This window comes from Trichosurus vulpecula, chromosome 3 (assembly GCF_011100635.1).
Source record: "Trichosurus vulpecula isolate mTriVul1 chromosome 3, mTriVul1.pri, whole genome shotgun sequence".
Classification (NCBI taxonomy): Eukaryota; Metazoa; Chordata; class Mammalia; order Diprotodontia; family Phalangeridae; genus Trichosurus; species Trichosurus vulpecula.
This window is the reverse complement of record NC_050575.1, coordinates 153841549-153985727: the sequence shown is the minus strand read 5'-3', so window position 1 is coordinate 153985727 and position 144179 is coordinate 153841549. Positions and strand designations below refer to the sequence as shown.

The 144179-nt window shown below is 37.0% G+C and overlaps 2 protein-coding genes and 1 pseudogene across 2 annotated transcripts; all 3 read right to left on the bottom strand.

Moving 5' to 3' along the window:
- Positions 1 to 11406: 11406 nt before the first annotated feature.
- LOC118842261 lies at positions 11407 to 17959 on the bottom strand (annotated as a pseudogene).
- A 43046-nt stretch (positions 17960 to 61005) lies between these two features.
- On the bottom strand, positions 61006 to 142306 carry LPCAT2 (lysophosphatidylcholine acyltransferase 2). The gene is made up of 14 exons (XM_036752920.1): positions 142127 to 142306; positions 136212 to 136351; positions 134224 to 134441; positions 132906 to 133018; positions 129416 to 129476; positions 127380 to 127438; positions 126471 to 126505; positions 122688 to 122742; positions 99256 to 99338; positions 94350 to 94475; positions 91294 to 91447; positions 72674 to 72772; positions 67869 to 68010; positions 61006 to 62992 (listed from the first exon to the last, which is right to left on the bottom strand). The coding sequence occupies exons 1-14, from the start codon at positions 142304 to 142306 to the stop codon at positions 62808 to 62810; spliced, it is 1650 nt and encodes a 549-aa protein (XP_036608815.1). The 3' UTR covers positions 61006 to 62807.
- CAPNS2 (calpain small subunit 2) lies at positions 77081 to 77852 on the bottom strand. Its single transcript, XM_036752921.1, has one exon. It carries the CDS (start codon positions 77850 to 77852, stop codon positions 77112 to 77114), a length of 741 nt encoding a protein of 246 aa, XP_036608816.1. The 3' UTR covers positions 77081 to 77111.
- Positions 142307 to 144179: the final 1873 nt, after the last annotated feature.

The following is a 144179-nucleotide window of genomic DNA, read 5'->3' as shown; positions in this document are numbered from 1 at the left end:
GTTTTCTCTTCCAAGGAGAATGTTTTTTGGACTGAAAAGGGTAGAATAAAAAAATAGTGGAAACATAAACCTAGGATAAATTAAGGAAGAGATGATTAGTTAGCAACTAGTTGCATCCAATGAGTTAAATTCATCAGGCTTGATGATCAAACTACATCTGAATGAACTACATCCTAGGAGACTAAAAGAACCAGAAGAAGTGATTGCTGAGCAATTGTCTGTGATCCTGGAGAATAGTAGAGCTAATGCAGAAGAAGGACACTTATTCTTTTTTCTCACCTCCCCTCAAAAAAAGGAACAAAGGTGGATGCTAAATTGTAGAGCATTGAAGTGACTTTCATTCCTCGAAAAATCCTAGAGTATACCATTAGGAAACCAGTTGGCTAGCATTTAGAAAAGCAAGCAATGGTCACACACAAAATTTACACACACACACACACACACACACACACAGAAACACAAATATACATGTATACATATACAGACATATATGTATATATATATGTATATACACATATATGTGTGTATGTATATATATACACACATATATGTGTATATATATGTATATACACATATATGCGTGTATGTATATATATATACACACACATATATATATATATATATATGTATATCATGGCTGCAGCAAAAAGAGGTAAGGGTAGAAAACATTTCCTTTTCTTACAACATAGTTAGACTGATAGGTCAAGAGCACAATGTAGACAAGGTATATTTAGATTTCAGTGTTTCACTTACCAGAGTGTCTCATACTAAATTTGTGAATAAGATGCAGAGATATGAGCTCTACAATAGTACAATTAAGTGGATATGGAAATGGCTAAATGACTGAAGCAAAGAGTAGATATTAACAAAAAGCAGCTTTGCATAACATAAAAAATATTACCTTGAAGTCATGACGGCATGAGTTTGACTCTCACTCCAGAGACTTCATAGTTCTATGACTCTGGTTAAGTTACTTAATTTCTCTTAACCTCATTTTCCACATTGGTAAAATGAGAATAATAATAGCACCTATCTCACAGGGTTGGAAGGAAGGAGGAAGGGAGGGAGGGAGAGATAAAGGGAGAGAAGGAAGGAAATGCCTACTATGGACTGTACTAAGTGCTTTATAAATATTTCATTTGACCCTAACAACAACCCTGTGTGGTAAATGCCATTATTATGTAAACCTTAGAGCTGAGGAAACTGAGGCAGATAAAAATTAAATGACTTGCCACATAAGTACTAAGTGTCTGACACTGGATTTAAATTTGGAGAGATGTCTCTGGTGGAGTGCCTTGGATATCTTTCCTTTAACATTTTTATCAATGACTTTATGGAAAGCATAGATGGCATACCTATTAGATAGAATAATACATGGCATGTTTTTCAAAATGCTCAGAGGGATACCTAACATGGTGTATGTTAGTTTGAATTCAAAAAAAGATTTTGACCAGTTAAAACAATGGACTGAACAAAAATAAAATTCAACTCTTAAGGGAAAAAAATGACAAGTATAGAATAGGGGAGGTGTGTCTACATAACAATTTCTGTGTCAAAGATTTGGGGGCGAGGTGGTATAGTGAACTACAAGCTCAACGTAAGTTAATAGTGTAGCATGTCAGGAAGAAAAGTTGATGCAATCCCAAGCTGCATCCAGAAGTGTATCATCCACTATGAGGGAAATAAAAAATTCTGTTATTCCCTGCTTTGGTCTGCTCACATCTGGAGATCTGTATCCACATCTAGGGAATTGAAACAAATTCAGAAGGAGATGAAGAGAATGGTTGGAGAACAATATAAGGATGAGTTGAAGGAACTGGGGATGTTTAGCCTATAGAAGGAAAAACTTAGAGGGGCCTTGCTTACTGTCTTCAAATATCTGAAGGTCTTTCATGCACAAAAGGGATTAGGCTTATTCTGATTGCCCCAAGAGTTGAGACCTAAGAACAATGGATAGAAGTAGCAAACAGGCAAATTTCAGTTTAATGAAAGGCAAAACTTCCTACTACAACTAGTAGTGAAATAGGTTTCTTTTTCTTTAAAATTTAAATTTATTTATTTAACATATTTAGTCTTCAGCATTGATTTTCACAAGAGTTTGAATTACAAATTTTCTCCCCATTTCTACCCTCCCCCCCACTCCAAGATGGCATATATTCTGGTTGCCCTGTTCCCCAGTCAGCCCTCCCCTCTATCACCCCCCTCCCCTCTCATCCCCTTTACCCTTCCTTTCTTGTAGGGCAAGATAAATTTCTACGCCCCATTGCCTGTGTATCTTATTTTCTAGTTGCCTGCAAAAACATTTTTTTTGTTTTTGAACATCTGTTTTTAAAACATTCAGTTCCAAATTCTCTCCCCTCTTCCCTACCCACCCACCCTTCCTAAGAAGTCAAGCAATTCAACATAGGCCACATGTGTATCATTATGTATAACGCTTCCACAATACTCATGTTGTGAAAGACTAACTATATTTTGCTCCTTCCCAACCCATCTCGCTTTATTGGATTTTCTTCCTTGAACCTGTCCCCTTTCCAAAGTGTTTGTTTTTGATTACCTCCACCCCCATCTACCCTCCCCTCCATCATTCCCCCCCTTTTTTATCTTCCTCCTTCTTCTTTCCTATGGGGTAAGATATCCAATTGAGTATGTATGGTATTCCCTCCTCAGGCCAAATCTGATGAGAGCAAGGTTCACTCATTCCCCCCTCACCTGTCCTCTCCCCTCCTCCCACAGAACTGCTTCCTCTTGCCACCTTTATGCAAGATAATCCACCCCATTCTATCTCTCCCTATCTCCCTCTCTCAGTATGTTCCTCTCTCATCCCTTAATTTGATTTTAATTCTTTTAGATATCTTCCCTTCATCTTCAACTCACCCTGTGTCTGCTCTCTCTCTCTTTTATGTATATATATATATATATATATATATATATATATATATACACACACATACATACATATATATACACATAGATATATACATACATACACATTCACATATATATATATATATATATATATATATATATATATATACATAAACATATATATATGCATGTTCCCTTCAGCTACCCTAATACTGAGGTTTCATGAATCATACAAGTCATCTTTCCATGTAGGAATGTAAACAAAACAGTTCAACTTTAGTAAGTCCCTTGCAATTTCTGTTTTTTGATTACCTTTTCATGCTTCTCTTGATTCTTGTGTTTGAAAGTCAAATTTTCTGTTCAGTTCTGGTCTTTTCACTGAGAAAGTTTGAAAGTCCTCTATTTTATTGAAAATCCATATTTTGCCTTGGAGCATGATAATCAGTTTTGCTGGGTAGGTGATTCTAGGTTTCAATCCTAGCTCCATTGACCTCCAGAATATCACATTCCAAGCCCTTTGATCTCTTAATGTAGAAACTGCCAGATCTTGGGTTATTCTGATTGAGTTTCCACAATACTCAAATTGTTTCTTTCTGGCTGCTTGCAGTATTTTCTCCTTGATCTGGGAGCTCTGGAATTTGGTGACAATATTCCTAGGAGATTTCTTTTTGGGATCTATTTGAGGAGGCGATCGATGGATTCTTTCAATTTCTATTTTGTCCTGTGGCTCTAGAATATCAGGGCAGTTCTCCTTCATAATTTCTTGAAAGATGATATCTAGGCTCATGGCTTTCAGGTAGTCCAATAATTTTTAAATTATCTCTCCTGGATCTACTTTCCAGGTCAGTGGTTTCTCCAATGACATATTTCACATTGTCTTACATTTTTTCATTCCTTTGGTTCTATTTTATAATATCTTGATTTCTCATAAAGTCACTAGCTTCTACTTGCTCCAATCTAATTTTTAAAGTAGTATTTTCTTCAGTGGTCTTTTGGACCTCCTTTTCCATTTGGCTAATTCTGCCTTTCAAGGCATTTTTCTCCTCATTGGCTTTTTGGAGCTCTTTTGCCATTTGAGTTAATCTATTTTTAAGGTGTTGTTTTCTTCAGTGTATTTTTCAGTATTTTTTTGGGTCTGCTTTAGCAAGTCATTGACTTGTTTTTCATGGTTTTCTCGCATCCTTCTCATTTCTCTTCCCAATTTTTCCTCTACTTCTCTAACTTGCTTTTCCAAATCCTTTTTGAGCTCTTCCATGGCCTGGGACCAGTTCACATTTTTCTTGGAGGCTTTTGTTGTAGGCTCTATTACTTTGCTGTCTTCTTTAGGCTGTATGTTTTGGTCTTCTTTGTCACCAAAGAAAGAGTCCAAAGTCTGAGACTGAATCTGGGTGTGCTTTCGCTGCCTGGCCATATTCCCAACCAACTAACTTGACCCTTGAATTTTTCAGTGGGGTATGACTGCTTGTAGACTAACGAGTTCTACGTTCCACGTTTGGGAGGGAGGTGCCAGCTCTGTCACACCAGCACTACTCCTTCCCCAAGAACCCCCAACCCGGACTGGGCTTAAATCTTCAGCAGGCTGTGCACTCCTGCTCTGATCAGCCACTTAATTCCTCCCACCAGGTGGGCCTGGGGCCAGAAGCAGCAGCCGCTGTAGCTGCCCCACTTCCGCTGCCCCCAGGGCTGGAAACCGAACAGCGAACTCCTTCTACTCCGGCAGCTTTTCCCACTAACCTTCTCCACAGTCTTTGGTGTTTGTGGATTGAGAAGTCTGGTAACTGCCGCAACTCACTGATTCAGGGCGCTAGGTCCCCCTCCACCTGGCTCCAGGTCTGGTTGGTCCATGCAGCTCAGGCTGGGCTCTGCTCCACTCTGTTCCCAGCTCCCAGCTCCCAGCTTTGTGTGGGATAGACCTCACCCAGAGACCATCCAGGGTGTCCTGGGCTGGAGCCCTGCTTCCCTCTGCTGTTTTGTGGGTTCTGCAGTTCTAGAATTGGTTCAGAGCCATTTTTTATAGGTTTTTGGAGAGACTCGGCAGGGAGTTCAAGCTGGTCCCTGCTTTCCAGCCGCCATCTTGGCTCCGCCCCCCGAAATAGGTTTCTTAAAGAAATGCTAAGGGCCCTCCCTCCTCAATGGAAATCTTCAAACAAGAGTTAGATAAACACTTAATGGGGATTTATTAGAAGGAATTCTGGGTCAGGTATGGATTGTGTTGGATGGTCTCTGAGGTTCCTCTCAGCTCTGAGACTATGTGACTTTCTAATTCTGTGAAAAGGACTCTTCACACCCATTAGAGCAGCTTTCCAAATTGGATTTGTAATTTGACTGCTACTGAAGCTCTGGTCCCTTAAAGTAGCTCACTAGAGGCCAGTAAGGATTTATTCTCTCCATCTACCCTAACCACTGTCTATCTTCTATCCCATTTATTCAATTTGTATCAATAACATCCCTGTAAAATGCACATAGCCAAAAGGCTTTAAAAAGTCCTAAATGATTTTCACCTTATCACTCATGATCAATCCCTAAGACGGGAAATGTGACTAAGGAAGATGGAAAGATCTCAAAGCCTGGTGTCTGGGGTCCATGGAAGCTGATAGCCATTATAACTGAGCTGAAAAAGCTCAGCTCTGGACCACACCCTTAATCAATTACAAGATTGGGCAAAGGAAAAGGCTGAAAAGCCATGTTATAGAGAAACCTAACTCAATTCATGCATCCATTCTATGAAGTATTTTTTGAATGTTTAGCTTAGGCTCAGAAAAAAGCTAGTGGTCAGTGGAGCTCTCTAGAGTTTATAGTCTAAGTATGCCATGCAATGTCCTCTTGGAAAGGTGTTACCCCTGGCTCTCTCTTGTTCCCTGGGCAGAAGCTCTAGTGTCCCCTGCCCCCTTCTTTAGGTTGGGGGAGTAGTTCAGACCTTTGGTTACTTAGTGATAGAAAACTGCCTATATGAAAAGTCCCTCCACCAATGTACATCAACAACTCATCTGAAATTTATAGTCAGAGTTTGAGGTAATAAAAAATTAAGTTACTTATACAGGGTCATGCAGCTAATATGTTTCAGGGTCAGGCCTTGAACCCAGATCTTACTGACTCCAACATCAACCCTCTATTTACTATCCTCATTTTGTGTCTTACTAAGAACAAGAACAATTGTTCCAACATTGAGCACCCTTCAATGGGATTCCATTTCCAAGGTATGGTGGACAAGATAGGTGAAATCAAAGTCTTCACCTCCTATTTGTGATTCAATTTCCTATTTGTCCTACTATGCTCTTTATTCTTTTCTAAATACTAAGAGGGCATATAAGAGGCAAAGAGTCACAAATTTTGATTGGTGGTCTAGTTGAGGAAATATGCCATACACACACACAAAAAAAGAACAATGTAAGTTGATATAAGTCACATTCCAAATGGATGCAATAATGGAATGTTGCAAGAAGACAAAAATCTGCTTTGGATTGGACAAGGCAATACACTTCTGAGAGAGAATACATAGGATATTTTGGAGGGGAGGAGGGCAATCGGATTTGGGATTAAGAGAACTGAATTCAGATTTGGACAATGACACTTTCTGGTCCTCTGACCCTGCGATCAGAGGTAACTTCTGCAAGTTTGATTTCTTCATCTGTAAAATGAGGATGATAAAAGATTGTGATTTAAGAGCAGAAAGGGTCCTTAGCATTGAGCTAGTTCTATACTCATTTTACATATGATGAAATCAAGGCCTAGAGATGAAAGATGACCTACCCAAGGTCACATAGTTATTAAGTGATAGAGTTGGAATTTGAGCCAAAGTCTTCTGACTCCAAATCTTATATTCTTTTTTAAATTTATTTCTAATATTTATTTTTTTTTAATTTTGTTCATCAAATTCTCTCCCTTCCTCCAGCCCTTCCCCAACCCATTGTGAAAGCAAGCAATATGAAGTCAAACATATGTATGAACCCATGCAAAACATACTTCCATATTAGCTATGTTACAAAATAAATAAATAAAAATCAATAAACACAAAGAAAGTGAAAAAGTATGTTTCAGTCTGCACACAGAGTTCATCAGTTAGCTCTCAAGATAAATATCATTTTTCACCATTGTCCTTTGGAATTGTCTTAGATCATTGTATTGGTCAGAGTACCTAAGTCTTTTGCATTTGAACATCATTACAATATCATTATTACTGGGTACAATTTTTTCCTAGTTCTGCTCACTTCACTTTGTATCAATTCGTATGTCTTCCCATTTTTTTTCTGAAACCATCCTACTTATCATTTCTTATAGTACAATAGTAATTCGTCACAATCATATGGCACAACTTGTTCAGCCATTCCCCAAATTGATAGGCATTTCCTCAATTTCCACTTCTTTGCCACCACAAAGATAGCTGCTATAAATATTTTTGTGCACATAGGTTGTATTATTTCTCCCTAGAATAGTGCATTTGAATTCAAGTGTTTATACAAAGAGTAATGTTAAAACTTGAAACCACTTTTCAGAAACTTTTTTTTCTTAAGAATTCACTTCCAGAATGACTAACCCCCATTTTCACACAAGACAGAGTAAAGAAATTAACCTTTAAGACAACACCAGTTTCCTTAGAATCTTCTGTGCTAGGGAGATGATTCTGAGAAGATGGTGGAATAATGCAGGAAATTGCCTGGCTCTCCCAAACTCTTCCACAAATAATTGAAAATAATGCCTCAAAGTGAACTATAAAATGGCAGAAATAATTAAAAGTCAAGATAAAACACCCTGTCCAGCATAAGATAATTTTGGAGGATATTAGGAAAACCTTGAACTTTCAGAGTGGTGGTCTGGCCTGACTGAAGTGCAGATACCTCAGAGCAAATACCTCCAAATTAACAAACAGCAAGCCCTGGTAGGAGCTGTGTCACAGCAGCTTTAGTTTAAGGAACGTTTGCCCTATGGATAATGTGGGGGTCAGATCACGTATCAGGGAAGATTTCAGAGCCCTCTGTGGGCACCAGACACTGAACAGATCCAGTCTGTAACTATGAGTGAGAAGAAGAAAACACATGCAGGTGAATGGGTGGGGGTCCTGCTGGCTATTGTTACTTGAAGAAGAGTAGAGTCACTGGTTTTGGTTCCAGGGCAGAGGAGTGAGCTGAAGGTTGCAGCCAATGGAGGGACCACAAAGAGTAAGATTCATTTGTGGTGGCAAGGCTGCTGGGGGTCCTGGCTGTGGCTCAGGGACAAAGAGGAGTACCTGAGATCAGGCCCCTAGATAGAGCTCAAAAAACAGCAGCACAAAAAACCTGAAGGTTGAGACACTATCTTCCAAATCTCAGGACTAGAGCTCAACTCCAGCATAAAATTAATAGTCAAGAAATAAGCTACTAAAATGAGTAAGCAAAAAAGAAAGAATCTGAGCGTGGATAACTACTATGGTGGTAGAGAAGATCTGGGTTTAAACTCAGAAGAAGACAGCGAAATAAAAAGAGCTACTCCTACTTCAAAGAAAAATGTGAAATGGTCACAAATCTGCAAAAAAGAGTTCTTAGAAAAGCTTTAAAAGGACTTTAAAAATCAAATGAGAGGTTGAAGAAAAAGTAGTGGAAAATAGAGTAATATAGGAAAATCAAGAAATTTATGAAAAGAAAGTCAACCAAATAGAAAAAGATATCCAAAAACTTATGACAGAAAAATAACTTCTAAAAATTAGAATATGACAAGGAAAAGTTAATGACTTTATAAGACATCAAGAAATAATAAAACAAAATCAAAAGAATGAAAAAATTGAAGATAGAGTGAAACATTATAGAAAAACAGCTGACCTAGAAAACAGATAGAGATATCATATAAAATTTTTGTACTACCTGAAAGTTATAATTAAAAAAATTTAAATGCTATACTTCAAGAATAATTAAGGGAAAATTGCCCTGAAGTTTTAGAACTAGAGGTAAAATAGAAATTTTAAAAATCCACCAATGACCACCTGAAAGAGATTCCAAGATGAAAACAGACAGGAACATTATAGCTAAGCTTTGAAGCTCCAGGTCAAGGAGAAAATACTATAAGAAACTACAAAGAAACAGTTGAAATACTGCACAGCTACAGTCAAGATAACACAAGATTTAGCAGTGTCTACATTAAAAGTCCAAAGGGCATGGGACATGATATTCCACAGATCAAAGGAGCTGGGTTTGCAACCAAGAATAACTTTTTCACCAAAGGTGAGTGTAATCCTGCATGGAAAAAAAAATTAGTGGATTAAAGTTCTCTCAGGTAGCTGTGAGGAAATAGCCAGAACTGAATGGAAATTTTGACCTACAAACATCAGGAGAAATGTAAGAAGGTAAATATGAAAGACCATTTATAATGGTCCAAATATATATTTGCTTCTCCTATGGAAAAACATTACCTGTAACTCTTAAGAATGATATCATTACTAGAGTAGTTTAAAAGAGCATACATAGATAGAAGACTTGGTGTTGAGTTGAGTATGATGGGATGATTCTAAAAAATAATACTGGGTAGGGAGAGGTAAAATGGAGCAATTATTTTATACAAATGAGGCATGAATGGAAGAATTTTTCCACTGGGTGGCAGGAGGGGGTGGAAGGCCAGTAGTGCTAGTACTTTATTCTCATCAGAACTGAGTTAAAGAGGGAATAACATATACATCTAGAAGGGCAGGGGATAGGATAAGAGAGGGACTCTAAGAAGGTGTGCATATCAAGAAATAGTAAAGTAAGGGGAGAGGATGAGGGAGGGATTCTCAGAAGGTGTGAGGATTAGAGAGGCAATAGTCAGAAGTAAATTAGACATCTGAGATGGTATAGGGTAAAAAGAGAGGGAGAGAAGGATAAACAGTGAGGAAAAATAGGATAGAGGGAAATGCACAACTAGTAATTATAACTTTGAATGTGAATGGAATGGACTTACTCATAAAATGAAAACATATATCAGAATGGATTAAAAGTCAGAATTCAACAATGTGTTGCTTGTAAGAAGTAAGTGTAAAAATGAGTACACATAGAGTAAAAATAAAGGGCTAGAGAAGACTATATTATGCTTCAGGTGATGCAAGAAATCAGGGGTAATAATCATAATCTCAGATAAAGTTAAAGCTAAAATAGATTTAATTAAAAGAGATAAACAGGGAAACAACATTATGACAAAATGTACCATATATATGAAGCAATATCAATACTAAACCTATATGCAACAAATGCTATAACAACCAAATTTTTAAAGGAAAAACTAAGTGAATTACAAGTGGAAAAAGATAGCAAAACAATACAAGTGGGAAACTTCAGCCTTCTCCTCTCAGAACTAGAGAAGTCTAACCAAAGAAATAAATAAGAAAGAAGCCAAGAATAGGAATAGAATCTTAGATAACCTAGATATGATAGATATCTGGACAGAAATGAATGGGAATAGAAAGGAATATGCATTTTCTCAGTGACAAATGGTACTTTTACAAAAATTGACCATGTACTAGGGGATAAAAACTTTATAGTTAAATGAAGAAAAATAGAAATATTGAATGAATCATTTTCAGATCATAATGCAGTAAAAATCTATTTAAGAATGGGACATGGAAACACAGATTAAAAATTAATTGGAGACTAATTAATTTAAATTTAAAGAATGAGCAGGTTAAAAATGTCATAAAAAACAATAAATATTTTATGAAAAGGAATGATAATAATGAGACAACATCCCAAAACTATGAGATGCAACAAAAGTAGTAATCAGAGGAAAATTTTGATCTCTAAATGCTTACATCAATAAAATAGAGAAAGTTCAGACCAATGAATTGGGTATGCATTTAAAAAAAACTAGAAAAGGAACAAATTAAAAACCTACAATTAAACATCAAATTGGAAATCCTAAAAAGTAAAGATGAGATTAATGAAATTCAATGTAAGAAAAGCAATAAATTAATTTTAAAAACCTAAGAGTTGGCTTTACGAAAAAATAAAACAGATAAAACCATTGGTTCATGTGATTTCTAAAATAAATAATAAATAATTAATTCAATTTTTTCTGAGGGATCTTCTGTACCAGTTCAGTACAGTTACACTGACATTACTTCAGCATGTTTCAAAGTAGCCAAGCAGATAAAAGTAACTAAGAAGTAAATATATTTCTCCTTTAGACAAAAATCTATCTGAACCATAATAGAAACATGGATACTGAAGAAGCCTGTCCCAATCATATCAAAACTTAATTTCTGCAAATATGCCATGAACAGATTTTTCAGATACATATTAAAATAAGTTAACCTAGCTAAATTTCAAATGGGTCTGCAAGCATGTGCAGTTTTGTTTTATTTTTAAATAAAGTATATTCCACATGTATACACCTTCTGGACATGTGTACATGTAGGGCATACAATTTATAGTCACCTACCTACTGGTATTTCTACAAATTTGAATAATATACATCCATGATGGTCCTCCTAGAAAAGAACAAGGTAATTTTTAAAATGATTTAAATGTGTATTCTAGACTCACATTTTTACATTCTAAAAATTTTCTCATCATCAACACATCTTTTCAAGTGATTTATGTTATCCTACCATTTAAAAAGAAATGTTCTGACAAAGATTTTTAACCATGGCATAATCTTAATTTCACCCTTAGTTGCATTTGCGCCAAGAGTTCTTCTAGTTCTTTTTTGGTCACAAAACAATTACTTTTAATCTCATTAGGATCTGGATCTAAGGTTATATTCTTCCTCTTAAACAAGATATGATCAATTTCATATTCTCCTCAAATCACATCAGATTGTGCCTTGTGGTGAATTCACATTAGATAGGAAACACCTTCAGGGGGAGCCTTCATAGGGATTCCTAGTTTAGTCTTTAAATGTTTCTGAGCTGCCCATCTTAATTCTATGGTATTATTTTCTTCCAGTTCTGTTGGGTTGCTAAATGGATGACTACAATAAGTGTTTGTAAAACAATCTTGAAAAGTAATTTTAGGGACGGAGCCAAGATGACAGCTGGAAAGCAGGGACTAGTGTGAGCTCCCAGCCGAGTTGCTCCAAAAACCTATAAAAAATGGCTCTGAACCAATTCTAGAACTGCAGAACCCACAAAACAGCAGAGGGAAGCAAGGCTCCAGCCCAGGACAGCCTGGGATGGTCTCTGGGTGAGGTCTATCCTGCACAGAGCTGGGAGCAGAGGGGAGCCGAGGGGAGCTGAGCCCAGCTGAGCTTAGCATGAGTGGCTCGCACAAACTGGACCAGAAGCTGGGAGGAACGTGCACTAGCACCCTGAATCAGTGAGCTGCAGCAGTTACCGGACTTCTCAACCCACAAACACCAAAGACAGCACAGAAGGTTAGAGGGAAAAGCTGCGGGAGTGGAAGGAGTTCGCGGTTCAGCCATTGCCCCTGGGGCAGCGGAGGTGGCGCAACTACAGCTGCAGTTGCTTCTGGCCCCAGGTCCACCAGGTGGGAGGAAGTAAGTGGCGGATCAGAGCAGGAGTGCACAGCCTGCTGAAGATCTAAGCCCAGTCCGGGTTGGGGGTTCTTGGGGAAGGAGGAGTGCTGGTGTGGCAGAGCTGGTGCATCCTCCCCAAACGTGGAACATAGAACTCGTTAGTCTACAAGCAGTCATACCCCACTGAAAAACTCAAGGGTCAAGTTAGTTGGTTGGGAAAGTGGCCAGGCAGCAAAAACGCACCCAGATTCAGTCTCAGACTTTGGACTCTTTCTTGGTGACAAAAAAGACCAAAACATACAGACAGAGGAAGTTAACAAAGTCAAAGAGCCTACAACAAAATCCTCCAAGAAAAATGTGAACTGGTCCCAGGCCATGGAAGAGCTCAAAAAGGATTTGGAAAAGCAAGTTAGAGAAGTAGAGGAAAAATTGGGAAGAGAAATGAGAAGGATGCGAGAAAACCATGAAAAACAAGTCAATGACTTGCTAAAGGAGACCCAAAAAATACTGAAAAATACACTGAAGAAAACAACACTTTAAAAAATAGACTAACTCAAATGGCAAAAGGGCTCCAAAAAGCCAATGAGGAGAAGAATGCCTTGAAAGGCAGAATTAGCCAAATGGAAAAGGAGGTCCAAAAGACCACTGAAGAAAATACTACTTTAAAAATTAGATTGGGGGGGGCGGAGCCAAGATGGCGGCTGGTAAGCACGGACTAGAGTGAGCTCCGTACCCGAGTCCCTCCAAAAACCTATAAAAATGGCTCTGAACCAATTCTAGAACGGCAGAACCCACAGAACAGCAGAGGGAAGCAGGGCTCCAGCCCAGGACAGCCCGGATGGTCTCTGGGTGAGCTCTATTCCACATGGAGCTGGGAGCTGGGAGCTGGGAACGGAGTGGAGCAGAGCCCAGCCTGAGCGGCGTGGACGATCCAGACCAGAAGCCAGGCAGAGGGGGCCCTAGCGCCCTGAATAAGTGAGCAGTTACCAGACCCCTCGACCCACAAACACCAAAGACTGCGGAGAAGGTTAGTGGGAAAAGCTGCGGGAGTGGAAGGAGTTCGCGGTTCGGCTTCCAGCCCCGGGGGCAGTGGAGGTGGGGCAGCTACAGCTGTTGTTACTTCCGGCTCCAGGCCCACCTGGTGGGGGGAATTAAGTGGCGGATCACAGCAGGGGTGCACAGCCTGCCGAAGATCTGAGCCCAGTCTGGACTGGGGGTCCTTGGGGAAGGAGGAGTGCGGCTCTGACAGAGCTGGCACCTCCCCCCCAAACGTAGAACATAGAACTCTGTAATCTACAAGCAGTCATACCCCACTGAAAAACTCAAGGGTCAAGTTAGTTGGTTGGGAATATGGCCAGGACGCGAAAACGCGCCCAGATTCAGTCTCAGACTTTGGATTCTTTCTTTGGTGACAAAGAAGACCAAAACATACAGCCTAAAGAAGACAGCAAAGTCATAGAGCCTACAACCAAAGCCTCCAAGAAAAACATGAACTGGCCCCAGACCATAGAAGAACTCAAAAAGGATTTGGAAAAGCAAGTTAGAGAAGTAGAGGAAAAATTGGGAAGAGAAATAAGAAGGATGCGAGAAAACCATGAAAAACAAGTCAATGACTTGCTAAAGGAGACCCAAAAAAATACTGAAAAATACACTGAAGAAAACAACACCTTACAAAATAGACTAACTCAAATGGCAAAAGAGCTCCAAAAAGCCAATGAGGAGAAGAATTCCTTGAAAGGCAGAATTAGCCAAATGGAAAAGGAGGTCCAAAAGACCACTGAAGAAAATACTACTTTAAAAATTAGATTGGAGCAAGTGGAAGCTAGTGACTTTATGAGAAATCAGGATATTATAAAACAGAACCAGAGGAATGAAAAAATGGAAGACAATGTGAAATATCTCCTTGGAAAAACCACTGACCTGGAAAATAGATCCAGGAGAGATAATTTAAAAATTATTGGACTACCTGAAAACCATGATCAAAAAAAGAGCCTAGATACCATCTTTCAGGAAATTATCAAGGAGAACTGCCCTGATATTCTAGAGCCACAGGGCAAAATAGAAATTGAAAGAATCCATCGATCGCCTCCGCAAATAGATCCCAAAAAGAAATCTCCTAGGAATATTGTTGCCAAATTCCAGAGCTCCCAGATCAAGGAGAAAATACTGCAAGCAGCCAGAAAGAAACAATTTGAATATTGTGGAAACCCAATCAGAATAACCCAAGATCTGGCAGCTTCTACATTAAGAGATCGAAGGGCTTGGAATGCGATATTCCGGAGGTCAATGGAGCTAGGATTAAAACCTAGAATCACCTACCCAGCAAAACTGAGTATCATGTTCCAAGGCAAAATATGGACTTTCAATAAAATGGAGGACCTTCAAGCTTTCTCAGTGAAAAGACCAGAACTGAATAGAAAATTTGACTTTCAAACACAAGAATCAAGAGAAGCATGAAAAGGTAATCAAGAAACGGAAATTGCAAGGGACTTACTAAAGTTGAACTGTTTTGTTTACATTCCTACATGGAAAGATGATGAGTATGATTCATGAGACCTCAGTATTAGGGTAGTTGAAGGGAATATGCATATATATATATGCATATATATATGTTTATGTATATATATAAGTGAATGTGTATGTATGCATGTATCTATGTGTATATGTATGTATGTGTATGTATGTGTATATATATATATGTAAAAGAAAGAGAGCAGACACAGGGTGAGTTGAGGATGAAGGGAAGATAGCTAAAAGAAATAAAATGAAATTAAGGGATGAGAGAGTAACTTACTGAGAGAGGGAGATAGGGAGAGATAGAATGGGGTGGATTATCTCCCATAAAGGTGGCAAGAGGAAGCAGTTGTAGGAGAGGAGGGGAGTGGGCAGGTGAGGGGGGAATGAGTGAACCTTGCTCTCATCAGATTTGGCCTGAGGGGGAATACCATACATACTCAGTTGGGTATCTTACCCCACAGGAAAGAAGAGGGAGGAAGATAAAAAAATAAAATAAAAGGCAGGGGGATGATGGAGTGGAGGGCAGATGGGGGTGGAGGTAATCAAAACAAACACTTTGGAAAGGGGACAGGGTCAAGGAAGAAAATTCAATAAAGCGGGATGGGTTGGGAAGGAGCAAAATGTAGTTAGCCTTTCACAACATGAATATTGTGGAAGGGTTATACATAATAATACATGTGTGGCCTAGGTTGAATTGCTCAACTTCTTAGGGAGGGTGGGTGGGAAGGGAAGAGGGAAGGGAATTTGGAACTCAAAGTTTTAAAATCAGATGTTCAAAAACAAAAAAACTTTTTGTATGCAACTAAAAAATAAGATACACAGGCAATGGGGCGTAGAAATTTATCTTGCCCTACAAGAAAGGAAGGGAAAAGGGGATGAGAGGGGAGGGGGGTGATAGAGGGGAGGGCTGACTGGGGAACAGGACAACCAGAATATACGCCATCTTGGAGTGGGGGGGGAGGGCAGAAATGGGGAGAAAATTTGTAATTCAAACTGTTGTGAAAATCAATGCTGAAAACCAAATATGTTAAATAAATAAATTGCATTAAAAAAAATAAAAAAAAATTAGATTGGAGCAAGTGGAAGCTAGTGACTTTATGAGATACCAAGATATTATAAAACAGAACCAAAGGAATGAAAAAATGTAAGACAATGTGAAATATGTCATTGGAGAAACCACTGACCTGGAAAGTAGATCCAGGAGAGATAATTTAAAAATTATTGGACTACCTGAAAGCCATGATCCAAAAAAGAGCCTAGATATCATCTTTCAAGAAATTATGAAGGAGAACTGCCCTGATATTCTAGAGCCACAGGACAAAATAGAAATTGAAAGAATCCATCGATCGCCTCCTCAAATAGATCCCAAAAAGAAATCTCCTAGGAATATTGTCGCCAAATTCCAGAGCTCCCAAATCAAGGAGAAAATACTGCAAGCAGCCAGAAAGAAACAATTTGAGTATTGTGGAAACCCAATCAGAATAACCCAAGATCTGGCAGTTTCTACATTAAGAGATCAAAGGGCTTGGAATATGATATTCCGGAGGTCAATGGAGCTAGGATTAAAACCTAGGATCACCTACCCAGCAAAACTGAGTATCATGCTCCAAGGCAAAATATGGATTTTCAATAAAATAGAGGACTTTCAAGCTTTCTCAGTGAAAAGACCACAGCTGAATAGAAAATTTGACTTTCAAACATAAGAATCAAGAGAAGCATGTAAAGGTAATCAAGAAAAAGAGCAAGAAAAAGAAATTGCAAGGGACTTACTAAAGTTGAACTGTTTTGTTCACAATCCTACATGGAAAGATGACATGTATGATTCATGAAACCTCAGTATTAGGGTAGCTGAAGGGAATATGCATATATATATATGTTTATGTGTATATATATATATATATACATATATAAGTGAATGTATATGTATCTGTATATGTATGTGTGTGTGTGTGTATATATATATACATACATATATATATATATGTGTGTGTGTGTGTGTGTGTGTGTGGAGAGAGAGAGAGAGAGAGAGAGAGAGAGAACAGGCACAGGGTGAGTTGAAGATTAAGGGAAGATATCTAAAAGAAATAAAATCAAATTAAGGGATGAGAGAGGAATATATTGAGAGAGGGAGATAGAGAGAGATAGAATGGGGTGGATTACCTCGCATAAAGGTGGCAAAAGGAAGCAGTTCTGTGGGAGGAGGGGAGAGGGCAGGTGAGGGGGGGAATGAGTGAATCTTGCTCTCAGCAGATTTGGTCTAAGGAGGGAATACCATACATACTCAATTGGGTATCTTACCCCACAGGAAAGAAGAGGGAAGAAGATTTTAAAAAAGGGTGGATTATGGAGGGGAGGGCAGATGGGGGTGGAGGTAATCAAAATCAAACACTTTCGAAAGGGGACAGGGTCAAGGGAGAAAATTCAATAAAGGGAGATGGGTTAGGAAGGAGCAAAATACAGTTAGTCTTTCACAACATGAGTATTGAGGAAGGGTTATACATAATGATACACATATGGCCTATGTTGACTTGCTTGACTTCTTAGGGAGGGTGGGTGGGTAGGGAAGAGGGGAGAGAATTTGGAACTCAAAGTTTTAAAAATAGATGTTGAAAAACAAAAAAAATTTTTTTGCATGAAACTAGAAGATAAGATACACAGGCAATGGGGCATAGAAATTTATTTTGTCCTACAAGAAATGAAGGGAAAAGGGGATGAGAGGGGAGGGGGGTGATAGAGGGGAGGGCTTACTGGGGAGCAGGGCAACCAGAATATATGCCATCTTGGAGTGGGGGGGGAGGGTAGAAATGGGGAGAAAATTTGTAATTCAAACTCATGTGAAAATCAATGCTGAAAACTAAATATGTTAAATAAATAAATTTAAAAATGAAAAAAAGAAAAAAAAGAAAAGTAATTTTAGCACCTAATCTTTGCTGCAGTAATAACTTGTTTTCTGTATTAAATAAGAAGACAGTAAAAGCTCTATGTAATAATCCTTTATCAATGTTTTTATTCAGACACTAGTTCTTTTCAGTCTCTGCACCAATCTATTATCATTTTCGTCAATAAGAATGTACATCTCTACAAGCAGTTGAACTTGCTGCTTGACTGGATTGTTGTGTTTTAGGCTTTGTTGTGATATGTTTAATCCTTCATAAACAGCCTCCATTCTTGCAGAGACTTCACTGCCACAGAGGCTACAGTGCTGTGGCTCTGCTCTACCAAGTGCACTGCTGGATGAAGAGCTTTCTCAGACTGTTTAGGTCTCTCTTCTTGGCAAACAAACACCTAAGTATTTTATAATGTCTGTTGTTATTTTAAATAGGATTTCTCTTTCTCTTTCTTTCTCTCTGTTCTTGATTTTTTGGTAATAAATAGAAATGCTAATAATGTATGTGGGTTCATTTTATATCCTGCAACTTTGTGAAAGTTATTAATTGTTTCAATTGTTTTTTAATGTATTCTCTAGGGTTCTTATCATAGTATCTGCAAAGACTGATAGTTTTGTTTCCTCATTGTCTATTGATATTCTTTCAATTTCTTATTCTTCTCTTATTGCTACAATTAGTAATTCTAATACAATATTGAATAATAGTGTTGATAACTGACCTTCTTGTTTCACTGTCGATCTTATTGGGAAGGCTTCTAGCTTATCCCTATTACATAATGCTTGCTAATGGTTTTAGATAGATGCTACATGTCATTTTAAGGAAAGCCCCATTTGTTCCTATGCTTTATAGTGTTTTTAATAGAAATGGATGTTGTATGTTGTCAAAAGCTTTTTCTGCATCTATTGATATAGTCATATGATTTTTGTTGTTTTTGTATTAATGATACGGACAATTATGCTTGTAGCTTTTCCTAATATTGAACTAGCCCTGCTTTCCTGGCATAAATCCCACCTGGTCATAATCTTTGATCTTTGTGATAAAGTATTATAATCTCTTTAGTAATATTTTATCTAAAATTTTGACAACAGGCATATTTCCAAAAAGCTTGGAAAGACTTACATGAACTGGTGCTGAATGAAGTGAGCAAAACCAGGAGAACATTGTACACAGTAACAGCAACATTGTGTGATGATCAACTATGATTGACTTATCTCTTCTCAGCAATGCAATGATCCAAGAAAATTCCAAAAGATTCATGATGGAAAATGCTACTCATATCCTGAGAAAGAACTAGAAAGGCTGAATGTAGATTTGAAGAATGCAATTTATACTTTTTTGTTTGTTTTTTGTGCCTTTTCTCTTTTCTTCTGTTTCTTCTTTCACAACATAACTAATGTGGAAATATGTTTATATGATTGCACATGTATAACCTATATCAGATTGCCTGTCATCTTGAGAAGGGGGGATGAAAGGGAAGGAGGGAAAAATTGAAACTCAAAATCTTATAAAAATGAATGTTGAAAACTATCTTTACATGTAATCAGAAAAAATAAAATATTATTTACAAAAAAATATTTGCATCAATATTCATTTGAGAAATTGGCTTATAATTTTCTTTCACTGTTTTTGCTCTTCCTAGTTTACATGTCAAAATCATATTTGTGTCCAAAAGGAATTTGGTAGGACTCCTTCTTTAACTCTTTTTTTTCAAATAGCTTAGATAGTGTTGGGATTAATTGCTCCTTAAATGTTTAGTAGAATTCACTTGTAAATCTATCTAGGGTTTTTTTTTTCCTTAAGAAGCCCATTTGTAGCTTGTTTAATTTGTTTTTCTAAGATAAGTTTATTTAAATATTCTATTTCCTTTTCTGTTAATCTGGCCAGTTTGTTTGTGGTAACATTCACTTAGATTGTCAATTTTATTGGCATATAATTGGGCAAAACAACTTCTAAAATTGCTGTAACTTAATCTTCATTGGTCATACATTTACGCTTTTCATTTTTGATACTGGTAATTTTATTTCCTTCTTTCTTTTTTAAATCAAATTTTAAAATGGTTTATCTGTTTTATTGAGGATTTATTCATAGAATCAACTCCTAATTTTATCAGTTCATTTTTTTTTACTTTCAATTTTATTCCTCTTTTCTTTGATTTCCAGAATTTCTATTTTGGTATTTAATTGGAGATCTTTAATTTTTTTCTAGTTTATTTTTTACTTGCATGCCCACTTCATTGATCTTTTCTTCCTCTCTTTTACTGATGTATGTGTTTAGAGATATAAATTTTCTCCTAAGTACTGCTTTGGTTATTTAGCTTACAAGTAATTTTTTTAGAGTGGGAAAGGCAGAGCAATTGGGGTTAAGTGACTTGCCCAAGGTCACACAGCTAATAAGTGTGTCAATTGTCTGAGGTCAGATTTAAACTCAAGTCCTCCTGACTCCAGGGCTGGTCCTCTACTTGCTGTGCCACCTAGCTGCCCCTACAATTAATTTTTAATCTATGATTCCACTGCCCTTTGTTGAATGTAATTTTTTATTGCACTGTGATCTGAAAAGGGTGCATTTAATATTTCTGCCTTTCTAAATTTATTTGTGAAGTTTTTATGCCTTAATATATGGTTATAATATTCCTGGGAGTTTTTATTTTGGTATCTCTTTTGGGAAGTGATCAATGTATTCTTTTAATTCCTTTTTTTACCTTTTGGCTCTAGGATATTGAAGCAGTTTTTCTTTATAATTTCTTGAAATATGTTGTTTAGTATCTTTTTTGATCATGACTTTCAGGTAGTTCAATAATTCTTAAATTATTTCTCCTTAATCTGTTTCCCAGGTCAGTTCTTTTTCTAATGAGATATTTTGCAATTTCCTCCATTTTTTCATTCTTTTCACTTTGTTTTATTGTTTCTTGATGTCTAATGGGGTCATTAGCTTCCACTTGCCCTGTAATTTTTAAGGAATTATTTTCCTCAGTGAGTTTTTGTACTTCTTTTTTTCATTTAATCAATTCCTTTTTTTGAAAGATGTTCTTTTCTTTAGTAATTTTTGCATCTCTTTTAAACTGTTAATTGTCTTTTCTTAATTTTCTTGAATTGCTCTTATTGCTCTTCCCAATTTTTCCTCTACCATTTTCATTTGTATTTAAAATTATCTTTGGCTCTTCCAGGAATTCTTGTTGGGCATATGTCAAATTTGTTCTTTTTTTCTTTAGGCTTTGTTTGTACCTGTTTTGACATCATTGTCTTCTTCTGAATTTGTCTTGATCTTCTGTGTCACCATAGTAGACCTTTATGGTCAGGTTCTTTTTTTGTTGTTTGCTCATTTTTTCAGCTTGTTTCTTGCCTTTGAACACTATGTTAAAGTTGGGGCTCTATTCCCAGGATAAGATGTGGGGGTACTGTCTCAAGATTCAGACTTTTCACACTGCTCTTTTCAGAGCTTGTTCTGGGGGATTTGGAAGTTTTTGGTGAGTCCAAAGTGGTATGATCTGCAGAGAGATGTAGTCACTTCTCCCTTTTGACCAGAAATAATATTACTAGTACCTCAAGGCCCTGGCTCCCTTGTGACTATAGAAATACTTCTTCCCTGGGACAGCAAGTGCTCCTCTCCACCCTGAAACTGTGATTCAGAAGTGGGCATAGGCAATGAAAATGCCAAATATCACCCTGTTTTTGTTCCCAGTACTAGCACTGGAGTCCCCTGTAGTCTCTTTCTGAGCAGCTTTTCAATTCCCTTACCACCTCTGCTTTGAGGGCTCCTGACAAAGAAGCTGCTGCTTTTACCACCTCTGGTGTCCACTGGCCCTGAACCAGTCCCCACCCCCATGTCACAGACCTCTTCTTCTGATAGACCTCTCCTGCCAAACTTCTAAGTTGTCCTGGGTTGGATTCCAACTTTTTGTTGGCTTTGTCACTCCAGAATTAAATTTGAGGTATTGTTTTAAAGTTGTTTGGGGAAGAATATTGAGTGAGCTCAGTTGCTTCCTCTATTCCTCCACCTGGGCTCTCCCTATCCCCACAGATTCTAGGATTCTTGACAATTGTTTTAGAAAAGTTGCCTTGCATATTTTAAAATGATAAATAAATAGATTTATTTTTTAACCACAGAAGGTGAGAAAGAAATGCTTAAACAAATTGAATTAAAGGTCCAAGTCAGAAAATAGAATGAAAGGGAAACAACTTTCATCTTTGGGTTTTCCCTGAAATTTTATAAGTTGAAAAGCCTTACTTAGGGATTGACACAGTTCATAATCCTCAGCCTACAAACCTGAATATCCTATGCATGAACTCTGCAACAAATAAGAACTCAGCTCAGAGGGTTAGGTCTCTGCTCAAACCAGACACAAAATGAGCATATACTCAGGAACAACAACCACTTTTAAAATGTAACAAACTCTTATTTGGAGGCAGCTAGGTGGCACAGGGGATAGAGTGCCAGACCTGGAGTCAGGGAGACTCATCTTCCTAAGGTGAAATCTGTCCTTAGACACTTACTAAGTTGTGTAACACTGGACAAGTCACTTAGCCCAGTTCGTTTCAGTTTCTTCATTTACAAAATGAGCTGGAGAAGTAAATGACAAACCACTCCAGTATCTGTGCCAAAAAAATGGGGTCACAAAATGTTAGTTGAATATGACTGAAATATATGAACAACAATAACAAATTCCTATTTACCCAAAATTCTGATGAATGGAAAACTCAAGAAACTAATTCAAGCAACTTATTTTTTATGAGAAAGAGACAAAGAACAAGTGAATAAGTTAAAATCAAAGTTTTTAGTTTTGTGTTTTACGTTTGGGAGGTGGGGCGAGGAGAGCTGGGGGAAATTCCTGGAAGGTTTTAAAGCTGGAAGAGACCTCAAGGATCATCTAGCCTAGGTGTTAAATATTTTTGTGTGTCATGGACCCCTTGGCAGTCTGTTGGAGCCTGTGGAGAACTTCTCAGAAAAATGTTTTAAATTTATAAAGAAAACACATAGGATCACAACGTAAACCAATTATATTTAAAATACAATTATTAAAATATTTTTTCAAAAACAGAATCATAGGCCCTAGGATAGGAACTCATGATTTTGGCATATCTCTTAATATGATGGATGAGAATTTTGGAAAAAATTAAGAGAACTGTCCAAAGTCACACTAGTAATAAGAAGCAAAGCTAGCATTTTAACCCAGGTCCTCTAACTCTAATAACAATAATAATAATAATAATAGTTAGCATTTTTATAGTATTTGCTGTGTGCCGGGCACTGTGCTAAGTAAGTGATTTACAATTATTATCTTATTTGATCCTCCCAACCCTGGGACATAAGTGCTATTGTTATCCCTATTTTATGGATAAGGAAACTGAGCAGAGGTTAAGTGACCTGCCCAGGGTCATACAGAATCTAAGTCCAGCACTTCTTCTACTGTATCATATAACTCCGAGCGCCTTCTGAATATTCAAAAGCATGCCAAATTATAATAAATCTAGTTTTTATGGTAAGTGTATTTTTATTGAGGTACATTCCGAGTTAAGAAGATCCAACTTATGAATGTGCCTGTGAATGCAGAGTGCTGCTCTGAGGTAAGGTTGAACAGCAACTAAACTGTTTGGGGCTGACATTGCCACCTATGGGCCATTATGAAAAATTGCTCTTTCTTTTTTTGCCTATTAAATTATTACACCTTACTTAAAATCCAACTCAAAAGCTATCTCACTATAAATACATAGACTCAAGTGACCCATAAAATCAGTATCGGCTTTTCCATTTGAGCTTCATGTACCATAAAACAAATTGAAGCATGGTTGGAAACGCACTGGATCTGGAGTCCCAGCACCTCGGATCAAATCTCAACTGTGTCATTTACTACCTGTGCGGTATTGTGTAGATCATTTAACTTCTCTGGGGCCTCAGGTCCTTCAAATGCTAAATGTCAAAATGACCTCTCACTAAATGACCTAACTGAAGGTCTCTACCAGCTCCAAATCTGTAATCCCATGACTGAAGTGAAAAATTTCACTATAACAATGATCAGCATATCTAACTAATGCCAGTCTTGGACCCTCCTAGGAACTGTCCCTTATACAAATCTTGTGTGTTTTTTAGCACAACAATCCACACATAATCAATAACAGTAGTGGCTAACATTTATGGAACCCACTAAGGTATGCACAGTGTTTTCATCATAGTATCTCATTTGACCCTCACAATAATCCCATGAGGCAAGCAATTGCTATCCTCATTTTACAGATGAGGATAACAATTTGATTGAGGCTGAGGGAGGTTAAATGACTTCCCCAATGTCAAGCAGCTAATAAGTATCTGATTCCTAATTTGAATTTAGGTCTTCTTGACTTCAAGGCCAGTCCTCTGCTATTTCACCCAGATACCATAAACACTTAACAATACTAAATGAACACATTTCTGCTCTCTTCCTCCTCCTCCTCCTCCTCTTCCTCACCATCATCAACATCATCTTCCTCCTCCTCCTCCTGCTCCTGCTCCTGACGCTGCTGCTTCTCCCCACCGCCCCCCCACCCAGGTCCCTTGGAGCAGACCATCCTGGTGCCTCTTTTGTGAAACGGCGGCTGAGGGGACCCCGGCACTGGCCATGGCCGACGAAAAGCCAAAGGAAGGAGTCGAGATTGTAAACAACGACCACATTAATTTGAAGGTGGCAGGGCAAGATGGTTCAGTGGTGGAATTTAAGATTAAGAGGCACACAACACTTAGTAAACTAACGACAGGGTTTGTCAGTGGGACATATGAGATTCCGATTTGATGGGGCAACCGATCAGTGAAACAGACACACCTGCACAACTGGAAATGGAGGATGAAGATACAATTGATGTATTCCAGCAGTAGACAGGAGGCGCTTACTAAAAAGAATCTACAGCTCTTCTCCAGAACTGTGCTCCCAAGGAAAACAACACATCTACAATTAGAAAATCAAGATTTGCAGTATAGTTTTCTCTCTTCTTTGATTCCCTTCCCCCATTCCTTTATTGTACATAAAGTAACGGGTGTATGCGCACAGGCATAATGCATATTTTTTTAACTAAATGGCCAGTGATATGTTTTGATCAACATCAAATGGAGATGGGGAGGAGAAAAAGCAAACTGGTTCTGTGAAAATATCCCTTTTCTCCATTAGTGGCATGCTCATTCCATTTTTATCTTTATATTCCAGTAAGTTATTTTGCTCTCACTGTTTAACAACAAAAAAACCCACAAAAAATCCTTGCATACCTTTTTTGATTGGATAATTTCAATGTTTTTCTTTTATCATTGCAAAACCAAGGATGATTTTATAACTTTTTTGTACATAGCTGTTACATGTAGGGCAATCTCTGTCTCTCAGTAGGGATAAATTATAAAGGAATTGATCCTAGATAGTTTTCCCTTCAAGTCAAATTTCTTGTTGTTTAAATAAACTTCTTGTTTAAAATTTTAAAAAAAAATGAACACATTTCTTCAGCATTCCCTTTCTTCTTTGAATCACCTAGGATATGTTCTTTTCTTTGTCTCTGTCTTTCACCACTTGCAGCTCAGATAATTCTACCTCAGGCAATCTCAGTCTTGTGTGTATACATCTTCTTTAACACCCTTTCATTTTCCCTTTTTTAGCTCAATTCTTACTCAGTTGCCTTGAGAAAATCTCCCTTCCTCCTTCCTCCACATTGATTTGTGAACTAAGAAATTACCACAATAACTAGAAGGAGAGTGCTAGTGAGGTAGAGGAGGGAGCAAAAGGAGGAAAGGAACAGGCAGGATTAATGTTAGTGTTCAAGAGATCCAGTAACTGGGGAGGGAGCTGCCTATGCAATGTATATTTTAATAGAGCATTAAGGTATGCTAGCCGTACCTATCCCTCTGTATTAAAGGAGACAGCCCTATGGGACTCAGGGACAAGAAAGAAACTAAAGCCTTTGGAAATAACCCAGCATCTCCACAAAAATTTTCATCTGTAAATCCAAGATCTTCTAAATACATCTGCTTCATCAATAAATAAAAGGCAGCTTTCTAAGAGCATAGAAAGCTGGTGTCAAACCAGACAGACATGGGTCAAGTCCTGTTTCCAACAGATACTGTCTATGTGACTCTGGGTAAGTTATTTACCCTCTTAGTTGCCTAGACAGCTCTGAGACACTAAACTGCATAGGATGTACTGACATGCAATGGTAGAGGAATTTCCTAACCTGAAAGTTCCTTAAGTCATTGGAATCACAAGTCCAAGCCCCATTTCTCCTCCATAATAAATTTTTTTAAGAATTTCTTATTAAATTTGACTATATTCTGTTTTAATTACTAATTATCAGAAAATCTCCATTGGCTTCATTTTTCATTGCAAATGTGCAGCATTTCATCTGATATATGAGTTTGACAGAGTTTTGTGAGCTAGCCTGGGAATCTAAAAAAGAAAACATCATTTATGACATTGTTGCTACAGGAAAATGTTTTGACTTATAACCAATCAATTTTTAAATGAACTGTGATTACATGGGTATTAATAATTTGAGAGAATATTTTGGGGGCAGAGAGACTTTTGGTTCTTCTCAGATAATATCAAGCAGGTGGCGGCCCATTCTACCCATACATAAGACTAGACATTCCTAAGAATCAAGGGCTGACTATGGACTTCCCTCTCTTTCCTGATTCTCTGGTCCATAATAAACACAGGTGTTTCCTCTACATGGGTTGATTTTTAATCACCTCACTAAATATAATATATCCTCGGCTCCATCCTGGTTTATCATACCATATTTTCTGTTCCTGCCAGTTCCTCAGGCCATGAAAGGTGAGAGGCAGATTCTATGCATTCCTACTAAATACTTACAATTTGATTTACAATTTAGTTCTGGGACTGTATTTCCAAAAGATTATTGGGAGGGACTTTTCTAGTCATAGGCCCAAGCCCTCAGTTAAATGGTGATTCAGAAAAGTTTATTTGGGGCTTTTGTCTATATGGGACAAGAAAGAATGGCCTAGCTATCCTGTCAATTTAATTACTCTCTTTTTCTGTCTCTATCTCTCTGCCTCTGTCTCCCTGTCTCAGTGTCTCTCTGTTTCTCTCTCTGTCCTCTCTCCCCTCTGTCTCTCTCTGTTGCTGTCTCTGTCTCTCTCTGTCTCTCTCAATATCTTTATCTGTCTGTATTGCTACTACTGTTTCTCTCTCTACCTCTGTCTCTCTGTCCTCGTCTCTGTCTTTTTGTCACCATCCCTCTCACCCTTCTCTATTTGCCAAACCATCTGTTAGACAAGTCCAAACTCAGCCTCAGTGGTTTCTACAAAACCTGTCAAAACAAAGTATCCCCATCTTTCTGACTCCCCACAGGTAGCAATCCAGTGGCCTTGTCACATCCCAGTTATGTTCTTATTTCCTTCCAGGGAGGGGCATAGGATCTATCTGATGCAGAGGATACCTGTATTTCAGGAAAGGGGAGTGACTTCCCTAAGTACGCGTCTCTTGTGATGCAGGGTTGGGGTAGAGGTGACTTTTATATGCTCTCAATATTTACATTGTGAATGGAGGTGGGACAATACAACTCTGAGTCCATGTTACTAATCATGTGCCTGTCCCAGTGCAATGGCCACTCTTGGAGATATTCATGAGACTGACTGAGAAACAACGTATGACTTACCTGAAGGTGCATTGGCAAAGATGAATCCTAGGACCCTTTTTATTTCAGTGGGGAATAGGAAGAAGAACCTTGGAGAATTGGTTTATGGTGCTGCAGTGGATAGAATGAACAGAGCATTTTCATTCTTTCTTGCTGTTTTTCAAAGCCTAGAGTATAGATGAGAGGTCAGATATCATGGGCTCCAAGTATGACAAAGCATGCTACAATCTCTCCTCAACCAGAGAAGAATATTCACTGAGGACCTGATAGGATATTATTCTGGATTATCTATCTTCCTGACCCCCCCATGGTAGCCAGAGCTGTGTGGCCTGGGAGCCATGAGGGACATGACTATTTCATCTGCTCCTGTGGTGTATATAAGCTATGAGTTTCCATATTCCTCTTCAGAAAGCAAAACATTTACGCAAAATATGACCATCTCCTTCATTTCCAGGCATCATTGTCTTGGCCTTGATAGCATGAAGGATGACCTTAACAGCAAATTTAATTGGGATGTGACCACAAGAGACCCTGCCTGACTCAAGTCCCCTGTCTCACCCAGCTCTAATGTGCCAACTCCATTAAAGGGGCTCACCTAAGTAAAACATAGTGGTGATATCCTTGTCTGTTGCATTTCTTAATCCCATTTTCCCATTTAATCTGCATAATGCTGTCCTGGTTTGGCCAAACCTTGAGAGCTTCTGATGACAGATAACATTTCAGCTCTATCTGGACAGTAAATGGTTCTGTTAACTCCATTCCCTGAGAGAGCTATCTTCTCCCTGCTACTGCCACCTCCCTCCCCTGAAGAGAAGTCCATTTGTGAGCTGTACCACATCTTAGTCTGCAGACTTCTTTCTGTCACATTCAATTTACAGGTCATGAGTTGAGCTGGAATCCCAGAGTTCATTACTATAATTTCACTAGATGTATTAATTCCTATCAAGGGACTTCTCTGGTATAACTTGAACAGGGTTCTTGAACCAAAAGAAATAGCAGCTCAGCAGAGAATCCTCCTATTCTCTAGTTAGGTTCTGGTCTAAGGGATCTAGAATTTCTCTGTTTCTCTAAGTATATTGCCTTAGAGTAGGCCCATAAATAAATGCTTGTGCATTTGGATTATAGAAAATAAAATATAAAAGGGTCAGTCTAATATGAATATGTTGTTTAAAGATTCATTTTGTGTATGTGTGTATATATGTGTGTATATGTAAAAAGGGTACATCTTTGTGGTTTGAGGGTCAGAAAAAACTTTGGCATCTGGGTTCAGGAAACTAATTTCTTCATGTATAGGGTTCTTGATCCCTCTCAGTCAAACTCTCTGGAGAGAAATTCAGTCATTGTAACTGTAATTCAGTTTAACAGGGAATAAAATAGATATTTCTGAATGTATTGATAATATGCAATAATCAGAGGTTTCCATAGAACAACTGGTTGTTGGTGGAGTCAGTTTGATTATTTCCACTTGATTTTCTCCCTGGGATCACAGAAGTCTTCAGCATAGCACAGGTCTCTGACAGACCCCAGCAAGTTAGTTTCACATTCATACTTTCTCTAAAAAGACTGGTCCATCACCCTCTCCTTAGGCCAAAAATCAAGACATGCATGTACTAGGGCTTAGGAAGATAGATTGATGCCCTTTGAGATTCTTTGGAGAAAGTTTCTGGGTTAATACTACAGGCCTTCTGATTGTATCAAGGACTCATAAACAATAATGCATATTTGAAAAAATAAAGGGATCCAATTATCCAATTTCAGAAAAAAAATTGAACAAGTCATCAATGAACTCTCCCCTCAAAAAAATTCCAAGTACCAGATAGATTTGTCAGTAAATTCTATCAAACATGTAAAGAACAATCAATCTAGAAATTTTATAAACTTTTTGAAAAAATTGGGGAAAAGAGTCTTATCAAATTCCTTCTTGGATATAAATATCTTCTTGATACCTAAACAAGGCCAAAACAGAGAAGAAAATCTATAAATCAATACTTCTAATAAATATTGATAAAAAAAATTTTAAATAAAATTTAGTAAGGAGACTATAGTAACATGTCATGTTATACATTGTTTATCAGGCTAGATTTATATAAAGAATGCAGGGCTAGTTCAGTCTTAGAAAAAAATATAAACATAATTGACCATATTAGTAAGAACAACAAAAATCACATTGTATCCAAAAATGCAGAGAAAGCTTTTAACAAAATACAACATTTTGGAACTCAAAACTTTTTTTAAAAAATGTTTAAAATCGTTTTAACATTTAATTGGGGAGAAATAAAATATTTTTTAAAAATAAACACCACACCAGAAAAAGTTAAAAAAAGATACAACATTCATTCCTGTTTTTAAAGAAATACTATAAAGCATAGGAATAAACATATCTTTTCCTAATATGATGAGTAGTATTTTTCTAAAAATAAAAGCAACATAATTTTCTGCATTGGAGATAAACTAGGGCCTTTTCAATAATATCAGAGGTAAACCAAGAATGTCCATTATTGCCACTAATATTCAATATAGTACTAGAAATGCTAACTATAGCAATAAAGCAGGAATAGAAATTTTGGGAATAAGCATAAGCAAATAGAAAATGAAATATCATTTTTCACAGATGAGATGATTTACCTAGAGAACAATAAAGAGACAACTGAAAGAACTAACTGAAACCATAAACTTCAGTAAAGTTGTAGTATAACATAGCATTTATGTATAGTACCAACAAAATCAAGCAGGAAGAGTTAGAAAAAGAAATCACATTTAAAAAGTAGAAGATACTTTGGAATCTATCTGTCAAGACATCTACAGGAACTAAATGAGCACAATGACAAAATACTCTTTACACAAAAACAAATCTAAATGAATATAGAAATATGAATTGCTCATAGATAGGCTGATTCAATATAATTTAAAAAATGACAATACTACCTAAATTAATTTGCTTATTCAATGCAAACAAATCAACTACCAAAGATTTTCTTTATAGAATCAAAAAATAATAGTAAGAACATTGTTCTGGAGAAACAGAAAAAAATTCAAGAATCTCAAGGGAAATGGGTTTTTTTGTTCTTTCATTTTGTTTTGTTTTTAAGTGGAAAAGGAAAGGGACATATCAGTATCATATCTCAAACTGTATTACAAAGAAATAATCATCAAAACAATTTGGTACTGGTTGAGAAAAAGAGAGGTTGATGAGTGGAACAAATTATGTAAACAACATACAAAAGCCAATGAGCACAGTAGGCTAGTTTTTGATAAGCCCAAAGACCTGAGTTACTGGGTCAAGAACTCAATGTTAAAGAAAAACTATTGAGAAAACTGGAAAGCAGTCTGGCAGAAACTAGGTATAGACCAGAATTCTCATAATGTTACAATATAAACTCCAAATGGATACATAACAAGCATAAAGGGTGACATCATAAACAAATTAGAGGAGCTAGGAAGAAATCACTGGTCAGATATGTTCATGTGCAAACAAGATACAATTTTGATTACATTAAAAAAAGTTCTTGCACAAACAAAATTAATGCAACTAAAACTAGGAGAAAGAGGTAAAAGGAAAATATATGTGCAGCAATTTTCTCTGATAAAGGTTTCTTTTCTAATACTTACAAGGAAATGATAAATATTTATAAAATTAAGAGCCATTTTCCAATTTATACATGATCATAAGATTTGAACAGGCATTTTTCAGAGGGCAAAATATAAAATATCAATAATTATATGAATTACTAATTACTAATAATTAGATACCAAATTACTAACAATTAGATAAATGTAAATCAAAACAACTGTGAAGTTATATCTCACTCCCATTAGATTGGTGGAATTGACAAAAAAGCAAAGTGACAAATGGTAGAGAGACTATGGGAAAACAAGTTTATTAATGTATTGTTGGAAGAGTTCTAAAAGCAGTCTGGCCATTCTGAACAGGTACTTGAAATTATGCCAGCAAATCTATTAAACTGTACATATTCTTTGACCCAGAAATACTATTACTAAGTCTACACATATTCCAAAGAAATTTAATGAAAAAATGAAAAGTACACATATTTAGAAAAGCTCCTTTTGTCATGGCAAAGAATTGAAAACTTAGGGGATATCTATCAACTGGGGAAAGGTTCATATATAAATATAAAGAATACTATTGTGTTGTAAGAAATGATGAAGGGGATGATTGCAGAGTAGCATGGGAAGACCCATATGAAATGATGCAGAGTGAAGTGAGAAGAACCAGGAGAACAATTTATACAATAACAAAAATATTGTAAAGACCAATAACTTTGAAGGAGTTAGGAACATTGATCAGCATAATGATCAATCATTATTCAAGAGGAACCATAATGAAACATACTATCAATTTCCTAATAGATGAGTGATGGACTCAGAATGAAGGCATTTGGTTTTGGGGGTTTTTTTGGACATGACCAACATGAGAATTTGTTTTGCTTGTTTATACTTTTTTCTTGTTTTTCCAATGTAGGGTGATGGGTGGGAGGGAAGGAAGGTGAAATTTCACTTGAAAAAAAATTGAAAAATTCAAATGTAAAAATAAGAAATTTTCATAGATTACATTATTATTATTATTATTATGAAGAATATCTGATACTTGTATAGCATTTCATATCTTTCAAAGTGCATTCACATGCAGCTAGAAAAAGTTACTGTTATCTGGAGCTGCATTATCAGGAGGCTAATGTCCACAACAAGGGAAATGATTGGTGAGATCCCCAGCCATCTTCATGTTATGGTCTTTTCCCCTAGCTCTTGTTTTGAAAGCAATAAGCAAATCACACAGCCACTCCTGGAAAAGAGGTGCCAAACAATTATTCTATGACTCCAGTTACCATCTCTATTACTTCCCAGAAGAAAACCTTCCTCCCTGGTCATGATTCTTCTATATGTATTATCTTCTCCTATTAGAATATAAGTTTCTTATAGGCAAGGGCATTCATGTTTTCTGCTTTTTATATCCCTAGGGCTTAGCACAGTGTTTGGCACATATTAAGAACTTAATAAATCCTTTCTTGCATTCATTCATTCATTTAGACATTCATTCATTCGTGAGATTTTGCTATACTTTGTCTTGGTCAGATCACATCTGAAGCATTATTATTTGTTCAGAGCATCATATTTTAGGAAAGACACTGACTTTCATTGAGCCAAACTGGCCTCCTTTCTATCCTTCACCTGTGATACACCAACTCCCATTTCCACATGTGACACATGCTCCCCAAGCCTGGAAGGTATTCCCTCCTCATTTCTGCCTCTTGGGATTTCTGGTTTCCTTTTAGATTCAGTACAAGCACAATTGTCTTTTTGAGGCTTTTCTTCATCTCTCCAACTGAAAATGTCTTGCATTTATTTAGTATGGACTTCAGAGTGTGTATGGGGGGAGAAGAGGAGGAATGTGGTGCAGTAAACCTGGAAACAGGAAAACCATTTCAAACCTTACCTCAATTTTCTCAGCTGTAATATGGAGATAATGACAGTACTACTTCTCAGGGTTGCTTTGAGGATCAAATGAAGTGATACTTGTAAAGCACTTAGCACAATGCCAGCCACATAGTGGGTGCTATATAAATGCTTGTTCTCTTCCCCTTTCATATATATCTATGCAACTAAGTGGCACACTAGATAGGGGGCCTGACCTGGAGTCAGAAAGACCAGAGTAAAATCTGGTCTCAGACACTTACCAGCTGTGTGACCATGGGCAAGTCACTTAACCCTGTTTGCCTTAGTTTCCTAATCTGTAAAATGAGTTAGAGAAGGAAATAGCAAATCACTCCAATATCTTTGCCAAAACAAAACCTCAAATGGGTCTGACAGAAACAACTGAACAACAGTAATGCATGTATTTGTCTTTCCCTTAGTAACAAAAAGCTCCTCAAGAGCAAGAACTGTTTTGCTTCTGTCTTTATAGCCTCAGAACCTAACCTGGTACACTGTTAGCAATTGACAGATGCTTCTTGGTTGATAGGCAAACTGATCTGTGTCTAGAAGAGGACATCTGGTATGGTGGTGGAGATGATGCCAAGTAAAGAGTAGCTGAAGGATTTGAGGATGTTTACCTTGTATAAAATAAGGTTTACTAAAGGGATTGGGGCAAGGGCATGAAAGCTATCTTCAAGCATATGAAGAGCTGTCTTGTGAAAAGCTGATTATACTTGTCCTAACTGGTCCAAAAGTGTGTGTGTGTGGGGGGGAATCAAACATCTATTAAGTGTTTACTATGTCCCAGGCTCTATGTTAAGCACTTTTACAAATATTACCTCATTTGATCCCATTTGATCCCAAGAGGGCAGAACAAGAAGCAATGGGAGAGGATTGATAAGAGGCAGATTTCAGCTTAATAGGAGAAAAACCTTTCTAACAATTAAGTAGTCTGAAAGTGGAATAATTTCCATCATGAATTAGTGAGTTTCCTATCATTGAAGGTCTTCCAGTGGAGTTTTGATAAACACTTGTCAAGGATGTTGGAGAGAATATTGCTGTGTAGGCAGAGGCTTGATGAGATGGCCTCTTCGTCCCTTCCAATTTTGAGATTATATGATTCTTAGGATCCTAGGATTTAAAGCTGGAAGGGAACTTGGAGATTATCTGGTCCAAATCCCTCCTTTTACAGGTTACTGAAGCCCAGAGAAGTTAAATAATTTGCCTACGGTCGTGTGGGGCAGGTAGGTGGCACAGCGGACAGAACACTGGGGACTTGGAATCAGGAAGAGTTCAAATCTGGCCTCAGACACTTACTAGATGTGTGACCCTAGGCATGTCATTTAACCCCATTTGCCTCAGTTCATCATCTGCAAAAATAAGCTGGGAAAAGAGATGACAAAGCACTATCATATCTTTACCAAGAAAACCACAAATGAAGTCATGAAAAGTCAGCCACAACTGAACAACAAAGTCACATAATAAGTAGGGTACAGATTCAGACTCAGAACCTCTAACTTCAAATCCAATGCTGTTTCAGACACACTGTGTTGATCAGATGCAAACTTAATAATACCCGTCAAGTATAGCTAAAAAGGTGCATGGTACAGTGGGAAAAGAAATGGCTCTGGATTCAGAGACCCTGGACTCAAATCCTTTCTCTGATACTGTCAACAGAATCTCTGGCTTATTATCATGAACTTTAGTGGGCCTCAGTTTCCTCATCTGTAAAACAAAAGGGTTGAACTGAATGGCTTTTGATATCCCTTTTAGGTCCATGATCCTATGACATGGGTTGGGCTTTCAAAGTCTGGAAAACTTAGAATGTCAGAGCTGGATATATGGAATCTTAACGTTCATTTCTATGATCTTCAGAAGTCTGGAACTGAAAGGAAAGTTAGCGATTATCCATTCTAATCCTCTTATTTGGGGGCAGCACAAAGGGAGGTGAATAATAGAAACAGAATCTAGGATTTCATTGATAGTGGGAACTGCTGTGAACAGTTTTTCTCTTCTAATGGAGAACATCAATTTCTCTGCAACTTAGTTACCTAGAACTCTGAGACATTAAATGACTTGCCCAGGGTCACAGAGTCCGTATGTGCCAGAAGTAGGACTTGAACCAAGGTCTTCTTGGCTTTGAGACCAGCTCTCTATGTTACAAGCTATGCTCCCCTCAATCTCTCATTTTAGAAGTGAAGAAACCAAAGAGAGTATTTGACTTGCCCAAGATCACAGAGTTACTGAGCATCAAAGGCAGAATTTGAGCCTAAATCCTCCAGAGGACTCCAGAGTCAGTGCATAGAGAATAAAACGCCTGGAAAGGGGTCATGACTTATCCACGGTCAGATTGCAAGTTAAGTTAGTAGCAATAGCTGGAATTTGAACCCATGTCTTTGATTCTTGTGCTCTTTTCCCTACCCTAGAGGCAAAAATTGGCCAATATTTTAGTGATAGATTGCTGTGCTGAGGAAAATATAAGGGTGCATCCTACAGCCTTGTTTCTTTTCCTTGATCCTCTTCTCCACATAGATCTGGAAGTAGTTTGCCAGACACTTCTTAGGGAAGCAAGAAACTGCCCCGGGATAAGATGGGTCTGAGGGAGTGTGTCCCTTGCCTAGGGAACAGGCCACTGGAAATAAACAAACGGCTTTCCTCTTGTGCTCCTGAATATTTAATCTTCTATTTATTTACATTCCCTGACTGGGGGTAGGTTTGGGGATGGGGATAGAGAGGCTGTATGTCAAATCCTGCTTGAGGCTTTCTTCCTGTTAATGTATTAGAGCTGGCCAGGATTTCTGTGACATCAGCAGGAATAAATGCATAAACTTGGGAGACAATGGTTGAGGAAACAGGGTCCTTTGATGTGTGGGCAAATGACTCCCAAATGGGAAGCACTGATATATAGCCAAGTTAGAAATGAAAAAGGAGTTGACCAGAAAATGTGTATACCTTTGACAAGATAGCCATCTCCTCCCCCCACTCTCCTAGGAGTGTAGGTTAAAGGTCTCAGTCCATAACCAACTCTGAGGATCCTGGGGTTCTGGTCAAAGACGCTGACATCACCCGCAAGAGCTGGGATTTATTTAGGACCATAGGATTTAGAATTGGATGGCACCTTAAAGATCTTAGAGTCTGATTCCATCATTTAATAAAGAAGGAAAGTGAGGGAAATTACTTGCCATTGGTTATATAGGTAATATATAAAATAAACTTCTTTCCTGTCTGTAAGTCTGGATCAGTCAGATGAAAGATAGTTCTAAAAAGTAACTCAGGTCCAAAGTGTAAGAGGCATGTTGTCAATTGTATATAGCTAATAAAGGCAGGAATTCAGAATAAAGGCCTGAATTGGGTGGCTGTGCACCCTCAAGGCTCCTTCTGGTTTTTTGCTATTGTTGTTCTTTTACTTGACTTTTATTTGCATGAGGGATCAAAAGATTGTGGAATAAGGAATAAGGATAAGAAAAAACTTTAGGGCCTCCAACAGCCTTTGTTAGTTTGTTGGAAGGCAACTCCTTAAAAATTATTTTGAAAGGATTGACCAAGCAGGAATGGAATTTAAAAGTGACCTCCTAACTCAGTTAAATACAGGTCTGAGATATAGACATTTATCCCAGTGAACAGGAGGAAGCAGGTTCAAGAAAAATTGAATTCCTGTGGTGTTCTACTTAGTTTCCTAGCTCCTTTGTGTTCTAAACGAGCTTTTCTTCTGGGTGCAAAACTCTGTTTATGGAACAAAACCTACTTATATTCAAGACCTTAGAAACCAACAGATTCTTCTTCTTACAGAGAGAACATCTAAAAACCTTGTATTGGTAATTAAGGTAATTATTTTTGACTATTTTCTCTTTTGGAGCACTCATTTAATCAAGTGTCCTTGATGAGTCTGCCTTTGTTTCTTTGATTAAATCAGGAGTCATTGATGACCTGCTTACCTCAAGGGAAAGCCTAGTTTACATGGATTTGAGTCACATGTTGTGAAGCCCTTTGACCCTAAACAGGGTATATAAACTCAGAGGTTGGCATTTTGCCTTTGGGGGTTCACTCATGAGAGGAGTGTTGAGACTCCGGGCAAGCCATTGTAACTGCTCCCTGGCTTTGCTAACCCAGACCCATTAGTGCTTCTCTTTTTGGTAACTATGTTTGTGACATCTTGATTAGACAAATCCTGTCTATTGAATGTTGTTATTTGATCTGTTGATATTTTCTGTTTGTAATTTCTATTTATATTTCCTCTGGAGTTCAGGGTGCTGGCTTTTTCCCATGAACTAAGTGAATGATATATGTATGTTGGATTAAAATTAGATTGTTAACCCCTTAAAGTTGCTTTCCTTAGAAAAGCAGATCAAAAGAACCTGTGCTGACAGCAATTCTTGCTGGTCTTGTTGGGTCTTACACCTCAGCAGCAGCTTCTAGCCATATTGTTATTGTTACAAAACTTTTCACTAATCTGACACTGGGTGGAAACGATTCACTAAAAGAGTCCTCATTTAAGTTTGGGACTCTAATCTAGGTAAGAGATGACAGAACTCACTTCCCCTCTTATGGGAAAAAAAGGAAAAATCTCAAGTGAAGACTCCAACTGAAAGCTGGAACTGAAAGTAGAGAGAAGCTTCTATGACCACATTGCTTCAATGAAATAATGCTTACCAGTCACCACAAGACTAGTGAAGATTATATGTCATAGGAAACCAGTGGGGAGCTGGCCCCAGGAGAGCAGCCCAGTGAAATTACCAAAGACATAGGTTTTGAGGTGTGAGTCACCTCTATGCATCTGTTTCCTATATGTGTGCCCTCCCGCACATATACCCTAGTCATAGATTCCCATATATGTGCCCTTCTATGGGTGTGGCTATTCTATCACTAATGAGAGACTATTTGTGACAGAATGTGTCCAAACTCTTACCATGATGGGGAGATGTGATACTGTTACCTTTCTTACTATGCTATCTCCTTATGCTATCTCTTCGCTTTGAACTATGTATATTCTCTGGCAGACTTGACTTGTAAAAGTAAAACACATCAGCAGGGCTATGGTTTTGAGAGTACGCTAACCCAGAGTTATCCTGAACCTAGGACAGCTTTTTGGGGGGATCCCTACATGCTAACAGTAGCAATCTAGGTGTTACATAAGAAATAATAACTAGGATTTATACAGTGCTTTAAGATTTGCAAAGCTCTTTACTTATGTTAAGTCATTTGATTTTCACAACCAAGAAAGAATCCTAAGTAGTAGATCTATGAATGTGAAAGCATGGCTGCCTAGGTGAAATGATCAGAGAAGCACTAGGAATGGCACCCCTATTTTAAAGACTTGGTGCCATAGTGCCTGAAATGCAATAATTATACAATTATCACTTTGAGTTACTGATTGCTCACTCCTGTATTCTGTTTCAAGACAAGCATCCCTTGGTCAGGGAAAATATGAACGTCATTAACAGCTTGGTGTGAATAAACCTAGCAATAACTGAATAAACTTATCATTTATCAATTACTGACTTTTGCCATAGGGAAGAAGGGTTACCACGAAGACATGCAGATTTTGGGGAACAAAGAATTGAAAGAAGGAAGAGGATACAGGAAAAAAAGCAGGCTTTGGGAGGAGCAGTGAAGGACAAATAGCTGACTTCACAATTTTGCTGAGGGCCAGATGCTCCTTATGAAAAGAAGCTCCAATCTGTGTGGTCAAGGAGAATCCTCAGTGCTTTGAGAAAATTGACCCATAGGAAAAGATCTGAAAGTGTGGCACAGTTGGCAAAGCAAGAAGTACTGGGAATCAGGAGACTTGGGGCTGAATGACACCTCTGACACAAACTTGTCCATGGTCTCATGAGCAGTCATATCCCCTTTTCAGGTCTTTCCCTATAATTAAAAAAATCCAACATTTATTAGATGCTTAGGAGTGCAAAATGGTAAGAATGGTTTTGCTTTAAGATCATCCCTGTGATTTCACTAGTGTAGAGCACAGGCATCAAATACTGCCTGAAATAGATAAAATGTAATTAGGAACTATTTAACAAGATAGGTAAAAATACAATAGAACATAGATAATTTTAATATGTGGTTTGTTTTAAGTTAATACGAACTGCCAGTGATTCTTATGTGTGGTCTAATGGTCCCTGTTTTTTTTGAGTTTGACACCAAAGGCATGCACAGTTTTATAGCCTTTGGGATATAATTCCAAATTGTTCTCCAAAATAGTTGGAGTAGTTCCCAACTCCACCAACAGTGTATTAATGTATCTATTTTTTCCACATATGCCCCCCGCATTTGTCATTTTCCTTTTCTGCAATCTTAGTCCCTATTGATGGTACAAGGTGGTAGCTCAGAATTGTTTCAGTTTGCATATTCCTTAATTATTAATGATTTAGAGAATTTTTTCATATGATTATTGATAACTTTGATTTCTTCTCCTGAAAAATGCTTGTTCGTATCTTTTTGATATATCAATTGGGGAATGAATCTTACTTTTATAAATTCACTCAGTTCCCTATATATTTGAGAAATGAGACCTTTGTCAGAAAAACTTGCTGTAAATTTTTTTTTGCTCCAGTTTCCTGCTTTCCTTCTAATTTTGGCTGCATTGATTTTGTTTGTGCAAACATTTTTTTTTAATTTCATGTAATCAAAACTATCCATTTTACCTCCCACAATCCTCTCTATCTCTTGTTGGGTCATGAAATCTTGCCTTATCCATAAATTTGACAAGTAATTTTATATTATCTCCTAATTTGCTTATAATATTACCTCTATGTTTAAATCATGTATCCATTTTAAATTTATCTTCATATACAATATGAGATGTTAGTCTATGACTAGTTTCTGCCAAACTGCTTTCCAATTTTTCCAGCAGTTTTTATCAAATAGTCAATTCTTGGTCCAACAGCTGGGATCTCTGGGTTATTCAAACAGTAGATTTCTGTGTGCATTTACTTCTGTACATGATGGGCCCATTCTATTCCACTGATCAACTGTTCTATTTCTTATACAGTACCATATCATTTCAATGATTACCACTTTGTAGTATAGTTTGAGATCTGGTACAGATAGGCTATCTTTCTTCATTTTCCCCCATTGATTCCTTCTACGTTCTTGACCTTTTATTCTTCCAATTAATTTTGTTGCCATTTTATCTAGCTCTATAAAAAAATTCTTTGTGTTTGACGTGACACTGAACAAGTAAAGTAACTTAGGTAAAATTGTTGTTTTTATTATATTGGCTTGGCCTACCCATGAGTAATTAATATTTCTCCAATTCATTTAGTTTTGTCTTTGTGTGAAAAGCATTTTGTAACTGTGTTCATATAGTTCTTGTATGTGTCTTGGTAGGTACACTCCCAAGTATTTTAGACAATCCAAATTTGTTTTAAATTAGATTTCTCTATCTCTTCCTGTTGGATTTTGTTGGTAACGTATAGAAATGCTGATGATTTGTGCAAGTTCCTTTTATGTCTTGCTTCCTACATTGCTTCTCCTGATCTTTTGAAGCACAGGGTCATAGTCTCCAATCTCTTTCATCTAAAATGAAAGAAAACCAAAATTAAAAGAATTGATGCCCTTATTCATGGGGTTATCTTCTTAGATGGAGAGAAGACCTGAGTCCTTTTCCCCTTACAAGGTTGTTTCTCACTCAGTACCACCTAGAATAAAGAAGGAAGCTGAATGGAAGAAATCAAAAAGCAAAAGACAGTGGTCCAACTAACAACTTTTTGAAGACATTACCAGTTTCAGTTACATACCTGTAGCAATTCAAAGAAGCTGCTCAACACATGCTTAGCAGACTGGCACCAGTTAAAGAATACCTGTTTATGCTTCAAAGTCTCTCCAAATCGTTTCTGTTAACATGTCATCACATCTCTCCTAGGGCAGGCTCCCCAGATCCTTCAATATCAAGGTTGCATAAGTAGCACTGTGTGCACCTCACAGAGCCCATTGGCTAGTCCTTATTTAATTATGAAATAAGAAAAGTAATGGGAGCCAGACTACAAAAGGCTTTAAATGCCAAGCTGAAGAGTTTGTATTTTATCTTAGAGGATATAAAAATCCACTGAAGTCTTGTGACCATTTATGGCATGGCCAGATATGCATTTTGGGAATATTAATATGACAGCTATATAAGGAATGGATTAAAAAAGAAAAGGATTTGAGGCAGGGAGACCAATTAGGAAGCTATAGCAATAGTCCCAGTGAAAGGTAATAAAAGCTTAAACTACAGTAGAGGCTATGTGAGTGGAGGCAAGTGGATGAATAAGAGAGATATAGAAGTTAAGAGAAATTGAATCATCTAGGATGACTCCAAGATTGCAAACTGAAGTGATTGGAAGGATGGTGGTATTAGCAATAGGCAATAGGGAAATTTGAAGAAGAATATTTTGGGAGAAATAGTCACATTGAATTTGAGATGCTTACTGAGCATCCAAGTGTTGATAATCCTGTAGGTAATTGGTAATATGGAAGTGGTTTAGAAAAGTGATTATGACTAGCTTTATAGATCTGGAGATCATCTGCAAAGAGATAACTGAACTGATGGGAACAATGAGCTCATTGAATGAGAGAGTTTAGGGAAATAAAAGTGACAGGGACAGGGCCTTAGTTGTCTATTCTTAGAGAGTGGTAAGAGAAGACTTAGTTGTCCATTCTTAAAGAGTGGTAAGAGAAGACTTAGAAATAGATAGACAGGTAGGAAGAAAAGCAAGAGAGACCATTTTCATGGATGTCATGGGAGGAGAAAATGCCCAGGATGAGGAGATGGTCAACAGTCTCAAAATCTACAGAGAGTTCAAGAAGAATAAGAACTGAGAAAAGTTCACTGAATTTAGAAATTAAGAGAGTCTTTAATAGAACAATTTTAATTAAATATTAGAGTTTGAAGACAGATTACTAGAAATTAAAGAGTGAATGAGAGCTGATGAAAGAGAGACAAAGAGTACCCCAGATAATTCTTTTTAAGAGCTTGACCTTGATAGAGTGCAAGAAGATATAGGAGATGACAGGGTCAAGTGAGAATTTGTAAGGATATGGGAGAATTTATAAAATGAGGGATCTGAACAAGATGAAACCTAATGTTCCTTCTGGTTTCTAATCCAAATTTTGAGGAAGAAATGTCTTTTATTGCACTAAGTTGAAAAGCCCTCTAATGAGTGTACACTTAATAGTTTACAGAGTACTTAAGTATCTGATTCCACTGAATCTTTGCATCAACTCTGTGAAATTGGTTGAAGCTGGAGATGCCTGCCCTATTTTACATGTGAAGAAACTGAGGTTCAGAGAAGTTAAGTGATTTGCCTAAGGTCACCCAGCTAGTGAGTAGATCTGGTCAAGGACTGAAACCCAGGACTTTTAACTCCAAGTCCAGCTGTCTTCCTTTACTTCACCAGGTTCCTCCTCTTCTGCACCCCATCCAGATTGAAAAGTCTTTGCCAGTGCCTGTTAGTTGGTTCCCTCTTCCTCTGGGCCTTTTAAAGGTTAAGTTGAAATGTTTCCACAACTGTTCTCCATTAGCTTGACTCTGTAGTAGCTTAAGTAGCTCAGGCTGCCCAGAGTGATGATAGAAATAGAGAAGGCTTTTGTGATTTCAAAAGTTGTTTGGGCTCAGGTTGGGTTTCATTCATAAATTTTCATACAATTTAAACAAAGACTGAAATTGTAATTACACTAAAGAGACGGCGTTTCTCTTTCAAAGTTTCAATGTATTTTTACACTAAAAAAAAGGAAGGAAAAAACCACTTCGGTCTAGAATATTCAGTTACCAAGAGGTTCGAAAACATTGCAGGAAGAAAAACAAGCCCTCTGAGCCTGATATACTCGGGATCAGTAGGAAATGTAATATGCAATAATGAAATCTTTCTAACTTGTAAGAGACTCTGAATAACTGTTGTATTTCATTGCTAGTTTTCTCTGGTTTCAAAGGGCTTCCCGCAAGGAAGAAAAGCCCTATTTTAAAAGCATCAACTATACCCGAAACTCCCCTATTGCCTTCTAAACTACACCCTGCCCATTTTATTGAAGTTTTGCGCAAATGCTGGGCGTTTTCCTGTGATCTCTGATGTCAGGGACCCACCCTGGTGCGTAGAAACATCATCTGCAGAAGGCGCTGATTGTATTCCTGGCACCAGAATCTTATGCAAGGCTGGCATGCTTCTTTCTTCTAAAGGAAATGGCTGTCTTTGAACGATCCTGGCACACAACTTCAGCTTTCACTATCTTCCTTTAATTTGGAAGACTTTCCTGGTGGTAACAATCAAAGTCCAAGAAAACCAGGAAACGAACATTTTTCAATGCACTGGAAGGAATCTGAGATTCTCTATATCCACCTTGACTCCTATAGGAAAACAAACACAGCAAAAAACTTTGGGCCAATCCCTTATAGGGAAACAAGTTGCAAATTAGTGAAACTAATCCAAGCAACCCTCCTGGAGAGGACTCAATCCTTTTTGGCTCCCTTCTTCAATCACTGCTTATGTTCCAAATGTTTTCCACTTCAATATTCTGCATTAAACACATATGCCTCCATTTGGTCTTTCACTGAGGAAATATTTACAAGGAGAGAAGAGGAGATCCCCTAAGGAATGAAGAATCACTAGGCTGTATATTCCTCAGCGAGATGCACCCTCTGCTACAGGATAGTTCATGAGGATTACTGAAGGCTGCTTCTTCCCAGGTTGTTTGATATTCAATCAGTTGCCAGGTCTAGTCAATTCTGCCTCCGTAACGTCTCTTGAATCTGTTGCCTTCTCTGGCCACACACCACCACCACCAAAGTTCCTATTTTAACATGTTCCTAATTTGTCTCTCTGCTTCCAGTCTCTCGCTTCTCTAGTGCATACTATGCAGAGTTGCAAAATTGATATTCCCAAAGTACAGGTCTTACGATATCACTCCTCTGTTCAAGATACTTCAGGGACTCCCTGTTGCTTCTAGAACAATGGTGTCAAACTCAAATTTAAAAAGCAAGGACTGAAGCATACATAAGGATCCCTGTGGACTGCATATTGATTTAGAAAACTACACATTAACATTATCTGTGCTCTGATGCATTTTTATTTTGTTAAATATTTCCAAATTACATTTTTCTTCTTTTTCTAAGTTTTTGTTTATGTTTTTGTTTCTTACATCATCATAGTTACCCCAAGTATTTATCCCCTTCCCTCTCCTAGAAAGTCATTCCATATTACAAATAATATTTTTAGAGAGGAAAAACACAGCACAACTGATTGATATATTGAAAAAGTCCAAAGACATATACAATGTGTAATACCTTTCGACCTTCCACATTCATAAAGGGGTGGGTTGGATCTTCTCATAGTTCTTCACTTGAGTTCTGTTTGATCTTTAAAATTTTGTTAAATTCACTTTTGATTTTTTTGGTGTGTAATTGTTCTTTACATGTACATCATTATAGTTACTGTCTATATTGTTTTCTTAGATCTGCTTATTTCACTCTGTATCAGTCATATATATCTTCCCATGCTTCTCCATTCATCATACATATAACTCCATTACATTCATGTACCACAATTTGTTTAACCATTCCCCAGTTGATGGGCATTGTTACCAGTTCTTTGCTATCACAAAAAGCACTGCTATAAATATTTTGGTTTAAAGGGGGCCTGGTAGATAGGGTTAAGAAGAATTGTTAATGACTTCCTTTGGGGTATAAGCCCAGGATTGGAGGATCTGGTTCAAAGAGTACAGACATTTTAGTCACTTTTTTTTGCATTATTCTAAATTGTTTTCCAGAATGATTGTACCATTTCACAGCTACATCAACAATCCATTAGTGTCCCTGTCATTCTTCAATCCCTCAAACTTTGGCTAGTGCCCTTTTTCATCATTTTTGCCTATTTGCAGAGTGTGAAGTAAAACTTCAGGGTTGTTTCGATGTGCATTTTTCTTATTACTAGTGATTTGGAGCAATCTTTCATATGTTTTTGAACACTTTTTAATTCACCTTTTGGGAACAGTTCATGTGCTTGATCAATTATCTACTGGGGAATGGCTTATATATACATATATCTATATATCTATATCTATCCATATATGCACATATATAGATATATATATATGCATATATATATATATATATATATATATATAAATCTTATATTTGGGACATCAAACCCTTATCAAAGAAATTAGATATGAAAAATTTCCCCCATTCAACTACCTCCCTCTTTATTCTAGGTACATTAATTTTGTCTATGCAGAAGCTTTTCATTTCATGCAATCAAAGTTATCTATTTTATCTTTTGTAACTTCCTCCATTTCTTGTTTGGTTAAGAAAACATCTTTTATCTATAGCTATGAGAGGTATATGATCTGTTTCTCTTCCAATTTTGTAAAGTGTGATCTTTAATATTAAAGTTCAATATCCATTTAGAATGTTTTATGGAATAATACAGTATCAAGTGTTGGTCTAAGACTAATTTCTACCGGACTGCTTTCTGGTTTTACCAGCAGTTTTTGTCAAAGATGGAAATAAAAATAATCTAGTTTTGTCATTGTTTTATCAAGTTCTGTAAAGTACCTCCTTGGTAATTTGATTGACATAGTGTAATTTAATCTTGGTAGTATTGCCATTTTTATTATATTGACATGGCCTAGCCATGAGCACTGTATATTCCTCCAACTGTTTAAGTTTTTTAACTTATTTAAGAAGCACTTTGAAATTTGAATCTATACAAGTCTTTCTTGTGCTTTAGTAAGTTGATCCTTAAATATTTTATGCAACTTGTACCTTTTTTGTAATGAGTCTCTTATTTTTGAGTCAATATTCATGAATCACATTCATCTGTAGTATTTTTCCCCTGTGTTTTATCTTTTCCTAGTTAAAGTATCAAGACTACATTTGTCTCATGGGGATTCTGTTGGGCATTTTCTTTCTCAATATTTGAGAATAATTTTTGAAGTATGGGTACTGATTATTTGTTAAGTGATAGAGTTCTGTGAATCCATCAGGATCAAGAGTTGCCCCCACCCCTTTATAGCTCAATCTATTTTTTTTCTGATATTGAGGTATTTAAGCTCTCTATCTGTTTTTTTATAGTTTTGGTATTTTATATTTTTAAAAATATTCCTTTATTCTTTCAATTTCTCAATTTTGTTAGTATATTGCTGGGCATAATATGTTCTGGTTATTATTTTATTTCTTCTGGTTTTGTTGTGATTCTACCTGGCTCATTTACCATTTTATTGATTTTATTTTCTACCTTCTTTTTAATCAGATTAGCTAAGATTATGCCAATTTTATTAGTCTTTTCAAAGAATAAGCTTTTAGTTCTATTTATCATTATTATGCAAGATGATTGTTTCAAATGTACCTATTTTCTTTCTAATTTTTAATATCTCCTCTTTTGTGCTTACTTCAGGTTTATTTCTGAATTTTAAAAGGCACATTCAGTTAATTAATCCTCCCTTTTTTCTATTTTGTTAATGTATGACTTTCTTAATGAGGACTACTTTAGCTACATCCCAGAAATTTCATTATGTTGTTTCATTATAATTTTCTTTTCCATATTTAGTAATTGTTTCTATAACTATTTGGGATTCCATTGTTAAGTCTCCATCAGAGTCTGTATCATTTTTTGTAGCCCCTGAACCAATTACTATTTTTATTGAATTATGGTCTGTAACTGATTAATTAACTATTTATGCCATTTTATATTTGTTTGAAAACTCTCTGTGCCTTACTACATGGTCAATTTTTGTAAAAGTTCTATGTGGTGCTGAGAAATATGTATATACTTTGCAGTCCATTTAGATTACACCATGTCTTTTAGCTCTAGTTTTGCTATTAATTTGTTCAGGTCCATATTTTCCCATCTGTTTATCTTTCTTTTAGACTTATCCAAAACTGATAGATACTGAAGTCTTCTGTCACTATTGTCTTTGTCTTCTTGTAGCTCAGATAATGTTCTCTTTATGAATGTGGGTGCTCAAGCCATTTGGAGAATATAAGTTTATTAATGATATTGGTTTGTTGTCCATGATTCCTTTCAACATAATGTAGTTTCCTTATTTATCCCTATTTATTTTTTTAATCTTTTTGTTTTGTCAGATATCATGATTGCTACTCTTGTTTTGTTAGATTCACATGAAACATAGTAACTTTTTTCTATTCTTCTGTTTTATTTCATATATATCTTTGTTTTTTAAATGTATTTCTTGTAAGCAACAGATTGTAGGTCTTTATTTTCTTATCCAGATTGTCACTCTTTTTAATTTTATTGGATTGTTTAATCCATTCGCATTTATGAGAGTTAGACCAGTAGTATGTTCCTTTAGTTACTTTACTCATTCTTTTTTAAGGTGGCTTTATTATTAATGGCTCTATTCTTTTCACCCCCAATCCCTTCCTCCCAATAGTTATCCCTTTCCCTTTGGGTTTTGCTTATTAGTTCCTTTTTCTTGCTTGCTTTTATCTTGTTATATGATTTCCATCACCCTCACCCCCCTCCCCCAACTCCAGGACTTTTTCCCTTCAGCTCATTAGCTTTTTAAATTTCATTTTTGTGGTCATTTCCAAAAAAAAAAGATGTTTCTAATTCTTATTATCTACTTCTTTTCCTTTCTCTCCTAAATCTTCATCCTATAATTCATGACCCCTATAGTTATCTAGTAAAAGTCTTTGTATCCTTCATTCAGTCAAAATTTCAAAAGTATCCATTCTAGTCTCTCTCCTCTCCGTAGTTCCTGCCACTGCCTGGCAGAGCTTTCTATATGGATTTCCCTTTCCCATTGTGCCTCACTCCCAAAATAATACTGATTACAAATGTCAGAGAGGACACTGCCCCATGGTAGGGCCATTCCCCCATTATGTCCCTGATTATGCAGCCCACCATTGATCTATACCTTCCCTTGTTTGCCTTTTATACCCATTTGTCTCAAAATTTCTCTGAGTTCATGTTCTCTTACTTCCCCAGGAGTTCCAACTCTTCCTCTTCCTGGGGTAGAATGAGTGGACTTTGCAATCACCAAATCCCCTAGACCATACCCAGCCCAAGATCCCCACTTCCATTCATAGACCATCTCTCTTCATCCATGGGAGCATTCATCAATGGACCTTTCTTCCACTACCAAAGTGAGGCCTCCTCCCTTTCCCCCCTTTTCAGACTTTTCATCCTTCTCCTCACCCATTCTCCCATAGGTTCCTCTCTTTCTGAGACTGCTGGCCTTCTACTTGACCTGGCACATCATACATTCCTCTCTTTCTCCCTGCTCCTCTCTCACCATTCATATATGCTCCCATGTCATAATGTTGTACACACACACACACACACACACACACACACACACACCCTTTAATTCACCTGTAGACAAGGTGTTTCAAGTTTCTGTCCATAATGCCCCAGACCTTACTTTTTCCTGTTACCAACACCAGACTTCTGCCTTCACCCCTGTTTCCCTGTATATATCTAAAAAAAAAGGTCTCTTAGTGGTATCTCTCCTGTCACTCTGCAGCTGTTGCTGTCTTTGGCTCTTACTTTTATTCACTCCTCCTACATTTTTCTTGTTTTGGATGCTTGAGGAAAAAAAACAATCTCTTCAGGTTGGATTTTATTTCCAAAAATATTTCAAACTCTTCTTTATTATTGAATTTCCATCTTTTTTTTAAATTTGTAGTTAAACTGATTTACAAAATAGGTCGCCCTGAGTTGTATCCTGAGCTCCACTGCTCTTCAGAACACATTATTCCATTACCTCCTATGTTTTTAGGCCATGTACAATATTCCTGTGTTATGTGAATTTCCTTTCCTTTGTATTTGAAGATCTTTCCCCTGATCACTTATAGAATTTTTTTAATTGAACTATTAAATTTCACCACTATGTGTCTAGGAGCTTGAAGATTTGGGCATTTGTGTTGTTGTTTTCCTGGAAACAATCTGTGATTTCTTTCCATTGGTATTTCATTTTCTTTTTTTTTTTTTCCTCCTTTATTTATTTTCAGTTTACCACACATGGTTCTACATAGTTTTGAGTTCCAGTTTTTCTCCCCTCCCTCCCCCCTCCCTCCCCAAGATGGCATGAAGTCTCATATAACTGTCATGTATAACTTCGCATTGAATTAATTTATGCTCTAGTCAAGTCGTGGAGAAGAATTTTGACCAATGGAATGAATCATGAGAAAGAAGAAACAGAACCAAAAAAAAAAAAAAACCAAAAAAAAAACCCCAAAACCAAAAACAAAAGAGAAGCAGAAAAGGCGAGCATGTAGTGTGCCTCAGTCTGTATTCAAACTTCGCAGTTCTTTCTCTGAATGAAGATAGCATTCTCCATCGTGAGTCCCCTGAAGTTGTCCTTGCCCCTTTAGGTTGCTGAGAGAAGCACAGTATGTCAGGGTTGGTCCTCACGGAATCCACATATCTGTGGCTGTGCACAACGTTCTCCTGGCTCTGCTCTGCTCACTCAGCATTATGTCGTGTAGGTTTTTCCAGGTTGTTATGAAGTCTGCATCATCCCCATTTCTTATGGCACAATAGTATTCCATCACCTTCATATACCACAGCTTGTTCAGCCATTCCCCAATTGATGGGCATCCCTTTGATTTCCAATTCTTGGCTACCACAAAGAGAGCTGCTATAAATATTCTTGTACATATGGGTCCTTTTCCCGCTTGCGTGATTTCTTTGGGATACAACCCTAGAAGTGGTATTACTGGGTCAAAGGGTATGAACATTTCTATAGCCCTTTGGGCATAGTTCCACACCGCCCTCCAAAATGGCTGGATCAGCTCACAACTTCACCAGCAATGCAACAATGTTCCAATTTCCCCACATCCTTTCCAGCATTTATCATTCTCCTGATTTGTTATTTTAGCCAATCTGACAGGAGAGATGTGGTATGTAAGAGTTGTTTTGATTTGCATTTCTCTAATCAGCAGCGATCCAGAGCATTTTTCCATATGCCTGTAGATAGCTTTAATTTCTTCCTCTGAAAACTGCCTGTTCATATCCTTTGACCATTTCTCAATTGGGGAATGGCTTGTATTCCTATATATTTGGCTTAGCTCCCTGTATATTTTAGAAATGAGGCCTTTATCAGAGATACTAGTTGCAAAGATTTTCTCCCAATTTTCTGCTTCCCTCCTAATTCTTGTTGCATTGGCTTTTTTTGTACAAAAACATTTCAATTTGACATAATCAAAATTATCCATTTTGCATTTTGTAATGCTCTCTATCTCTTGTTGGGTCATGAATTCTTTACTTTTCCACAAATCTGATAAGTAAGCTATTCCTTGCTTTCCCAAATTACTTAGAGTATCAACTTTTACTCCTAAATCATGAACCCATTTTGACTTTATTTTGGTATATGGTGTAAGATATTGGTCTATGCCCAGTTTTTGCCCTACCATTTTCCAATTTTCCCAACAGTTTTTGTGAAATAGTGAATTATTAGCCCAGAAACTGGCTTCTTTGGGTTTATCAAAGAGTAGATTGCTAAACTTGTTGATTTCACCTACTTGTGTACCTATCCTATTCCACTGATCCACACCCCTGTTTCTTAACCAGTACCAGGCAGTTTTGATGACTGCTGCTGTGTAGTACAGTTTAATATCTGGTGTGGCTAAACCACCATCCCTAGCATGTCTTTTCATTAATGGTATTTCATTTTCTATGTTCAGAAGTTCTAGATGATTCTTATCTATTATTTCTTTCACCAAGTTGTTAAGTATTTTTGCCCTGTCATGTTCTTTTGGGAAACCTATAATCTTTAGGTTTTATCTGCACATAACTGTTGAGATCAATATGCTTTTCTTGCATAGTGACTGTATTTTCTTTTAATGATCTTTTTTTCTTTCCAGAATATTGTCCTTTACTTCTGTACATTTGCATTACCAGACTATTGTTCGTTCTTTGTTTCTTTGGTGAGACTTGCCATTGCAGATCATAATGCTTCTATTCTGCCCATTATTTTTTTTTTACTATACAGGTCATAAATTCTCTTCTTATACTTCTCACTTCTCTTTTGAACCACTCAGAAACAGTACTTTGTGGCTCCATGCTCTCCTCAAATTCCATAGGATCTTCTGTCTCATCAAGCATTAGATTATTTTCCGTTATTTTACTGTACTTATTCATAAATGCCTGAGCTCATTTACTAGATCTGGAGGTCATATTTCTTTTTGCCTATTTAATTTATCAGCTTATTTCAAGATCTTTGAGTTTACTTTTTCCTGGAATCTTTAGTAATTTCAGCCTAATTCCCCCTATTCTTCACTTTCTGAGGCTATGACTCACTCCCATCTGATAGTGGTTTCCTTTGGAGCTGGACTTCAAAATGTCTCAGCATCTTCTCATGCTAGGTATCATGACCAAGCTAGGTCTCTGCCCCAAGTAACATTGGGGCCAGAACTGTCCCCAGCTGGATGCTAAGTACTTTCCCCAACATACCCATTGTCTCCTGTCCTGCAGTGTTGTTTTTTCCTGTGACAGGCAGTTTAGAGAACTGTCATGCCACTGGTACAGGGCTGATTTTTGTAGTCTGGGTCACTGTATCTCTAGGAAAAGGGGGTCATGGTGGGATGTGTCACTGAGCTTTATTTTAAGTCCACATATTGTTTCCTGCCCCCTTCCCTCAGTTCCTGGCCCTCCCGAAGAAATCTTTTTGTAACACAGAACACTGCCCTAACTAGTGTTGGCTGTGTGGCCCCAGTGAGCTTTCATAGTCTGGAGTGATACATACGCATTGGCTATCTGCCCTGACCCAAATATCCTGGAACTAAGATCTCCACACATCTGGAAAGAAGGAGGAGAGACAGGGATGTGGTGCTGGGTTTTGTTTCCAGCCCTGTGGGTTGACTAGTGTAGCCTTATGACTGGTAGCAGGCAGTGTGAGTGCTCAATGAGCTCAGTTTAGAAGTCAGTTCCTGAGTTTGTTTGTTTTATCTTCTTCTGGATTCTGAATGTCCTAAATCATGAAGGCAACTGATATTTCTTTATTTTTGGCACATAATTTCTGTATTTGAAAGGTTTGAAAGATCAAAGGGATCTGGAAAATGCCTTGTCCTCCATCTTGTTGATCACATGACCTGGAACTCTTTCCAATCACATTTTAATTTGGTTAGGTCTTCACTGAGGAGTGTCTCCAGTGCTCCTGCGGTATGTGTTTGATACCTCTATTCTAGAATAAAACACAAATTCTTCTGTTTGGCACTTAAAGTTCTTCACAATCCAACTCCAATATATCATTCCAAGCTGGTTATATTTTACTCCCCTTGCTGGCTGCACATATTAACCAAACTGGACTAGCTGCTGTTCTCCATACCCAACATTTCATCTCCTGCCTCTATGACTTTGCATAGGCTGTCCACCATGCCTGTGATACACTTCCTCCTTTCCTCTGCCTCATGGAAACCTTTGTTCCTTTCAAAGCTCAGCTAAGCTTCCACCTTCTATATCAACCCTGTTCCTGAACACTCAGTCAATCAACATTTATTAAGCTCCTTCTATGTGCCAGATATTAGGCTATGCACTAGGGTGTAAGGGCAAGCAAAGTGGGGCTTTTTACTGTTTTTTTTTCTTTTGGAGTGCTTCTTAGCACTAAGGCAACCAAGTGCCTTTGATTGAGCCTTGCCTTTGTTGGTAGGAAGGCCCACACCCTTTTGCTAATTAGGTCGGAAGAGATGTGAAGCCCTCAAGAGGTGTGAATTTCTCTGACACTGAAGAAGTGTATATATGCTCTGACCTTAGCATTATTTGGGGCCCACTCATTGGAAGAGTGTTGGTGTGGAGACTCTGGGTAGCCATTAAGGAGCCTGTCCCCCACCCCCCACCTTGAAAACCCAGATGTTGGTGCTTCTCTCTCTGGTAACTATGGGACCGACAGCTAGAAGCATGTCTGTTGATTTATGTTATTTGCTCTGTTTATATTTTCTGTTTATAATTTCTGTTTGTATTTGCTCTGAAGTTCAGTCAAAGCTGACTTTTTCCCCCAAACTAAGTGAATGATATATGTATGTTTCATTAAAGTGAGATTGCAAACCCCTTAAATTTGCTTTCCTTAGCAAAGCAGATCAAAGGACTTGTGCTAACAGCCTTCCTGTGTGTTGGTGTTATTGGTCTTACACAGCCACAGTAGTGGTAAGTAGCATTGTTGTTACATGGGGATACAAAAAGAGGCAAGAGACAGCACCTTCCCTCAAAAAGCTTACAGTCTAATGGGGGAGAGAACATGCAAACAAATACAGACAAAGCAAGTTATATGAAGGTCAAATAGGAGATTATTATCAGAGGGAAATGATTGGAAATAAAATGGGTTGAGGAGAGCTTTCTGTAGAAGGCAAGATTTTAATTGGGACTTAAAGGCCAGGGAGGACAATAATTGGAGCAGAGGAGGGTGAATGTTCCAGCATAGAGGACAGACAGAGAAAAAGACTGGAGCCCAGAAATGGAGAGATGGATATCTATAGTTGTTTGTGAGTTTCACATGCCCTGAAAACTCTTTTGTGTTTACTTTGTGCAGATTTGCTTATCTGTGTACTTGTTATATTCCTTATCCCACTCTGGATTGCTTCATTTTTGTCTGTCTCTACCCTGTCTAGCACAGTGCTTTGCCCAATTAATCAAAGCTTGTTGAATTAAATCAAATAAATGTGCTAGCCTTCAACTATGAAGAAGATACTTCTGAGCCACCATAAATAAGACCCACATTTTGAATTGTGTTTCCAATAGTGAGGAAAAGTTCACACTGAGCCATCTGCATGATTTTTCCTGCTCCCATTGCAATGTCGCAGCTTGTACTTAATCCATGACTAAAAAAAGTATTATATAATTAACTGGCCCATATGTGAAAGGCTAGCTTTGTAGGTAGTCAGAAGCCTGTATTCTAGCTACCCCCTTGCTAGCTGTGTAACCTTCAGTGGATCCTTTAACTTCCTTGAGCTTCAATTCCTCATCTCATAATTATTTTGTTCTACTGTTCCTCACTGAGCTCACCAACCACCTCCTAGTGAACAGTAATGACTATGAATTTACTGTTCAAAGCGTCCTCCATTGAGGCTTCCACAAATTCCTAATCCTAACTCCACCCCATCATCATGCGAGGGGAGCCCCATATATTCTAGGAGAGAAAAAAGACACCATAATAAAGTAATGATGGGTAAAAATATGTAGTCCATGTATTAAGTTCCCAGTTGTTGTTGTTGTTTTTTTTTTTAATTTAGCCCTACAGTGGAAAGAGCACTGAGTTTAATCAGTTTCATTTTGGCTAATGCTATTTGTCCTCACCATATTTAGTTCCTCCTGACTCTCTTCTTATAGAAATAATTCAGGATATATAAACATGATACCCATGTATAGTCTATAAAGCTTTGACCTCTCTCATTTGTTACTTTTGGACTATTTTCCCAAATATATGTTTTGTCACTCTGCCCTATAACAATATTTATATTAAAATAAAAATATTAAGGTATATATGGATCTAATTTTGAGGGTATTAACAAATTCTTTGTATGATTTCTCTATCTACATATCCTTTGCAATAAATATAGATAATAAGCTTCAATTATTTTCATGGTGGTATTGCTGAAAATGTTTACAAGTATTATAATGCAAGATGACTAAATATCCCATAAAATGATTTTTCTTTATGCCTTTAGATAAACATTAAAGTTAACTCCTTTATTTACATCTTCAAAAAAATCTATGAGCCATCCATCTAGTTGTAAACTTGTAATCTTTGAGTTTCACTCATAACAAGAATATCGACATTGACACAATTGAGTAGAATGCTCTCAAATTGGTCACTCGCTAACTAGATGAACTAGCCCTTGGGTCTGTGGAATTTCCTGCCTCTTCTGTGCTTCCTCTCCTTGAGCAGGTGAGCTGAATTCTAAAGGTCCAAGGGCACTGGGAGGCCTATGGTGATACTGAAACACAGTGGCTGATGACAGGAGATATTTCTGAATTGTAGAAACTGGTCACCAACAAAAGTATTAGCCCAAAACTGAACTGTGTTTTTGTTGTTGTCGTTGTTATTATTCAGGCATTTCAGTTGTTTCTGATTCTTTGTGACCCCATTTTGGGTTTTCTTGGCAAAGATACTGGAGAGGTTTGCAATTTTCTTCTCCAGATCATTTTACAGATGAGGAATTGAGGCAAACAGGGGTAAGGGACTTGCCCGCAGTCAAACGGCTAGTAAGCATTGAGCCCAGATGACTCTAGGTCTGGAGTCATCCATATTGTGTTTCTAGAAGACATCATCTGTGTCACCCATATTGTGTTACTAGAAGACAAATGGCAGGCAGTTAGTCAGTATAATGCCAGGGTAAAATAGGAATTGCCTGCTAAGTAGTGCTAGAAAATTGCTTTTGGTTCTGCTAAAGCTTACGTAGTAACTACGTAACTGCTTCTAAATGCTATTGATTTCTCTTCTGATCATATCATTAATATGTATTATGGTTTTTTTTTCTGATTTTTTTTGTTTTAGGAATAAATCTCCTACCCCATACCCAATTCATACTGTACACTGAGTATATTTATTACTTTATCTGGGGAAATCCATAGGCTTGTGAGCCATAATTTGCATTGTCTTTGTGATGAACCAGTGAGAAAAGAAAGTCCGCTCTTAGCAAAAGCAGACACCCCCAGGACTGAACCTAGTCCACAACAACCAATGGATATGTACAGTATAGGAAACTACAAGCATCTTAGTGACCTTTGGCTGAGGTTCTTAACAGATACAGTGTTCCCATTTTGTTCTAAAACCCCATCTTACCTTCCTAGCACCTCCTGGCCTAGACTTGCTGTCTCTGGCAATGACTAATGCTCCAAATGGATTTTTCCCTTGAATTGAAATTCACCCATTCCATCTCTCTCTGACCCTTGTCCTTTATGGCCATGTTGAAAGCTTAGCTGGCAAGCCATTTAATTCTAGCATATTCATGGATAACAAGTCAAAGTTATCATATTTTCTTCTAAAGATAAGTGATCTGGAGACAGGCACAATACCTGATCCCAGTCAATGGTGGGCATTACCATAGTAGGTCAGTCAGTGAATATTTTGTGACAAAGGAGTTTTCCTGGTCCTCACTAAAATACACCACTCTACCTACTAGTAAGACTGGTCTTTTAGTATAAGGCAGACTCCTCACTCTGGGCTGTCAACAGAGATGGTATTGTCTCAACTTCCAGTCCAACCATGTTGGATTTCCATGTAAGCCTGAGAGATTCTACATCCTGGGGTACTTCACCAATCCTTTGTGGTATTAGATTGTCACTTCAGGGGAGTCACAACTAGGAATATCTTGGTTCTCTTTAACCTGAAATAGTTCTAAAGGGTGAAACATTGAAAATACTACGAAGCCACTTCCCTACTTCCATCTCAGAAGTTTCTTGGGGGAAACCTATTGCCTATTATTAAGGAAGACACATGATGTAGAACAGAGAGAAATTTCAAACCAGTAGCTTGCAGGTTTTCAAGTTTTCAAAATAAATGAAAGTGAAAATAAGTGGGTGCCTTTGGCCTATGTAACTATAGACCTGTTTCAAGGCTAGAGATTCATGATTCTTCTTCCTAAGAGTTCCTGGAATCCCCAGGATGCTCCTTAGAGGCATTAAACAGGGCTTATATTGGCCTTGACATAATTGCTTTTCTTATATCTCTGAGCACATTTTTATTGATGAGTCAGATGCCAGGGGGAAAGGTGGTTAATAATCCTAAGAAGTGGAATGAGGGGCAGAATGGATACAAATCACTTTGAGATTAACTCTGTACACACTGCATAAGACCAGACCTCAGGACAGAGGTATGGTGCTTGAAGATAGATGGGATAGATTTACTCTGTAATAACTCATTATATTTGCACCTCACTTTAAGATGAAATGGAACAACTTGGAGAAAAATGAGACAGCTTTGTAAGCATTAAAAAACACACAAACCAGGCAAAGAATGTCATTGAACTACCTATAAAAACAGAAATAATCAGCAGAGATGTTCATATATGATAGGGTAGATAAGACAGCAACTTCTTTTCCCAGTCCTAGTTACCCATAGACATGTTAGAACATATATAATGGAAAGAAAGTAATGTGTATGGTGTGTACCATCATTCAAATGGAAACGCACCCTACAAGGCTGTCATAGATTGATTGATTGATCTGGTTAGGAATAAGTTTATACACATTATTGTCCTAGTGATGCTCTCAAGTATTAAGTTGACTGTGAATTCAAAATTCCTATGCTGCTGTTTTGAGTATCTACTATGCACCCCTTTAGAGAGAGGAAACAGAACAGGATCCAAGGATGACAGAGATAGAACTAGAAGGGACCTTAGAGATAATCTAGTGCAACCACCTTCTTCTATGACTCTCTACACACACACAAACACAAACACACACATACACTTATTTTACCAATTGACCATAATAATTCGGACTTCTCCAGTATGAAGTAAAGGCCAACAATTTCATGTGGATTTTCCAGATCATGGAGGTGCTACACCCCTAACCCCTGCAGTGTAGAAGGGATAACTGTATATGCGTCATTCTTTGTCTTGAGTTCATCACCTCTATATCAGGAGACATCATCTTTAGTCCTTTAAAATCATTGCCATTGCATTGATCAGAATTCTCAAGTCTTTCATGTTATTTGTTTTTTTAATATTGTTTTTGTATCGATGTTCTCTGTATTCTACCCACTTAACTCTCTATTGGGTCTCAGTTTTCTTTGAAACAATCCATTTCATTATTTCTTATAATGTAATGTATTAATATTGTGTAATAATATTACATTACATTATATATTTTAATATAGTTTATTCCATTAAAAATTTCCCATTTGCATTTAATTTTTTTCAACATTCATTTTTTAAAATTTAAAATTCCAAATTCTCTCCCTTCCCCCCACCCTTTTAGAAAGCAAGTAATACAATACTGAACATACAGGTGAAGTCACGCAAAACATATTTCCATATTAGCTACATTGCAAAAAAAAAAGCACCTATACACAACATCCTCCTTCTCCCCTCAAAAAAATAAAGTGAAAAAGTATGCTTCAATATACATTTAGTTTTCATTAGTGCTCTCTCTGGAAGGTGGATAGCATTTTTCAGCATAAATCCTTTGGACTTGCCTTTGATCACTGTCTTGATCAGAGTAGATCAGTCTTTCACAGCTGATCATCATTACGATATTGCTGTTACTAGGCACAATGTTCTCCTGGTTCTGCTTACTTCACTTTGCATCAGTTTATATAAGACTTCCCAGGTTTTTCTGAAACCACCTTGCTCATCATTTCTTACAGCACAATAATATTCCATCACAGCCACATACCGCGACTTGTTGAGCCATTCCCTAAATGATAGGCATCCCCTTGATTTCCAAGTCTTTACCACTGCAGGAGAGAGCTGCTATAAATATTTTATACAGATTGGTCCTTTTTCCTTTTCTTTGATCTCTTTAGGATACAGTCCCAGTAATGGTATTGTTGGGTCAAAGGATATGCGCAGTTTTGTATCTCTTTGGGTATAGTTCCAAATTGTTCTCCAGAATGATTAGACCAGTTCACAACTTCACCAATAGTACATTAGTGACCCTATTTCTTCTATATCCCATCCAACATTTGTCATTTTCCTTTTTAGTCACATTAGCCAATCTGATAGGTGTGGGGTGGTATTTCAGAGTCATTATATTCATATATCATATAACTAGCCATTTACCCAGTAGATGGGCAATCTTTTAGTCTCCAGTTTGCTTTCTGTTATTACAAAAAAAGCTGCCATAAATATTTTTATATGTATTGGTCTTTTCCTTCTGTAATAACAGCTAGCATTTATGTAGAACTTATTCTGTGCCAGACACTTTACAATCTCATTTGATCCTCACAACAACCTTGTCAGACAGATGCTACTACTATCCCCACTGTACAAATGAAGAAACCGAAGCAAACAGAGATTAACTCATTTGCCCAGGGTCACACTGCTAATAAGGGTATGAGACCAAATTTGAATTCAGGTCTTCCTGATTCTAGGGCCAGTGCTCTATCCACTGCATCAACTAACTGCTCTGTTTGCTCTCTTTGGGTGGGGGCACTAGCTTAGTATTGGCATTGATGATTCAAAAGGATAATTATATAAAATGTATAACTTAGGGACATTTGGGACAAAGTTTTAAAATAATTTTTCAGAATGTCTGGATCAATTCAGAGCTCTACAAACAGTATGCCAATTAGTGTGCCTACTAGTCTGAAAACTCTCCAACAATTGTAATTTTTGACAAAATTATAGAAGCAGCTGGGTGGCACAGTGGATAGAGAGCTGGAGCTAGAGTCAGAAAGACCTGTGTTCAAATCCAACTTCAGATATTGACCAGCTGATCAAATATAAACTTCTGTTTTTTGAATTTAAAGACCTTCACAAAATGACTCTGTACTGCTATTCTATTTCACATTATTCCCTTCCAAATAGTCTACAGTTCAGCCAATCTGCCCTTTTTGCTATTCCTTACACAAAATACTCCATCTCTTGTCTCTGTCTATGCCTTTGCACAGGCTGTCTCTCCTGCCTGAAATGTACTCCCTCTACACTTCTGCCTCTTAGTATCCTTACCAAGCTGGACTCAATGACTGCTTCCTACACAAAGTTCTCCCTGATCACTCCCACTATCCAAAAATTATCTTGTATGTATTTTGAATGAAGAGTAAGTTTCTGATCTATCCCCTCTCCACCTCCACTCCAGCCCAAAAAGTCCAAGATCTAACTATATAAAGTGTCAATAATGAGGTGTTAAAATGACTGTAAAGATATGTCTACAACTTTTATCCCTTTGTAAAGTGAGCAAGTATTTCCTTGATTGAATGTAAAGTGACAAAGCCATTGGCTAGGTGATAGCTATATATATGATTACCCCCTAAAAGACACCTATGGGTGGTGAGTTTAGGCCTGGAGAAACTTTATGTACTGTGACTTGCCGAACCTCTCTCAGAAGTTATCAGCTGGAAACGGTAGAGATTTTCCTTCTTACTTTCCCATTTGCTTCCCTTGTTTGGCCATGGCATCTAGCAGTGGAGGGAACCACCCTGCAAGAGACATCCCATCCAGTAAATGCACCTACCTCATAGGCTGCTGTGAGGATCAAATGAGATAGCTATAAAATGCTTAGGACAATTCCTGGCACATGGTAGGTGCCATATAAATGACAGCAGTAATAATGATGATGATAATAATTATTACTAATTTGAGACTTGGTTTTAAAGAATTTGAGATACAGTTGAGGCAACAGATACATTCACTCTCCAGTCATACATGGACACAGAGAGGCAATATTCAAATCAGACTTGGTGAAGCAGTGTCAAGAAATAGAAATTTTGACAGAAAGAGAGCCTAGTCCAGGGAGAATTAGCTTTGGCAATTGAAAACTAAGAGAAGCAGACATTTGGAGTCCAAAGGAGCAATCTCACCAAAGCTCCAAGAGCAGATATGGGATATTAAGAGAGGGGGTGTTATATGTATATGTTTTGTATACATGTAAATGTTGTTTGCTCCAACTGAATGTAAGCTCCTTGAGGGCAAAGGCTTTTTTTCATATTTGCCTTTGTACTCCCAGCGCCCAGTACCATACCTGGCTCATAGTATATGTTGAATAAATGTTTATTGATTGGTTGATAGCATTTAAAGAACTCAGAATCATCAATATTCCACAATAAAAATCAGACTAGGACACTTTTCAGGCTTAATTTCCCCAGCATTCTTTCAACAATAAATACTTTTATTAGCAACTGTTCAAATACTGTCTCAAATGCCTTTAACAGCAATTTTCCATTTCATATACATAATATAGTAACCTTATTTTATATATTAGCATTGAGTGTGGTGGTGAGCTTATAATAATCAAGGCTATATTTTTATGTGTTATATGTCTTAGGATTTCAGTATTTTAAATTTCCAAGTGAATATTATTTCAGCTCCAGCTCTTTATTCAAAATTGTAGGACATTTGACTGATTTTAATGAAATTCAATTCCTTACTTTGAATCTTAACACAGGAGAAAACTTTCAAGGAAATCTCTGTTGCAAGTGCATAACACCAAACCTTTGTATAATAGAAATACTCATCATGATTTATGGTTGTTATTCACAGTAATGCTATTCAAAAGTCAAGTTCTTTAGGACTAATATCTATTGTAAACTTGATTGAAATCTGAGTCTTTCATTAAAATAAAATGATTTCTGACATTTCATAAGCCTGAAATGCAAACAAAAATGATTAAACATAGCCACACATATGTAACTTTTATTCAGCTCACAATACTGCAAAGGTGGAGCAAATTTTGAGAAAAAAATGAGGAAAACAGAATGAAATGTTATGCAGCACACTTGTTTACTCAGTAACATAATAAAATAGGAAACACTGGAAAATTACACAGACAAATTATTAGTACAATTAAATAGCATAAATATTATCTTAAAACAGACAGCAATGTTATCAATTGCATTAGCCCCAAAGAAAGCCTTTAATTTGCGATGTTATTTATTAGGGATCTTTGGTCTTCCATGATTGATAAGACTAATATCTAGCTTTTCTGTGATAAACAACAAACAATTGCTGGATTTGAGTATCTGGTATTTTTCACCTACTTGTGGCAGACAGTATATAACAGCGATGTGCTATTCCAATTATTCAAACGATTACTTCAGTTCACTTATTGCTTAATGTCTAAATAGCTTTGAGGGGTAAAAATCAAACAACTGTGTATTCTTAAGGATGAGAGTTGATATTTAATTATCCAAATGCACATTTAATTATCTGGGAAATGAGGACATTTATTGATCAATGTGTACAATTAGTTTAAAATCATGATTACTTACTAAAAATAAATTCTGACATCTACTGTGAATATTTCTGTTTTCTCTGAAGGGGGACTTTACTTTAAAAAGACAATTAAAGAACCAGACAGACTGTGTAGTTCATTTCAGATATTCAATTTAAAAAAAAGCCAGAAGCAACTTGTTTCTGTATTCTATCTATTCTTTTGTTCTTTGTCTCAAACTATATAGAGCAGAAATATTTTTTTAATATCAAAATTTGAACAGCGCACACTATGAGACTAAATGAAATTACTAACTACTGAACTACTGTGTCTTAGTATTGAACAGGTTTTGAAAGCCACATGATTTTGGTTATGTTTTGAAGAATTGTGTATTTTCCAAGTAGGCTTTCCTAACAAACTTCAACTTGTCTATTTCTCCATTAGAAAATAGAAAATTTACAATGGAAAGCTCCATTTTGAGGATTAAACAGAGACATTTCTAAAAGACTGTTAATATATGTATACATACAGAGTAAAAATATCATTTGTCTGTTGGGCAAATAATACACTCTGTGGAATAAAATTCAACTGTAACACAGTTAATTGTTTTCATTAAGCAATCTATATTACCTTAATAAGGCATTCATACTTGGTTATTGGCCAAAGAGACTGCTGTAATACCAACATACTCTAAATTTGCATTGGAATATAGATTTTGACAGATAATTATGAAGACCTATAAGTCAGAGGCACACTAAGAAGAATATGAGTTTCTTAAAATGTCTAATCTAATAAATGGAATTATTTATTCTAATTATACACCTTATTATCCAAGAATTATTTTTGTTCCAGGAAAAAAACATATGAAGAATTTAACAAAACAATGAATTAACAGAAATAGCTTCAGAAACCTGCTTCACATCTTACACTCAATCCATGCTTTGGAGGAGTATCTTTCCAAGAGAAAAATCAATTTGGGAACATAGAGTATTAACTTTTTTAGGAGATCTAGAAAAACACACATAATACAGAATGTTTCAGTTTATCACTCAGAATGCACAGACTACTATGTTTACTTAGCAGAGCCATCTTGATTTGAAAAGCAAAATCTTTAAATCTGAGAATTTTATTTCCAATCAACCAACCATATTATTGAATGGTATAAAGCATGTCATAAGAAAATGGTAAGAGATAGATAATTTAGATATTTAGAAAACTTTTTTAACAAAAGCCATTAAAACAACTTTAGAGAAGGAAAATATTACCTGTAATCTCTATTCAGCAGACACATCTAAATTACCATTAATAAATGCTTTTATAATATAAAATGAAAACTACCAATTTCCATTTTTGGTTCAGTCATCTTTTTTGTCTGAGGTACCATCTTCATTAGGTTCTGGACAGACTTTGTTATGGACAACTGATGGAGCGATGTCAACTTCTTTGGGCAATGAAAATACATGGCACGTCTGGAGGTCTAGGTATGTAGTAAAAATCTTGGCATATTCTGGATGTTTCAGGGCAAAACTCCTAAATTCCACTGAAAGAGGAGAAAGTAAAAAAAGCAAATATATCTAAATTATATTGACAGTCTGATGAGTAGGTCCTATTCTGCCTGATATGAAAATAATAGACTATAGCAAATTTCTTTTTCCCTATCTTATGCTGGTGAATTAGTTACTGAAAATGTTCTGAAATTTCAACAATAAGCAACAAATTATTCCAGTTAATTATAAATGTCTTATGCAGCCTTGAAAAGCTCAATAACTATAAGAAAAACCCACAAGAATATTATGGTCAAATTCTGAAACCGCTAGCTCAAGGATAAAACATTACAAATAACAAGAAAAAACAATTTACGTATGGCAGTGCCATGATTGGAATCACACAAGACCAAGCAATGGCAACACCAAAAGGATGGAGGTATTGAAATACTACATATTGAAGAACAAAAGAACTGGGCTTCTGGCCAAAAATATCATACCCAGCAAAGCTAAGCACAATCCTGAATAAAAAAATAAAAATGGATATTTAATGAATTGTCAGACTTTCAGGACTTTGTTAAAAAAATTGAACTTAATAGATGATTTGACATACAAGAGCCAAGAGAAACATAAAGTACATACCAAAAACCAATTACAAGGCACTCAATAAGGACAGAATGTTTACCTTTTATGTATGTAAAATGTAAACTGTATGTCTCAGATTGATATTAGTAATTGGGTAATTTATAAGAAAGATTGGGGTAGATCTCAGTATGATATGACTTGAAAAAGTAAAACCATTCAGGAACAGCTAAAAAGAGTAATTATCTTATACAAATGAGGTACAAGAGGAAGAACCTAAACAGAGAAATTAGAAATGGGAGGAGGGCTGTTAGTTCTGGAAACCTATGGATTCAAGAGAGAACAATACACGTACATCTAGAAGATTATAAAAGTCTTCTAAACTTAGAAAGAAATAAAACATTAAGGGGATAGGGAGGGAAAAAAGATAATGGAGGTGTCTTTGGAGGAGAGGGTGAGGAAGTAGGTTAAATGGAGGTATAAAAGGTTGTTTAGATTTATGGGAATGGGAGGTTAAGGAAGGGATCCTTGGAAGGAGGTAGGTTAAGTAATAGGAGGGCAAGGTAGAAGGTAAAGGAGTCAGGGGGGATAGGAAACAGATATATACACAAACATAAAAACAAAGATTAGTAGTAGAATCTCTTAGGGAAAGTGTATGTTTATATATGAATGTATGTGTATATGTATATATGTATAGGTATATGTATATATCAATACTATATATAAATGTATCCATGCTTAATTGTCGAAGAGGGGAGAAGGAAGAAGGGGGAAAAGAGAACAATAAAGCTTACAGCAGAGAACAAAAGAAAACCTACAAGGAAGCAAAGATGGACAACTTTCAACACAAAACATAGGATTTATTATAAAGGCTTTCTTGAAATAGAAATTTATTGCTATATATTTTGAATTCTCTCTTACGTTCTGCTATGCACATAACATGTTTTTTTCCTTTTCTTATTGTATATTTAAGTTTCAGCAATAAAAAAGAAAAAAGAAAAGCTCAATAAGGTGGTAAATGCAGTCTGATAAATAACACCTAACAGTCTCAGAATACATGATGGTGATATCACAAGACCTTTTGACAAGAAATAAGTGATATTTTACCTCAAGTAGTTCAGGCTTGAAGAATTAGGGTGAAAGGACTAGGTTTAGTATCAAAATTTGAACCTCAACACTTCATACCAAAAGAGAGGGCCTAATCCCTGTATCTGCCCTATATCGTTTAGTGTCTCCACGCTTTTTAGTATGGTCAAAGACTTTAATAACTATAGAGCAAAGGGAAGCTTGTATTTTAATCATTATGCTATTAATGCCTTTCAAAGGTAGGAGTCTTTGGCTGTTATGTCCTCACTGAGATCTGTAACCACCAATATCCTCCATTCAGTACTCTGAATCATCAATCAGTTTCCGAAAGTTAAAGTTATATTGACGGTTCCTTACAATAGATTAGTAGACCACTGAGCAAGGTTAAACTTACAAGTTAATATTCAGTAATCATTTTATACTTCCAAATGTTGCAAAACTATCAAATATCTCTTCTAAATCCCTTCTTAATATGACAAACTTGTTAGTTTACTTCAAGGATAGTAGGGGAGCCAAAATCCAAAGAGGAACACCAGCTTTCCAAAGATCAGAAAGTAAGTCAATGGGAAAGCTGACATGGTTGAATTCAGGGGTCTTAACTCTGAGGCCTGTGTTCTGTTGAAATGACCAACATCTCAGCCTCTGGCATGGTGAAATCAAGGTGTTACCCATTTCTGGGAGAAATTGTTCATGAAATTAAATCAAATTATGCTTTAAATCGATTTGTAAAAAGCATTAAAGCAAAACTTAAATGTGATGGTGGCAAATCATTTAAGCTCTCACTATTCTAGGCAACTCTTTTAGGACTATACATTTCTAAGATGTTTTCTGCCTAGAAAGTGCCAACCTGCACTGGCAGAGGAGTTTCTTACCAAAAGCACTAATTATACCACTGGAATCACAGTTCCAGGCCTTATCCACATTCTAACACCAAAAGCATTTTCAAAAAGTTTTCTTAAATATCTCCCCCACCCCAAATTTGTACTTGAATAAGACTGAAGCAAAAAAATCATCCCTTATCAATCACTGGGTGGTATGTAGGGGTGAGGTGGAGGGTGGGGAGAACAGAGAGAAAAAGGAGAGTTCCTTTTGCTCAATAATTGTTTTCACTTTTTTAAAAAAAGTATTTATTTTAGTTGACTGAGAAAATCATAGCTTTTCACCTACAACATTTTTAAATCATTTGCTAACATCAGACCAAAAAGGAGTTGATATCTCTGCTTCTTCAGAAAAATTGTTCTAATTCCTATTTTGAAGACAGAAAATTCAGGGAAATAGATTGTTCTACCCAAGGAAGAAAAAATGGTCAGAGTAGCATTAGTACTCATAATCTTTCCCTCAGTACACATGTGCTCATTTTATCATTTCTTTATTACTTTTTAAAATGAGTTTTCTAAATAAAGTTTGGCAGCTAGGTGGCACCAATGATAGAGCACCTGGCCTGGAGTCAGGAAAACTTATCTTCCTGGGTTCAAATCTGGCTTCAGACATTTACTAGCTGTGTGACCCTGGGAAAGTCACTTAACCCAGTTTGCCTCAGTTTTCTCATTTGTAAAATGAGCTGGAGAAGGAAATGGCAAACCACTCCAGTATCATTGCCAAGAAAATCTCAAATGGGATCATGAAAAGTTGGACATTACTGAAAGAAAGAATCAACAACAATTAGTAAAGAAAGAGCTCTAAACAGCTAACTGCTCAATATGGAATGGTGAACAATTGAACAAGCAGTAGTTAAATTATGCAGTAATGAAATCATAAGATCAAATCTTCCTTTAACCTTAAAGTCAGCAAACAAAAACTAATGGTGGAAGATCAAAGGAGAAAGTGAATTTTCAGACCACCTATTTGCTCTCTACCTCCAGAACTCAACAAATATAAAAAATTGAAGTTTTAGAATTTTAAAGTGCCTACTATGAGCAGAGAACTGTAAAGTGTATTATAAAATGGGACTAAAGAGACTAATAATTCAACAAGAATAAGTTCATTACTATACTAAAATTTCAATTCCTCTGATTGGCCTTTAAAGCTCTTCAGAGGGCAGCTAGGTGGCACAGTGAGTACAGCACCAGCTCTGGAGTCAAGAGGACCTGAGTTCAAATCCGGCCTCAGACACTTGACACACTTACTAGCTGTGAGACCTGGGGCAAGTCACTTAACCCCAACTGCCCTGCCTTTCCCCCCTCCAAATAAATAAATAAATAAAACTCTTCCCTATCTGACTCTAATCTAGCTTTACAGGCTGATAATTTATTACTTCCCCTCAAGCAGTTTAGCTCCAGCCAAACTGGGCTACTTGGCTGTTTCCTTTTCATAGATTTGTACTACTTCCATGCCTTTGTACAGGCTGTGCCTCCACATATGGAATGTTCTCCATCTCCATGTCTGCCACTTGGAACAAACATCTAGCTCTCTTCAAGGCTTATCTCAAGTACCATGGACCAATTTACTACATAATGATTTTGCAGTTAATTCTGTGCATATGCTGTTTCTTTCCAGTAGAATATGAACTACTTGAGGACAGGGGTTGCTTTGTCTTTGTATCTCCAGTGACTAGCATGGTGATTGACACATATCAGATAACTACTAAATGCCTGTTTAATTAGATTGAACTAATCCACTGGGATTCATGATTGCCTACAGAGATATAGTTAGATGCTAATCAAATACCTAGAGATAGATGTTAGTTAGTCAAATAGATGCAGATATGTAGATATAGATACATTAATAAACATAGATAAAGATAGACTCTAGATATAGGTATATCAATAGAGAGAGATATGTCTATACATATATCAATAGAGAGAGATAGAATATGTATCTGTGTGTAGAGAGATGTCTATATCTCTCTCATACATCTATATCAATATCTATTTCTAGGTTATTGTAAGCCTGTGTCTGGCTACAAGGAGTGGAGTGAAACAGTGATGGTTGAGCTACCTCTTTCCCTTCATAGATGTGGGGTCACAATCTATCAAGCAAAGTGTTGAAGCTGTTCCATAAATCCCTCAGGCTGCTCTATTTGGGTTACAGCACAGCCTGACAGCATGCATGTTAAGCCTTAGCTACAACCATAGCAGATGAAATCACAATCCCTATTTCCAGTTCATGACTGAGATGATCCATCATGGGGGAAGAGGATCTGATAAAGTCCCCAAAGGTAGCATGTATGGAGGGACAATATAGAATATTTTAAGGGACAATCTCTTACCTAGAATTACTACTAGGGAATCAAATTTGTAATGTTGGGGTATGGAGCATACTCACTGTAGGAAACATGTGTTGAATCCCCTTTCGCTATTTCCCGGAAGAGGCCAGAAACATTAAGGTCTGGTACTCCAAGAGAAGCCTGCAAAATGGTGGCAAATTCTCCCTCTGTTATGTAGCCATCCTCATCAACATCAAAGAGCTGAAAGATAAAGATTAAAGGATTATCTCCCTGATTTTGATACTAGTGCAGAGTAATCTTTCAAAATATATAATGATGTTCCCTGGTATTCAAAATCCTTCTACAGTTGTCATTTAGATTTGGTACACTTCCAAATAAATTTTCAGAAATTTATTTTTAAAAAATGGAGTCAACTGACATTAAATAAATTAAACTGACGGAAAGCTCTTTTGGCAGAATCTCTAATTACAATCATATTTGCCTTGTGAAGTAGTTTGTGTGGAAAAATGATTAGAAAATGTAACTAAGAGCATGTAACTTTGGATAAAATGCTTAGTTTCATAAAGTCATCAGATTCTGTGCTATTTGTTAAGTGACTGACAGTCACTCAGTGTGGACAAAGCTACAGAGCAATAATATTATTTCTTTTTCCTTAAAAGTATCATTTTCCATGAAGTGCATGCTTTTGTCATCAGCCATTCTTTCCCACACCATAATCAGTCAATCAGTCAGTAAGTATTTATTAAGCCCCTACTATGTGCCAGGCACTGTTCTAAGCCCTGAAGACATAAAGAAAGGCAAAAGACAGTTCCTACTCTTAATCATTTCACTGGTCCTAAGATGTGGTAGTTTAACTTCTCTGCCTGATTAAGTGGAACCCACAGCCCATACATAGTACATGGTCTTTGGCTTTTCCTTCTTCATTATGCCTGACACAAAATAACTGTACATTGATTGATTAGATCACTAGCAGGGACATTAGAGGCCATTTAGCCTAACTCTCTTGTGAGGTAACAAATAGAGAGAAGGTTGGTGACTTGTCTGGGATCATTGCTATACTTACTGCTACCTTAATAATACTCATATACCATGCCCCTGGCATGTGACATCAAAATTTCTGAATGTGACACCTCAGCTTCATGGCCTCTCACTTCCCTGCCACCTCCAAATTTCAGGCATATTTTGCCCTCTGGGTACCCTCAAATCTGTATTCTCTAGTTTCTCAAGCACCTTTCAAACGTCTACAGTAGGGACACACTGGGGAAGGACTATAGTAACCAACTTTAAGTTCAATGGATGTAAGGTCCAGATCTTAATTCATCTCTTAAGGTCTCTTAGTCCTGAACTCAGTCCATTGAACTTAGAATGACAGAATCATAGGACAAAGAATGATAGAATAGCAGAAGGCCTTTAGAGATGGGCTTGTCTAACTACCTTATTTTACCCAAGATAAATTTGGGTTGAGAGAGGTTAACTAGCTTATCCAAGGTCACAGAGGGAATCAATAACAGAATCAGGCTTCAAACTTGGTTGTTCTAACTCAGTCTTTTGCCCCTGCCTTATTCTGTGTTGCTTCTGCTCAACAAATCGTTGAAGAATGCATATAGAAAATTGGTCAATTGGTTAAAAATAAAAGCTAGTTCTGCTGGTGCTCTGAAATACTTGTATTTTTTAGTGGGGGTGGTGAAGAAGGTAATTTGTTTTTGCAAGCAGAGGTTTACAGCAAAAAAAAGAGCAAGTCAGAAATCATAACAATGTCAAAGTTGGAAAAGCCCTTAGAACATAGAAATTTAGAGTGAGAAGGGCCTTCAAAGATCATCTGGTTTAACTCATTGTGTAAGAGCAAGGAATAGAATCCTGGAGAAATGAAGGAACCTGCTCAAGACAATACAGCAAATAGTGGCTTCCAAATGGGACCATTTCTTTATTTCTTTAAGTGTTTGGCACAGGAAAAAAAAGCAATTAGGTTAGGCTCTGGAAAGAAAGAAGGGTAGGTGAGAGGTAACATACCTGTTGAAAGGTTTTCCTAGAATGATACTAAGAGTATTTTTAATAAAAATTACCAGCCTTTGAGCTGGTCTCATTTCTACCAAAGGGATATATCCCCTATTGTTTCTGGGTCTTCTAAAATCCTTTCTGTACTTTTGACTTCAGAGAAAATAAGAGAGGGAGGGGAAGGAATGAAGGAACTTTAGAGCTGTCATTCATTTAAAAAAAATACAACACCCAATTTCTACTAGGAGAAAGGCTAATGATGGCAAAGCTTTAACACTGACTTCTAGGGGACCAGTATTCACATCAGATCAATTACTGAAACCATTTGTTAAAGACTCATAGGATCATATATTTTGAGCTGGAAGGGACTTCAAAAGTCATGGAGTACCACTCTCTTATTTTAGTGAGGAGGAAAACAGATTTTGTGAGATTAAGTGACTTTCCCAACTAGGGTATGCATAGTCAACAAGTGGCAAAGTTCATACTTGAACTCTGGTCCTCTGATCCCACTAGCAGTGCTCTTTATAAAGCACCACTTTGTGTTCCCCTTTAAAAAGGCTTTCTTAGGCCCTCTTAATGCTTTTGCCTTCTCACTGAGATTATGTCCACTTTGTTCTATATCTATCTATCTATCTATCTAGTACATGTTTTACATGTTTGCCCCTTCCCCCCCCAAAAAAAAATTATGCTATGAGCTCCCTGAGAACTGAGAATATTTTTGCCTTTCTTGGTATCTCTAGTGTATAGCTCAGTTCCTGGCAACAGTAGGTGCTTATTTGTTGATGATCTGCACCTCACAAAGCAAAATAGAAGCATTTTGAACCTTATTGGCTATGACTAACATGGATTTAATTACTGTGGGTATAGTAAGGGTCAGGCATCATGGCATAGGAGATAGACAGCTGGCATCAAAGCCAGGAAGCCTGAGTTCCAGTGCCACCTATGACACTTACTGGCTGTATGACCCTAGGCAAGGTCACTTAAACTCAAAGTACTCTAAGCAACTTTCTAACATTATAAGTTGCAGATAAGGTACTATTGTTTCCCTGTAGAGGGAGTTTCCTCAATGTAGTAGACCAAAAGAACATGTCTAATTCCTATCCTGATCTCTGTAGTAAGGGAAAGGCCCTGATATAGAAGGTGCAATGAACAATTCTAAGAGGGAACAAAAAAATTGGTCACCTGGTTCTGGTGGCAGAGATGGCAACTGGCTAGAAAAACACTATTCAGCATGTGAGAGGCTAAGAAGGGAGTCGAGTTTGTCCCAAACATATTTCATGGAGCTTCAAGGATATTATACGAACATAGTATTACACTTTTAACACAGACTAAGACAAATGGCCATACTCTAGAACATGAGATTAGGACATGTCCCTCTATGTGGCAAAAGTTAACATTAAATGATAAAATGTATGTGAAAGCAGAATAAAAAATGTTGAGCATTATACAAATGCAGGATTTATTATTGATGTTATTAATAATAATAATCCAATTAATATTATGTCCCTAATGAAATGGGAGAATTAATTATAGCCTTAAGGTTTTATTTTCTTTTTGTTTTCATTTTTCAGAATGGTATAGAATAGATAAAAATCTAACAAGTTCTAGTAAACAATAATTATTATGATAAAAGATCACATTTTGTGTAAGACCTTTTATTAGTAAGTGCTAAACTTTTATTCAATTAACTAACCTTGAAATAATAGGTTATAGAATTTAGAGTTGGAAGGAAACTCAGAAACCATCTAGGTCAACACCCTTTCATAAAGGCAGGAAAAGGGATTTGTCCAGTGTCATACAGATACTATTTAAATGCAGATCCTCTGATTTGAAATCCCCTGGTAGCATAAAAATCACATGTTATTAGTGGAAGACAATGTTATGTATGTAACTATTAAGAATTCTCACATGTAAAATGAGGATAATTATGACACCTACATCACAGGCTCATTGTAGACTTTAACGTGCTACGTAAATGCTAGCTACTGTGGCTGTTGCTGTTATAAAGAGACATGGTAGAGAATGGGGGATGAAATTTTTGTGATTACTGACATTCAACCACGTAAGTCTGAAACTCAAAAGGGGCAGCCCACTCAAAAGCTGATTCACCAGAGCCATCTTTTGCAAAGAACCAGCAAATAAACTTTGAGCTTGCACTCTTCTTCCTATTGTTAATGCCTATATTTTCGTAGGAGATACACTACAGGTTTCATAGGACCAAGGCTTCCATATCCAATTCTACTGGAGTGGAAACCACTTAGCCATAACTACTTAGCTATTGTACTTATTTATATTACAACTACTTTACTATCTATTCCCCACTGAATTCTTGGAAAATAAGCAAGATGTAAGATGAATTTATAGTGTTACTAATTGAGGATACTAACACAACAAAAAACACAAATATTCTTCATACAGAACCAGAGAAGATGGCTTAGGGTAAATCCATTCATACTAGTAGAGAAAAAAAACCTTGAAAGTACAGCCTCTATTGACCATGGGCCAGCAGCTTATACAAATACAATCACAACGAAGTAGAATCAACAAATCAGGGAAATTCTGGCACTGAACACGTTAATGGTAGATATTGCTTATTTGTAAATTACATTTAAGGGCTTCAAAATGAGAAAGCTAAAAAGGGAAATGATTTTCTAACTTAATTTGTTAAATCACTCGCTCCTTAACTGTGATATTGTACAAATCTGCTTTCAAAGGTCTTTATGACAAAACTGATACCTGCATTTTCTTCACTGTCAGTGCCAATCGCTTTAACCATATTATTTCCGCGTACATGTCAGAGTGGATCTATAAATTCCTCTAAGAGATTCACGGATTTTCAAGTAATACATTTAGAGTCAACATTCATTTTTGAGGCTCAACAAGATTCTCTCAATGGGGCTGACAGTACCTTAAATGCCACCTGGATGAGTTCTTCTGTATTGGCAGGATTACACAGGACAGCCAGACCAATCACATATTCCCTGAAGTCTATGCTGCCATCATGATTCTGTGAAGGGATGGGGAGAATTCAATTATGAGGCCCAACAGTCAAATTGCTGTTAACAAGAAAATGTTGGGTGACATTATGATTCAGTTACGCCGCAGCTCAGCAACAACTTCATGCACTGTGGTTGTGTGGAAGAAAAGTTTACATTGTGGTGCAACTACAGGCTAATAACCCATCGATCTGTAGAAGTGGAAGCAACGGACAGAAGTTGAAGGGAAGCAGATTTTGACTCTATATAAGAAGAAACTTCTAACAATTAAAACTAACCAAAAAATGGAACCCACTGCCTTAAGAGATAGTGCATTCTTTCTCCATTGAAGTCTTTTAAGCTAAGATTAAATGACTGCTTCTTGGAGCTGGGATAGAGGGCGGATTCTTAGACATGTATGGGTTTGGTTAGATGGCATCTGAGGTCCCTTTCAACTCTGAAGTACTCAAATTCTCTGAAAGGCCAGGAGACCCAGTTATATTTGCTAATTACCTTGCCACAGATACCATGAGCATTCAGCTTTCACTGGGGTTGTAGGAGTTAAGGCAGGAATAAAGATGATGATGAGAAAGAATGAAAAGAAAAAAAAAAGATCACAATAAAGCAACTGAATACCATTGAGACAAATACTATGAGTTATAAATTCAAAGTTCTGTGAGAATCCTCATGGCAACAAACTCTGAGATGAATTCCTAGATAAACCATCAACTAGTACCAGCAAAGCTAGTAAGACGTTTGACAAATTATCACATAAGACTTGTCATCAGTGAAATGCAGGTCTTCAGTTCTGACTAAAATTTTAATTCTATCATAAATGATACTTCTACTCTCTCAAATCAGCCTAACACAGAACCATGGGTGAGGAATCTGTGGCCAACCTTCACAAACAAATCCCCTTAATAAAAGGATGTGTTGTGTAAAACTTGGATTCAGTCAAAAAGCCATGCCCAAGGACCTAGAAGGCCATATCTGGCCTTCAGGCCACAGGTTCCCCAACCCTGCACAGAGCCTTCCCTTTAAACAGCCATACCTAAGGAGAAAATGGAAGTACTTTTTAATCTTTCATTTCCACTACAAAAATTAAAGAAGAGAGAGGTATAGATATATACCTAAGCATCTAAGCATATGGATATATCTTTAATTCAACTCCCTCATTTAAACAGAGAAAAAACTGAAGCTCAGAAAAGTAACTCACACATAGTCACATAACAAGGCATAGCCCAGACTTCATCCTATGAGATTTGTGAGCATAGATATGGATTGTTTCATGCATTATTATTCCAAAGAGCCTAAAGAAAGGACAATTAACACCTTACCATCACCCACAAATGCTAGTTCTTCCCATTCCTAATACTTTCTCTTGACCTTGCCACTCTCTGAAGGCATCATTGTATATTCTCCTTTTCTATTCAATACTAAACTTCTAAAAAGCATAGTTAATACTTGCTGCTTCCACTTTACCTCCCACTCACTCCTTACCTCTTGCAATCTGGCTGACAACCTGCCAGTCAACTGAAACTGGCATCTTGAAGGTCAACAAAAGAAATCTCAATTGCTCAGTCAATGATGGCCTTTTCCCAGTACTGAACCATCCTGACTTTTCAGTAGCATTCAACATTGATAACTAATCCTTCCCTCCTGGACACCATTCCACTTTGGTGGCTACTGTAAAAATGTCCTTTCTCAGTTCCCCTACCTATCCAACTACTCCTTCTTGGTCTCTTTTGATGGTTCTGTGATCTCTGACCCCTAAGTATAGCTGTCTGTCAAGCTATCAGTGAAAGCAGACCAGTAAGATCTTGGATGCTCAACGTATTAAAAGTAAAGAAGAGCTTAAATAGAAATAGTATTAAAGGTGAGGTTTGAAGCCAGGTCCCCTGACTTTAGAGTCAATGTTCTTCCCACTGTACCACGTGGTCTTCTCTCTTCATAAATGAGGAAACCGAGGCTCAAACGGTCTTGCCTAGAGACTCAAGAAGCAGTAAGGAGCAGAAATAAGTTTCAAATCCAGTTGTGCGGGAGCCATTCTACTCAGGTCTAATGGATAAGATGTGACTGTAAAGTAATGAGAGTCACTTTCCTGCAGTTTGTGCAAACAATTTTATTACTTTAGAGTTATGTCTCATAAAGGTGACTCACTAAATCAGATTTATGAGATTCTTGAGGGACGTTGTATGTTACTGAGATCAGAGCTATATGCATGTACATAATTAACACCGTTTGATAATGGTAGTAGTGGTAGGTACAGGTGTCAAATGTCATCCTTGATTTCAAAAGTAATTTCTGTTAACCAATTAAAGGCTATAGCAGGTATGTCATTATTAGTAGTAACATTATCACCACACAGTTGTTTCTTTTGACTGAGATTCCAAGAATGAAGAGGGTCTCTTTTACCTCACTATTCCAATCTAACCCTGTCTATCCATCTATCCACAAATGAAGTAATGTACAACAAATGTGCAAAAAGGTCTTAAACAGCATTCTAATATGTGATTTTACAAGATAGCTAACTTATTGTGGTCTGGGATTGGGTTTGCAAAGTACTTAACCACTCTGTGCCTCTGTTTCCTCACCTGTAAAATTAATAGCTTGGATTTGATGACCTCTAAGACTCCTTCTAGCTCTAGACCTACAACCTAAGAAGTGTGGAGTCTTAAAGACAAAACTTGTGGTCAAATCAAAGCTAAAAGGGGCAGCTAGGTGGAGCAGTGGAGAGAGCACCAAGGCTGGAGGCAGGAAATCCTCAAATTTGGCCTCAGATACTTAACTACTGTGTTACCCTGGAAGAGTCACTTAACCTGTTTGCCTCAGTTTCCTCACCTGTAAAGTAGGAATAACAATAGCACCTGTTTCCCAGGGTTGTTGGGCAGCTAGGTGGCACAGTGGATAGAATAACAGCCTTGGAGTCAGGATTGAAATCCACCCTTGGACACTTACCTAGCCATATGACCCTGGGCAAGTCACTTAATCCTGTTTGCCTCAGTTTCCTCATCTGTAAAAATGAGCTGGAGAAGGAAATGGCCACCTACTGTAGTATCTTTGCCAAGAAAACCCCAAATGGGGTCCCAAAAAGTCAGACACAACTGAAAAATGATGGCAAAGAACAAATGAAATAAAAATTGTAAATGCTTAGCATAGTGCCTGGCACATAGGAAGCGCAATATAAAATAAATGTTGATTACTATTATTATGTTGTTGTTGTTTCATGAAAGAAAGGCATATCCGTGGTGATTTTTCTTTATTACTTTCCCCCTGATTATCCTATGGTGTCAATTTCTTTTTATTTCTTCCTCCCTTCTCTTAGAAAATGAAGAAGCTTGGCCTCAGTATCAACTATGATACACAGGGCATCATCACAAGACAGCTTTACACGAAAGCCCTAGATTTATTTCAAACACTGCTTTACATTCCATTCAACTTATAATTCTGCCTTCAGTTTGTGAAGAACAAAAGAATTTTCCTTGCTCCAAGGCAAGGCAAGACATGACAGGAGCTGGCTAACATCAACTAGGCAAGCCTGATTTTGCATGAAGTGCTCGTAAGAGGGATTCTTCTGATTCATTAAGGCAGCCAAGAACATTCTGAACCAAAGATACACCCTTTCAGTTCTTGTTCTTTCTGACCCCTTAAAAATAAACAGAACAACAAAACAATCTAACTTTTTACATTTGCTCTGCTTGAGACTAAAGGTAAAGAATATGAGACCTGCAAACAAAGAAATCCTCTACTAAAATGAAATAGCATCTTCACATATGATGGCTTATCCTTTTATTTCTGAGACTTTTAAATTGCTGTACAATTTGAAACACTGGCTTGCTAGAATACTGTTTTCATTACTTAAGAGAAATTTTAGAATATAGTAGAACCACCAGACACGAAATCAAGGAGAAAAAATAGAACTCTATTTTTATTTTTAAAGGTGGAGAAAGGGGTGAGAGGAGAGGAAAATTGGCTATTTTATTGATTTATTCCAGGATTTTTTTGATTTTACTTTTACTAAGTATTTTCTACTGCTAAGAATTCATTTACCAAATCCAAGCTGAGAACAGGAAATTATTACAGATTTTTAAAAGTCTATTCCCTTCAAGATTTTTGTACCTGGTCTTTCACCTAGAGAAACATATACATACAATTTCAAATAAGCAAAACATTTATTATACAGATAATATACAAACTACTCTATATATTTTGCATCAAAATATGCTTTAATGAAGCAACAAAGACCTGTACAAGATTTCAGAAACTGCAGAGTGGACAAACAGCAGCTGTAATGCCCCATCTCCAACAGACACACCTAGGCTTAGAGCAGTCCTATCCTCAAGGCAGGACTGTGTCTTCTCAGCATTTATTTCAGGAATACATAGTCAGTTCCAGCCATTCTTGAATATTTACTTGAACTAGTCCATCTCGATCTCCATCTAGTGACTTGAAGGCACGAAACATAGCATCTAGACGTACCAGGCAGCTAATGAAGTTGTTAAAATCCATGCTTCCATCTTCTTCAGTATATCTAAGGATAATCATTTGGTAAAGTTGCTCATTTAGCTGGAAGCCTGCTGCCTGAATAGCTTCCTTTAGCTGCATTCTCCCAAGAGAAGGGGCATGGTCAGTGTTATACTTCTTGTAAACACATTGCCATTTCTTGATGTTGTTCCACAGGTACTTAAATTCCTCAAATCCTAGTTTTCCTGTCGCATCACTATCCATGACAGCTACAATGCTCCGGCAAGTGTCAAGGCTAAAGCCTTCTGAATTCAGTTCTTTGTGCTTGGAAATAATCTTGTTGAGAATGTTCATTAGGTCAGTGGCACTCACTTCCATGTCATCTCCAGCCAGCTGATAAAAGATTTTACGAAATTGTCTAACTTCATCACTTTCACTGGCTTCAACATTTGCAAAGTGCTGGTAAGGGGGTGGTGGTTCCGGTGTATACTTAGCTGCTGCAGCCTCACTGATGAAGTTTACAATTCCCCCAACAATACCTCCAATATTTCCTCCTCCTCTTTGCCCTCCTCCACCAAAGAGGCCTCCAAGTGCTTCTCCAAGACCTCCTTTATCTGCCCCTTCCAGAAATGCCTTTGCAAGAAACATTCCGGCAGAGTAAGAAGAAAGTCGCAGAAGTTTCCGAGAGGAGACAAAAGCTGTAATGGAGTTTGAGCAGCACATGTAGAAAAACTAGTTCATCTGTACTTGCTTAGACTGAACCACACCCATTTATGTCTCATCCAGCCCTTGGGCTTAAGCTGCCTGAATTCCATGAGATCCTGGCACCTCCCCCACTTTATAAGGGTTCTAATAACAAACTTTTCTACCACTTCAGTGAAATCATGAAAACCACATCAATTTTTCATTACACTAACAAGAGTAATATGCAACTGCGAAGTAAGAAGTGTACTTTTATATGTTGTGTAATTCTCCCTATAGCACCCTCTCGATAACTTGAATACTTTTGCTGGGGGGAAATGTAAGACAATGGGAACAGGTTAGCTCAGAAGTCAGGGGATTTTTTTTCCAAATAATTATTTTACTGAACTATAGAATTCTAAAATCCTAGCAATTAGAAAAATCACCTAATTTATCTCCTTTTCTCTTGGCTGAACAAAGGTCAGTTGACCTTCTATTCAGAAGCCTGGGTCTAACACATTTTATACTTTTCAAAGTGAAAGGGGAAAACAGTGACCTGAGAAGCAAGACAATCTGCCTATGTCTGCCAATGTCTGCCATCATGAAAACATGTCTGTTCTGCTTTAAGAATGGCTCTTGACACTGAGAAGAATTCAAATTGACCTATCATTCCAAGCAAAAGAATTAAACTGTTTGAAAAGAGAGATATCCAAGTCATTCCTCTTCCCCAAATACCTGCATTCCTAAGTGGAATTTTGGTGCTGGGCCAGCTGACTTCTCTAGGCTTCAATAGTATGATGATACCAAGATTAAGATGAAAGAATTAAAAGTTTATAATGCAAAGCAATCTAATTCTCCTGAGCTCTGTTTCCTACAATTATATACAGTCATCATTGGTCCATACTGTCTCATTTTTAGATTAATTCCACATTGTCCCTACCTTTAGATGGTCTTCCTAGTCAGTGAAAGATGAATTTAAGGAATAAAATGATGTCTTAGAGACAACCACTGGATTTAGTGCATCTGGTTAATTCCTTATCTATATACCTCACACCCAGTGCTACTGTTGCACTGAATGTTTGGTTTTATTTCTCTTTTATACAATGGTATACTTTGGGATATTGAGACTAAAATGTCTTTCTTAGACACCAGAAAAAAAATGACAGTCATTTTTAAAGAATCACAAGATCCAGACCTCAGTCAGATTTATAATACTTAACACAACTCATAGTCCTATTTTAAAATATTCCTAGGAAGGGATATTACATGTGATCTCCTGATTAAGCCCAATTCTCAGCACATTTTAGTATGTTCTTCCTTTTATCTACCTAAAATATTCCTTTTCTTTTTCTTTTCTTTTTTCTTTTTTTTTTCTTTCTGCAATGCAATTGGAGTTAAGTGACTTGCAGGGTCACAGAGCTAATAAGTATCAAGTGTCTGAGGCCAGATTTAAACTCAGGTGCTCCTGACTCCAGGGCTTGGTGCTCTATCCACTGTGCCACCTAGCTGCCCGCCCCCTTTTTTAATAATTTATTTTAAATTTAAATACTAAAACTTAAATGCATGATAAGAAAAGAAAAAGAAGCATTGCCATGTGGACAGCAGACCATAAGAGAGAATTCAAAATATATAGCAATAAATTTCCACTTCAAGAAAGCCTATATAATAAATACTACAGTTCAGAGCTGTCCATCTTTTCTTTGCTTCCTTGTAAGTTTTCTTTTGTTCTCTGCTGTGCACTTTTTACTTCGTTCTTTTTTTCCCCTTCTCCCTCCCCAAGAAGGCTACAGTTAAGCATGAACCTAGATAGATAGAGAGAGATACAGACATAGATATAGAGACAGACAGACAAGCATGCATACATATACACATATATAATATACTTACATACATATACATATGCTTAGATATGTATAATTATGCTCATATGCAGACATATACACTCATATGCATCTATAGAATACAGTATTTGTTTGTCCTCTGTTTCTCTGAGGGTGAATAACATCATTGATAAATCCAAGTCTTTCCATATTTTTCTATATCTAAACTATTTTTTACTGAAATTAGGTTACTTTCTCCTCACCTGGCCTCCATAATCATAATTTTCTTATAAACCTTTTAGAGATCTGAAGGTGGTTATTAAATCATTCTTCTGGTTTTTGATCTTTAGGCTAATAAACACCAATGTCATTTATATATTCTTAAGGTCCTAATGATCACCTTCATCAGTTTTTGGTTGTATCTTTTACGCTAATTTCTCTACGTAGAACCTAAAATGGAAACTCACACTGGCTATAATTCTCTAAAATGGAGCTTGACTGATACCAAAAACAAAGGAATTATTCCTTCTGGCCATAGGTCCCCAAAGTGGCCCAGGGGGCACTGGAACAATGGGGGGGCAGTAGTAGCCTCAGGTTCAATTGGTGGGCATTGAATAAAAATAAGGGGGCAGTAGAAGCATAAGGAAAGAAGAAAAGCTAAGAAAACTTTGAAAAACCATTTGTACATGTTTCATCTGTTGTATACCAGAATTATAGTCATAGTGATTATATTATTTTAAATAAATAAATAAACAAAATGCGAGTTATAACCAATCAATGGTCAAGTCCACCAACAGATCTTAACAAGCAAGTGTTGGCAGGTGAGCATGTCACCATTGTCAGGAAGTCCAGCATGCATGGGCAGGAATATGTGTGTGTAATGACTTGTTTGTAATACAATACTATATGTTTACATGATGCAGTATTGCATAACCTAAATTTCAATGCAGGGAGAAAAAACCCACAAATTTATAATAAACTATTAAAACTCAAGATGTTATTTTTTCCAAAAATAGTTATATTTTTCTGAAATGATGTAAATTTTTTAAAAACTGAAAGAGTTAAAGTAAATTGGGGGGGTGGTTAGTAATGTTTTTTAAAAGGGGGAGGCAGCCCAAATAAGTTTGGGAACCTCTTCTTTCGGCTATTAAAGGATATAATCCTTTCAATTTCCAGTACAGAACCACATTAACTTTTTTTATGGTTTTACGTTTATTTTAAACTTAGATACAAAATAAGAAAAGAAAAAAAAAATTGCCATGTACGCAGCAGAACATGAGAAGATTCAATATAAAACAATAAATTTCCATTTCAGTAAAACTTGGATAATAAATACTATACATTGTTTTCAAAGCTGTCCCATTTTCCTTTCTTTCTCATGGATATTCTTTTGTTCTCAGCTACGCACTTTTTACTTTTTCCCCTCTCCCCACCCAAGAAGGATACAATTACGCAAGCACAAATATATAGACATAGATATGTATGTATGTATGTATATGTGTATATGTACATGTGTATAGGCATATGTGTGTATAGATATAGGTACACAGATAGCTAGCTATAGATGTATATAGACATACACATATACATGCATATATATGTAAGACCACACTATGCTTATTTCCGCTTGTCATTTGCTCTCTGAAGGTAGATAGCATCTCCCCTCATGAGTCCAAGTCTTTCCATGTCTTTTTTAATCAACCAGCTCATCATTTCCTATACCGCAGCAATTTTCTAATCCAATCATATTCTGAGAGACTGTCTATGAAAGTTTTCTTTCCCAATTTTCTACATTCCTTTTATTCTTGGCTTCATAAGTTTTATTTATACAAGAAAAATTTAATTTAAAATAATCAAAATTATCCATTTTACACTTCAACAATGTAATCACCTTATAATATTGTTTAAGGTCTGATACTGCTAAATATGCTTCCTTTATATCTTATTTTCCCCTGGTTTCTCTGAAGTTCCTGACCTTTTGTTCTTCCAAAGGAACTTTATTATTTTTTTCCTAACTTAGTAAGATAATTTTTAGTAATTTAATTTGTATGATATTACATAAATAGATTAGTTATGTAAAATTATCATTTTTAAATTATATTGACTTTACTTACCTATAAACAATAAATATTACTTCAATTATTGAGATCTGACTTTATTTGTATAAAAAGTGTTTTATGTTTATTCTCATATAGTTCCAGTGTCTGTTTTGGCAGGTAAAATCTCAGGTATTTTATACTGTCTAGTTATTTTAAGTGGTCTAAAAAAATATTGAATAATATTGTTGACAGATACTGTAGTTTCTCTATTTTTCTCTTTCAATTAAATCATTTTAGCTTTAACTTTGAGATCACGATTACTTCCACTGTTTTTTTTTCTGCATAATAAATTCTACTCCTGCCCTTTATTTTATCTTTGTATCTATCTCTCATTTTCATAGCATTTTCTGAAAGCAATATTGTTGAATTCAAATTTTTAATCTGCTATCAATTTCCATTTTATGGGTAAAACTCGACCTATTCACTTTCTAAGCTATAATTACTTATTTATTTTCCTCCTTCTTATTTTTCCTCACTATTCTAATCACCCTATTCCTATCCCTCCCCACTCTTCTGCTTTGCTTCTACTTGCTACCTTGTCCTCCTATTCCTTAACCTACCCACCCCCTCCAAGAGTCCTTCCCTTATCCTCTCTTCCAATCCTATTCCCTTGCCCTCTTATTTCTTTCTAAATTTCAAAGACTTTTATGCCCTTCTAGATATATGTGTTGTTCCCTCTCTAACCCATTCCCAATGAGAGTAAAGTTTCAGCACCACCTGCCCTCCCCTCTACCAGTTTCTCCTGCTAGTATCTCATTTGTATGAGGTAATTGCTCCTTTTTATCTCTCCCTACAATTTTTTTTAGAATTACTCCATCATATTCAGCTCAGCCCAAGACTTTCTTTAAAACTACCCTAGTAAAAATGACAAGATAAAAAAATTATAATATTTTCACATATAAGAAGTAAACAATTTGACCTTATTGAATCCCTTATAATTGGTCCTTAATGTTTACCTTATACTTCTCCTGGATGTTATACATTAAATTTTCCCTTAAGTTCTGCTATTTTTGTCACAAATACCTGAAAGTCTTTCAGGTCATTAAATATCCATTTTTTTTTCATTCAGAATTATACTTAACTTTGCTGGGTAAGTTACCCTTGGTCACAACCCCAGATCTTTTGCTCTATGAAATTAATATTCCAAGCCCTATGGTCCTTCAATGCAGTAGCTGTTAGGTCTTCTGTAATCTTTAGTAGCTACACAATATTTATTTTTTTCTTGTTGTTTCCAATAACTTCTCTTTAACTAGGGAGCTTTGAAACTTGGCTATTATATTCCTGTAAGTTTTCCTCCTGGAATCTCTTTTAGGTGATGATTGGTGGATTTTTTTCTATTTCTGTTTTGCTTTTTTTGTTTTAGAGCTTCAGGGCAATTTTCCTTGATAATTTCTTATAATGTTATATCAAGATTCTTTTTTTTGCATAATTTTCAGGTACCCCAACTATTCTCATGTTATTTCTCCTCAATGTTTTCCAGATCAGTTGTTTTTTTTTTCTGATGAAACGTTTCACATTCTCCTCTTTTTCATTCTTTTTTATTTTGTTTTATTATTTATTTCTTGGTGTCTTAGAACATCATTAGCTTTTTTTTGCACAATTCTAGTTTTCAAGGAATTAATTTCTTTCTTAAGTTTTTGATTCTCCATTTCAAGTTGGCTGACTTTCTTTTCATAATTTTCTTGATTTTCTTGGAGTGATCTTATTTTTTTTCTAATTTTTCTATGATCTCCCTTAATTGATTTTTAAAGTCCTTTTAAAGTACCAATTGATTTAACCATATTATTTTAAAGTGCTTCCAAGAACTCTTTTTGTGACATTTTTCATTTAAACTCCATTATCGTCCTCTGAATATGAACCCAGATCATCTTTATCCCTGTACTAGCTATCTATGGTTGGGTTCTTTCTCCTTTGTGTACTGATTTTTTTTTCTCCTTTTATTTTGTTTTTCGAAGCATCAGTGTAATCAGGTTCTAGTCCTAGATGTTTCAAGCCTCAGGTCTTTCTTACCGTCATTTTCTGAGGTCTGTCCTGGTGCTCAACGTTGGGCTCTCCTCTCTACTCTTAAGACATGGCCAGAGCCCCTGGTCATGCTGTAACAAAAATAATCTTACTCTTTGCAGTCCCTTGGGTGGCTTCAAACTACAGCTGATTTTTTCTGTCCTGGACCTGAAACCAGGTACTCTGCTCTCCTGAAAGTGCCCACAGCTAGCAGGGTCGTCACCCCTCTGTTACTTCACTCACCAGGTGAGTACTAGCTCCTTCTCCCCTACAGCTGCAGCCCAGCTCGGGACACGTCTGGTCAGCACAGCTGTGCTTGGTGATCCTCAAAGTGAAAAATCCTTCAGTATTCTCCTACTAAGCCATCAGACCCACCCACTCTCCTTAAGAAGAAAATTTCTAAGACGGAGACTGCCTCCCAAGCCTGGTTGCCTCCACGGCTTATTGTTTGTTGATTCTAAAGAGTTGGCCTGGAGGAATTTGCACTTCACTCAGGCTGCACCTCTGCCCCTGGAAGTTAGGTCTTTCCTGGGGTCTTCTTAGGTTGTCTTTGGAGAACAACTGCTTTACCCTAAATTTTCTTTATTTCTGCTGCTCTACATTCCATCAGAGGCAATGTTCTGTCTTTTTTCTGTGGAGGAAATTTTGAGAGCCAAAAGTTTTCTGATTTACTCCACCACCTTCTGCAAATCTTCTACATACACTTTTTTTTTTAAACTGAAAACTGTAGCTCCATTGAACCAGGCTTTATTTTTTATTTTATTTATTTATTTTTTTTGCTAGTTGTAAGCAGGAGTGGTAATATTGTTGGCAAGGCCAGTTGGGCAATTTTTTTTTCTCACCACAATAGGGCCCATATCTTTTAACACTGTTTAATTAGGAGTTTGAGTGAAGTCCCTTTTTTCCCCATTGTTTCATTAGTAGGTACTCTAACTGAATTGCCACAGTGTCACAGAATATCCATGTCTGAAAGAGGGAGGCAGCCAATCTTGTTCAAAGCGCCAAAGAATCTCTACAATCCTTTTGAAATGATGAAGCCCATTATATTATTGGGTTGAAAGGGGTGGGAGAAATGAAATGAGGGTAGGGGTTCCCCCTCAGAAATGTTTTCCAGACCCAGACCAGGAGGACCTAGTACTTCCCCTATTACCTGCTCCTAGAGAAAGGTGGAGAAGAACAAAAAGATGCAGGGACTTTCATAAAATGCCTGGCCACCATGAGTGTCCTCCTTTGGTCTCACTCAAGAAAAGGTAGAGATTTTCAATCAGTCTGAGTTAAGAAAACTTCTAGTTCAGTAGTAACCATAAAGGCCCTGGCTTCCCACTCTTCCTCCCAGAAGAAGACTGGAGAAAGGGATATATGAATCTTTTATAGAGCTTGTCCACTACTGCTAATGGTGACCAAACTACCTCAGAATCTCTGAAGCATAATTGCCTGCCAGAAAGTATAGAAATGCAAAGTAGATTGAGTCAAAGAAACTTCTTCCAGATCCATTGTTCATTCCAGTCCTGTGGGGAGAAAACTGGAAAAGGGAAGGAGACTTCTGGGATGGAGAAGCTGATATCCAAATCTCTGAGTTCTTATTCTCTGCAGTCTTAGACCAGGAAAGTTGGAGCTGGGGTTTTCTGGAGAGGATAAGATCATTACAATCCTGTTGCCTTGACACTAGTTGGAGAGGAAAACCTAACTCAATAGAAAAAACAAACAGTGACTCATTCAAGATAACACATGCTCAAGGGCTAATTTATAATATGCAAAACAATGAAAATGCTGTGGGAGTTCAGATATAGCAGAGGGGTTTGACTTTATGACAGGAGAGAGAAAAAGAAAGCAGGGTGGGATGTATATTGGTTCAGTCCCTCTTTGGGGCACCTGAGAAGACTGGGTACCATGGCCCTGAGAAGCTGGCAGGTACACAAGGTCGAGGCAAGTGACCTTCTCAGAAAAGCCATAGCAGAGACACCATCAAGATCACTTATGCAGCTGCTGCCAGGCCTGCTGAGCTGCAGAACTCACAGAGGAACAGGGGCAGGAAGGGCCTGATGGCATGTGGGGCCAGGTGCCTCAGAGTTCCAAAGATGAAAGGTAGACAAATAAGCAGGCCACACCACCCCACCAGGCACCCCCCAACCCCCACCTTGGTATCCTACAGCTCTCCACAATCACTTTTAAAGAGGTGTGAAATAAATCACACATAAAGCAACCTAATTTTTGTAATTTAAAAATTCAAATGTTAACCTATACTGAGTAGAAATCACCATAGGCACAGCTCTTACCTTTTTTTTTCCTGATGAGACCATCAATAACTGCTTGTGTAATTGGTCTGGGAAAGTTCTCTGTTACTTATTGATAATAGATCCTTAAAAACCAAGGTTGGGAGGGCTGGTATATCTGGTATGTGAATTAATCCCAATAGGAAAGATATTTATTCTAAAACATAAACTACCGACAGTGTAACATAGAATAATATTTCCATCTTTATCAGATATTTCTCTTCTTACTATAAATATACTAGTATTAAAAAAAAAAACTTTGCTTGACTACATGATCCCTTCAAGCTATTATCCTCTTTCTCTCTACTGAAACAACTGGTTGCTGAAAGAACTGGCAGATTTAATTGCTAAGCCACTATCAGATATTTGGAAGATCACAGAAAAGAGAAGGGCTACTAACATCTTGATTTTTTTAAAAGGGAATAGAACTGAGTCTGCACAGACTATAAGTCAATTAATGTGACTTGGATTCCTGGAAAAATTCTAGGACAGATGATTGAAGAGATGGCTGAACATTTGAAGAGGGATCTATTGATCATAAAGAGGCAAGAGGTAAGAATAGATCATACCACATTAAACTTCCTTTTATTTTTTTGTGGGGGACGGGGGCGGTGCAGAGAGACAGAATCACTAAACTAGTAGACATGCTGTGGTCATAGTTTACCTAGACATTAGCAAAACTTCTGATAAAGGTATTTCATATTATTCTCGTGGAGAAGATGGAGAGATGTGGATTAGATGATAGTACAATTAGATGGTTTCAGAGCTGGTTTGGCTGGTTGAATGGCTGCAATGAAAGAGCAGTTCTTAAATGGTTCAATGCTAATGTGGAAGTAAGTCTCCAGTGCAGTGTTTCAAGGAAGTCATGTGACTGTGTGCTGCTTGATATTTTTATCAATGACTTGGATAAAATCAAGGATGGCATGCTCATCAAATTCTTAGACAGCACAAAACTCAGAGAGAGAGAGCTAATACACTGGATGACAGAGTCAGGATCCAAAAAAAGACCCTGACAGGTTAGAGTATTGTCCTGAATCTGGTAAAATGAAAGTCAATAAAGAATAAATGTAAAGTCTTACATGTGGTAGCAAAAAATTAACTTCATAAATACATGATGTCAGAGGCATGATTACATAGTTACATAGCTCTGGAACAATTCTACGTAAGGTTCATTTATGGTACACAGCAAATCATAGCTTTTCTCTGGTAAGGACAACACCAATTATGCCACATCTAGCATAGGTTTTATGTAAAAAATCACTTCTTAACTACAGAGACTAAGTGGGACTGGAATTAGGATTAATTATTTCTGCACAAGTCACTAGCTGTTACAATACAGATTTCAGATGAATGGGTAACCTACAAAAAGAAAGATTTCACAGTTCATTTCCTATCACCTATACTTCTAACAGGAAAGAGCAAGTAAGGAAGTTTATCATTACTGGCCCTCATACTTTACACTCTAACTGAAAACATGAACTGAGAGGATAGGAAGAACTAATGAAGAGTCACAGGCATACCAAATAATGTGAAAAGGTAATGTAAGACCTAACAAGAACCGTAATTTGAAAAAACTAGATCTCTAAGACTGCTTAAAGTACATGCAAAATTTTGTGTCTGAGATTTTCCTATTTGCTATTTAAATCTGAAAAAGCAATAATGCTGAAAAGGACTCTATAGCTGTGATAAAGTCAGAATTAGGGAAAAATCAGCAATTTAAAAATATTTTTCATTACATTCCTAGATTTTTTTGCCTATTACTACATAAAAGCATTAAATATAGTGGGTTTTTATTTTTTTCTACTCTCTAAAAATCTAGAAAATTACCCTCTCGTGTTCCTATGAGCACTATGAATCATTCTTTGGAAGTTGAATGAAATAATAGAGGAAAGAACAGGATGATAAAACATATATCGTACAGGAATTAGACTAAAGCTCAAGGTGATACTTTTCAATTTACCCATAAAGCATATCCTAAACTAATTATAGTTATACACCAGTAGCATAACATATTGATTCCAAATTCTATTTTGTATAATTACATGAGATTCACCTTTTAGGTACCTTGAGGACTCTGTGCACATTCAGTCAGTTAAAAACCATTTACTGGGTACTTACTAAGTGCCAAGCACTGTGCTAAGCACTGGAGACACAAAGAAAGTAAAAACAAACAAAACAGCCCCTGACCTCAAGGACTTTACATTCAAATGAGAGAGACAAACATAAGCACAACTAGATAAATACACACAGGTCTTCACATATAAAGTCAATACACACATATAATGATGTCATAGGATCATATTATGAAAATTACATATGATATAATATATATGATTGTTTGAAGGAATACATGTAGGTAACATGTATTTGAGATGAAGGAAAAGGTATAGAAGTGGTCCTGCCTACCCCATATTAATCCCCAAACATACCTCACATATTTATGTGATCTTCTAGATGTGTGTGAAATAAAGAGGCAATGAAAATCAAGATTAAAAAGGAAGAAAGTGAAGAAAAAAGCTTTTAGGAATGGTTTGTATCTATTCACAAATGGAGCATTAGAATTATAGTAGTCAAGAAAATAATTCTGCCCTTTGATTTCCCTCTTCCCACCACTTCCAAGCACCAATCTAACCTGCCATGTTACTCTGAAAAAAAGTGCAGTTATTAAACTCTTCCTGTCTTTATCCCATCAAACTTTTTCAAAGTCATTCCATAACTGATTAAGTGAAGGAATTATCATGCAGGTGGGTGTGTGTACAGGGTGTGTCAATGTCTCTTAATTGAGCTATACAGCCCTTCAAAACAGAGAAAATTTCACATGTACAAACATGCAGGTCTATTAAAAACAAGCCAAGTGAGTCACTCATGCCCCTTCAGAAAATGTTTCCTCTACTTGCCATAACAGCTTAGCTCAAGAGTAAACTGCTTCAGCTCTGACTCAAGGAAATCTCTGGCTAGCTCTTACTATACACACTTGAATCAAGAAAATCCATGGTTAAAAAATACACATTAGTAGATTGAAGCAGTCCATGCAGAAAGGTGAATGGCTAAATTGGTTATGATGACTCACCAACCTTCTCATCCCTAGAGGCAGCTGTCTTTCTCTAGATCAGAGGGAGGCAACCTGGCTGACCAGAACTTTGTATTGTCATAGCTCAGGCAGCACCTAACATATGAACAAAAGGACTTCAGTCTTCAAAATATTCAAATTAACACTTCATTAAAAAGTAACTTAAAAAAGATTATTTGAATTTCTCATAATTACATGTGTCATGGCATTAATGGAACTGATAAACTGATCTATCAATCACCAGAAGGAAAGGACTAACTAATACAGCATCTAATTGTTAGCCAGGAGCACCACCTTAATCTTTTTGGCAAACATCTTTTAAACCACGTGTAAACTTCCATTTTGGTCCCTTCCCAATTACCTTTCCTGTTTCCTCTTCTTACTGTTTTTGTTCTAAAATATTCCTTCCTCTCAACAGGCTTTAGTTTACAGAAGTGAGGTAGGTTTCTTGAGCTATGCTGTGGAAGGTGTTACATAAATTCCAGGCCCTAATGATGTGAAAGGATGGTTAAAACACAAATAAAAAGTAATTTATGGTTCCCTAACCTACCTCTGCAAGCATTTTTTTTTTGCATACATACATTTTGTTGACCTTTATTGTACTATATTTATATTAAAATAATCTTAATCAAAAGATGACAAGAAACTGAACTATTCTACATTCAGTTGTTGTATTACTGTATTGCAATCTTTTGTTGCCCTTAATATTTATTATTAATTACATTAATTAATTGAAAGATGACAAGAAATTGCACTATCCTCCATTATTTTAGTTTGTATCACAGTCAAGCATGGCATAGTGCTGGGCAGAGTGGAAAGAATGGTGGATTTGAAGTCAGAGAATCTAAGTTCAAATCCTAATTCTTCCACTAACAACCTGTATGTCCTTGGGTAAGTCACTTAATCTTTTTAAGCCTTAGTTTCTTCCTCTGATCTGTCAACGACAGGATTGGATTAGATAGCCTTTAAGGTTCTTTTCATTTTTAATCTGTAATTCTAAAGGATCAGTTCCAATATTCCATTTGAGAGAAAAGTTGCTGAGCAGCCTTTTAAACAATAAGCACAATTATGTCATTCATGTCATCTTATAGCAGTTCTAAATGCATTAACATATATCTGGATGTAAAATAAAACACAAAAAAACAAAATTCTGTGATTCCTTAAATTACTCTGATCATTTTCTGGTTTCTATTACAAAGCTACATTTTACAAAGCATTTCTCTGCCCCTAATAAAGAAACCAAAATTTTCAAGGGACACTTTTTTTTTAAAGGAAGCCTCTTGATAATGCAATTTTGCAATCACAGTTAACTTATGAGTACAAAAACAACTACCCACAGCTTCCCTTTCCCTTTATTTTATGAGTTTAAATCATCAAATCTAACCAACGCTAATTAGGCTTAACATGTCTGTTATAGAAGGAGACATGAAAATAGAAATTGCTTTGTCCCCATACTTTTTCATGAAAGGATTTTCAGCATTCCATGAGCCTTCAGTCACACGTACATAAAAATGATACCTGTATGAATCAATATTCATATATAACATAGTTTTGACAGATATGACCATTGTTGCCAATATCATGAAAAAAAATTCTCAATTCCATATCACTACTTTATACTAAAAGGAATCTTTCTTTTTCAAATCTATTTTGATATATTTCTTTTTAAATAACTTAAAACTACAACGAATGTACTTCAGAACTTTAAATAAAAAATTCTTAGCAGAGAAATGTATTGCAGTTTTATAACGTTTAATATTAAAAATTTTAAACTGTTTTCCCAGTCTTATGATTTATAATATTAACCTAAAGAGTTTCAGTGACACTTCATTTCTAAAGTTCAGAAATTTATAAAGAAAAAACCTTTACCATGTAAACAATCCTAAAAGATAACAAAATTCAGATTGTATATAGTGTCTAATATTGGATCCAGAAAACTGATGGTGAAATATTCCTCAATTTGGATTGTTGCCCATCCTGCCAGTCACAGTGGCTGTGCTAAACTGATTTTCTTTGATATAAGAGTGAGTTTAAGGGTGGGGAGTTGGGAGAAAGTGCTGACAGTGTTGTGAAAAACAAAAAGTATCAATAATGCAATTTAAAAAAATAAAAATCATTAATAATTTTGGAAAAAATTAAACATACCCTGTCAAAGAGTGCAAAAAGCTGTCTCAGTACATCTGAAACCGGCAGTTTTAAATACTCTGCAAACTCTTCAATTCCAATTCTTCCTCCTTTTGTGGCTGTTGCAATAGCAGCATATTCATCCAAATGTTTACGAATACCTTCCCAGTCTAATCTAAACAAGAAGAGGTATAGAAATAATTGAGGGAAAAAATTAAATAACTGAAGAGTAGTCAAAAAGTCATCAGAAAGATTATGTGCGAATATAAAACCTGTATATAGCTTACATATAATATGTTTAAAAGGTTGAACTGAAATATAATCATTTTAACTTATGTAAAAAGATATTAGTACAAGTAACAGTCCTTTGTACTAGTATTTTGAAAGGAGAAAAAAAATGGAGATGAATCGGTTACTGTGGAGAGAGATAACATGAAGGAAGCAAAATTAAATCCATATATCAGCTGCTTAGTAAGTTAACATTACTTTTATGAGTGTCATACCCAGTGCAGCTGAGGAGTATGCACAGAGTAAATGCACAAAAATCAAATAAGATATAGTCCCTGTCCTCAAAGAGCTTACAATTTATTTATGGATATAGAGCTTCCACAAATAAAATGTCACTTAGCAAAGCAAAACCTGGTAACCGACAAATTCATTAGACGTTATCTAGTTTCGTCAAGTTATGGATAAAAATTTCAATATTAGGATTAATAAAAATTAGAATGAAACAATACCAAATATACTGTGCATTACATAACAAATCCTGATTTTTGCCTTGAAGGAATGAAAAAATGAATTAGCATGTTTCTTCTGTATCCGATTTCTCTACCTGATCTTTCTAAAGCTACAGAAACATTGTGAATGTCAACATGAAAACAATAAGCCAAATAATTTATTTCTCATATGGGAAAAACACCTTATTTTCTGTAACAGTTATCATCAGCATATTAAATTCTAATATTGAACTTTCATATTATAATCAACTGTGGAGCTCCTTTCTAGAGGTGATGCCAGTTCCTGTATAAACTAGGTTTTTTGTTTTATTTTTTCAGGAGACTGGAAATCCCACAAAACCATAATAGCCACTGGCCAGCTAAGTGGCACGGTGGATAGAGTGCCAGGCCTGAAGTCAGGAAGACTTATTTTTTGTGAGTTCAGATCCAGTCTCAGACACTTACTAGCTGTGTGACCCTGGGCAAGTCACTTGACCCTATTTGCCTCAGTTCCACATCTGTAAAATGCACTGGAGAAGGAAATGGCAAACCACTCCAATACTTTTGCCAGAAAAAAAGAGCCCAAATGGAGTAACAAAGAGTTTGAAATGACTGAAACTAATGAACAAAATAATGGCCATTACACACAGTCTAAACCATAACAAAGTGGGGATCCAGCAATGTGTTGGCAACCAAAAATGGGCTCCTTAGCACTTAGTCAACAAGTGGCCTTGACTAGTTTGGCTTTTTCCCCTGAACTGAATGCTGTTTGTATGTTGGACTGGAGTACACTTGTCGGCCCCTTCACCTTGCTTCCCTTGCTTAAGCTGATGGAAAGAACCTGTGCTTTCCTGGTCAACCCCTTCACCTTGCTTAAGCAGACTGAAAGAACCTGTGCTTTCCCCGGCGTACCTTGCACCCCCGCAGAAGCTGGATGGTTAAAAGCAGCTCCCGTTGGAGCCAGAGGCTGCCACAGCCACAGCCACAGCCACAGCCACAGCTGAAGCAGGAGCTGCCAGTAGCAGAGCTGACCTACGGGAGGAAGCTGAACAAAGACTTCAGGCCAGTGGGTAATCTTTTTACCATAGAGGGGGAAGCATGATTTTGCTTTACGCAATCATGCTTCTCTGTAGCCTCCTGGTTACTCTTTCAAGGCGTACTTATTGGGCCTGGAAGCTTTTGATCAATATATCAAAATGGGGTTGCTGGTTCATGGGTTGGTTACTGTGGAGCCTAAATATATGTTTTGATTCTTCTACCTTCTACTTTGAGAGTTTCTTATATCCGGCAGTTCCGAACCTTTCAGACATGTTTATGATCCTCTTTGAGATTATAAACTCTGCCCTCCTAATACAAGCAATTACGTCTCTCAAACTAAATGGTTCAGGTAGAAGCTCTAAATGACTTAGACTTGAACTCAAGACCACAAAGAGATGTTTTTGTCTGTACTAACATGTCTTTCATCTTCTTTTGGGCTGTAAGACTCAAAGAAATAGATTATCTTTGGACTTGTTACACAAATGTTTTATAGCAAGTATATAAAAAGGAAGTGGTTGTCAGAATACAATACAGTAGGACGGAAAGAATCTAGGAGTCAGCAAACTTGAGTGCTAGCCATGGCTTTGCCATTAACTTGAAGGGTGACCTTATGCAAATTGCTATAGGATCCTACGCTAGAGGATTCTCATCTGGAATATGAGGAGCTAGACTGAATAATGAGCAGCTATGTTGTGCAGAGGATAGTGTTGTACCTGGAGTCAGGAAGACTCATCTTCCTGAGTTCAAATCTGGCCTCAGATACTTCCTAGCTGTGTGACCCTGGGCAAGTCACTTAACCCTGTCTGCCTCAGTTTCCTCATCTATAAAATGAGCTGGAGAAAGAAATGGCAAACCATTCTAGTATCTTTGCCAAGAAAACTCCAAATGAGGTCTGGAAGAGTCAGACACTACTGAAATGACACAAGACTAAATGATCCTGTGAGGTTCCTGATTAATGTTAAAACAAGTCAACAAGTTCTGTAGGACTATGGTTGCATCTTAATACATTCTCCTGCACATATGATGATAACACTACTGATCCATCATTAGAAACATATACATATGGCATGAAATTATCTCCAACAGTAAGAATGGGTTTGTGCTTATGGAGACATACCATAACTGTTAGATGAGTAATTACAGAAGAGAAAAGGTAGATGATATATTAGGTATCAAATCTATAAACTTGGTTTTACTAGGCCAATGTAAGTCAACTCTGGAACTCTAAATATGAAAATTGAATAACTTAAAGAGAATTCTTCAGTACTTTAATAGAAACATATGCTATGAAAACACAGTATTCAATTCAAAATATGTACTTACTTCAATTTCTGGCTAATTTTAGTAAATTCCACCAAACCAGCTTCCATTGGCAATGTCAATTGTCCAGCTGAAATCATCAGTCTGCAATCTTCATAGGTGTGGTCTGTAACAGGCACTCCCAGAGCACTAAAAAAATGTTAAACATTGATTTTCAAATAATTTTTAATGTGATGATTGTTTGTTAGGCTTGGTTTGATCAGGCAATAACAGGGAATGGAAGCACTTACTATTATTTATAATTATAGCTCTGGCTTTTTTCCTGCCAAAGAGCCCAATTGTTACTACTTCATCACTGAACTTCCTTTTTTATTGATTTAATCTCCACATGGTTGTGTCTATGTAACTCAGATTTTTTTTAAGCACAAGTGATTGAAACATAAAACTGGAAATCAAGAGTGTGAGTTATGTGTCATCACAGCTCTAATATTTACTAGCAGAATGACTCTGGCAAAGTCACTTAATCCTTCAGGATTTTAGATTGCTCATCCGTAAAACAAGAATAATAATATCTGCTCTTCCTATTTCAGAGGATTATTTTGAAGATCAAGTAATGAAATGCAGTAATGGATTTATCTCAATTCTGGAAGTGAAATGATTTTTTTTTTACCTATTCAATGAATAGAAGGAATTATTAAGAATATTGACCAAAATAGTATTTAAAAATTTTGTAAAGCAAAAAATATATTTAAAAAATAAAGGACTAGTGGAAACACTGATGTGGGCTTATAAAACCTTCGCATTTAAAATATATGAGGAACTTTATCAGTAATAATCGCTTGAAAAAGGTTCAGTCTTTGTAATAGTAAAAAGATAGGTACAAACAGCAACTTTCATACTCTCCTGCCTCTCCCATTCCTTAAATACCTTCTGCCCATCAAAAATTGGTGAAAATAACAGAAAGCAACAAAACTCAATTCTAATTGGGTCGTGGAGAAAAAAGGCATGCACAATCACTGCTGATGAAAACTCACAAACCTGTAGATTCTTTCTGGAGAGTAGTTTGGCAATATGCAGTAAAAGTTATAAAAATACTTAAAACTTTTGACTCAATAATTCCATTATTGGGAATGTAAAACAAAGGAAAATTATCTTTTCAAAGATTTTCATGACATCCTTATTTGTAACACAAATGAATAAATAAATTTGTAATTAGTAATTACAAAAAAAGGGAAGAAATCTAAAATCCAACAAAAGGGGAATGGTTTAATAAGCTATGGTACACTAATGTGATGGAATACTTCAATTAATACTAGAAATATAAAAAAAATCTTGGAAGATTTTTATAAAATAATATAAAGAAGAAGCAGAGGAAAGGAATACACAGTAATTATAACAAAATTATAACAATTATAACAAAAAAGCGGATGAGGTTTGGACAAAGATTTGTAATGACTGAAAAGTTATTATATTATGCAATGGATTTTTATTTAGGCTCAGACTCTTTGATGTAACTAGTGTAGAAGACTCCTAGGTAGGAAATACCCTCTACCGAAAGAGGACAGTATCTCTCTTAGACACCTGTCTGGGACTATTACTGAAAGGTAAAGTGACTTGCCCAGAGTCACAGTCAACGTATCTGAATCAGATATATTGACTCAGATCTTTCTTACTCTGACACTGGTTCTCTAACCCACTATGCCATACTGCCTCTCACAATGAAATCAATTAAAAAGGTTTTTTAAAGATGCTAAGTGAGTTAAATTAGTTGTACTGATGTTTGATATAAAATTTTTAATAAATTACTCAATAACATTATTTAAAATTCAAATAGCATGAAAAAGTTTACAAATATAATACCATAAACAAATACCCTAGAGAAAGGATAATAAATTGGAATGCCAAATTACCCTGAAATAAGAGGGGGAAAAACCCTACTCTTTAAAAATGTGGAGAGAAAAAAGAAATATAAGGCATAATCTCGTACATACTTATTAGAAATATGAGTCATTTTTATTAATTTTTTGTTTAAGCATGCTTATTTGATGTAGATTCAATTTTTTTCTTTATTTCTGAGCATGAAGTTAGTATGAAGAGACAAGGAAGAAAAAAGAGAAAGTCATGAAAGAATGTTTGGAAGCACAGAACTAAGGTATAAGTTATTGGGGTTTTTAAGTACAATTACATACATATACTAGTCAACAAGGCTACTGTGATGTTTGCCAAATGATTCATACAATCGTCCACCACACTATTCCCCAAGTCACATAGATATAATCTTTGCCAAAACAATGTCGTTATTATCTAGAGATTGACAAGTTGTGGCTTAAGCCAGACAAAAAAAACCCCTCATTATTTCTTGCTTTTTTTTCTTTATTGTATAATAGCTACATCTAAGTTTTTTTTTCCTTTATTGATGTATTTTTACACCATAGTTACTGCTTTACATGCACACTTAACCCATTACCAATGAACTCTTTTGTAACAAAGAAAACGCTAAGCAAAAGTGATTTACCAAAAGACCTTATCTGACTGACCGCAATGGCCATATCCTGTATCCATAATCCATCTATCTACAGAGGGGAGAGTTATATGTTTCACCACCTCTTCTCTGGGACCAAGATTAAGCATTGCAATTAATCCAAATGTGGCTTCCTTACAGAGCTGTTTGCACTTACATTATTGCAATAGATAGATAGATAGAAAGATAGACAGACAGACAGATATATTTCTCCTGGTTCTTCTTTTTTTGTGTTGTATTAGCTCATCCAAGTCTTCCCATGTTACTCTGAACACAGCAAATTTGTTGTTTCCTCAGGCACTAAAAACATTCCATTATATTCATATACCACAATTTATTAGGTCATTCCCTAATCAATATATACCCGCATTGCAGAAAGTAAAAAGTTTATGGTTTTTTTCCTACCAGAAAAAGTACTATTATGACTATTTTGGTTTATAAAGAGCCATTATTTCTGTCTGACCTCTTTTTTAAGATATATGCCAGAAGTGGGATTGTTGAAAAACTCAAGAGTTTTCTGGTAGTTGCACCAATGCACTGCTCCACTGAACATGAATTACCACACCAGTGTTCCTGTAGCCTTCCAAAACTGACTTACCATCTTTTGCATTTCTCTTATCAGAAATTTGGAACATTTTTTTAATATAACTTGTTGAAAGTTTCCATTCCTTCTCTGGAAACTGTCCATGGTTTTTTACCCCTTTTCTATTAGATGTTGTTCTTACGTAATTGTTTTGATTACCTTTATATCTGGATAGCAAACTTTTATCAAAGATATTTGTGCAAATATTTTCCGCACTTTCTCTTCTTCTAAAGGAAGCTAAGTGGTACAGTAATTGGTGTTAGACTTGTCAGGAAGACTGCGGCTAAATGCTGCCTCAGACAATTAGTAACTCTATGACTCTCATCAAGACATTTAACTTCTCTCAGCCTCAGTTTCCTCGTGTAAAATGGGGATAACAAGAGTACCTACAGGGGTATTGTACAAATCAAATGAATTAATTTGTAAAATGTATTGCAAACGTTAAAGTTAGCTAATTATTATTTTCATGCTAACCATACTGATTTGGTTTATTCAAAAAGGTTTTTTTAATTGTATGTAATTGAAATTATCTATTCTTTTAGGATTACATCTATTTATTTGCTTAAGAATTTGTTCCTTAACTATAGTTGTGAAAGGTACTTTCTAGTTTTCTCCTTTAATTTTGTTGTGATATTGTATCACTTAATTTAAAGTTTGGACTTTCATTTTTTGCAAAAGAGACTCCTCAAGTCTCCTGTGCACAGGGGAAAAAAAATTGTTGGCAAGGACTTTCAAGGCCTTGAAATATTATAGGTTTGTATTCTTGTGTGGGATTTTCTTCTTTATTTAAAGCAGTATGCAGATAATTCAGCACTTGATTGAATGAGTAGAACTGAAATTATTCTAGTGGACGTTTTAGGCTATTAAATGAGATCTAATGAGATAATAAATAGAAAGTGTTTTGCAACAATTAAAGCCCTATTTCAATGTTAGCTATTATTAGCTCTTTTTAACTGAAAGGATACATTTGTTCCATATGATTGGTATTCCAATTTCTGAATTTATGACTGTTATCTCAGACTTTTATCTCTTTGGTTCTACAATTCATACTATTGTAACATTTACCCTGAGCTTCCAATAATGGAATGAATATACTCTCAGACTATCTACAAACCTTGGTCTCAAATGACCACTGGATACACCGTCTTGAAAAATAGCTCATCTGACGTCCACCCCATGCAGTGGTATAATAGAGCCAACTCCAGTTGTCACATTTTCAGCATGAGCATTTACACCTCAGAAATTAGCAAAAGCTAAACATCAGGGCTTCATTAATTGTTTTATTGATCGTCTAGACTTGAGAACATGATAGATAAAATGTAAACAATGTAGATTAGTTAATTAATTAATGTAGACACACTTAAAAGTGTGACCTGCTTGCTTTCCTTTTTCTGTAGAGTTAGTCGTTAAACACCTATCGACACATCCCTGACCCCACAGAACTATTATTGAAATTTTACGGGCTCTTGATGACACAGCCCTAAAAAGTTGGTGTCACTGGGACACTGAAAGTGTGACAAAGGCTGATAAGCATGAAGGGAAAATATAGGATGACTTATTTTAACCCACTCTTCAGGCATTCTGAAGAATAAAGGACCATCTGAGAAAAACACCAGGTAAATGGAGGACGCCATTGATATTTTGCTTCCTATTTCAAATCCTTTAGTCCCAAAAGATTTAGAATTGAAAGGGATCTTTAAATTCTTCTAAAGCCCTGATCTTATAAATGAGGAAATGGAAGTCCAAAGAGCTAAAGTCACATTGGTTGAAGATATCAAAGCTGGGAATTGCATCCAGGTATTCAGATTCCAGATGCAACAAATGTTCTTTCCCCTCCTGGCCTCAGGCTTGGCATGGACACTTACTTTGCCATGATGCTGCGGACATGACTGGCAAAAAGAACAGGATCACTTTTTTCTTCATCATTAGGAACATGAACAGGCATAAACTGAAAGATAAATTTCAGTAAGGAAAATTACAAAGGCTTAGAACCATTGTCAACAAGTGTCTTGTTATATTACTGCTTCTCAGTCATCCCTGGTTATTTATTTCAGTCCATTCTTTCCTTTCCTTCTAGATAGAAACATCACTTTTATCACTTGACTGTCTTCTCTAACATTTCTTTTTCTCACATTCTATGCTTTCTACTCATTCATTCAGTAGATATTTACTGAATGTGATCACGGAATAAATATTGAATGAGAGGATTCAGAATGAAGTTTTAAAAAAAACAATAGGTTAAAGAGTACAAGACCAGTTCCAAGTGATTATGTCTATGATATGTCTGTGCTAGTGAATGGATGATATGTTGTGGAGATGGAGGTACAGTCCTGAAAAAATGGTAAAAGAAGTATTAATAAATCAGTGGGTATGCTTTAATAGAAAGAACGACAGAATGAGTCAGGAAACCTGTTTAAGTCTCAAGCGGAATATAAACGTGAGTCATTTTTATTTTGTTGAAGCCAATGTATATAATGGCAATAGATGAGATAGAAAGGAAGACTGACTAGAGGCTAAAGTATTTGAGGAAAATAAGGGAGTATCTAGTAAGATGGCAGGCAGTGCTGATAAAGATGAGGAAAAGTTTGTGTAAATGGACAGGATAGACTTCTAAAAAAAGATGCAGTTGAGATTAAAACCATTTTTTGAAGCAGGCATTCTTAACATATAGTCGATGAATTTATTTTTGTTTTCAATAGAATTAGTTTCTTTTGTAAGCTTATATCTTTTTTATTTTAGGCACCTAAAACATTATTCTGAGGAGTACATAGACTTCACCAGACTGCCAAAGGGTAGACTCCATACTCAAAAAAAGGCTAAAGAACTTCTAATCTGGAGGGATATTGGGGAGCAAAGAATATGCTCACCATTTCCCATCTGGCCATGTGAGGAAAGGAGAATGGAAGAAGTGGCCTCTCTGGAAAAGGGCTAAAAGGAATTCATTGGTATAAGGGAAAAGATAGGCTTTATTTTTTTTCATTTAAACTATCATTACCTTTACTTATATGGCTTTCTAGAGTCAGAGGAAGATAGAATCAGCAGGGGACTTAGAGATAATATTTTCCAACTGCTTCATTTTATCAATGAGGAAACTGAGATCCAAAGAGCAGCCATAATTTGTGTAAGATCAAAGAGGTAGTTAATGGCAAATCCAGGACTACAAATTGGCTCTCTTGAATCTGAGTCCAGTGATGTTTCCATTAAATCATAATGCCTCCCTAGTTTTTGCACCGATTTTACTGCCATATTGTTAGCATTTATATAGTGCTTTAAGATTTGCAAAGTGTTTTACAAATAGTATCACACGTGATCCTCACAACCATGAAAGGGAAATACAATTATTATCCCAATTTTACACATGAGGAAACTGAGGTAGATGGAGGTTAAGTGACTTAACCTCAAGAAACTGACATTCTAAATAGAGAGATGATCTATATATATACCTACATATTAACATATATACATATATATGTGTTTATGTGTGTGTACATATATATGTGTGTGTATGTATACATATATATACAATGTGCCACCATATGAGAAGGTATAAGACAGACTTTTTTTTTGAAAGGGGGAAAGGTTAGATTAATTACTCTCTTCTACTATTCTTTTAACTTAATAGAGACCCTAAGGTTCTTTTCAGCTCACATTTGTCTTTCTATAAATTAAGCCACTAGAGGTCTCCAAATCTCCCAAAAAGCCAAAATAGAAAACTAGCTTTTCTTTTTTTAAATATTTATTTATTTAAATATTTATGTATTATGTGTAAAAAAATTATATGTAAACTATACGCAAAAATTGGCATTCATTTATTTAAAATTTGGAATTCCAAATTTTCTCCCTCCTTCCCACTCCTTAAGAAGAAAATCAATACGATATTGGTGATACATGTGAAGTCATATAAAACATTTCTATGTTAATCATGTTACAAAAGAAAATACACACATAAAAAGAAAAATAAAGAAATTATTTTTAAAAGTATGCTCCAAACTCAGAGTTTATCTGTTCTTTCCCTGAAGATGAATAATATTTTTCATCATGGCTCCCTCAGAATTGCCTTGGATCATTGTCTTGATCAGAGTAGCTAAGTCTTTCACAGTTGATCATCCTTACAATATTGCTGTTACTGTACACAATGTTCTCCTGGTCCTGCTCTCTTCATTCCAACACTTCAAATAAATATTTTCAAAAAACTACTGACATTTTCTTCTATCCTGCACTACTTGAATCTATCATAATTGCTCAATAATGAAATCGAAGAAAACTACCTAAAATAAAATGTTAGTAACACTATAAAATTATACAAAAAATTTAAATGAAGGATTGTATTTGCAAATGCTGGAATGACTAGTTATAATCAATCTTATAAATAGAATAGGTATATAGTGTTCTCTCTTACATGTACTCAGTCACACTTTGTACTAAAACATTGCCTAATGAAATGTTTAGTACAATATTAGTGTAATATAATTTAGTTGGGTCCCTATTTGCACAGATAATATTTGCCCATGTAACAATTTTAATAACCTTAATATCAGTATGGCATTTTACTCTTGGAAAAAATTCCAAAGAGAATCCAAAGTAATAAAATGAATAATTTTATACTTAGATACCTGAAGATTTCCAGCTACTCCTAATGAAGAAAATCAGTGGAAAATCTAATAAAAAGTCACTTCTTGCAGGGCTAATTTATAGGCCCTCTACATCACAAATCAGTGAAACATACGAGTCAAACTACTTAAACTGGTAATGGTAATAGACTGGTGGTTTTTAAACTTTTTGGTCACAGGACCCCCTTTACAATCTTAAAAATTGCTGAGGAAACCCCTGAAAACTTTTATGTATGTGGGTTATATCTATTGACATTTACTGTAATAGACATTAAAACATCTTAATATTATTATGAAAATAGTTTTGATGTCAGGGATCCACTGAAATGGTCTCCAAGTACCCAGACTACACTTTGAGAACCCTGGTATACACATGTACTTTGAAAGGGAAAAGCAGAGAGGTATCATGGGAAGTGGGCCCTCATCATCATCATCTTTTGCCCTTTTCAACATGGCCACTTTTTCTCTGTGATTTCAGTATCTACTATTTTTGTCTGCTTTTTTCTCTGTATCTTATTTCTAACTTTTATTTTCAGGAATTTCAGCAACAATGAAGATAGCCCACCTGACACCTGATCTTACATTTATTCCACTCCAAAAACTTAAAGTATAGCTGAGATTAGTTTACAGGACAGTCAACGCTGACCCTCATCATTAAATTCAACATTTATTAAATAGCTATCATAGAACTAACTAGCCTTGAGTGAATAAAGCTTTGTCTCAAAGTACCAATTGCCTTTCTTTGAAGTCTTCCACTTACCGATAAAACTGTGGAATCAAACCACCCTGGGCCACTCTCAGAGACACACACATAACCTTCCTTCATTGTGGTAACATTCTATGAGTCCCTCCTTGAACAAATTAATTAAAGAGCATTTACTAAATCATTACCGTATGGAAAGTAATCTTGAATACTGATAGGGAAAAGTGCTAGTTCCAGCTCTTAAGGAGGTATACATACCCCTATGCGGGATAGGTTGTACCCTACATCACAGCTACCTACTCTTAACCCTCAAATATTTTTATCAGTTATAACAGTCTTACTCTTTATAGCATTGATATTTAATATGACCAAGGTGCTGTTCTAAAGCACTGGGAATACAAAAACAGAAATCAAGAGCAGTCCCTGCCCTCAAGGAATTTGCCTTTTTGAGCATATGAAATATAACCAATGCCAATCCAATACTAACCAAACAGTATTAATTGTCTACCATGTGCTAAGTACAGTAGATACAAAAACAAAATGAAAAGAGCATCCCTCCCCTCAAAAAACTTATAATCTACATGGGGAAGGGAATGTGGTAGGGAAGAGGAGTGAGTTACATAACATTACTGACACAGCATGCAAACAGAAATATATATATGCATGATAACTTGAAGAGTGAGAGAGCACTAAGAAGAGAATTAGCAAAGGGTTCTGTAGTAAATGGCAGATTGCTAAGCCCTGAAGGAAACAAGGAGTTTAGTCATCATCTCTATCAATGACTATCTCCTGGGCTCCAATACTATATCTCTAACTACTCATTGGACATTTCCAACTAAATATCTTGGATCTCAAACTCACCATATCCAAAACAGAATGTATTCTCTTTTCTCTAAAATCTGACCTTCTTCTGAGCTTCCTTTTTGTGTTGGGGGAACCCCAATCACCCAAGCTCTAAACCTCAGTGTTATACTCAACTCTTCACTTTCACATATTCCACTTACACAATTGGGCATCAACAACTGTCATTTACATTTTCACAACATTGCTTGAATGCTCCCTTTCTTCAAAATGTATAGAGCCATCACCCTAGTTCAGACCTTTATCGTCTCTTGCCTGAATTATTGCAATAGCCTCATAACTGGTCTCCCTGCTTTAAGCTTCCCTCCACTCCAAGCTGTCCTTTATCAAACCACTAAATTGCACTTTGTTCTAAAGTGCAATGCTGACTATGCCACTCCCCTTACTTACAAAAAAATCCAGTGACTCTCTTTTGTCTCTAAGATAAAATATAAAGTTTTCTGGCACTTAAATTGCTTCATGACATGGACCAATCCAACCTTTTCTGACTTCTTACACATCATTCCCTCCATACACCTGTAATAACAATTTAGATTTGAAGATCTTTCCCACCCTTTAATAGGCCATGTGACTGGCTTATGTCACAGGAAGCCTAAGTCACATGTGGTGGGAGGAGCTTGCTGAGAGGAAAAGGAAAGTATGTCACAGGAAATGCTGACAGAGTGGTTAGATCTGAGGGAAATAGCAGATGTGCGTGGTACGTGTGTTTGTGGGAAGGTCCCGGCAGGGGGGCAGAAGGCTAATGGGATGGTAAAGCTCCATGCTGTGATATTGTGTTTTAAGTTCCTTGCTATTATGATAAAGTAGAATTACTGGTTTTGGGAACTGGTTGCTGCTTGGATGGGTTGGACTAATTGGTTATAGGATTTGGCCTTCTGGTGTCTGAATAAATGGTTACTTCTTCTACCTTCTATATGGAGAGTCTCTTATATTTTGCAATACAGAACCACATAGGCATATTGACAATTATGGTCTATACTGTGATTATTGTCCTGCTAATACAGCACTCTACAACCCAGCCATTCTAGTTCACTTGCTGTTATTCACACATAATACCCTATCTCCCATCTCCAGTTCTTTGAATTATTTCTGTTCCATGCCTGGAAAGCCATTCTTTCTCTCTTCTGACTCTTGAAATCCCTAGTTTTCTTCCTGATCCATTTCAAGAGCTGCCTTCTGCATTCTGCATTATGATTCCCCCAGTTGATAGTGCCTTCCCCTAAAATTTATACTTCTTTTCATCTCTTTTTCATATAGCTACATATGTGTCTTATATATAACTATATATGTATAGATCATCTCTCTCATTAGAATGCCATTTTCTTGAGGTCAAGGACTGTTTCACTTCTGTCTTTATATTCCCACTACCTAGCACAGTGCCTTAGACAAAAAAAGACATTTAATAAATGCTTAATTGATTGAATGACAAAAGAAAGCATTCCAGGCATGATAGATAGGTGGGAGATAGATGCCTATTGTTATCTTCATTTTGCATATGAGGTAACTGAGGCAAAAAGAGGTTAAGTAATGATAACAACATTCTACATTGTAGATGTCTGTAGGTGTATTCTAGGTAATAACAACAACAACATTTATATGGCATTTACTATTTGCCAGGCGCTGTGCTAAATGCTTTACAATGATTATCTCATTCAAGCCTCACAACCACCCTGGGAGGTAGGGGCTGTTATTATCCCCATTTTACATATGAGGAAACTGATGCAAACAGGGGTTAAGTGACTTGCCCAAGGTCACACAGCTGCTAAGAGTTTGAGGCCAGATTTGAACTCAAGTCTTCCTGACTCCAGGCCCAGCACTCCATTTATTGTGCTACCTACCCGTGCCAGATATGAACAATATTATAGAGTTTGACTCAAAAAGACCTGGAAAGTAATTAGATATTAGGGAGGAGGGGTAAGTCAGAGGAAGATGAAGAGTTGAAGCCTAGATAAACAGGAGAGTGTTTCTACACCATTTACAGAATTAAGGAAGGTGGGGGAAAGGTTAGATGAAGGAGGAAAGATAATGAATTCTCTTCTGGACATGCTGACTTAGAAACTGCATATGGGGCATCTAGGTGAGCAGTCCAGCAGGCAAACATGTTGCTAGAATCAGAGCTCAGAAGAGGGACAAGGACGAGAGATGTAGATTTTGGAGATATTTGCATATAAGTTCACCAAGATAATGCATGGTAAAGGAAGAGGAAAGAACTCCAAGAAAGAACCCTGGGACATACCCTCAGAGAGGAAGCTGGAGATGGATGGTGATCCCGCAAAGTAGAGAGAGAAGGCAGTAGTAGATAAAGAACAAGGAGACAATGTAACATGAAAACCCAGAAAGGAGAAAAGGGATCTCTGAAAAGGGGATGGTTGACAGTATCAAATCCTGCAAAGATGAAAAAAGAATAAGGACTTGAGAAAAGGTTCCTGAATTTAGCAATTAGGAGATTATTGGTAACCTTAGAGAGAATAATTTCAGTCAGGTGGTGGTGGGATGCAAGCCAAACTGCAAGAATTATTTAGTTGTTTAACTCATGTCTGACTTTTCATGACCCCATTGGGGATTTTCTGGGCAAAGTTACTGGAGTGGTTTGCCATTTCCTTCTCCAGCTTATATTACAAACAAGGAAACAGAGGCAAACAGGGTTAAGTGCCTTGCCCAGGGTTACACAGCTAAATGTCTGAAGCCAGATCTGAACTCAGGAAGATGAGTCTTTCTGACTTCAGCCCGGCCCTCTAACCACTGTGCCACCTAGCTGCCCTGCAAGGGGTTGAGAAGTGAGTGGGAGATTAACTGGAAGTAAGAAACACACAGGGTTGTTTTTTCCCCTAGGAGTTGAGTGATGAAAAGGAGCCAAGATATAAGATGCTAGATTAAGGGGGTATCAGTGTCAGGTGAAGGTTATTGAAGGATGAGGAAGACCTGGGGATGTATGTAGGAAGCACAGCAGGCACAAGGTAATAAAGAGATACTAAAGATAGGGGAGGGAAGAATTTCTAAAGAGCAAACTCCAAGAGGAGATGAGGGGATGGGATCAGGGATATATGGAGAAGAGTAGATTTAACCAAAGGCTCTTCTCATCAGCAACCATGAGTTTAATTATATTTATGCAGAACACTCACAGCTCTAGGCATCCAGTCTTAGTATCTCCTGCTCTCCATTCTTATAATACCAGTATTGCCATCTGCATGTCACAATGGCATTTCAAGCTTAATCTGTCAAAAACTGTATTCATTATCTTTCCAAAAAAGTGTCCTTCTTCTGAACCTTCCCATCTGAAAGGGCATCATTATCCTCCCAATCACACAGATTTACAACCTCTGGGTCATCTTCAAATCCTCACTTTCACTCACCCCATATAATCAGTTAGCCAGTAAATGTCATCGCTGCTATCACCACATCAGTCAATCAATATACATTGAATAAGCACCTACTATACCCTAAATACAATACAAGGTGCAGGGGTTACAAATAGAGAGAATGAAATAATTCCTATTCCCAAGAAGCTTATATTCTTTTTTTGTTTTTTGTTTTTTTTTTCGGAGGGGAGAAGGCAGGGCAATTGGGGTTAAGTGACTTGCCCAAGGTCACACAGCTAGTAAGTGTGTCGAGTGTCCGACGCTGGATTTGAACTCAGGTCCTCCTGACTCCAGGGCCAATGCTCTACTCACTGTGCCACATAGCTGCCCCCAAGAAGCTTACATTCTAACAAGGGAAGGCGATTATGTAAACAACATGTACCATAGTTAGGTGGTGCAAGGGATAAAAAATGCTGTGCCTGAAGTCAGGAAGACCTGAGGTCAACTTCTGCTTCAAATACTTCCTAGCTATGCAGTGCTGGGTGAGTCATTTAGCCTGTTTGCCTGAGTTTCCTCATCTGCAAAATGGGGGAAATAAGAGCACCTAGCTCCTAGAGCTGTTGTGAGATATATAATAGGCACTATATACATATATACATGTATATATATAGGCTATTATTATTATTAAGACAATGAATAAATATAGTTAAATGCAAGGCAAACTCAGAAGAAAAGATGATTTTACATAAGAAATGGAATCCCTGAAAATTAGAATAGACCAAATACAAATCGATGACTCTGAGTCAGTAAAAATATTAAAACAAAATCAAAAGACTTAAAAGTAAGTGAAAATGTAAGCTATCTAATATCACAGATAGAATGTCATAATTACCATAGAGAATTACTATTCAAAGATAGATAATTTAGTTATCTTTGGACTCGAAAACCATTTTTTAAAGCCTAGATACTATATTTCAAGAAATCATAAATTAAAACTGCCCAGATCAATTTGAACCAGAGGGTAAAATAAAGATAAAAAAAATCTATCAATAATCTCCCGAAAAGAAACTTAAAAAGAAAAATTCCAGTAATGTCAAAATGGCCAAAGTTTGATGGAGCAGTTCAAGAACCAACGGACTACAGTTAGGTCTACACCTAGAAGAATCTAAAATAAACAAGAGGAGATGCTGGAATACAATATAGCAAAAGGCAAATAATACAGGCTTATAATCATGGATAGTTTATTTACCCTGAACAGTTGAGAATAATTCTTTAGGGAAAAAAGGGATCTTTAATGGAATAGAGCATTTTCACTTGGGTCTTATTATTGAAATGGTTCTGTTCTGAGGGTTTTAAAAGGAGGAAAAGAATGGAAGGTTAAAAGAGGAAGACACAAAAGAAGAAAGGATGAAGTGGAACTTGCTATTTCTCATATTTAGGGTTCTTCAGAATATACAGAACATGGGTGGAGAAGGAGACATCGGATGAACATCCTTCTTATCAGAAATGGACAAAGAAGAGATGAACACAAAGACACAAAACAGTCTGATGTAAAAATACATCAAACTCAACAGGGAAACAGGTGGGGTTGGAGGAAGCAGTTACAAAGGAGAATGATATCAGGGAAGGAAAAGTAACAAGCAAAACAAACTTTCTGATCCTACAGGGAACATTAATAAATGGAGGTGGGGCTCAGATTCAATCTAGCTCAGCTCAGATTAATCTGTCCCACTGACATTAGTGTCACAAATGCTCAGGCTCCCTAACAGTCTACCCAATATGGCAAATCTTTAATAAACTTTGTTTTACTTTGGCTGAGAAAGCTTGAGTTGAATTCATTTGAGGAGGCTCTGGCATGTCAGCATTTTGGGGTCTCAAGCACCCCTGAACCCCAAACCTCAACATATGGTTCCCTGACCAGGAAGAACTGCTAATCTCAAGTTCTTCTCCAGCCAAGACTGGAAGGTGTGTAAGCCTCCCCCTTTCCCTATCCCTTTCTCCATCTGCAAGTACTTTGGAGGTGCTTTTCGTTCCCTGTCTGTCAGTTAGGAGGCTGTCTGATCAGGTGGTTCTTGGTTCAGTAGTTGTGTTGGAGGCCATGGACCTGGGCACTGCTTCTGAAGCATGGAAGACAAGGACAGATGCCCCATCCAGAAGCGTATGCCCAATTCTTTCAATTCGCTCAGCACTAGGGAATTGCAAAATCTCCAGGTACCTTTCTGTGGTTTTTTTTGTGTTGTTTTGTTTTGTTTGTTTTTCAATGCTTACTCCTATATTCTCCTTTACAGAAGAAGGGACTTCCAGCCTCCACACTTATAATGGGTCAATCCTTTTCAATTCCCAAAAGTTTGCCTTTGGGTTATCTTTTAAAAAATTGGGAAAAATTTAGTTTCTCTAAAGAACTTAAAAAGAAAAAGCTGGTATTCTTTTGCAACAGTGTTTGGCCTCAGTATCATCTAGAGGGCCACAAAGTGTGGCCCTTTAAAACATAATACTCTCTCGCAGTTAAAATTATACTGTCGCTGGGAAGGAAAATGGATAGAAGTTTCCTATGTGACAGGTTTAGTGGAGCTCTCCGTGAACACTGCCCTCAGAAAAGATTGTAAGATGCCCATACCAAGAGCTGCCCCAAAAGGGGCAATGGGGGTCAACAAAACATTTTAGATGACCCCCTTCTTATGGCCCCAGGGCTTCAGCCCCAGTCCCTCCTACTGCTTCCAAGGTTTCCCAAGCTCCCTTGCCTCCCATGACCCCCCATCCTTGAACAACCCCTCTTTCTCTTGGTTTTCCTTCCCTTTTCCTCTAGCCCACCCCTCGTTTCCTGCCTCCTTCACTGTCCAGGTCTCCTCCCCTGCATCTCCCCCTTTGGCCGCTCCCCCGAGAGGACACTTACTCAGATTCTGTCCTCGGGGCCTGCCCTTACTGCAGACCCTGAAGTATCTACCACCATGGGCCCTACCCCTGAGGTGACACCCACTCAGCTTCCAGTCTCAGGCCCTGCCCCCACGGCAGTGCCTCTACCCCTGGCCCCTCTCTCTGAGGTGGCACCCACTCTGGTCTCTTTGGTATTCCCCTCTCTGACCCCTACTCCTCTTCAAGTGCCAGCTGACCTTTTCCCTTGCCAATTGGATCCACTGGCCTTGAAGTCTAAGCCAGTTCAGCCACTACTCCCCAGCCCCTCCCTCACAAGAAGTGGGATTTCCTATCTCCCTCCCCAGGCTCTTGTCCCCACAGCGCCTTCCGGGCTTACTCCCCTAGAAGAAGTACCTGTCTCCCCTAGCGGGACAATTAGAGTGAATGTTCCATTCTCCATTTCAGATCTCACTCAAGTTAAACAGAACCTGGGGAGATACTCGGAAGATCCCACTAAGTTTACTGAGGGTTTTAAGGATATGTCCCTACAACTCAAGCTTTCTTGGGGTGATTTGCATATCCTCTTCTCCATTTATTGTACCACTGAGGAGAAGAGGAGAATCTGAGAACAACCCCCAAAATTTAGGGATCATTTGGCTAGCAATGACCCCACAAAATATGCCCCAGGAACAGCTTCAATTCCCACTAGTGACCCAGGATGGAATTATCAAAAGAGGATAGGGGAAAGAGAAATCATATGGTAATTTGCCTGTTAAAAGGCCTAAGAAAGAGCCAAGATGGCTGCTGGAAAGCAGGGACTTCCATGAGCTCCCCGCCCAGCTCCCTCCAAACACATAAAAATGGCTCTGAACAAATTCTAGCACTGCAGAACCCACAAAATAGCAGAGAGAAGCAGGGCTCCAGCCCAGGACAGCATGGATGGCTGCAGGGTAAGGTCTATTGCATGGAACTGGGAGCAGATTGGAGCAGAGCCCAGTGTAAGCCATGCCTGGACCAACCAGACCAGGAGCCGGTGGAACAGGCCCTAGCACCCTGAATCAGTGAGCTGTGGCAGTTACCAGACTTCTCAACCAACATACACCAAAGACAACAGAAAAGGTTAGTGGGAAAAACTTCAGGGGACAGAGTGAAAGGAGTTCCCAGTTTGGCCACCACCCCAGGGGGCAGCAGAAGTGATGCAGCTCTGAGGCTGCTTACAGAGCTACAGTTGCAGTTGCTTCCTGCACCAGGCCCACCTGGAGGGAGGAATTAAGTGGCAGATCTGAGCAGGAGTGCAGAGTCAGCTTAGATCTGAGTCTAGTCTGGGTTGGTGGTTCTTGGGGGAGGAATAGCACTGGTGTGGCAGAGCTTGCTGTATAGAAATAGCTCTGAAAACAACAGCACAGCCCCTCAAGCTTGGGACAAAGTACTCTCTACTCTACAAGCAGTCATACCCCAATGAAAAAATCAAAGGTCAAGTAAGTTGGCTGGGAACATGGTGAAAACAGACTCAGATTCAGACTCAGACTCTAGAATCTTTCTTTGGTAACAAAGAAGACCAAAATATACAGCCAGAAGAAGTCAACAAAGTCAAACAGCCTACATCAAAAGCTTCCAAGAAAAACATGAACTGGTCTCAGGCCATGAAAGAGCTCAAAAAGGAGTTGGAAAAGCAAGTTAGAGAAGTAGAGGAAAAATTGGGAAGAGAAATGAGAGTGATGCGAGAAAACCATGAAAAACAAGTCAATGACTGGCTAAAGGAGACCCAAAAAAATACTGAAAAAAATAACACCTTAAAAAACAGACTAAACCAAATGGCAAAAGACCTCCAAAAAGCCAATGAGGAGAAGAATGCCTTAAAAGGCAAAATTAGCCAAATGGAAAAGGAGGTCCAAAAGACCACTGAAGAAAATACTACCTTAAAAATTAGACTGGAGTAAGTAGAAGCTAGTGACTTTATGAGAAATCAAGATATTATAAAACAGAACCAAAGGAATGAAAAGTGGAAGACAATGTGAAATATCTCATTGGAAAAACCACTGACCTGGAAAATAGATCCAGGAGAGATAATTTTAAAGTTATTGGACTACCTGAAAGCCATGATCCAAAAAAGAGCCTAGATATCATCTTTCCAGAAATTATCAAGGAAAATTGCCCTGATATTCTAGAGCTGGAGGGTAACATAGAAATTGAAAATATCCACTAACCACCTGCTGAAAAAGGTCCCAAAAAGAAAACTCCTAGGAATATTGTTGCCAAATTGCAGAGTTCCCAGATCAAGGAGAAAATAGTGCAAGCAGCCAGAAAGAAACAATTTGAGTACTGTGGAAACACAATCAGAATAATACAAGATCTAGCAGCTTCTACATTAAGGGACCGAAGGGCTTGGAGTACGATATTCCAGAGGTCAGTGGAGCTAGGATTAAAACCAAGAATCACCTACCCAGCAAAACTGAGTATCATGCGCCAAGGCAAAATATGGATTTTCAATAAAATAGAGGACTTTCAAGCTTTCTCAGTGAAAAGACCAGAGTGAATAGAAAATCTGACTTTCAAACACAAGAATCAAGAGAAGCATGAAAAGGTAAACAAGAAAGAGAAATCACAAACAACTTACTAAAGTTGAACTGTTTTGTTTACATTCCTACATGGAAAGATGATGTGTATAATTCATGGGACCTCAGTATTAGGGTAGCCGAGGGCAATATACATACATACATATATATATACACAGAGAGAGAGAGAGACAGAGGGCACAGGGTGAGTTGAATATGAGGGGATGATATCTAAAAAAATAAAACAAAATTAAGGGATGAGAGAGGAATATATTGAGAGAGGAAGAAAGGGAGAGATAGAATGGGGTAAATTATCTCACGTAAAAGTGGCAAGAGAAAATAGTTCTGTTGGGAGGGAAGATGGGGCAGGTGAGGCGGAGTGGTTGAACCTTGCTCTCGTCGAATTTGACCTGAGGATGGAGTGACGTGCATGTTCGATTGGGTGTCTTACCCCACAGGCGAGAGGGAGGAGGGAGATAAAGAGGGGGGATGATGGGAGGGAGGGCAGATAAGGGGAGGAGATAATCTAAAACAAACACTTTTGAAGGGGGACAGGGCCAAGGGAAAAGGTTGGATGAAGCGGGATGGGATAGGAAGGAGCAAAATATAGTTCGCCTTTCGCAGCATGAGTATTGTGGAAGGGTTTTGCATGGTGATGCACATGTGGCCTATGTTGAATTGCTTGCCTTCTTGGGGAGGGTGGATGGGGAGGGATGAGGGGAGAGAATTTGGAACTTGGGGTTTTGGAAAAAGATGTTCAAAAAAAAGTTTTTGAGTGCAACTAGGAAATAAGATATGCAGGCGATGGGGCATGGACATCTATCTTGCCCTACAAGAAAGTGGGGGGGGAGGGGGAGGGGGGTGAGTGGGCTGACGGGGGGAGGGGTGGGGGGGCTGACTGGGGAACAGGGCAATCGGAGTGTGTGCCACCTTGGAGTCGGGGAGAGTGGGGAGATGGGGAGAAAATTTGCGATTCAATCTCTTGAGGGGATCGATGCTGAAAACTAAAAATATTAAATAAATTAAATTCCTTTAAAAAAAACTAAATTCACCATCACTCCAGCATTAGCTCTACCCAATCTAGAAAAATCTTTCACTCTCTATGTTGATGAAAGGAGAGGACAAGCTTTGGGAGTCCTAACCCAGTCTTTAGGACCTGACACCAGGCCAAATGCCTATTTTTCAAAACAACTAGACTCCTTAACTGCTTGCAGCCACTCTAATTGAGGAAGCTTCTAAACTACTAGCTGACCAGCTCCTGGAAGTTCTGATTCCCCATCAAGTTCGCAGCTTCCTAGAAGCAAAGGGCCACCAGTAAGCTGGCTAGCCACAGGCTCAGCAAGTATCAAGCCTTGCTCTTAGAAACCCCTGACCTAATTTGGGTATGCTACATACTCCTGAACTCCAAAGCAATGTGGTACACAGAACAAGTGGTTAGGAGAGCTAAATATGAAATAGTCATCTTTAATTCTCTCCTGCAAAACTGTCCTTTTTGTATACTCTTATACTGCCTATTTGGTCCTTGTTTGCTTAACCTCCTTTCCAGGTTTGTCTCCTCCAGGCTCCAAGCCATCAACTTCCAGATGACTGCTCAGGCTGTATACCCCTTGAATGGGACCCATCAAGGTAGGGACAGCTCTCCACCCCTTTCCAGCAGGAAGCAGTTTCAGAAGCTGAGACCTTTACCCCTTACCCCATGGGAATTTGAGTCCCATTTGTTTGAGGGGGGAATGATGAGGTTTAAATTGTGGAAATCCCCTTGAACCCCACCCTGAATCTTCCCACCTGATCTGGCTTTTCATGCCCAAATAGCCTAGCCTAGCCTTCCATAGTCTGGTTACCTCAGGATTTCCTTCTGGCCAATTCCCACCCTTGATCCTATCAAAATATCTATGCCCAAGTCTGTTACTCTAGCCTTCTCTTGTCTGTCATCACCAGGTAGCCTTCAGCTATTTCCCACCCTGGAGTCTAACTTCACCCCAGTCACCCCAGTCCTCCCTAAACCCCTCCTCCCATCACCCCAGATTACCACCCTAGATCCCTCCCACAATCTTTCTGTATATAAGCTCCATCTTGCCTCCATGAAGGCTCTCAGATTCAATCCAGTTCAGCTCAGATTAATCTGGCCTGATGGCATTAGCATCACAAATGCTCAAGCTCCCTAAGGGTCTACCCAATATGGTGAAACTTTAATAAACTTTATTTTTCTTTGGCAAAAAAAGAGGTGAGTAGCAAGAAAAGGAAAAATAAAACAAGAATCTAAGGGGATACCTTAGATTTCCTCTCAGACAACCAGGGAATGATTGAACAAATTGTATTTGTATATAATGGAAGATTACTGTGCTGTAAGAAATGACGAAAGAGATGATTTCAGAGAATCTGGGGTAGTATGAGCTGAAGCAGAATAGAATGAGAAGAAACAGGAGAACAATTTATCCAAGAACAATACTGAAAAGAAAAAACAACAACTCTGAAGATTTAAGAACTCTGATTAAATCACTGACCACCCTGTCTCCAGAGGACTTATAACAACACCTTACTCTCCTTTTGTCAAAGAGGAAACGGACACAAAGTACAGACATACGTTTTTGGACATGGCCATTGTATGGATTTGTTTTGCTTGACTACACTGATTTGCTACAAGTTTTTCCCCCTTTCTTCTCTGAATTAATAGGGGAAAGGAAAGAAGGAATGGGTTAGCAGTAGTAAAGCTACACAGAATGATCCATCTCCCACCTCCATAACTTTCTGTTGGGAGTCCTCCATGGCTGGAAGCAGTTTTACCTTACCTCTGCTTTTCAGGATACTTTGTTTCTTTCAAAAGTTAACTCAAGAAAAATCTACACGAAACTTTTCCTGACTTTTTTAGTGCCTAGCATTCCTCTTCCCAAAAAGAATTCCCTTTATTTTGAATATATCAGAAATATGATATTTATATGTGTATGTACAGAAATGGGTAAGTTCAGAGTGTGTGCGTGCATGTGTGTGTGTGTGTGTGTGTGTGTGTGTGTGTGTGTATGGTTGATTAGCACAGCCTCATGGGGGCACATAGTACATGTAAGAAAGAAGTGATACTCTTAGAATGCTACGTATAGGACAGACTACAGAACTCCTTGAAGGTGAAGCTAACCCCTTGAAACTTAGTTTATGCCACCATCACATGACTGACATCTTTCTCTCCAAGGTTACTTTCTAAATATCTAACTCTTATGGCCTTTTCTCAATCATACTCCTTCACCTCTCTGAAAACTTTTAACACACCCTCCTTAAAATGTTCTCTTCTCTACTTTTCTGAAGCATTCCACTTCCTTCCTTTTGTCCTACTTTTGGAGTCATTTCTATCTCCTACTTATTTGTCAATAAGTATACGCCAAATGCACTTTTTTATGTACATCACATTTTGTATCTAAGAGACAGTACTGTTATCAACCTATTCTTCCTAATAAGAGGATAAGAGTAATAGATTAAAATGAAGCTTTAACCCTTAGACTCCTCTTTTAACTTCATGAATCAAAGGACAGATGAAGGAAGAAATCAGTAAACAGTTATCACTGCCCTATCCATAAAAGGGGAGACATGTTTATGATGTGCCTAAATATAACCAGGTATTCCCATTTCCCTGGGATCACAGAAAAGAGCTGATAAGACTCTTGTTCAGTCCCATTATTGTATATTCTGTGTGGGGAAATATCTTACCCAGGACAGCAAAACTAGTTAAAATCACTGACAAGAAAACCCGGGCCTGCTGACATTCTGACCAGGGTTCTTTCCATTATACTATAATTTCACTCATGCTTTTCATGAGCACGCTCTAAAATAAACTAGACTTCAGAACATGTCTCTGTATTTGTGAGATGGAGATATCCCAAAAGGCAGTGTCTAGGCCAAAAACTACAAACCAACTCAGTATCTTGGAAATTGAATAAACTACAGAGAAGTTTATACATGTACTTGGGCCTTCCATAAATAACTAGCTCTTTTGGGACTTCTAAAGTATAATATTTTTGAACCAACTGAATAAAACAGTATTAAATACTGTCCTTTCCTAAATCATAAATTCTTGAGTTTGGTTGAAAGAAAACTCCTACCTTGAATAACAAAATGTTCTAATATTTCTCTGGGTGGTGAAATGTCCTGCCCAAAATGTCTTAGAATACCACCCACAATTTTAAATACACACTATAACCTTTGTAAGGTGATTGCTTTAGAAGTATATGTGTGGATATACATGCACACAAATCATTTTTAATACCCATAACATGCTAGAATTAAAATGGTCTGTAAATACTATGTGCCTTGAATGAATTTGCATTATAATGCATTACAAGAAAGTAGACAACCAGTCCTATATTAAGTCACTGGGGTGGGGGAGGTATGACTGAATTTTTTTTTCATGAGTAAAATAATAAGCATTCAATCAATCAACAAACATTTATTTGGAATTTGCTATGTTCTAGACACTGTGCTATACAGGCATTGGGATAAAAAGTTGAAATGAAATCATTTCTACTCAGAGAGGTGATATTAGATTGGAGGAGACAAGAAATGGGTTTGTATATATAAATATACATATGGGTATACACGTGCATATATGCACATGCATATTTATATATATGTGTATAAAGACATTGGATAGGCTTGAGTGGCATCTTGAAGGAAGTCAGGGATTCTTTGAGACAGATGTGAAAAGGAAGTGCCTTCAAAACATGGGACACAGCCAATGGACAAAGGCAAGGAGATGAGAGATAAGAGTGTTGTACGTGAAAAACAGAAAAAAGAACGTTTGGCTGGACCATAGAGTACAGAGAAGGGGAAAATATATAATGAGGCCAAAAACTTAGAGCCAAGTTGTGAAGGGCTCTAAAAGCCAAAGGAGTTCCTATTTGATTCTAGAGGCAACAGAAAGCCACTCAAGTTGCCTGAGTAGGAAAGTAACATGTAAATTATTAACCTATGTAGAATAGACTGAAGTAAGGGGAAGAGACTTAAAGTAGAAAGACCAATGAGGAGACTATTGCAATAATCCAGGAAAGAGGTGGTGTGTCCCTCAACTAAGGCAGTGGCAATGTGAGTTGAAAAGAGTTGTAGTGAAAGATATTGTACAGGTAGAAATGGCAAAATTGGCAACCAATTGTACACATGGTATGAAGAAGAAAGACGAATAAGGAGAATGCTGAGGTTATGAGCCTGGGAGACCAGAAGAATGGTAGTACCCTCAACAGACATAGAGGGTTTCAGTGAAATGAAGGGGAGAGAAAGATAAGGTCTGTTTTAGACACGTTGAGTCTGAAATTTCTCCTGGACATCCAGTTTTAAAATGTCCAATAGACAGCTGGTGATGTGGTACTGGAGCTCAGGAGAGAAACTAGTGAACTACACACAATGATATATACTCTAATTCAATATAGATCCTCTCCTCTGCAGTAATCAACTAAAAAGTCCTTCATGTATTAGATATTTGGGATGTTCTCCTATTAACCATTAACTATCAATTAACTATTAACTTTGTGTAAACTTAAATCATTGATGTAAGTTGTCAAGAAATTTTGCATGTTATTAGAGATAAAAGAAAATTTATAACATTATGAAATTATTGTTTAATAAAAATTTTGCTTATCAAAGTACAAAATCTGTTAAGTATAGTCATCAAAATATACACACAACTTGTATTCACTAACCCCAACACGTCAGATGTTAAACTCATAAAGAACCCAAGAAAAACAGTTCCTCTTATTGAAAGGAAATCACATATATGTGAGTCTCTCCCATCTCCTGTAGGGCAGCCAATTTAAACATTCAGAGCACCATGATTCCTCACACTAAAGAATACTCTGCAATTTGCAAAAATGTTTGAGAACCATTAACCTGAAGTACAGGTTCATAAACACTGGAAGAGAACTTAGAGATAATCTAGTCTAATTCCTCCATTTTAAAAGATAATAAAACCTTGCATAGGAAGCCTTTCCTGATTACCTCTTACTTCTAGCACCTTCCACCTGTTGATTTTTCCAAATTAGCTTGCATATAACTTGTTTTCAAGCTGTTTTCCCTACTAGACTGTGAACTCCTTGGGGGCAAGGACTGTCTTTTTTTTTTCTTTGTATCCTTGGTGCTTACCACAGTGCCTGGCCCATACTAGGTAGTTAATATATGTTTATTGACTATCTGACTGACTGAGAGAGGAAGTGGTTTACTAAAAGTCACAAAGGTCCACGGCAAGCACAACCACATAAAGAATGTGGTTAATGCAAATGACAACCACAAAAAATGAATTTCAGCTCTGTTGACTAAAAAATGGGAAAAAAAACTGAAGAGAGTAAAATCCATGAGAGCAGGGATTAGGTCATATAATTCTTTCTTATTCCTTATACCACTTTGCAGAGTGATTGCTGTTGTTCAGTCATTCAGTTGTGTCTAACTCTTTGTGACCCTGTGGACCATACTGTCCAATGGATTTTCTTGGAAAAGATACTGGAGTGGTTTGTCATTTCCTTCTCCAGTGGATTAAGGTGAACAGAGGTTAAGTGACTTGCTCAGGGTCACACAGCTACTCAGTGTCTGAAGCTGGATTTGAACTCATATTTTTCTTATTCCAGGTCCAGCGCTCTGTCCACTGAGCCATCCAGCTGCCCCACACGGTGATAGGCATATAGTATAAGCTCAATATTAAACTGAAAATATACTATCAGTCACAAGCAAAACTAATATAGCCAAAATTGGAAGGAAAGTTTGTTTTTGGTTTTTTGGGAAACTGGGTAAAAAATTTTACATCATGTTTCTCTGATAAAGGCCTCATTTCTCAAATATATAGGGAACTGAGACAAATTTATAAAAATAACAGCTATTCCCCTATTCGTAAATGGTCAAAAGATATGAATAGCCAGTTTTCAGGAAATGGAATCAAAGCTACCAACAATCACATGAAAAAAAAATTCCTCTAAATCACTGCTGAATAGAGAAATGCAACTTAAAACAAATCTGAGAAACCACTTCATGCCTATCAAATTGACTAACATGACAGAAAAGGAAAACGACAAATGCTTGAGGGGAAGTGATAAAATTGGGGCACTAATACACATTTTTGGTGGACTTGTAAACTGGTCTAACCATTCTGAAGAACAATTTGAACCTCTACCCAAAGAGCTATAGAACTGTGCATACCTTTTGACCTAGCAAACCACTACTGGGGCTGTATCCCAAATAGATCAAAGAAAAGGGAAAAGGGCATATTTGTACAAAAAAATTTATAGAAGCCCTTTTTGCAGTGGCAAAGAAATTGAAATTGAGGGAATGTCCATCAATTGAGGAATGGCTGAACAAGTCATGGTATATGACTGTGGTGGAATACTATAAGAAATGACAAGAGGGATGGTTTCAGAAAAACCTGGGAAGACTTATATGAACTGGTGCAAAGTGAAGTGAACAAAACCAGAAGAACACTGTATACAGTAACAGCAATTATTGTAAGGAGAATCAACTGAGACTTAGCTACTCTGATTAAGACCATGATCCAAGACAATTCCAAAGGACCCATGACGAAAAATGCTATTCACGTCCAGAGAGAGAATTGATAAACTCTGGAGACTGAAGCATATTTAATTTTTTTTTAATTCTCTTGGGGTTTTTTGGTGTATTTTCTTTTTCAACACAGCTAATATGGAAAAAATATTTTGCATGACTTCACATGTATAACTCACATCATGCTGCTTGCCTTAAGGGGTGGGAGAAGAGTGGGAAGGAGGGAGAGAATTTGAAACTCAATTTTTTAAAATTAATGTTAAAAATTATAAATTTAATTGGGAAATATTTAATGAAATAGAAATATATTTTTAAAAATATAACATCAGTATTACCATAAAATCAGAAAATAATTTTCTATCCACCATATACCTGAGTGGCAATATGGCACTGTAGAAGGAGGGCTAGATCTAGAATCAGAAAGCTATAGGTACAAATGTTGCCTTCAACTGTATGTTATTGAACAAGTCACAACCTCCCTAAGACAGTTTCCTTCTTTATAAAATGGATATAACAACCCCCACAGGGTTGTTGTAAAGATCAGATGAGTCAATGAAGGTAAAGTGCTTTACTAAGTTCAAAATACTACATATAAATGCTAGATATTATTATCATACTTAATCCTGGGTTTTTAAGGCATAGTAAATGTGAGAGGATGCATGCAGAAAAATTTTTCAGGATCATATTTTTTTTCTTTTTTTAATTTAAAAAAATAATTCTTTTTTTAATTTTGAGTTCCAAATTCTCTCCATCCCTCCAGAATCACATTTTAAAAAACTTATTGTAACATCAGATGGAGAGAAAAAGTATCAATATTTCAATATTACAAGTATCTATTATGGCATCAGTCCAGGGACACCCATTACTGATGTAGATCATAACCAACAGATCTTTCAAAAATTGTGGCTGAAAAAATCATCACCCTGCAGATGAAGTCACATAAACAACTAGTGGGGGAAAAGAATAAAAATAGAATAAAGAATCATCCCCAAAATTCTAGGGGTAAATATTAATCATCAGTAATAGGTTCCAGAGCAATGGGCAATTGAGATTTTTGATGATCCATACTAATGATCAGCAATGAAGAGAGAACTTAATGAAGTACTCAGATTTTACTGTTAATGTGGACATACTAGCAGACTGATAATTCAACTACTTTTTGCTAGCAACATCTAATAACAATATCTGAAAGATACTAAACAATACAATCAATTAATATATAAAAAGAAACAAACTTAAGTAATGAAGACAAGCAGGGGCAAAGCATTTGTGTAGTAACCTAAGCTGGAATCCCTTAGTCTGGGTAGAGAAGCCAAGCTGCCTCAGAGCCAAGGTCACGGACTACAACAGACTCTGCAAACAGATACCATGCGGCTAGCAGCCAGGTTGAATAAGTATTTAATGCACATCTTTTCGACTACAATTCAAATGCAATGGGGAAATAAGAACATCCACAAGTCAATAAAATAACTGGAGCCCCTTGGATGAAAGGGAATTTCATAAAATCAAAATACATCTAAATCCTAAATATCATTAATCTAAAATACACACACTAAGGCCTTCAAATTCCAAAGATCTTGCTTAAGGTATCTGCTTACAGAACAATTCTAATGCATTAAATTATATTGTACTCAGGTCACATTGGTGGAAAACTAAATTCTGTTTCTGAAGTTAAAGGGTAAGGGAAAGACTTTCCTCCAAAAAAAATTGACTAACCAAGTCCAAGAATGGCTAGAGAATGAAAATATTGTTATGCAAAAAAAGATGAAGAAGAAAACAACATAGCTGTGTGACACAGAGGAAATGTGGCAAGAGTGGTTAGAATAAGAAAAAAGAGGAATTTGCATGCTTCTGTTGCAATCCCAAGTTGACCACTGCCACATATGTCCGGGTAAAGTATGGTTCTACGTCTCTGTTCCTCCATCTGTTTACTGGAGTGTTCCTTGTTTAGGTTTATGTTGACAGGATCAGAGAAAGTTCTGGTTTGCCTTTGTGGTATAGACAACCCCACAATTCTGTAGCATTTTTTTTGTTTGTTTTAGTTTTTAAAAAAGAATCTAGAATAACTAAAAAAATTTTAAAAAGTAATATCAATGCTTACAAAAACTCAGAATAATAGGTGCAATGTAATTAAGTAAAGAATAGTATCTTTTCTGAGCAAGACACAAAACAAAACAGACCCCAAAACATTTAGCTTAAATTAAATGCAACCTTGGCTCTTAGAATTGAAAATCCATTTTAACCAAAATTTGCTCAATCCTAAACAGTTTGTATTAATAATGAATTACTGCTGGAAAGCTAAAGAACAAAAACAAAGTTAACAAAATCAAAGCAAAACAATTCCCTCATAAACTAAATTCCAAAATATTATAAATTTGTAGCCCTAATTTATGTGCGTGACTTGAGTATGCAAATGCACAGCTGAGTTTCCTGAATGTTGCTGAATGACGTTACTATTACTTAGAATGTGTTTCCTAACAGGAGTCCTGGGACTGGAACTGATTGCCTGTGTCTAAATGCAGAGCCTTCCAAATGTGGAACCACTTTCAAAACCACAGGGCCTATTGTACTTTCAGACCAGTTTGAAGTTATTAAATCCAATTCCGTGGTCTTAGAACAGGGGTTCTTAAGATGGGTTCTTAACTTCAGGACATCTGTGAACTTTTTTTTTAATGTTGATAATTGTATTTCAACATAGTTTCCTTTGTAATTCTATGTGTTTTATATAATGCATTTTAAACATTATTCTGAGAAGGGCTCTTCAGACTGCCAAAGCAGTCTATGACACCCTGCCCCCCCGCCCCCCACCACACACACACGTGGTTAAAAGCCTCAGATTTGGAAATTTAAGGACAAAACCAATAAACCTCACCCAAAATTTCACAGCTAAATTCTTACCTCAACTTCTACTTTTGTGAAGAGCTGGCAGAAAGTAAGCATGCAAAGCTGAATGCTGGAGGAAAGAAGAGAAGAGACAATGTCATCTTTATACAAGAACACAGAAATTATTTAATGCTATGCAATATTGTTTTCATTTCCATAGCATCAGACAACACAAAATTTTACTTTTAAAGATGTCCCTTTTCTACTGATAATGCTCCATAATAATGTGTTACAAGCTTCAGAATTTATCATTGTTGCTATGCAAAAGTTAAAACTGTGAAATATTTGTGAGTCTGACAGCTCAGTAGACTAAATATCAAACTTGAAATCTTTCCAATAAAGACCTATTTAAGACTTCACTCTAAGGTCTATTAGACAGCAAGAATCTCAAACATGATCCTAAGCTTCTAATTTTTTCTAGTAGACATTAGGAAACATTTTCCTTCTCCTTTAAAGTACAGGAGAATGTCCTTATCATATCAGACAGCCATCAGACAGCATTCTGAGAAGTTCTAAGATTTATTTTAAAACAAAATTAAGACTTTCATTAAAACTGGTTAAAATCTTTCAAAGACTGGTTCTGAAATGGGAGATTTCTGGCAGATTTCTTAACTCCTTAAAGATGATATTTTTCATTCTTTTTTTAACTTTTCACAAAAGCATTCATCTATAAGTCTTTTTTAAAAATATATGATCCATGCTTGACCTTGAGAGTTCTGAGCTGCAGTGGGCTAAGCCAACTAGATGTCCACACTAAGTCCAGCACTGGTATGCAGAGCCTCAAGGACCAGGAGTCCTCCATGCTGCCTAAAGAGGAATGAACTGACTCAGGTCAGAAATGGTACAAGACCAAACTGCTGAGCTCATCAATAACGAAATCAGCCCATGAGGGGACACTTCTAGACTGGGTGAGACAGGGAGACGCAGCGTATATGCATATATGTGTGTGCATGAATGAGTACATATGTATGTGTATATGCATACATATGGTTCAGTTATGGAATGCAATGTAGTATGATAGATGCTTATTTGAAACAAAAAAGAATAGGTTAATATTTTTAGAAAGTGGACATTTTTTTGAAGCTCAAAAATTACTCAGAGAGAAAAATATTACTCTGAGTAATCAAGGATTTTTTTAGGCAGAAATCAAAAAAAGAAAACTAAGAAATAAGAGGTTTACCACTTCCATATCTAAATATATGAAAGACAGTGTGGTGTAATGAATAGGAAGCTAAAAACATGGAGCTAGGAAGATATGTGTTCAAGTGCCGCCTCTGCCATAATTGCCTGTGTGGCCTTGGGCAAATCATTAATCTCTCAATCTGAGGCAATTCTCTAAGACCATAAGTTGCAGAGAAGGTGCAAATATCAACTTGTACTGGAAAGAGTATTTGCTTTTCTGGGTATTCTCAGTGCTGATGAAATCACAAGCCTGGTCCCTATCCCTCTACCTCATTACAAATTGTTCATTTAACCATCCTTTCTCATAATTTCCAGCTAAAACTGAAAAGATCCTTTCACTTCTAGCAAGGAAATATACTTAATTCTTGCTTCTTAATGAAATAAAGCAGTGGCATAGAGAATACAAAAATTATTCTAATCAGATTTTGAAGTTAACATTTATACTTGTATTGGAACATGCTGCTTCGAGAATTCACCACCTTGAAATTGCTTGTTATTGTCAATAGTCCAAAAAGAGAGTCTCGAGAAATAATAACTATTTTCACGAAGTATACTACCACCCGCTCTAGTTTTCTGAACATTTCTGGCATGATTTTACCTCCTCTTTTTAAAATTCTCTTTTTCTGTAATATTTGGCAAATATTCAAATGACTCTATATTAAAAGATGTAGAATAGGTAACTGAATATTTCTTCCAGAGAAGTCAAAGGTAAGATAGATTCAGCCAAAGATTCAGCTTTTAAGGTCAGTTTTCTTTGATTTATTCTTCCATGTTTTTTGCACTTGTCCCCTTGCTAAATTAGAACATGAATGAAATGAGCAGAAATATGTTATAATTATTAAAGCCCAACACAATTGAAATATAAGCAGAAATGTCATAATAAACATTTATGCTACTCTATGATGTGATTTCTTTTTTGGAAGAGTGATGCTGTTTTTAGTATCATTAGTATAGGGAATTCCTGGTAGAGAAACCTCCTATAATAAAGCAGAATAGCAACTGTTATTCTCAGAGAGTTAACTGGGGTACTGAGAGGAGGAATGACTAAATGATTTGCCAAGATCACAAAGACAGTATGTGTCTGGGGGTAAGATTTGAACACAGGTCTTCCTCACTGTAAGGCCAGATCTTTATCTACTACAACACAATGCTTTTTCCAGAGAGTCCATATTTTCTTCAACAGTCTTAATTTCAAGAGAAAAAATATGTGCTTTTAACTAGGTCATGTAAAGGGATTGTATTTGTATCAGAACACACATCCAAATTTTCTGTTTGAAAAATATGATTACCATACATCTATGGGTACCATTTGGGCACCCTATAACTTACTGATTTTATTGTTGTTCCGTTGTTTCAGTTGTGTCTGACTCTTTGTGACCCCATCTGAGGTTTTCTTGGCAAAGATCCTAGAGTGTTTATCATTTCCTTCTCCAGCTCATTTGACAGATGAGGACACTGAGGCAAACAGGGTTAAGTGACTTGCCCAGGGACACACAACTAATAAGTGTCTGAGGTTATATTGGAACTCGTCTTCTGGAATCCAGGCCCCAAGCTCTACCTACTGCGCCACCTAACGACCCTTTACTGATTTTAGTGGGATATATAAGAAAATGGAAAAATGAATATCATAACAAATAGAAGTTATGACTGAAGGGATGGTGAAATGTTCGGCACTATTGAACTGTATTACAGTACTCATGAATACCTTATTACTGAAGGAAATATAAATGATGTTTTCCTCAACTATTTCTAAACTATGAAGTCACTAATCCATTCTCTCATCATGTAGACAAAATTATTTGAGCTAAACACATGCTCACACAGGAAACAAAATAGGACATACTGAGCATGTACGATTTAGAAACATCTGAAATAGAGATGTTCCTGCAGTAGCTTCCTGTCACCAAGCATCAAACTGGCTCAGAACTCAATAACAGTGAATTAAACATAAGAATTCTTTGCGAGAAAGAGAACACTGATAGAATGTTTTAAATTGCTATTTCATAATCAATTTAATAAGAGTGAAAACAATTTCAGCATTTCTCACATACTTCTTAAAGAACTGGTGATGTTTAACATTTTTTAAACAATGTTAATTTGGGAACAAAACTGAAATTTGGCATCTTCAGATATCCAACACAAATGCAGATTCACTACATCAAGTACTGATAATATTGTTATTTTTCTGGGCCAATAAATTTGGAAGCAAGTTGTCACTGACTAGCCTGCTTCTAACAGACTGAATTCAAAACTCAAGCATTATCTGATCGCAGCAAATCTGATTAAGCCTCAAGCAATGGAAAAGTCTGAAACCAAAATGTTTTCATGTAAAACTAAACAAGCTGCAAACTGAATGAGCAGGTTATTTCTTCAGAAATGACAAAAATCTTTAAAGATCATCATGATACTATGCAAAATCTGTATGTGTCATATGAGAACACAAGGGTTTATCTGATGTGCAATGCTACTTATCAGTTAGAAGATCTCAAGCTTCTGACATAAAATCTTTACAAGAAATGACAAGAACAGCTTCCTGAAATAAAAGACCTGTTTTCCCTTCACTAATGATTGATATATCTCAATCTAAACATATTAATAGTAAAATACACAACTTACAACGTATACCCCTGCCATGTCCAGGTCACAGTATCCTAAAACAAAAAGAATACCTGGAATGTTAGTAGGGGATCAAGGTGGGAGAGACAAAATTATTTGGAACTAAATTTTTTATTGTATTGTTTAAGAATATTCAAATTTACAAATGCATTAACAAGCTGGTGATTTTCATAAGGGTTATCATTCATTTCTATATGGAAATAAATTATACTAAAATATTTTTGGTATTTATGTTCAGAAGTGTTTGGCTTTTATTTGAAGGGAGCAAATAGGCAATTTTAGAGGTTATTAGACAACTTCATGTTGAAATTAAAAATTAAATTAGAAACAAATCTCAAAAAAAATAACATTGAAAGAAAATACTGAGGAGGAATCCAGAGTAAAAGAATGTGAAAATATAATAAATTCAAACTTATGATCAGATGCACATCTTACAAAATTTTATGGAATTTAATTAATGCCCCCTTTTTTTCAAGGGACTAGAGGAGAAATAAAAGCTGGCTTCTGAACTGGAAGTGGTTTCTTTTTGCTTTTTTTTAAGTTAAGTAAAAGCCACCAGAGGCCTCCTGACCTCAGTAATGAGGATTAGGTACATCTTGCCCCTTAAAGGCACAGAAATGTACAAACACCTCTGATTTAAAAACAAAAAACAACAACAAAATTAATCCTCAGAGCCAACAATATTCCCCTACATACTTCCCAACACCCCATTTCCAAATTCAAATGTGAGCCTATCACTCAAGGGAAATATATTTTCCCTTCTAAAAACTTTAGTGTTGAAAAACATGAGTAGACACACTGGTACCATTTATGGCAAATAACCACACAAATGTTAGGGAGGATCACAAAAATGTACTCTGAATGTTTAAAATGTTTGAAACATCTTCCATTAGTAATTACACTGCTTACCAACTTATTTGGATATCTCAGAAGTATTGGCTGTACTGGAACTCCTGGAATGAAGGCTCCTAGAAACACAAAGAAATTTTGCAAATTTGTCTTTTATATCAATTAAAACCATTAAAACAAAGAAAAGGATACACTATTTAAACAGTAGAGAAGCAATGTGATATACCAGACAAAGGTCAGACTCAGAGACAAAAAGCCCCAGCTTCAAGGTCTGCCTCTGACACATTGTAAATGTGTGATCGTCACAGAAAAATCATTTAATCTCATCTCTCCGTTTATCTCTCTCAGACTCAGTAATAGGCCAGTGGCTTATTCACATTCTTAGGAAATCCTTTCTGTAGATGAAATCTCAGTGCTGGGCCCCATAGACAGGATAAATATCAGAGATTTTGATGAATGTTATGGTTTTATAAGGCAGCTAGATGACTCAGTGGATATACTAGGCTGAGTTTTGAAGACCTAAGTTCAAATCTAGCCTCTGACTTAGCTGTGTGACCCTGGGCAAGTTAATTAACCTCTGTTTGCCTCAATTCACTGGAGAAGGAAATGGCAAATCACTTCAGTATCTTGGCCAAGAAAACCCGACAGACAGTATGGGCATGCCATGGTCCATGGGATTACAGAGTTGGACATAACTGGACAACAATATAGTCTTATAAAAACAAGTGAATATTTAGAAAGATTTCAGAGAACCTGGGGAAATGTCAATTTGTTGGATTTTTTTTCATGTGCTTCAAGTTTAGGAATTTATTTAGAGGGCAAAAACTCTAGGGAAACAACCTGTTGATGCCTGCTTGATCAATTTACAAGCCCAGATTCTGGTTCTATCCAATGGGAAAGATGAACAGTAACATAGGACTTGAGTTCTTAGACACAAAGAAATAATGCAATAAATTTTGTGCCTTTACAAAGCCTGAAATTTTTTTCTGTATATAAATATTCAGATAAACACCCAATAGCTATTTCATAAAGTTTTTTTAAAAATGAAATTCTTTCTTCAATCAACAAAAATCCTCTTATTCCTCTCCTCTCCCTGCCCTTCTAATTGCACCAAGAAAGGAAAAACCAAAACCCCTATTGAAAACATGTACAGTCAAGTGTAGCACCAATGGGATAGTCACAGAGGCAGCTACAAATACGCCGCCAGTATAGTTCTGAATCACAAAACATAACAGACTCTCCACATGGAAGATAGAACCAAAACATTTATTCAGACACCAGAAAGCCAAATCCATCTATAGCAACCAAGAAATCTATACACATTAGCAATGCAGAGGGCACTGCCATCCCCAAGACTTCCCTCTGTTAGGGCGTTCCCACAAACAAACACCCTCAAGCAAAATCACTCTGTTCTCTGACTGCCTCCTCTCCCTCCAAGCTGCAATTCCCACCATCTCTCTCCCAGCTCTAACTTCCTCTCAGCTCTGCTCCAACCCTTCCTGCTCCAATCTTTCTGGTGCCACCAGTTCAGCAAGCTCCTCCTACCACAGGCTCATGTGATTCAAACTCATGTGACTTAGGCTTCCGTGGGACTTAAGCAGGTCACAGGGGCCTATTAATGGATGGGAATGATCTTCCCATTTATATTACCATTACATCAAGCAAAATTAATTCCCCCTAATTGGACAAGCCCCTTCAGAATATATTTCCCTCTGCATTATGAGTCCATCATTTTTCTGTCCTGAGGTGGGGAGCCTGCTTCATCATGTCTCTTCTGGAATCCTGGTTGGTCATTGCATTGATCAGAATTGCAAAGGCTTTCAAAGTTATTAGTCTTCACAATTTCATGGATTATCATCAATTCACTTGAAATGGCAGCATGGTATAGCAAAAAAGCACTCTAGATTTTTTAATTAGAGCACCTAACTCTGTCACTTACTACCTACTTACATAATGTTGAGTTACGGAGCTTCAGTTTCCTCATCCTTGAAATGAGGGTCAAATGATCCCTTCGGACCATGATAGCTTGAAAATCTATGCCCCATTCAACCAATTTTGTACCTATTTGTCAAAACAAACTATTAAAATTAACTCACCTGGCTTAAAAGTGATCAGACAGGAACGATTAGTGCAGGTGCCTTCTGGGAAGACTAGCAACTTGAGAGAGCAAGGAATATATTTATTATTTCAGTCTCATTAACAGATTGGCATTTTATTTTAACGTATTACTACCATTTTTAAATACTCTAAAAAAGTAGATGATAACACATGAGATTGGATAGAAGTCACTGATTTTTCTTTCAGTTCCTTCTAAAATATAGTAATGAGGGTAGAATCTTCAACATGACTACCACCACAAGGTTTATCAGTCTTGCACATACTTGGCCCTCAAAAATGGTTGTTATAGTTAATAATGATGACTCGAGCTAACTTGAAACACTGAGACAATGGGATCCAATGAGACTTGTACTGAAATGAATATTAGAGTGTGCTCAAGTTTTCTTTCAATCTTCATAATATTTTGGTCAAATAATTTCTTAGTCCTTCACTTCAGTTTTCCCTTTCAGAAACAGTACTAATCTTTTATCACATATACCTCAAAATTAATTGTTAAAATGCTAATAAAATGTTTTACTGAGCAAGACGACATGTGGAATACTATTTTTATAATAATAATAACTAATGCTTGTATTGTGTTTTAAGGTTTGCAAAGCACTTTAGATATATTATCTCATTTGATACTCAGAATTATCCTGGAGAGGTAGGTGCTATTATCACCTCCATTTGACAGAGGAGGAAACTGAGGCAAAGAGAGGTTAAGTGACTTGCCCAGAACTATGCAGTTAGTAAGCAGCTGAGGGGGAGCTTGAACTCAATTCTTCCTGACTCAAAGTCCAGCATTCTTTCTGCTATACCACATAGAGGCCTCATAAGCCATTTGCAAAATGAGAATGATAAATAACTACAACTATCATCCTCTCATTAAAAAGTGGTTCCTGACAATGCTGATGTGATATTAAACCATGATTCCATTTGACTGTCATTGCTGGTGTTTGGTTGTTTCAGTCATGCCCAAGTCTTCCTGAACCCATCTGGGGTTTTCTTGGCAAAGATAATGGAGTGGTTTGCCATTTCCTCCTCCAGCTCATTTGACAGATGAGGAAACTGGGGTGAACAGGGTTAAGTGACTTGCCCAGGGCCACATAGCTAGTTAAGTGTCAGAGACTGGATTTAAGTTAGGATTAAGATTCTACAAATTCAATTCCAACAACAAACAGATACTGAATAAAGGTGTGGCCTAGAACTCAGTGAAGTCAGCACAACTGGTCCTGGGCAATAGTTTTCTTTCATTCCAAAAACCAACTTCCAAAAACAAGAAGGGCCTAATAAATGAATGATTAAAAAAAACAAATATATTTAAGGATACGTTTGATTTACTAATATATCTATCTATGTTTAAGAACACACACATTTGATCCATACTTATCAATTTAACCATTACATACTGAACAACCAAAAAGTACCTAGCTCAGAACCAAAGTCTCTTTCATGGAAATTAGATCCAGAATGGTATTTTTAGAGGATAATTTTTTTTTAGTTTAGAATAAAAATGTAATCAAAGAATATTGGTCTTTAAAAATATTCTTAATTCAATTCCTAGATGTATCGAAGGAAGAGGTTATACTATTAATTCTCTAATACGACGTACAAAACATTAGATGCATATAAAAGAAAGAAAAAAAATGTAGTCTCTGCTATCAAGAAATGTCTAATCTAGTAATTACTATAAAGCATTTGTCATCTACTTGGTCTGCTGAGAATGTAGAGAATATTATTTAAAAATCTAGAAAGCATTAAATTGAAAAGCTCTTGCACAAATAAAATCAATGTAGCTAGAATGAGAGAAAAATATTTAACTAGAAAAAATCTTTGCAACAAATGCATCAGGTAAAGTTCTGATATCCATGCATACAGGGAATAATATACAAATATATAAGAATAAAGGATAGTCCCTAATGGATAAATGGTTAAAGGATATTAACTGGCAATGGTTAAAAGAATAAATGCAAGCTAATAAAATATGAAAGAAAGTTTCAAATCACTAAAAAGAAAATTAAAATAAATCTGAGGTTTCACCTCACACCCATCAGATCTGTTGTTGTTGTTCAGTCATTTCAGTCATGTCTGACTCTTTGTGAACCTATTTGGGATTTTCTTGGCAAAGATACTGCCATTTCCCTCTCTAGCTCATTTTACAGATGAGGAAACTGAGGCAAACAGGGTTAAGCTACTTGCCCAGTATCACACAGCTCATAATTATCGGAGGCTGGATTTGAACTCAGGTTTTCTAAACTCCAAGCCAAGTACTCTATTCACCGCACCACCTAGCTGCCATCAGATCAGCAGATGACAAAAAGGGTGAAAATGGTAAATGCTAAAGGGGCTGTGGGAAGATAGGTACACCAATGCACTGCTGCTAGAGCTTTATACTGATCAATCCACTTTACAAAACAATTTAAAATTATGATTTTAAAAGTGCTTTAAGTATACACATACCTACATTAGCCCAGAGGTATAACCACCAAGCATATACTCCAAAGAGATCAAAGACAGATGATAAGGTGCCATATATATAAAATACTGATATCAACAATTTCTGTAGCAGCAAAGAACTGGAAACAATAGATAGATGTCCATCTATTGGGGACTGGCTGAACAAATTGGGGTATATTAAGGTAGTATAATGTTTTTATGCCAAAAAGAATGATGAATATGAAGAACTGAAAGACTTGTATGAACTGATGGAGAGTAAAGTAAGCAGAACCATGACAACTTACATCAGAAGTGTGAAACTGAGGCAGCTGGCTACCAGCAGCCACAAACTCTTGAGGGCTGCCCAAACAAGATTAAAATGTAATAAAAAATAATAAAAATGCAACACAACAGAGTTGTTAATTACGGTTTTCTAGGTCAATATGCAACCTGAAGGAATTAATTTCCATTTCAGTTCAAAAGCACTGACTACATCAATGACTATATGATGTAAAAACAACATTGAAAGACTTCTGAACTCTAATCAATACAGTGACCAATTATGACTTCATAACAATGATGATAGAGGGGGCGGCTAGGCGGCACAGTGAGTAGAGCACCGGCCTTGGAGTCAGGAGGACCTGAGTCCAAATCCAGCCTCAGACACTTGACACACTTACTAGCTGTGTGACTTTGGGCAAGTCACTTAACCCCAAATGCCCTGCCTACCCCCTCCAAAAAAAAAAAGAATGATGATAAAGGAGGCAGCAGTCTAGAGGTAAGAATAAGGCAAATGTTTTCAGATATAACTGATATGTTCTTTTGTTTTACTAAACTTTTTTTTTTTTTTACAAAGGAGGATTCTATTTTCTTGTTTGCTTTTTGATAGGGGAAGATTCAGTAGAAAGTGACAGCAATGTTTTTAAAAAATCAATGAAACATTCAAAATCTAGTAAGTACATTAAGTATTCTCAAATGCAAACTAATACATAAATTAATAAATCTACAAACTCATAAAAGGCAGATTCTGAAGAGAAGTAAATATATTTTTACCTGTGGCCATTCACCTCTTGAAGTGGCTCTCTTTCTTATTTCACTTATCGTGGTCTTCCGAGAATCAGGGTCTACACGGGACACCAGCACGGGCTGAATAGCTCGTAATACTCCTTTTGAAACAAGTGAAAAACCACAGATAATGTTCTAGGTTAAAAGGTATTAAGCTAAGCAACAACAAAATACATAAGCATTGTTTATATCAGCCTATCAAAAGGAAGTTAATGTTTTCCTTTCTGGGGGGTGGGGTGGCAAAGAAGCCTTCCAATTCAAGGAATTTAGGTCCCATTTCCAAGAGCAAAGTTGTTATGTAAGCATAAAATTATATTGCATTAACTGGCTTGGGAGGAAGAAGGCAAAAAACCGTTAAAAGTAGCTAATACGTTTTTTATAACCACACACAGTGACTTTTTCTCAATGCTTAATTCAAATTCAATACTAAGGTGCACTATGAAGATTTTATAAGTGAAAATGTGGATTTACACAAAAGATTTCATTAGATATTTTATAAGAATCTCTTCTACCAATCAGATCAGTGCCTTCTCAGCAATTTTTAGGTTAAGTGACTTGCTCTTAGTCACACAGCCAGGATACCTCAGAATATAGACCGGAACTTAAATCTATCTGGCCCCAGGCCAGCTTCCTCATCTACCATATCACAAAGAAAAAAAGTATCTTTATTATTCATATGACAAAGCAGAAAGTACCAACATCACTCCTCCAGAGCAATCTAAGCAGTAACATATGAGATTAAAAACAGAGAGCAGTTACTCAGTTACAGGTGCCTTAGGGAGAGAACACAGCTCCTTGTGGGAAAAACATTTCACTGACTTTATTATTATATTTTATGGCAGGAAACATTTACTGGTGTATGTTATCATTAAAAAAAATAAATATTGGCCCTTCATGGAGGCTTTAGTAGGCAATAATGAAGAAAGTATGAGCACTTAGGAAAGATCAGTCGGATCACTGATCTCTGTGTCTCATTCTCTTCATATCTTGAAGAGAAATTCACTGGAGACTGTATTTACTATGTCAATATCATAAGGCTTTCAATTTGGGCTTGTTTTGAAAATTATTTAATTCTACCTGCTACATCAAGAATTCTAATTACAAAAAAGTAGAATAGTATACTGGATCAGATTTAAATGATGTACAGTATGATAGATACAACAGGTAAATATCATTTTCAAAAATGTGCTGTTCCCCAAATAATCTTTTTTAATTAAAAAGTTAGTCAGCAAATTATATATTCCTTTTTAATTTTTAAATGTGAGCACAAAAGCACAAGTCACTTATGTTACCTACAAATACTTACTGCCAATCAGTGGGACATTTGCATTCTCAGTTCTGGACACAATAGAGGGTAATCCAGCAACAACACAAGCAATTCCATCAAAGAAGGTTGAGTGAGGAGCTACAATAAAAATCGGTGCTTCTTCTGGACTTGCTATTTTTCCTTTCACTCTAACCATGAATCCCATTAAAAAGAACATAGCTCGACCTAGGAACTTCAGGGCTGGCTGAGTAAATGTCCTTTTAAAAAATAAATGTAAAGAGAATATAATTAGTTTGACTAGTTGAAGGCAGTAGCAAGATGACTTTCATTCTCAAGCATATTAAGAAATTCGAAGCATTACAACATATCAAAAATAGGAATCAGTATTGGACCTGTAATTTCACTGGGAATTTGTGGAACTCCGTTTTACTAATGTTGATCAGCACCTTCTCTGCAACTTAATAGCCTTAGAGGGATGCCTTAGAGAGTATACCAAGAAGCAGTTTGGCATAATGGCCAAAGAACTGGCCTCACTGATCTTGGATAAGTCATTTAATCTCTTGGTGCGCTAAGCAACTGTCTAAAACTAGCAAAAATATACAAGGTGTGACTAAAGAGTAACAAGAGAAGATTTCTTCCAAGACTCTCTTCTAAAATGCCTCTGAAAGTTATTTCCAAATAGGGCTTTTAAGATGGTTTGAGTAGTGTTGAGTACTGTTATCTCCCAAAGTGTCTACTTTAAGGACAATACTCATTTATTGTTCTAAATACAAGTTATGATATCCTTGTTTTTGTTTTGTTTTAAATCAGTCCTATAAACAACTTTAGAGACATACCTCATTTCTCACAGATAGATAAACCAACAAATCAAAAACCCTTAATACCCATCTTACTTATCAGACATGACTTTAAAAATTTTATGGGAGTTTCCAAAAATCAAGTCTACCCTCTGGTGAAGAAAAATTCACCAGAATCACTGAGGTTATTCAAAAGAATATGCCATTGATTCTGAATGCATCACCAAAGGAGGACTTCCCAAAATCATAGAATCAGTATTTAAAAGCTTAAAATTTTTTATCAGTGACACTATTACTTTGAAACATATGCCACTTGTGTGTGTGGATTAGTTCTGGCATGTTGAATTTTTAAACAATCAGAGTGATTACTTTTCTGTCACACCTGATATCTACTGTAGGCCCTCAGAATTTACTGGCTGAAAGGGATGTCTACCACAAATCATAGGGTTGGGGAAAAATGTAAGCCATAATTTTCTCCTCCTCCCCAGCTGTACTCATGCCATTCTGGAAATACAGCTATGTACCTCTGTAAAGCCATGGCAAAAACTCATGTACTAAGCAAAATGAAAAGAATGTAGCTTTGGGGGATAAACCAAGGCAAGTTCAAAAACTAAGAAAAGGTACAGGAAAGTTAGCATTCGTAGTAATCAAAATAGCATTGTATGTACTAAATCAGTATTTTTTAGAACCATTATTATGTTTTAGCAAAAATTTAGATAGCAGAACTTGATATAATATTGGGATATTTACTACAAAAACAGAGAGCTGCATTGTATTTAATAAGACCCATATTGTTACAATGCATTAAGACCAGATTAATTCTTTGCAAAAATAAAATGATAAAGATGATGATGATGATGACGATGATGGCTAGCATTCATATACTGCCTACTACGTGTCAGGCACTGTGCTAAGCACTTTACAAATATTATCTCATTCGATCTTCACAACAGCTCTGAGAGATAGGTGCTATTATTATCCTCATTTTAAAACTGAGGAAACTGAGACAGACAGAGGTTAAGTGACTTGCCTAGGATCATGCAGCTAGTTAGTATCTGAAGCTGGCTTTGAACTGAGGCCTTGCAGATTCCAGACTCAGCACTCTATCCGCTATACCACTTAGCTATCCATTTAGGTATGGCATTTAGATAAAACGGGCATACTAACTGAGCTTGGGCAGGTTTTTCTTACTCCTCAAGCACTTAACATTTAGCCATAAGTATTGCTTACCTCCTCCAACCTATGACTGGATGTGTCAATTTCTCTGGTAAGCCTACTGTTGCAACTGCAGCAAATGGCCAAGCCATTATCACAATCAATGCAACACATACGGCACGGATGGGAAGCAAAATACTTCCCAAAAGGAGAATCTGAAAGTTAAAGTTCATAAAAATTGATAAATGGAAATTGTTTTGACAGCAAAGCTCATTAAACTGTGCTATAAAACAGAAATGTGCAATGGCTATTGCCTTAAAGACAAAAGGTATAATTTGAAATTATTTCTGTGTAACGTATTTTTTGGACTAGACCTGTGATTTCATTAGTCTAAGGAACTTCCAAAGAGAAAACTCACTCTATTAATGAAGATCAGCATCTGTTCTGCAAGCTATAGTCATAAGATTGCCTGTGACATCGTGAGGTTAATTGACTTGCTCAGAGTCACAAGGCCAATACACGTAAAAAGGTACAACTTGAACCCAGGTCTTTCTTAGCCCAAGAACATTTTTTTTTACTCTTTTAAAGCAGATTTTATTAATATACTTTATTTTTATGTGATCTATATTTCTTCTTATATTCTTCCTCTCCCCTCCTCCTCCCACTCCAAGAGCCATTCCTTATGTTAAAGAATATTTTGGGGGAGGGGAAGAAAAAAAAGTAGACAAGAAAAAATCAGCAAAATTAATAAATACATTTTAAAATTACATCAAAGGCAAAGTTATATGTTAGTAGACCCTCTAACTCGAAGGAGCATGGGGAGATATCTTCTCATATGTCTTCTTTGGAGGCCAACCTTTTTCTTTGTAATGTTACACCATTCATTTTTTGTTTTGAGGTCCTTGATGTTTCCATGTAAATTGCTGTGTCATTATGTATACTGTTTTGTTTTGTTTTTTTGGCTCTGCTTACCACATTTTGCATCGGTTCATAAGTCTTTTTTTTTAATGTCCTTTCATGCTTTTCTGCATGCATTAAATTTGTCATTGCTTACAGTATGTTAATATGCTATTACATTCCACAATTTGTTTAGCCATTCTCCAAATGATGGAAATCTGGTTTGTTTCCAGTTCTTTGATGTCATAAAATGTGCTGGTCTAAATATTATATTAAATACCAGAGCCTTTCTCTTTGTCACCAAACTCCTTGGGGAATGTGTTTAACATTGCAATCTCTAGTTCAAAGGGTTTGTTTTATGAATTTTATTTGCATAATTCCAAATTACTTTCGGAATTGTTATACTAAGTCACAGTTCTGCCAACAATGTATTAATGTATCTGTCTATCCACACACCCCCACCAACAGTGACTATTCTCATTTTGGGGGTCATTCTTGCCATTTTGCTAGATGTAACGTGTAACCTTAGTTTTATTTTAATTTGTATTTCTCTTATTAAAAATTTGGAGTTTTCTTGCATATGGATAATTTTCAATTCTCACAAGAACTGTCTGTTTGTATCCTTTAACCACTTATCACTTGAGGAATGGCTTTGATCTTTTATGTTTATTAGGTGCAATATATCTTGTATACTAAAGCCTTATCTGAGGAATTTGATACAATTTTTTTTTCCATTCAACCGCTTCCCTTCTTATCCTTTGTGTTGTTGTTACTGTTGTTTGGTCACTTCAGTCCTGTCCGACTCTTTGTGACCCCCATTAGGGGCCTTTCTGGCAAAGATACTGGAGTAGTTTCTCATTTCCTTCTCCAGCTCATTTTACAGATGAGGAAACTGACTTACATGACTTGCCCAGGGTCATACAACTAGTAAGTGTCTGAGGCCAGGTTTTCTGGAGCTCAGGTCTTCTGGACTCCAGGCCTGTCACTCTATCTATTATACCACCTAGCTGCCCTATCTTATCCTAGATACATTAATTTTGTTTCTGCAAAAGCTTTTGAATTTCATGCCATCAAAAGCATCTATTTTATCTTCCATAATTGCTCCTATCCTTTGTTTGGTTAAGTAGTCATGTTCTACTCATGGCTATGAAAAGTATATAATATTTCTCTTCTAATTATTTTATGTCATGATATTTAATTTTCAGATCTTGTTTCCATTTTGGATTTTTTATGGAATATAGTGTAAGATATTGGCTGAGACAAGCTTTCTATCAACTCTATCATGTTGCCATTCTTCTATATAATTACTATATTAGACACTTTAATACAAACATGGATGTACAACTTTGTATCCTGGTAACTTTGTATCCTTGTGTACCCTTGTATCCTTGGAATTTATTGAATGAGGGAATAACACGCTTTGATCTGAATCTGAGGAAGATTAATTTTTTAGCTGAGTGGAAGTTGGACTGGAGTGGGGAGAGACCAATCATTAGGCTATTGTGATAGTCTAGGCATGAAAGACAGGGAGGGAACTAAGCACATATGTTCTAATACTTAATGGACCTATGATTTCTTCCAAGGGGGTAAAACATCCAGTCTATGCCTTCCCCATCTTTGTAATTCAAGTCCATGTTTCCCACTAAGTTTACCTCAAGAACTCCACCTAACAAGCTGAAGGAATTCTTCATGTTCTTTTCCTATTTTTGCATGTGACCAGCTCATTTTTCTAATATATATATTTGGAGGGAGGAAGGCAGGGCAATTGGGGTTAAGTGACTTGCCCAAGGTCACATAGCTAAGTAAGTATGTCAAGTGTCTGGGGCTGGATTTGAACTCAGGTCCTCCTGACTCCAGGGTTGGTACTCTATTCACTGCTCCACCTAGCTGCCCCTAAGTAATATATTTTTTTAGTGATATTCTTTACAATGTTTCTTTTGTTTGCCATATATTATGGTTTGCTTGTGGCCACGACAGGTCACTTCGTTGCCCTCTGAGTTACCTTTATTCATATGAGTACAATTAAAAGAGCACTGGCTCTGGAATCAGAGGGCCTGAGTTCAAATCCACACGTCTGGTGATTACTACCTGTATGACCCTGGACAAATTACTTACACTCCTTGGGCCTTAGTTTACTCATTGGTAAAATGAGAGGGTCGGACTGAACGGCCTGTAATTTAGAACCTTGTAGCTCTAGATTGGCCCTTAAATTCCCCAGCTCTGATAGGTGAAATTTTGCTGTCTCCTGCTGAGGCCCAGGCCTCCAGGATACTTCTGCTGCTTCCCTCTAGTCTCCTCTCCCCTCCCTGCTTCCAAGCATTATTTTATATGCAGTCTTTTTTCATTACAATGTAGGTAGCCAGAGGATAAGCACAGACTTTATTGCTTATTCACAGGGCCTACTAATCCCTAATTAAGTATTGTCTTGTGCATTTTTCTTCACTTTTAAGGGTTTTCTCTCCCTCTTTCTTTTTCTCTCCCTCTCCCTTTGTCTCTCTCAAGGAATACCATTTCTTTGGAGACCAGAATATTGTGCATGATTTACAGTCATATTTAATCACTAGGAAAAAAAACCATAGGTATTAAAAAGAAGGGACTTTGTTTCAGGGAGAAAGTGGAGTAAAAGATCATTAAAAAAAGACGACTACAATTTCCCAAAGGCAAAGAAGTTAGCTTCTTGTTCCATTCTGAGCCCAAGTCAACGTTCATTTTCACTCTCTATTCAAACTATGTATACAGATGGATAAATGCTAGAGATTACTCATGTAACCATATATCATAGCATAACAATGGAATTTCCCATCCACTAATTTTTCTTCTCTGTATGGTTAGGCTAAGCTGGTTTGGGTGATAATAGATCTGTCAAGAAGGTTCTGTGGTGTCCCAAGGCTTGATGATGGTAGCATAACGTCATACAGAAACAATAGTATTTGGAAGACCTCCTCATATATAAGGAATCCCTCTTTCACTTGTACTCAGTTCTGGATCTCTACCTTGATGGTAATGGACAACACCAGAGAATATAAATAGTGCATTTATTAAGCATTTACTGGTAGCTGCCCAAGGACTATCGGTTCCTTGAAAGTAAGAAATATCTTTTAAACTTTGTATCCCTAACACAGCACAGTGCCTTGCACATAGTAGGCACTGGATAAATGGTAATTGATCGACAGACAATGAATGCTAAGTGCTGAGGATATAGACACAAACAAGCAAGACAATTGTTCTCAGGGAGTTTACATGCTGGTGGAGGAATACCACACATAAAGGGAAAGACAAGACATCCATCACTGTTTTCTGCTATGCAAGATATTAGTGATCCAGAGGGTCATCAAACAAGGTGATCTCTGTTAAATATACTTGTACAAATGTTGGCATGTCTTATTGAAGAAGAGCTTTTAAGGCATTCTGGCCAATTAGATGCTTTTTTTAAATTATTTTCAAAAAATAGCCACAGTGGGATTTTTTATTCTATCTTTCAGTCAATTGTACAATGGTAAAAATGTGTTCTACTGTGGAATATGGTCTTTCTTCCTTTCCAGTACTCTCAACAAGGATAGCCTCAATGTATATGGAGTTTATTCTCATAAAAATTCACACATATATATTATGTATACATATATAAATGGGAAAGTAGGTATATGTATTGTTAGTTATTGATGTTCTCTAGATCGCCTTTTCAAAAAGTACTTTTAAACTCTTGAGAGTTTTTTCCATGTCTTTGGGAATATTCTCCCTCCTTCATTTAACCTCCTGAGACTTGATTCCTCAAAGTCTTATAAACTATGCCTTCATGTCATACATAGACACATATACAACATAAATGACAAATATCACAAAATTCTTACAACAAATGAAAATATCATTAACATGCCTGAAGAATTAATATTACAAAATTGAAATAGTGACCACTGTACGTTTAAATAGTTCTTGTTAAGTGTAGAAAGTAAAAAGGGTTCTTTTTTTCATTCACCAGCTACAAAATCAGAGGAAAAACTTTCAAAATCTCACTTTTTAAAGTTAACATATTGTCTTCTTCATCCTCCCTCTATATACCCATGTGTGATCCCCTCCAAAACACATCTAAATGATATGAAATAACTACATAGCTGAACACTTGGAATTTTTCACCAAAGCAAAGTCATTTATTGCAGAGTCCGATTTTCATGCTCCATATGTATTGACATATAATAATTAAACTACTGTGCATGACCTAAAGCAAAGTGTTATTTAAGGGAAGCAAAAAGAAATTGCTGTCACTTGTGGATGCAGAACCAACATTACAAATATAGATTACATAGGCCTATCTCTTCCTCAGATCGCCAAATTTATCAAAGAGGAAGTCCAGGGTGTGTAACTGTGAAAAGCTGCAGTTTAAAAAAGAAAAGGAAACTTTCATCAAATATACAACTATGCATCCATGGCATAGTAAAGAAAACAAATACCATTATTTTCTGAGTTGGGGGTGTCTAATCAAACACCATTCACCTTTAAATACAGCCCACTAAATTGTATCGAATGTCTTGCCTAACTGGACTTTCCAAATTTAGGTCCTCGTTCATTTACCGCATCCATCTTCCTTTTCAGTCAGTCAATAAACATTTATTAAATGCCTACTATGTGTCAAGCACATGTTAAGCCCTGGGAATACAAATACAAATTTTCATAGACTTATGTTCACATCTACTGAAGACTTCTCTTGTCACAGACTCATAACCCCAAATCCTACTGCAAAATCTCACCATTTCACCATTAAACACCTTCAACAGCTTGCCTGTCACATATCCCCTAGACAGGACCTGTCATAAAACTTCGACCATCTTCCCATGGGACAACACCACCTTCCCGGTATTTAAAAAAAAAAAAGCCCTTCAGGCTCGCCCTTCAGGCTCTTCCCACCTTTCTCATAGTTACAGATTGACTCCTCCACCCACCCTCCCCACATACACTTGTTCAGATTTAAGTCCTTATCACATCATAGACCTTCCCGAGTCCTAGAACCTGCCTCACACAAGGCCCAAGCCCTCCTCCCTTGGTTTCCACCTTTCCTTCTCCTTCCTCCTCCTGAGCCCTCTTCAGCCCCTCCCTCTCACCAGGACTCGGCCGCCTGCGCTAATCCGCGTATCCTGAACAAACGGGTTGGGCACTGGCGGAGGGAAGAAGGATGCTTGGCGGGGCACCATTGGCGGCCGCAAGCCGGGTGCCCCCGCGTCCCTGACCCCGGCTCCCGGCAAGGTCGCCGCCACCGCGGCAGCCTCCGCGCACCCGCTCATGCTGAGGCAGCGCGAACTCTTCCTCTCTCCCGGGCTTCGGTAACCAGAGACCCAAACGATCCTCCAGGCGACCACTGCGCAAGCAGACAGGTCGCCTCCCTACCTTAGCTTGCCCCGCCCCGTCCCGCCCCACCCAGCGTTTACTCCACTTTCCCCCATAGACTTAGTCGGATCTTTCCTGCAAACACTCCTCAGCCTTCCACTGCTTGGCCCCGCCTCTTTCAGTGTCCCCGCCCCTGGAGCGCCTGCATCCATCTTTTGCTGCTGCGGAAGGTTGATTGTGGAGGATAAAGATAATTACACATTTTCTCTCAAAACATCCACGGATAAAGCATGTTCCTTAGAATACGTCAGCCGTAAGATAGGTAATGCACCTGCCCTTATCCCCATTTTGCAGAAGAGGAAACAGACTATGTGATTTGTCCGTGCTCACACAGCCCGTGTGTCAGATTCAGAATTCAAATACGATTTTCTCAATCCAGTAGTTACCAGATCATAAGCGCTGGAAAGCCCCATTTAGTGCAACCTCTTACGGTCAAGACAGGGGAAGTGACTTCTTCACAATCGTAACACAACCAAAATTTGAACTTCCACATCACCTTACTTCAAATTCAAAGATCTTCTACTGGGATACTTTAAAGGTTCCAGTGATCTCATTTCTACCAACACAGATTGGATCATGTTCGAGCTTTTGTAGCTATTCCAGGTGAGTTGCTGTGGCCAAAAAATTTCTTCATTTAATGGTCCACTCTCTGGTAATAACATGCCTCTCCCAACTTAGTGAGACTAGCCTTTGGACAGCAGATTTACAAGCCATATTGGCCCATGTTCACAGTCTTTCCCACATTGTAGAACCTACCAAGGCCTGAGCATCACTGAACATCTTTGAGACCCCTTTAAGGCATTAGAGGGCTTCAGTGGAGAATTGATTGTCATTACTATCTAATCCTACTTATAATTACAGAGCAATTTCTTCACATAGACCCATATATTTTTATTCCAACTTTATAAATAAGAAAAATGAAACTCACTTTCAAAGTTGTCTAAAGTCACACGACTGGAAATTGTCAAAGCCCTTCCAAATCCAAGACCAGGGCTTTTTCTGTTTACCACATGACCTCTTCATTTCCCCCCCACCCACCCCCAACCTCAAAGGGGCTTTGTAAGACTCCCTTCCTCTTAGTACAAACCTCTATCTTCATGGTTCCCTGGGCAACTGTGGTGATATGAACAGAGGACTGCGCAGTGAGGTAAAAGGGACTTGAAAGCCCTGAAACAGAAAGCAGTGGAGTAGAAAGTGGCCTGGGAGGAAGGATACCACAAATACCAGAGAACATGCAGTTCCTCTTTAGGTCCCTTTGGCCCAGCTGGCAGTAGTTGTTTTACTTCCAGCTCCCCACTCCCTTTCCTCCCCCAGCATACCATTTTCCCATGCAACCTGAAGCTTTGCATAACCTCTGTAGACTGGTTTTGACCTATGTGGGAAAGGAATGGAGCTCAGACAGCTCCAGGGGAGAGGAAACAATGGCCTGAAATATGAAATCTGCAGCAACAATACTCCCCTCCTAGTACATATAATTCTCTTGGGGGCAGCAGACAGGGGAGTGCCTCAGTAATGTGCCACATTACATCACCTGTCGTTTGGGTATCTATAACCATCTGTCCGATATCTTTCCATGGGTGAGGCACAAGATTATCTTGCTTCCTCAAAAGCAGTAACCAGTTGATCAGGTCCATGCATGCCCACAAGGTCTGACCTTCCTCATCTCATGCCTAGACTGTTGGCAACAGCCTTTTGTTGGTCTCCCTGCCTCAAGCCGCTCCTCACTCCAGACATCCCCCACTCATTTATCCAAGTGATCTTCCTAAAGCA

Bases quoted from the DNA above. Each gene is read 5' to 3' on its own strand.
- CAPNS2 (XM_036752921.1), bottom strand. From the start codon at position 77,852: ATGTTTCTTGCAAAGGCATTTCTGGAAGGGGCAGATAAAGGAGGTCTT.
- LPCAT2 (XM_036752920.1), bottom strand. From the start codon at position 142,306: ATGAGCGGGTGCGCGGAGGCTGCCGCGGTGGCGGCGACCTTGCCGGGA. The intron at 127,439-129,415 runs GTGAGTTAATTT...TTGTGTTTCTAG, and splicing joins TCTGATCACTTTTAAGCCAG to GAGCCTTCATTCCAGGAGTT. The intron at 68,011-72,673 runs GTACTGTCAGCC...TTTATCTTTCAG, and splicing joins TCATCCAGGTGGCATTTAAG to CTCTTTGATGTTGATGAGGA.